We start from the raw sequence: 144179 nt of genomic DNA on the forward strand, positions 1-144179 counted from the left end.
ATCGTTCAAATACAAACAAGGCTGATTGTTTTAATATACAGGGATCCATTTTGTGTGATCTTTTGGCTTTCATACACCTTTCCTGTGTTGAATCCATCACTTATTTAACAATTGTATTTGTATGCTATTTATAGACCGCTTATAGATAGGGTTTAGTGATTTCTGACTCAAGAAAACAACTTGCAAAGCCAGTGCTGCTAAAGAGGTGACTGACAGATACACAGCCAAACCCGTATTTCCAACAAATCATAAACTTTGTCTCCCTGTCTCTATGAAACTCTTCCCATTTCCAGAAGGACTGATGGATGTTTACATTGCCTCGCTTCCACTTCCCCCACCCTGACTGAAGAAGAAGACGAAGCCAGGTAGATTGCAGTGCCAAACAGTTATCGCTTTATTTCCTCCTGGGTGCAAAAAGTGTGTGTGTGTGTGGGGGGGGACCTTCTTCTGGCAGAGATGAACTCAGTTCAAAGTGTTAACCTGTTTGCTGCTTTCGATCTGTCTGCCAGGGCGCTCCAAGCCAAAGTGCTGGTTTGCTGCCTGCTGGCTCATGTTTGCCTTCAACTTTCGGATGCTTGCCACTGCCCGGCACCTGAAATGCTAGAATTTTAATTATCTTTGAAAAGGGGATGGTTCTGCAACCACTTCAGACAGTTTTCTATTAACATTTGACAAGATCTCAAAGCAATTGAAACATATTTAATGAGATTACAACATTAGATTGGGGTCTGAGAATTTCTGATCAAATTCCAGTTTGCCTAATTAATGCATTCCAGCACCTACTTAACTAGATTCGTAACAACAAATCATTTTGAGCTATCTCCAGTGAGATGCACCCCGCCTAGGCAGTGGGTAATGGATAAATGCATATATGTTTATGTTATTTCAGTGGAAATCCATGTGCCTGTTGGTAATGAATTGAAGGTTAAGTGACAATTTCTCTTCACAGGCACTCATGTCTTACACCCTGTGAACAGAAAACTGGATTAACCTTTAATTACCCCCAGTGACCTCTCAACCCTAAAACAACATTACCACTCCTATCCAGAGTATTTGCATATACTATTTTAATGAGAGAAACATCTGTTTGCATATTTGGTTTTTCTTATATTATGCAGATGAGCTGGCATTGGGCATAGCATAGACAATTGTGGGAAGATCTGTTTCTCCCTCCCTCCCTCTCTGAATTGGGGTGGGGATTTTTTTTTCAAGTGGTGGTAGAAAATTGGTGCCCCTCCCCATCTTGCTGATGAAGTCTGACTTGTATTAATTAGAACAAGAACAGTGCCAACAGCATTACATACAATGCATAATGCACAGCTGCTATGTGATCCAAACGGCAAGCAAAACACTCTTCTGAATTCCAACCCTGGCTACACATCCACAGAGTAATGTCTTGATGTGGTTGTAGTTCACTGTTTTTTCAGTCATAAGCGGACGTCTCTTCTTTAGTTTAATGACACTGAATCATTTTCACACCGGTTGTTTTTACATCCTTCATCAAAAAGTCTGAAGCAGTTAGGGGAACGTTTCTAAACTCCGCATATATGTTACAAGGCTTATAGCTTAGCTTGAGACATAGTTCCATAAAAGTGAGGTTGCGGTGTGTTGGTCTTCCTGGGTTAACCAGACAGGAAACATTGCTAGATGAGATGAATCTACTTTAGGCCAGGGGTCTCCAACCTTGGCAACTTTAAGCCTGGCAGATTTCAACTCCCAGCCAGCAAAGCTGGCTGGGGAATTCTGGGAGTTGAAGTCCGCCAGGCTTAAAGTTGCCAAGGTCGGAGACCCCTGCTTTAGGCTGCATTATTAACAGAATCTAGCAGTGTGAAGGTATAAACTTCCCATCTCCACTTTTAACTTCTTGCTCTATTAAGATGGTATTTCCTTAGGTTTTTTTTTTCTCTGACCATTAAGCAACTGGGACCATTAAGCTCCTGCCTCCCATTTCTGATTTCTGCTTCCTAGGCAGTTCTCTTCTCCTCTTTCCTCAAGGTCATCCATGCATTCCATTCCACTGTGTTCAGTGTAAATGCATGCATTCCATTACATTGGGTTCTACTTCCAGGAACCCACTACCTATTTCTAATGCGTGTCATAGAAAATAAATTCTGATAAGTGCTTCCTTTTTCTTACCCTTATTTGCTTTGGGATACCAACCCAGGATTTGGGATGCTGTCATTTTCCATTTGGTGAAGTGACTGCCACCCATTTGTTATTTGTCTTTTATATTTCAGATGATTTGCTGTTAAAATTATATTACAGAGGCTTTTACTCAATGTTATTTTAATTCTTCATTAGAAAAATATTCTCTGCTCTGGAGGTGGGTTTCAGCAGGTTCTAACCAGTTCTGGACAGCTGGTAGTGGAAATTTTGAGTAGTTCAGACAACCAGTAAATACTACCTCTGACTGGCCCCGCCTCATCTCTTTTCTGCCTCCCGAGTCCCAGCTGATTGGGTGGAAGTGGGAATTTTGCAGTAACCTTTCCCTGGATTGGGGAGGGAATGGAAATGGGGATTTTACGGTATCCTTCCAGTGCCACGTCCACCAAGCCATGCCCACCAAGCCATGCCATGCCACACCTATCAAGCCACACCCACAGAACCAGTAGTAAAAAAAATTGAAACCCACCACTACTCTGCTCCTTCTAAAACTCTCCAATTATTACCAGAGCACAAGATGTGACAGAATGTTTAGGGACTGCATGCTGAAGATAAGTAGATCTTCATTTTTTGAAATAGTGATGGGAACAATCTAGTGTTGTGTCAAGATCCAATCAGGTGGCTCTTGATCAGCCAACTGGTAGATCTAAACATCTACTGGATGTACATGTAGTCCTTGAACTATGACCACAATTGAGCCCAAAATTTTTGTTGCTGAGTGAGGCATTTGCTGTTATAAATTTGCTGAGTGATTTTTACCCCATTTTAGAAATTTTTTTGCACTGTTAAGTGAATCAGTGCAGTTGTTAAATTAGTAACACAGTTGTTAAGTGAATCTGACTTCCCCATTGACTTTGTCAGAAGGTTGCAAAAGCTGACCCTGGGACACTGCAACCATCATAAATATGAACCAGTTGCCAAGCATCTGAATTCTGATCATGTGACCGTGGGGATGCTACAACTGTTATAAGTGTAAAAAACAGTCACAAGTCACTTTTTTCAGTGCTGTTCTAACTTCAAAATGGTCACTAAATGAACTGTTATAAATTGAGGCCTACCTGTAATAGTGTTGCTACAGCTAGACCAAACTCAATTTCATTGAGGGTTGTATTTGATCTGGGGGGGGGGCAGGTGGGCATGGCTAGCTGACATTACTCGTGTTGGAGGCACCAGTGTTGGCTCAAGCACTTCGCCAGCGAAAACGGCTCTATTTTCACTGGCAGAGAGTTGCAGGACACCATCGCATCTGAAAATGGAGCTCGGGGGGCCGTGCATGGCCTTCCCAAGCTCCATTTTTGCTGCCAGAGGCACTGCGAGCCGGTCCTTCGCTGTTTCCAGGGACGCCCTGTGGGTCAGATCTAAGCACTCCGTGTGCCAGATCCTGCCCCTGGGCCTTGAGTTTGACACTCTGAGCTAGATGATGCTAGATGATGATGATATTAATACCTTAAATATGACTATTGGCTACAATATTAATATTAAAAAAAAGAGTAAGATGACCATTTTCACTGGACAGCATTAGCAAAGTAAATAAATATCGTGTCCCTAATTTCCTAAATAGTTAGACTATAGATCCACAGTTTCTGATAATTATTAGGATGGGGGTTGCAGTCCAACCAGAGACAAAGAAGTTTATGCATTTTATTTAAAAAAGGCTTAAACATCATGCATCTTTTAAACTCAACTCCAACATTTCCTGTGTTGAAATATGAATTATGAGAAAACGAAGGCATCATACTCTGTTGATGATTACAAACCCCTTACACATTAATTTCTTTATGTCTGTTTCAATCAAACGAAGATTTCTTAATTATAGAGTGTTTTAATGTGAATTTTCTAAAACAATAAAGAAAACAGCCAGAACACTATGCAATTAATTAAGCTGCTTTTGAATTTATTTATTCAATTTATATTATGATATTAGATTTAGAACCTTATTTGGAGCAGAATGACCTCAAGGCCATAGCCTTGCAACTATCATTACTTGAGTTTGCAACTTCTTGAAAGGGGAGAATGTGAGGAGGCAGAAAGTAAAGAATGAACTTAATTGAACGTAATTTAGTCTTGACTGAAGTCCCTTTGACATAAGATGTTTATTCTGCTCTAGAAGCTTTTCACCAGTGTTATCATTTTGGCTCAGATAATTTATTCCTGGCTCAGCTGTGATATATGCTGGAAATAGAATAACAAAAGAGGTACTCATTTCATTTTCAACAGAGAAACTCTGCAAAGCTTGTGGATAATGCAGAAAATCTTGTTCTCCCCAATCTCTCTTTTTCTTGATCTTCCTCAGCAAGTTCCATATTCCTGTTTGTAGGCAGTTTAAGTAATGCTTCTTTCTAACACCCCCACCCAACTGCTTATTATCAGGTGGAGATAGAGTAAATGATTGCAAAATTGTAACCTGTTCTTTTTACTTTATAGCTTTCAAGAAGATAGTAATTGTACCAGTTAGCTTTGCAGTAACTGCAAGAAAAGCTTTTCTTCATAAGAACTAATCAGCATTTCAAATTTTTCCACCCCTCAAATAATCAAATATATACAATGTGGATTAAGTATGTGGATGGGGAGGTTTTGCTATAGTATGTCAGGGGATAGGATACAGATTGAATAACAATTTTGCACACTCCTGTTGGCCAACTGGAAATGAAGTCATGAACTCCAATGAAGTTCCCTATATATGTTCAAAGGATTTTGAAGTGTACACAGCTTCCAATTATTTTTATCAAAAATTGAGATGCAGAAATGGTACAATATAAAGGTATCCCTAATTAAGTCCGATTGATTTTAATGAGACTTTTCTATTCATGATAACATCTCGATCCAATGCATTGCTAGATGTAGTCATACGTGGAACATATTAAAATCAGTGGGACTTAATTAGGGGTACTTTTACATCCTACCATTTGTGCACCTCAATTTTTGATAACACAGTTTGAAGCTGTGTACACTTCAAAATCCTTCACTTCATTCTGAACATTTCAAATTACATTTAAGAATACTGCCATATAGAAAGACAGCTCGGATGAAGAATTATTAGTGGAATGAGAATACAGAGCAGCTCCACCATACAGTAATTTTGGATCCAATGGAGAATTGTAACACAATCTCTTGCTTCATGCATACCATAAGCTATTCAAGTGGCTACTAAGGAAAATTAAAATCTATTTTAATTTTGACATGCTTCAAACATTCTCCCTCCCTTCCTTCCTTCCTTCCTTCCTTCCTTCCTTCCTTCCTTCCTTCACTTCCTCCCTCCCCTCCCCTCCCCTCCTCTTTCTTTCTTTCTTTTTCTTTCTTTCTCTTTCTCTCTCTCTCTCTCATTCTCTCTCTCTCTCTCTCTTTCGTTCTTTCTTTCTTTCTCTTTCTTTGTCTTTCTTCTTTTTTTCTATATAATCCAGAGAAGAAAATCCTGGTGATAATAAATGCATGGTTCTGCCAATATTGCCATCATTTTACTAATGGATCAAAGTACTGCAAACATTTTATAAATAGGCCAATTATCTTTAAAGCTTTTTTTCTGACTATTTTCACTGCAAAGTCATTCTTTTTCTAGTGTTAATTTCTCTTGCAGTTCCACATTTCCTATGTAAATTAACAAGGTAGTTTAACCATCATAGTCTCACAGTAAAATATTCATACTGCAGATGTTTTGCAATAATTTTAAAGTTAAAAACTGATATGAGGTAAAAATAAAAGAGTAAAAAAAAATCAGAAAACACAGAAAAGAAAAAAGAATAGAAAGAAAAAAATAAGAATATAGTAAAGAAAAAGAAAAGAAATATATAAAGTTGTACTTGTCAGAACAAGTACAAATATTTTAGTAACTTATCAGCTCCTCCTAAAATATTATAAGATGATCTCTTGTTCTGATATCCCATGTCTTATCTGTAAAAAAAAACCTTTAATATCTTGTCACTCAGTCCTAGTCAGTAAAAATCCATTAAGAGCTAACATGGATAGCAACATATTTATTTTAATGTTGATCAAATGAACCAATTTTATATTCCTCCCCATTACTTTTAACAATCTTGGTCTCTTTTGTAAACTCAATCTGGGAAAGTTATCCAAATCACTCTTTTGGTTTATTATTTGTATGCTCATGAGACAGCAACTGATTTCAATTATATATCCATATATCATCTTTTTCCAAATCATTATTGTAGTCTGACATTTTAAATCCATCTTCAAATCAATTTTAGTTTTGCCTGGTAGAACTTGCTCCTCTTCAATAATATCATTTGCATATGATCTATTTATAATAGCAGACATTCTTAAAATTAACTTCTGTGTCCATTTTTTCATAAACATCTAATATTAAAGTATTTTGATTTATAAGAGTTAGATGAGTTTAAACATACTTCTTGAATTGTAAGCTTTAGTTTCTTCTGGTTCCTTTTAGTGTTCAATCTTTAAATTCCAATCCTATCATTTTTAAATTGTTTTCCATGGGAAAGAGTCTTATAATTAAAATAAGTCTTATTTCAAATCCTTCTAGACTCTGAGTCTGTTTATAACTTTCTAAAAACAACATCTTACTATCCTTTGTTGCCACAAAGACAACCCCCTCCGAGCAGTATAAAAATTAATTGTAAATTTATTTATTTATTCATTCATTCATTCAATTTATATGCTGCCCATCTCATTTTGAAAAGTGACTCATATTTACATTCCTGCTCTTCTCCCTGTAAAAATTGATGATGAAACTTGAACTTCTCTAATTTATTGTCTAGGTCAGGGGTGTCAAAGCAGTCGCCCATGGGCCGGATGCATCATATGCAGGCCATGCCCACCATAGCTCCATGAAGGGAAAATCATCATGAAATGTCATGTGATGGCAACGTGATGCCATGAGTTTGACACCCATCCTCTAGATAATTGAAGAAATAGATACCTATTTAGAAATGGATGCAGCTACAATATAAATGTAAAATCATCATTCCCATCACCCATCTCCTTTCACTTATGACTGTAACTTTGTTGCTTGTATCCTTACGATTTATACTGATATTGTTTCCTGATTGTTTATTTGTAGCCTATGACTATCATTAAGTTTTGTATCATTAACTGTTAAATTTGTACCCTATGACTATCATTAAGTGTTGTAAGTGTTGTACCTTGATGAAGGTATCTTTTCTTTTATGTACACTGAGAGCATATGCACCAAGACAAATTCCTTGTGTGTCCAATTACAGTTGGCCAATAAAAAATTATATTTTGTTCTGTTCTATTCTATTCTATTCTATTCTATTCTATTCTATTCTATAATAAATATTTTTAAAATATCTATAAATTCTACCAGGATACTTGTTCCTGCTGATCCTGGAAATAATATCCTTGAATATTTTAGTGTTGTATCTTTCGCAACAGTTTTTTTCCTCTCCCTGCTGATGTGCAATTAGTTGCAATATCACCTATTTGCACAAACATGTTCTGGCTTCAGAGATTTTACCTTTGAATAATTTAACAAATCTCATTAGATTTAGACCATATTATAGTAGGGTATAAATTGAAATAGAAAGATTTTTATTATTTTATAATCCATCTATATTATTATTATTATAAACAACTTAAGGTGGTGAACATATCTAATATTTCTTCTTCCTCCTGTTTTATGTTTGGAGCCTGGTAAAACAAGGGTAAGATTTACCATAAAGAGCCTCTTCTGTTTTGAGTTATATGTCAGTTATTTTAAAATATAGTTGACCAGTTAAGTTGATTTTAGAAAAACTTTTTAAAAGAAAAGTTCACAAATATTTGTGACTTTTGAAACTATGAAACGATTTTTTAAAACAAATCTTGAATGGGACATAAATTTTAAAAGCACTATTTAAAATATACAGGTTATATTTTTTTATATTTTATTTAAACCCTTTTTCATGTGATACATTATAGCATCAGTAAATAAAGCTCTGTCTTCAGATAAGCTCATCTTTGAACATTACAAACATCTAAGATTTAAAGTGTGAAAAAAAACCCCACTTCAGTGAAAGCCCTTCTTTTGTACCTTGACAAAACCCCAGCGTTTTAAAAGTATTTTTAGCCTGCTGGGATTGATCATTCTGCTAATATGGGAAACACCATGGACTCCAATAATTAGTGTAAATTGCCTTTGAATAATATAGAGCTGGGAACAACTTTTCTTGCTTAATGCTCCTTGCAAGTACATGATGAAGAGTCATTAATGGGCCTTGGAAAAACAACTAATACCTATAAATCAAAGACGCAAATCTGTTTAAAAGAAAAAAGAAAAAGAAAATGCATTTGTGGAGAGTGTGAGTTTTAAACTAAATTGTTAACACTCCTCCCTGCTGTGGGTCATGGATTAGCTAGGGTGGGAGTTTCTTAAAGGATCTTTCACACTGTCTAAGGGAGGCAGTGGGTTTCAAATACAAGTGTTTGCTTAACCCTAATCCTTACCTTCCTGACCAGCATTGCTCCAAATTTCTCTCTAATTAGGTAAAGAATTAGGAGGTGGATTAATGTGTTAGGGAGTAAGGCTAAAGTGATTAGGTTATCCAGCCTAAACAGTGGAATTCTAGGTACTATGGAATTAATTTCATATCTAATAACTTTTCTGTCCTCCTCCAGAAGCGCTAGAGCAGGGCATGCTCCTAAGCAATAAGAATTTATCTTCTACTAATCTTACAGCTTTATATTCTCCTGGCAGAGTTTTAGCCTGTTCCCATAGCTTTATCTTTAATGGTTACGAAGAGCCTTTCCCAAGCTGTTCTCTTATGATACTGTATCTAAGCAGTCTCTATAAACCACATCAAGATATATTGATCTGCAAGTGTTACTACAAATTTAAGAAGCTTTGCAGGTTATGCCTCTGTGTGTGTGTGTGTTTCTCAGGACAGTTGAGAGATAAATGTGGATTTAAAAAAGATTCACTAGATGCCTTTATTTATGGGTCTTTGGAATGATCAAGTGAAACATTTTCCCATATTGAAACAGTTGATTTAGGAATATCTGGGGATTTTTTTCATTTGTATTTTAAAATCTTTAGGCTATATTTGAACAAGGATTACGTGAATTTATTAGGATCATGTCTTACTATCTTCTTCTCTGTCCGCCAAATTTTCCAAAGGCATCATTTAGTTGTGGATTTTGCATTTCTGTAGGATTAGACCTACATAATTATTTTTCCCTGTGAACTCTGCTTTTTCAACCTTATTTTCAGCATGGTTTAGAAATTATTTTGACATTCTAATAACAATAAATAAATTTTTTCGTTATTGTTGCAAACTGTGTGAGCATACTGTTGCTGTTCCTCTTAGGCATTCCTACTCCTCAGTCTTCTTTGTTGGTCTTAGTTCTGAAAAAAACAAAACAATTCTCTCCCTCCTACATGAAGACTTCGCATAGAATGGACTCAAAATATGGTTGTCAATGTCCAGAAAGATGATAGTGCAATGAACAAATTGGTAGCCACACACACATTCCTCAGACACCTCATTACAGACACAAGTGGAAGAAGCTAATCCCCACCTTAAAGAATTTGTATTTTTTAATTTTAACTTGAGTATTTTTCTCAAACAACAGTAACAAAACCACTCTACTCCCAAACTCAAAAAGAATGGCGGAAAAAAAATAATGAAAACAAGTTTTCACTACATGGATATAATACAGTGGTTGAACATTTTCACACTGAATTGATTGAACTGATAATATATGATACCTGGAGCTAAAAGCATGATATCTATCTGCTTCTTGGTTGTTGTAACTGCACATAATTTTATCAATTTCTCAATTCTGGATGGTCCCTCTGTGGACCAAAGAGATTTGCCATTACACATTATCACTGAAGTTGGCTGAAATATAAATATTCTGTAGCAGTGTACATAATAATTACTGAACCAACCAGCATCTCCATGACTTTAAATTACAGAGGATACTATATCAACAAAGCAAGAGTCTTATAGTAGCCAGGTGGATGCAGCTTCCTGTTGAAGATACAAGCCAGAACCATTCTTGGAAGATGATGAAATTTCTCCTTAAGGAATTAGTTTTGCACTCAGGGTGATGCCATAGTTCTGTGTTCTCATTAAAATAAAAAGATACCTTGAACAGATTTTGGATTTGGACATTAGGAGTAAGATAACATTTAGGGACCCTGGTTCAAGAAAGTTTCTACTTGGACCAAATCAAGTCTAAGTAGATTCATTTGGTCTTGTGACTTGTATTCACAGATAGCAGTATAAATGAACAAACAAAAAAGAGGATAAATATATATATAAAATATCTCATTAGCTGAAGCTGAAGGATGTATTATGTGTTCTGGTGAAAAAGTTAGGCTTGAAAGATTGTGGCCAGAACTACTGTCTTTTTTACATTTATGAACATTTAATGCAATTTAGACAATGTTGCATTTAAATATTGACAGTTATAGTTGCTATTTTATTTGTAAAAATGTGGTGAAACTGTAAAAATAATTAAAGATTGCAAATTGAAATATCAGTCATTTGCACTTTCTGCCCCAGATTCTTTGTTAAACTATTAGACCGATGCTATTAACTGTTTTTCTAATAAAAGACTAGGCAACAAAATTTCATTACTGTATTTATGGTCAAACCTGATGTGATAAAATAATAGGTCTTCCAATGGAAGTGTCTTTGTGTCAAGGAGTAAACTTGACAATTCTAAGAAAATAGTTAATGGAGTCAAATGGAATAGCAAACCAGAAGATTAACATTTCAGTTATATAATTACAAGTTCAAGTAGTTCAGCAGTCTTATCGTACTATAGTAAGCAAGGAAAGTAGAAGTGATCCTCTTTAATTTGTAATTATTTAACTGAAATCTAATGTCATCCAGTTTCATTCTTATACTCCTATACTGAAGATATTGGTATGCAGAATTCATGCACTGAGAAATAGTAGTATGCTATCAGAGTAGGACATGTTTGATTATTCTTTAAAACCAACTAAAAGAAGTTAATCTCATTGAACTTTTATTCAACAAAAGGGTTGGATGTTTCTAAATCTAATAGGACCATAATATTCATTAAATGAATTTCTTTATACTTTTAAATGGATTAACTGTGCATCCTCCCCATCTAATTATGCAAGTCATTCAAAATAGAAGCATAGATATAATTTAGTCAGCTGGAGCAACACACTTTCTAGATCACAAGATGAAGATATGGAAAGAGCAAAATCTTATTATTATTATTTTGGTTATTCATAAACAGTGATAATAATTGCAGCCACTTCCATGTGATTGAAACCTTGCCTTGTTTCATGTGCATTGAAGCCAGTCAAAAAAGGATGGTGCTTTGATTACATGGTTGTGGCTATCATTTTCACTCTTTTGACCTTCAGTAGGGATTCCTGAGCAAGGAGATAAAAGAAATAGTTCCCTGGTTGTATGCCAACTAAATGGAAATCCTTTCTTTCTCTTCACCAGCTGTAGTCAGGATCAGGGAAGATGTAAAGTAGGAAATCATTCTTGATTTCCCATCTAGAGGGTCATATGGACTGCTCTCCATAGATGTATCCATACACAGTCTGTTACTTACAGTGTAATTAATAATAGGATGTGCCAAAAAGTGTGCAGGGTCTTCTATATTCCCTGTAACTCACCCCAACCAGGAGCTATTCAAATATTGTCCAATGATGAGATTTGGGACAGGTGATGGAGTTGAAATCTAGAGGACATCAAGTTGTATAAAACTTGATATCATAATTAACAACGTGAAACTATAATTTAATAGAAATGACAGAATGACGAGGGAGGGAGGGAGGGAGGGAGGGAGGAAGGAAGGAACGAAGGAAGGACATTTGAGGGCTTTTGATTACTTCTGCAAAGAGCTCTTTTTAAAAGAAAAGTTCAGATATACTTATTTGATATTCTTAATCTTAATAATCATCTGGAACTTATCTTTTTTAAGAGGCTTATTTTACAAAAACATTTAAAAGGAAATCAAAAATGTAAAGCATCCCTTGCTCCTGAGAAATGATAAAGATTTTCTAAAGGACAGAGGGTCACGTAAACATCTTTCTTGCATTTTGTATACTGGTTGTCATGTTTGTCTATTTGCATGTGTTTGTTTGTGTGTGTGAGAGAGAGATTGTTAGAGATTAGTGAGATAGAATTTATGTTGCAAAAAGTTCCAGCCACTGAAGAAGTCCAGCACGACTGGCAATTATAAGTGTTTAACAAATGCTTTAAATTATTTATTTTATAAGTGAACTCAGAAACAAACTTGGTGTCCAGGATTTCATTTATTTCCCATCCCCATTTTTTATTTTCCCATCAAGCATGCTCACTTCTGATTGGGCTTTTCCTCAAATTGTTTTTTTTGAAAAAGCTTGGTTTGCTTTTGAAAAGTTGAACATATTCCCAGAGCATTTTTTAAAATATTATTTATTTATTTATTTATTTATTTCCCATTAGCTGCTATGAACTTTCAAGTGAAATACATTAATTTTCTTCTATAAAGACCTTTATGTCTTGGCACCAAGGTATTTGGAGGTCATATTATTTAAAGAAATCCAATTTGTATATTCTGAGAGAAAACTATTATTGGTTTTCTATATTTATGAGGTGATTGATACTCTTTTTTAGAAGTTTCATTATGAAATAAACTAATAGTGATCCAATAAAAAGAAGACACCTAAAGGAAAATAGGAACTGAAATAATTCTGTAGTGCTAATATCCCCAAAGCTGATCATTTAATGTGGTAAAATACTATGATCATAGAATGACTATTGCATACTGTACAAAAATGATTTAATGCACCAGAATATTATTTTACCATATCATTATTTTAATATACTAAAATTTAAAAATGGAATCACTAAAATAGTTAAAGTTAAAAACATAGACACTTGATAAAACACTTTATTAAATTCTTTATTAAAATTGCCTGTCAAAGTAACTGAATGACTTCTGAAAGTTCAGTAATTCAAAAATAGTAAAAGTCCTAACATATTTATCTAATTAAATATTCACATATGATTTGGTTCTGAACTGATGAAGCTTCTTGAATGAGAAACATCCTGCAAGGAGAAGAGACATAAAGAATGAAAGGCCCTCTTTAGCCCTATTGAGGTTTGTAGCAGGGGTGAAATGCTCCCGGATCAGATTGGATCATGTGATCCGGTAGCGATTGTGGCCGGTAATTCGGCAATCCAGTAGCAATGGTGGAGCAAAGCTCCGTCCACCTGCCCGGGTGTCATTATTTCCTGGTTTTAACCAGGAAGTAATGTGTTTTTTACCTTCTGCACATGTGCAGAATGTTTTGCGCATGTGCATTGAAGCCAGTCAAAAAAGGATGGTGCTTTGATTACATGGTTGTGGCTATCATTTTCACTCTTTTGACCTTCAGTAGGGATTCCTGAGCAAGGAGATAAAAGAAATAGTTCCCTGGTTGTATGCCAACTAAATGGAAATCCTTTCTTTCTCTTCACCAGCTGCAGTCAGGATCAGGGAAGATGTAAAGTAGGAAATCATTCTTGATTTCCCATCTAGAGGGTCATATGGATTGCTCTCCATAGATGTATCCATACACAGTCTGTTACTTACAGTGTAATTAATAATAGGATGTGCCCAAAAGTGTGCAGGGTCTTCTATATTCCCTGTAACTCACCCCAACCAGGAGCTATTCAAATATTGTCCAATGATGAGATTTGGGACAGGTGATGGAGTTGAAATCTAGAGGACATCAAGTTGTATAAAACTTGGTATCATAATTAACAACGTGAAACTATAATTTAATAGAAATGACAGAATGACAAGGGAGGGAGGGAGGGAGGAAGGAAGGAAGGAAGGACATTTGAGGGCTTTTGATTACTTCTGCAAAGAGCTCTTTTTAAAAGAAAAGTTCAGATATACTTATTTGATATTCTTAATCTTAATAATCATCTGGAATTTATCTTTTCTAAGAGGCTTATTTTACAAAAACATTTAAAAGGAAATCAAAAATGTAAAGCATCCCTTGCTCCTGAGAAATGATAAAGATTTTCTAAAGGACAGAGGGTCACAGAAACATCTTTCTTGCATTTTGTATACTGGTTGTCATGTTTTTCTATTTGCATGTGTTTGTGTGTGTGAGAGAGAGATTGTTAGAGATTAGTGAGATAGAATTTATGTTGCAAAAAGTTCCAGCCACTGAAGAAGTCCAGCACGACTGGCAATTATAAGTGTTTAACAAATGCTTTAAATTATTTATTTTATAAGTGAACTCAGAAACAAACTTGGTGTCCAGGATTTCACTTATTTCCCATCCCCATTTTTTATTTTCCCATCAAGCATGCTCACTTCTGATTGGGCTTTTCCTCAAATTGGTTTTTTTGAAAAAGCTTGGTTTGCTTTTGAAAAGTTGAACATATTCCCAGAGCATTTTTTTAAAATATTATTTATTTATTTATTTCCCATTAGCTGCTATGAACTTTCAAGTGAAATACATTAATTTTCTTCTATAAAGACCTTTATGTCTTGGCACCGTGGTATTTGGAGGTCATATTATTTAAAGAAATCCAATTTGTGTATTCTGAGAGAAAACTATTATATTTAAACTAAAATATAGGAGAAAACTCCTATATTTATGAGGTGATTGATACTCCTTTTTAGAAGTTTCATTATGAAATACACTAATAGTGATCCAATAAGAAGAAGACACCTAAAGGAAAATAGGAACTGAAATAATTCTGTAGTGCTAATATCCCCAAAGCTGATCATTTAATGTGGTAAAATACTATGATCATAGAATGACTATTGCATACTGTACAAAAATGATTTAATACACCAGAATACTATTTTACTATATCATTATTTTAATATACTAAAATTTAAAAATGGAATCACTAAAATAGTTAAAGTGAAAAACATAGACACTTGATAAAACACTTTATTAAATTCTTTATTAAAATTCAACTCCTAGAAGTCCACCAGGCTTAAAGTTGCCAAGGTTGGAGACCACTGATCTGGATGAATGAGAATCTCCACAGGTGCCTGGTCTAGTTTGTGCCAACTGACAACCCAGTTCAGTTTTGAGGGCCTTTTTAAGAACATCATAACCATTTTGTGTGATGCAAGGAGAAGAGACATAAAGAATGAAAGGCCCTCTTTAGCCCTATTGAGGTTTGTAGCAGGGGTGAAATGCTCCCGGATCAGATTGGATCATGTGATCCAGTCCGATCCGGGAGCATTTCACACCTGAATAGCACCGTTATTTCACTGACAGCAAGGTTTAACGGCTGATGGGTTTTATCAGAAAATTGGTGGTGGAATTGGTATATAAATGAATAATAAAGGGCAATAATGCAGCCTCATTTGACTCTTCTAGTAGGAAGAGGCTCAGATTTTTGCACAGATCCAGTGTTCAGAGTCACTCAAGCCTAGGCTTGTTGTCTGCTACCTGACAAGCCTGGAAGAAAATTAATGCTAAATATAAGATAATTTAATTAACTCCGCCTTTCCCTGAAGGCATACTCAAGTGATTTGGATGCCCAGAGGCTATTCTACAAACACAATTAATATTTCTCCTTGAAATACTGTTCAGTATTTCAGAAGAATAGAGAGATTTTATTTCTTTTCCTTTCAAGTAAAACTTTCTGATGGTTTGCTATAATGACCTTAGTTTTATTCACTCACATTTAAATTTTTATCTCTGCAGCTCATTAATAAAAGGAACCATGATATAGGAATATTCACACAAAACCATCCTAATTCCATCTGCCCCAAGAGGGAAGGAGGTCATTCAAGATATTAGGCCTGTCCTAATAATTTTGGGCTACTTTGGGGAGTAATTATTTTTTAAGAAAGATCCTGACATAGTAGCATTTTTTGACTTCGAATGATTTTTTATGAATACTTCTAACAGTTAACTATTAATATGAAGGTATTGGTATAAAAGATGAAAACGGGTTTTTCTAGCCATTTTCTGGGAAGACAAAAGGCATAGATTAAATTTCACATTTCTTTTTTCTTTTTCTTAAATTTATAAAACATCCTTCCAAATGTTTTGGTTAGTTTACATGATTAGCATGTAATCCATGAGCAGAAAACTGTGATGGTGGTAGAGGCACAAGAACATGTTCATTACTGCACAAAAGATGTGTAGTAATGTAGCACAGGGCGGGTTCAAAGAGGGAGAGAGAAAAGGTTGCATTACAACCAGTTTCTAGTCAGAATGAGCTACATCAGACCCTCAAGGTGTGTTCTAATCTATTTATTTATTTTATTTATTTATTTATTTATTTATTTATTTATTTATTTATTTTATAAGTGAACTCAGAAACAAACTTGGTGTCCAGGATTTCACTTATTTCCCATCCCCATTTTTTATTTTCCCATCAAGCATGCTCACTTCTGATTGGGCTTTTCCTCAAATTGGTTTTTTTGAAAAAGCTTGGTTTGCTTTTGAAAAGTTGAACATATTCCCAGAGCATTTTTTTAAAATATTATTTATTTATTTATTTATTTATTTATTTATTTATTTATTTATTTATTTATTTATTTATTTATTTATTTATTTATTTATTTATTTATTTATTTTATAAGTGAACTCAGAAACAAACTTGGTGTCCAGGATTTCATTTATTTTCCCATTAGCTGCTATGAACTTTCAAGTGAAATACATTAATTTTCTTCTATAAAGACCTTTATGTCTTGGCACCGTGGTATTTGGAGGTCATATTATTTAAAGAAATCCAATTTGTGTATTCTGAGAGAAAACTATTATATTTAAACTAAAATATAGGAGAAAACTCCTATATTTTTAAAATATTATTTATTTATTTATTTATTTTCCCATTAGCTGCTATGAACTTTCAAGTGAAATACATTAATTTTCTTCTATAAAGACCTTTATGTCTTGGCACCGTGGTATTTGGAGGTCATATTATTTAAAGAAATCCAATTTGTGTATTCTGAGAGAAAACTATTATATTTAAACTAAAATATAGAAGAAAACTCTATATTTTTAAAATATTATTTATTTATTTATTTATTTATTTTATAAGTGAACTCAGAAACAAACTTGGTGTCCAGGATTTCATTTATTTTCCCATTAGCTGCTATGAACTTTCAAGTGAAATACATTAATTTTCTTCTATAAAGACCTTTATGTCTTGGCACCAAGGTATTTGGAGGTCATATTATTTAAAGAAATCCAATTTGTATATTCTGAGAGAAAACTATTATATTTAAACTAAAATATAGAGAAAACTCTATATTTTTAAAATATTATTTATTTATTTTTTTATTTATTTATTTTGTCACAACATCATACAAAAGATTATATAGTATATACACATATAAACATATATAGGAAGAAGAAAAGAAAACAATAGGACAGGAACGGTAGGCACGTTTGTGCGCTTATGCACGCCTTATGGTCCTCTTAGGAATGGGGTGAGGTCAATAGTAGAAAGTTTTTGGTTAAAGCTATTAGGATTATGGGAAGAGACCACAGAGTCAGGTAAAGTATTCCAAGCACTGATGATTCTGTTGCAGAAGTCATATTTTCTGCAATCTAGATTAAAGCGGTTTACATTAAGTTTAAATCTATTGGTTGCCCTTGTATTATTGCAATTAAAGCTGAAGTAGTCTTTGACAGGAAGGACATTACAATAGATGATTCTGTGAGTTAAACTTAGGTCTTGTCGAAGGCGACGGAGTTCCAAGTTTTCTAAGCCTAGGATTTCAAGTCTGGTGGGATAAGGTATTTTGTTGTTTTCAGAGGAATGGAGAACTCTTCTTGTAAAATATTTCTGGACACGTTCAATTGTATTGATGTCAGAGATGTGGTGAGGGTTCCAAACAGGTGAGCTGTATTCTAGAATTGGTCTAGCAAATGTTTTATATGCTCTGGTTAGTAGTGTGGTGTTTTGGAAAAGAAGCTACAAAATTAGGTTTACAACTCTTAGAGCTTTTTGCTATGTAGTTGCAGTGGGCTTTGGCACTTAGATCATTTGACATGAAAACTCCAAGGTCTTTAACGGGATGGGGTCGTCTGTAAGGTAATGTCCATCTAGTATGTACTTAGTTTTAGAGTTCTTTTTCCTATATGTAAGACTGAGCATTTGCTGGTTGAAATTTGGAGCTGCCAATTTTAGACCAAGCGGTTAGATGGTCAAGGTCGTTTTGAATGATAGAAGTGTTGTCTGTGGTGTTAAATAGTTTGACATCGTCAGCAAAGAGAACACAATTACTTGAGATATGGTCACAAAGATCATTAATGTATAGAATGAAGAGTGTTGGTCCAAGGACGCTGCCTTGAGGAACGCCACTCTTGACAGGAACAGGATTTGATAAAGCATTGCCAATTTTGACCACTTGTTGTCTGTTAGACAGAAAAGCAGATATCCATTTGTGGAGGGGTCCTGAGATGCCATAGGATGTTAGTTTAAGGAGAAGTTTATCGTGTACTACTGAGTCAAAAGCTTTGCAGAAGTCTATGTAGATTGCATCTATTGATTTGCCTTGATCTAGATTTGAAGTCCATATGTTTTTGCAGTGGAGAAGTTGTAAGTTACATGATAACTTTTTCCTGAAACCAAATTGTTTGTTGGAGAGTAGGTTGTTAGTTTCTAAGTGTGAGGTAATGGATTGATTGATGATAGATTCCATGACTTTGCAGGTGACGCAGCAAAGGGAGATCGGTCTGTAGTTTTCGACTAAGCTGGGGTCTCCTTTTTTGAAGATGGGGATGACTGTGGCTAGTGACCAAAGTTTGGGAAGAGAACTGGTAGTGAAAGCTTTATCAAAGATAATACTTAGGGGTTCAGCTATATTAATGGAAAGTTTTTTTAAGAAATATGCACATAGACCATCAGGTCCAATAGAAAGCATTATATTTAATATTAATTAAATAATTAATTAATTAAAAATAATTAAATAAATAATATTAATAAATATTATATTTAAGCATGGTATTCAAATATATATAGTGGATTGCACTTTTTCACTCTTGAATAAGAGGATTTTTTCTTCTCTAGAAAAAAATGTAGCTTCTTCTGTATCCTGCTTTGATGTATTTTTGCTTCCTCCTTTAAGTAGTTAATCTTTTGATGACAAGTACTAGCAGGGATGGTGTGGCTGCTCAGTCATTAAGATGCTGGGCTTGCTAGCATCAATGTCTGCAGCCCAGATTCGAGACCTGAATGCCATGTGACAGGGTGAGCTCCCTTTCACATCCCAGTTCCTGTCAACCTAGCAGTTCAAAAGCAAGCAAATGCAAGTAGATAAATAGGTACCACTTCAGTGGAAAGGTAACAGCACTTCGTGACACATGACAGCGGAAATATCTTTGGACAGCGCTGGCTCTGTGGCCTTGAAATGAAGATGAGCACTGCCCCCTATAGTTGGCAGTGACTAGTGGAATAAAACCCACAGAGACTCCTTTACTTTTTATCTTTACCATCATCTATCAAAGTCTGAATATCTCCCAATTCCTTGCAACACGCATACTATTAAAGGATATTATCGTGCCTGTTGCTAACAATTAGTACTTGATCTAGCATTTCTTAATTATATTATTTCTAATAGATAATGCGTAACGAATTTTGAGATGACCCCAATGTTTCTTGTAAAGGTGAAATCATGCAAGGTAAGAGCCAGTGAGGTTGATCTTCAATAATCTTGTCCCCTCCAGATATTTTGGAGTTTAGATCAATCTAATGTCAGTTAGTGTGACATTATTGGCATTTCTACTAAATTTCTTTTAGCCACTTCAATGTATGGACAAAGTATGATTAGTCTTTTCCCCCCTTAGATAAGAATTCCCCTGCTATTTCTCAAAAATGCACTCAAAATGTTGAAGGCAAACTCATTTCAGATGTGCCCTTTCCAGTGTGTAATATTTTAGAACAAAGAGCAGTGACAAAGAATGTCACATTGATATATTTTTTAAAAACACAGAATACATTTTAAAAAGGAAGCTCATCATTAGCCTAACTACCCAGTTAATTTTTATACAATCATTTGAAACTGCAATGTATGGAGGAAGGAATAAGTACTAAAATATAGGAGAAATGTATATATTTATATCTACAGCATATCTCTATAGTATATCTGTATCCATATAAATTTTTATTGAAAGTTATAACAGCAATAGAATTGACAGAACAGAGAAAACAAAAAAAGAGAAATAACAGGAAAAATTAAAAATGCAATGAGAGAAAAATAGAAGTAGAAAAAGAAAAATATAAAAAAGTATAAAAAAGTGAATTCCAATAATCTTTATATCAGTTTTAAATATAATTATATTTTAACCAATCCCCTTCTTCCTTGGTGGCTAAATGCTGAATCTTTCCAATTTTCTGCCTATAATAATTTCACTGCAGTAAATTAATAGTAAAATAATCTTCCATTGCATTTCCCATCTTCTAACCGTTTAACCAATACTAAAGGAAAAGTTCTGGCTTCAACTTAATCTTAAACTTAATTAATGAGCCATGGTGACGCCATGATTAGAGTGCAGTACTGCAGGCTACTTCTGCTAAGTGCCAGCTGCCTGCAATTTGGCAGTTTGAATCTCACCAGGCTCAAGGTTGATTCAGCCTTCCAACCTTCTGAGGTAGGTAAAATGAGGATCCAGATTGTTAGGGGCAATATGCCGACTCTGTAAACTGCTTAGAGAGGGCTGTAACACACTATAAAGTGGTATATAAGTCTAAGTGCTATTGCTATTTAATATCAATGTATCTGAATCCATTTGAGGAGTAGTTTACATGTCTACCAAGCATGATAAGATATCCCTTCATGTTATTCACATTTCCAAAATACATTTGAACTGCCATGATAAGCACTAGACAATTTCATTAGTGTCACATACCAACATGCATATGATGAACATTCTCTTTAAGTTCATAATGTGAGGTAAATTTCAGTCTTTTTTACCACATATTTTCCTACTGATCCATTTGTATGTTGTAGCCACAATGCATAGCCCACTTTATTGTACCTTTCAACTTGTTCTTTTTGTTTCAAATTTCAAAAAAAATATTTATACATTCTGTTTATTATTTATTATTATTTATACATTTCAGCAATTACTTTATGTGTTCATGATTAGTATACAATTGTACTGCAAATTCTGACCTACTTTGCTTCATACCATAAGTTTTTTTATCCATTCTGGATTTTTTTGGTAAGTGGCAAAACCACTGGCAATTAGATTCTTGGTCTCCTGATTTAATTTTATATTCTCCTTGATGATTCCCCAATAATTCCTGGCATATTAACCATTTGTCTTTGCACATTGTTTTTTTAATGAAAAAAGTAGGTATTTTCAGACACAATCTTGTTGTATATCTAGTCCTTATTCTCAATATGGCATATCTTATAAAGTGATTTTTAAAATATACATCAATTTTAACATTATCATACTATAAATATCCATGCCATCCAAACTTCAGGTCATGGCCTATTAACCTGAAAATCAAATATGGGAGATTTTTTAAAAATTGCATTTACATTTGAGTTAAAAAACAAACAAACACCACTCTGTCTTGTTAATTGCTTCCTTGCTTTTATTGAAAAAGTTCACAGTGGCTATAGAAGATTTTTTTCATTAGTTCAAAGCTAGAAGATTTTCACAAGTGAGAATTGTGCACCTCAGAGCCTTTTTCATGCTATTTGCAGAAAGTGTGAATATTGCTGAAGTGGAACAGAATAGAAATAGAATAGAGAATAAAAAAATGTATAAACAATGTTGGCTTTGCCTTGCAAACTTATTGGAGCCAAAAGTGATAGAAAGGTGTTTCCAGTCAGTGTAGATTGCATGTTGACTAATGAAAAAAAATCTAGTCTGGATATGAGTCACATGTTGGCAATAATTCAGTGAGGTAAATAAGAATGGGGCATCTCCACTCATTACTACAGATACAGAAACATTTACAGACTTGTATGCAAGTAAATGATCTGTTGAGACAGAAATGGATAACCCATATTCATGGGCCTTGGATTTTAGAAGATTTTGGCACTTTTCCATCACCATGTAAGGACAGGTTTGCAGTAGGGATTTATGCTATTATTGTCTCATGCTGAGCTGACAAATGTATTAAAATGGCCTTTCATAACGCAATGCCTTCTAGGTTGTTGAAGTAAAATTTCAACATGCAGTGTGGCTTACCGGCTAGGAAAAAGTTACAGCCGTAAACATAGCAAGATGACATTGGGTATGTGAAGGTTTTGAAGTCATGGGACGGTAACGTGTAGCATTGAAGACATATGCAACCCTCGGCCTATTTTAAACAACCTTTGTAAACAAGCCAGCAATGCTTGCTCTGCTTGCACATGTATGCATTTGATGCTTTAATCTATATCTGTGTTATATATACATAACAGTGGTGGGTTTCACTTACCTTTGCTACCGGTTCGGTCATGCATGCGCCACTTCTGCGCATGTGCAAAGCGTATTTGATGATGTCTGGCCAGGTGGGCGGAGCTTCCTGCCACCACTACTAGCATTTCGCCCAAAACAGGGAGAACCGGTAGCAACCCACCACTGGTACATAAAGGTAAAAGTAAAAGTTTCCTCTCTCCAGTCATGTCTGACTCTCATCTCAGTTTCTTAGCCAAGGGAGCCAGCATTGTCTGAAGATATTTCCGTGGTCATGTGGCCAGCTGAGGTGCAAGGAATGCTGTTACCTTCCCACTGAAGTAGTACCTATTTATCTACTCTAATTTTCATACTTTCAAATTGTTAGGTAGGCAGGAGCCAAGGCAAGTAACGGGAGCTCACCCCATTACACAGCACTCAGGTCTTGAAGCCAGGCTGTCAGCTTTCTGGTCTTTAACCGCTGAGCCACCATGCTCCTCTATATTTATTTATTTATTTATTTATTCATATTTTTATACCGCCCTTCTCCGAAGACTCAGGGAGGTGTACAGCCAATAAAACAACAGAAATCCTAAACAAATTAAAATACTATAACAAGTTGAAAAATCTGATTCAACCGCTGTATACTTAAAATATTAGCTAAATTTTTTCAGAAGCTAAAACCCTATTAAAAACCCGCTAAAAACCCCCATATTAAAATCAATCAGGCCAGCCCTGCTTGGTGAAAAAAGAAAGTCTTGAGAAAGTCTTGAGCTCTATAACATATAGAGGAGCATACAAATGCACATACATTATGGTCACTATACGTCTTCATTATGGTCACTATACGTCTTCTGTGTAGATATGAGAACGCATGGTAACCTGCAGTCCAGAATGAATAGCTTGAAAGTTGCCAAAGTTTCTTAATCAAGAAAATATGTTCTCAAGGTGGCTTAAAGACAAGCTGGCAAGAATGCATGGCAGGAGCCATTTACTTAGTCAGTGCAGCTGTGCCACTGGCCTGTAAGATAGCCTGCAATAATGTTAATAATATTCAGGTATACAAAGCCTTGCACTAGTTGGGAAATGCTGGTTATTTGTAGGAACATCCTTAGTTGATAGTACGGAATAGGGGGAATAGAATTGCTTGGCGGGTATATATGGATTTCAGTTGATCCATCTTAATGAGCTGTTTCATTTCACAGAAACATGCACTGATTTATTGATGGGGAAAGATGCATAAGGGAAGCACTTTGCATCACCTCTAATAAACAGTTGCTGTCTCAATAGGTAGATCCACCTTGCAGATCTATCAGTTGGTAAATCCACCTTGCAGACCACCTTGAATTACCACTAATATGTTGGATATACAACGGAGATAAATATTATCATGCAGATCTGTATAATCTGTACAAGTATACTACTACCAAATGAGGAGAGTAGGATAAATTGTGAAGCATTGAAAATGTGGACACATATACAATATAGTCATCTTCCATTTTAAGAATGATCAAATGTAGTCATCTAATATAAATACCTGATTGAACACTTACAATAGAGCATGTCATTCTTCAATTTACATAATTAACACAACAAAAGATGAACTGTTTGTCCCCGATTTTGAAAGGACACCAAGCAAATTGTTGGAAAGTTACTTGTGTTAAAAGTTACATATCACATAAATATGCTGAATAGTCAAGTCAATGTTTATTACAGCCAAAGACCGGAGCAAATATGCTGAGTAAGAGGCAGTGTGTCTGAACTCTGGCTGTTGAAGGATGTTAATAATTTTCTCTTTGTTATATTCTTTTCAATAGCCAAGGAATGGGAAGATGCTGTTATCCAGAAATTACTGAATTACAGCTTGCTAGGTGACAATTATGATGGAAATTTTGATCCAATGTCTCTTGAGTCTCAGCCTTCAAAACAGTATGCCACAACAATTAAAAAACCAGATAATGAACTTTATTGTTATTTATTGCCCATTTTAACGTCTATCTCCCAATGACCGGTGCGCTCTCACAGAGAGGGGCTCCTCAGGGTGCCGTCAGCCAAGCAATGTCGGCTGGCGGCCCCCAGGGGGAGGGCCTTCTCTGTGGGGGCTCCTACCCTATGGAACGAGCTTCCCCTTGGACTCAGACAAATACCTGACCTTAGGACCTTCTGCCGCGAACTCAAAACCTACTTATTTCGTCTTGCTGGACTCACTTAAATTTTATATTAGTAAATTGATTTATGGGTTTTTAATTTTTTTTAGTAAATTTTAGTGGGAATATTTTTATCTATAAGTAGCCAAATTAAATAGGTTTTTTAAGGGTTGTTTTTAGTTTTGCACTGTTGTTTTCTTTTTGTATTTTACTTGTGGCTGTACACCGCCCTGAGTCCTTTGGGAGAAGGGCGGTCTATAAATAAAAATATTATTATTATTATTATTATCTTGAAGGATACAAAGGGTTATTTGAGGACCTTATGCCCTTTACCTTACCAGTCAAATAAATAGTTTAATTGGGAGAGCTTATTTATGTTTCAGGAAATAAAAATAGTAAAATGAACTGTCCACCACTTAAGTTACAACCTTTCTGGTAGATGATAAAACTAAATATGATAATGTTGCTGTGAGCACTGTCAGTGCCAGTGGATCTCAGGAGATCTATATTAGTTCAAGTATCAGTGCAGGATGTGTTTATTGCTGTCTTGAGCACTTGATGCTATCCATACATCATTTTAGTGTCCCTGGGCTGCAGTATTCTGGATATTTGCTTGACAGGCAGCCATAAATACTTCTTGCAGGATTCTTTCTTATTTTCTTATCAATGGTAAATTGGAAATGATGCACATATTTCTAACTCTAACCTTCCTATAATTGCACAGAGGCAATAACCTGGCGTGAGAGAGAGGTTAGCGGTGATACTAAACTGATAGTGCTGGAGAAGGAATTAGTACAGGAAGTAGACAGTATCCTCTGAGTGACAGTGGAGAATGTTTTCATGAACCAGGCAAAATCTTTCAGTATCTTATCTTCTGTTCAGAGGAGCATCCAGCTGGCAGAGCAGCAGGACTAATAGCCCTGGGTCAGCATGGCAAAAGGATATTATGCACTGCATTCACTTGCAACCAGGAAATTAATGCTTTATTGCTGCTGGATCACAGCATGATTTATGGTGCCCATCTTCTGAAAAGAAAAGAAATCATGCTATTGAAAGAAGCACTAAATCATGCCTTGGAAGGAAAGGGAGAGATTCCTGTGTGTGTGTGTGTGTGTGTGTGTGTGTGTGTGTGTGTGTGTGTGTGCGCGCGCGCACGCCATGCAAGCATGCATACATGCATATGTGCATGCACATACGCAGGAGATAAAATGTACAAAAATAGCATATTTTGGGGATAAAAAGTATATGATGGGATATGGAGATGGAGTCCATACAAACATGAAACCTACTGGAAACTACTTCTTTTAAGAGTTGTTCTGTTTGGGTGATTATATACTTTTTAATAATGTGGATTAGTAAAGCTCTAAAATGATTTTTAGCAAAAGAAACCCTATCTTTTTTGTCTATGCTTGAGGGTCATTATGGTAACTTCAGATTCTGCCAGCAAAGTTATGGGTCAGTGCAAACAAATTAGCATTCCTTCTTCCCACTGGAAGATTAAGACACAGGAAGTTTTCTGTTGATTTCAGTACAAGCTAGTCACAATTTACATTCTTTTTTTAAATAACTATGAAAAGAAAATGTGTCTTTTTAAATATACTTTCACAGATAAAGAATTTAGATTAGGAAAGAGAATTCATTTAATTCATGACAGAATGTACAATATGTCAGATAATTTCTATTTACAGTACTTTTAATTTGAAACGTAGGTGTGCAATGAAGCATTCTGGGATAAAAATTCAGAGATATAAAATAATGTATGTGGTAAAGTTAAAGTAAGAGAAGGAGAATGAGTGTAAACGAAAGCAATTTGATGATATGGGGAAAGGTCGTGTAGTCATATAATTATTTGAAGCTGTTGCATATATCATATTTTCTAAAAGCTGAATGATTGAGGTCAGATACAACCTCTAAGGAATTGTGTCCACAGTTTTGAAAAAACAATGTCAGTAAGGGACACAGCTGGTTAACTAAGTATAATTGTGCAAATACACCCCTCACCATAGCCACAAACTACAAAATAGGGCTAGTGGAAATTCAAGGTGCATTGAGACTATGAACTTGCTCTTTCAAGAGAAGTAACAGTAACTCTGCTCACAACAGAATACCTTATGCCACCAGGCTTGAAATTTTGGGCTTAGACAACTTAGAACTACGCCACCTTTGGTCTGACCTAAGCGTAGTACATAAAAGTATCTGCTATAATGTCCTACCTGTCAATAACTACTTCAGCTTCAGCCACAACAATACATGAGCACACAATAGATACAAACTAAAGGTAAACCGCTACAAATCTGATTGCAGAAAATACGACTTCAGCAACAGAGTGGTCAATGTCTGAAATGCACTACCTGACTCTGTGGTTTCATCCCCAAACCCCCACAACTTTAACCTTAGACTGTTTACTGTTGACCTCACCCCATTCCTAAGAGGTCTGTAAGGGGCATGCATAAGCGCACCAACCTGCCTACTGTCCCTGTCCTAATGTCCCCATTTATTCAAATCCATTTCATGTATTCATAATCATGTTTATATTTATATCTGTTATCTTATATATGCTTGACAAATTAAAAAAAAGTACAGTTCTGTCCAAAACAGGGAGTATCTGAGATCCTGATTCCAGGGTTTATTTACAAATAACACTTTCCTCTTGTGTTAATATAATTTCATGAAAATGTTATTTTTCATCCACTTCATTGTTGGATTTAAGAATACTAATTCCTTCCTTGATGTGGATGGTTGGTAGAAATGGAAATATGCATTAATGTACTGATCTGTAGAAATAATTGGTGTACTGATGGCACCCCACTGTAAAACTTTTCTCCAGTCATTTTATGTAGATGTTATACATGCGGCCAAAAAGATGGAACTCTGTAGAATCCTTTAGGTATCATAGACATGAAGCAGAAGGCACTAAGACATTTTTCTACCATGGCCTTACAGGGAAGACTAAAAACATTGTTAAATACTGTCCCCAAGATTCAGTGCTGCTGAGTTTCCTAGAAAGTTATCATGAGTGATGATATCAAAAGCTACCAATATATACAAGCATAATATACAGGGTGCTTTCTCCTTACATTTAATTACTAACGTAGGTCACTCACTGATGCAATCAAAGCTGTTTCTTTTTTGATTTTTTAATTTTAATTATTTATTGTTACCTTTATTATTTTTATAAATAACTAAAGGCAACAGACATGCCTAATACACCTTCCTCCTCCTATTTTCTTCACAACAATCATGTGAGGTGAGTTGGTCTGAGAGAGTGACTTGTCCAAAGTTACCCAGACAGTTTTTCATGCCTAAGATTGGAGTAGAACTTATAGTTTCCTGGTTTCTAGCCTGGTGCCTTAAGCTGTGAAGCCATCATTTTTTTCAATCACCTTTCACAGAAAAGGAATATTTGAAACTGCCTACCATATATATGTATAGATCTCCAGGTCAAAGTGAGATTCCTTCAGTGAGGCATTATTAGTATTGCCTCATTTAGGAAGATGGTATACACTCCTCCATAAGGATGCATTGTTTATATTGCTTATCATGGATAACAGGAGTAAGAGGGAGTAAGCACAGACTCTCCACACACACAGCGGGAGACTAACGAATAAATGTATGTTGTCATTTTCATTGTGTTACAGAAGAACCTCATTCCAGTCACAACTGTCCTTAGAAATTCACTTTTTATTTATTTTTATTTTATTTATTTATTTATTTTGTCACAACAGTATATATAAGCATAAGCATAAAAATAACTATATAATATATAAGCATATATATATAAGCATAAGTGTGTAATTACTATATTAAATGGATTAATTAATTAACTTGTGCTGAAGTCCCATCTAGTTTATAATTTCAGTGATAAACTGAGATTTGGCTCTTAAGAAGGAATATTATATCTCTACATCTTTATGTTGTCCTGGTTACCCAAGTGAGACATCATGAATTGGCAGAGTGACAGATGGAATGTTTGGTTGGCAAGATGGAATTCCCCTTTCTTTCCTTATTTTCTATGCCTAGCCTTGAACTCTTAGAGTAGCTGGTATCTGAACTGAGGGAAATGAACTCCCTTCTCTTTAATCAGTTCTATGATAAATGCCAAATCCAATGCTTTCATGTGGCATTAAATCTCAGTTAATTTATGTTTTACTAGCAACTGACCTAGCATTGAAGACCAGCTAGTCAAAAGGCCATTCCTATAAGGACGTGTCTTTCCATAGTAACAATCAAGCATCAACAATCAAGGGACAAAAAGGTACCTTGGTTCTCACAGCATACCTGGGCCAAATGGTCATGTATATATTTACAAAAATAGTATCTAACCTTGTTCTGAATTGAATATTAAATTCAAGTATTTCAGAGATAAGAAACATGCCAGGAAACAGTGGTATATGAAATAAGGAAGACATTCCAGAACTAGGATTATTATTATAAGAAATAATTTTAAAAATCAATATTCAACAGAATAGGAAAAGAATCTAAAATCTTCTATACACCGAAGAATAATCTAAATATACATTATCTAGTAATCATAGAGTATTTTCTCATATTGAACCCTGAAGGGTTATGAGGATCTATTTGCACACTGCAGGAGGCCTGATGGGCTAACAATTTATAGATTTGTAACAAATGACAATTCTTTAAAATAATAATAATGCAAATAATTTTTGTGAGCTCTGAACGCAGCACCCTTGTTTTGACTATTTAAATGAGAGATCTCCTTCAGGCTTCATCTGGTTTGATTGAATACTTGATGTGAAGTAGAAATGGTACTGTATATTGTTAGGCCTGTGAGACCTCAACACCCAACAAAGAAGAACTGACTTAAGCAGAGCTACAAATTCCTTTGATTTCATCGGCATCTGCAAGAATGAAGCAAAGATGAATAAGCAATGAATCATGCATCGTGATGCAAACTATGCCCCTTATGTACTGTACTTGCATAAGACGTGATGCAAATACAAAATGGTGGTGCTTAACATTTTCTCATTGCACGGTTAGGAACAGATGCCTGTGTTTGGTTTGGCACTGATAAGCAGCTACTGATAGATCTGTCAACCTTGAGGAAGAAGGCTAGGTTTACCACGACAACAGTGCAAGAAATGTTGTGGGGTACCACCACAACAGTGCTTCAAATCACTTTATGATCATATAATTCATCTCACAAGATCCTCTGTTTAGAATAGAATAGAATAGAATAGAATTTTATTGGCCAAGTGTGATTGGACACACAAGGAATTTGTCTTGGTGCATATGCTCTCAGTGTACATAAAAGAAAAGATACGTTCATCAAGGTACAACATTTACAACACAATTGATGATCAATATATCAATATAAATCATAAGGATTGCCAGCAACAAGTTACAGTCATACAGGCAATGTGCTGATACAGTTCTGACTATATTATGATTTATTAAAAACTGTAGCAAAGCTAACACTATTTTGCTTTGTATCACAATGATCTTGCAAACCTTATGGGTGTACCATTTTACAGTTGTCAAAAAAAATTGCCTTACCATTCCTGCTAGATATTACTTTTCTCTTGCCTTGCTCCTTCATATTTCACTTCCTGTTCTTAGGACTTGTTTTATTTTTCCTTCTATCCAACCCTATAGTTTGTGCAACCAGTACAAATTGCTAACACATACTACTCTGACCTTCACTACTCACTGGAGCTTTTAAATACAACAGAGGAATGGCCACAAGGTGGCTGGGATGTCTTTGAAGGATTTTAGTGTACTTTTTTATCTTCTTTTACAAGCAACCCTTCATTCACATAACTATCCATCATGACAAGCTCTCTATTTTTATTTATTTTGCAAGCACCAAATAAATTTACACCCATGTACACACCTACAAAAATGAATTGGGAGTGGGGGTGCTAGTAATTCTTATTTTTCCATTTTTTGAGAAAGGACGTGTTCTCTTACTCCCTGCTTGGTGGAAGCTCCCAGGGAAGAGGACATGGATTTAATGACTTTGTTTACATACTCTTGTTGAAATAGTAGAAGAAAAGAGGGCAAGTGCTAATTTGCATATAATGTTCCCTACCTTTCAAGGTCTGCAGAAGAGAAGCTGATGGAGACTGTTCCAAATTGGTTTGTGATAAATTGGGTAGGGAGAGTGAAAATATTAGTAGTTTAGACATGTTCCCATGCGAATGGCTGTAACATTTGGATATCTTGGTTATCTTTCAAAGAAAAAACACATCTGTAAACAATCACCACCAGCTGTCCCTCTCTTCTAGCAGATTTACCAGTGCTTGACTGGCTAAACATCACAATTCTTCTTTGAACCTGCTAATTAATGTGTAATCTGACATTCATTAGAACAACAAGCTTCTAGGTGGGGGTACAGACTGCTTAGTGTTCCTGCCCCCACATAGAAGGAAACCTCAAGGCCTGTAGTTATAGCGAATGTGAGAGGAATACCCTTGGAATAGCTGGCGAGTAGCGGTCTCTTTGCAAGAGAGCCCTGCTCTTCCAACTGCCCTGTTTTAAACTGACTTTCCAAAACAACCTTTATCACTCCAGCTAGAACAGCTCCTGTCATTAATTAGATTCCATACTGATGCCTCTAACAGAGCCACCTGGGAAATAAAAAGAAAACATGACAATACTTGCCTCAACCAAGAGAGAATTCGCAGAATGGCTGGTGGAAATCTTCCCCGTAAGTGCCTGTAATAAGTTTAACTATATACTGTACAGTAAATACAAAACTGGTCTGCAGAGTGGCAAAAAATAATGAAGCAATTAGGTGGACTATTTATAAGCACCTGTGACACTGATTAGCACCAGCATATCTCAGGCAGGAGTTCCTGCCGGATCCAACAATAAAAATGTGTTTTTCAAGCTTGCAGTGTTTGAGGCAGGAAGAATCGTCCTTTCTCTCGCCCTCCCCCACTTTCCTTCCCACAAAGCTGTTTTAACAAATTGTGGATGCCAGAGTGAGAAAGTGAGAGAGGGAAGTCCAGTGGAGTTTGTTATTCCGGTCTGCCTTGTATAAACAGAGGTTTTCTAAATTAGATCTGCGTTCCAATCCATTAGGGTTAATGCAGTTTTAATTAGCAGCTGATTTGCAGCTGAGGAAAGATACCATTTCACATTCTTTTTTAGAGGTTTCACACACACACACACACACACACACACACTGGTCTACATGGAATTAAAGGCATTTTTTAAAAAAAAATTGCTGCAGCCACCTCCTATCGTATATGAATGTTTCAAGAAATTCAAAGACATTTTTGTTGTTATGGTTCCCTCCCCCCCCCCACTTCAAGCATATTTGAATGATCAAGGATTTATTTCCTGCCATTTCCCATGATAATTTTTCCTCACCACCATTTTAAAATGGGATGGGGACGAGAGAAAGAGAGGGAGGGAGGGAGAGAGAGAAAATTAGGAATGAAAGAGAAGGTGGGATTTCTATTTGAGAGATGTATCTTCCATAAAACGTCTTTAAACACTTGATGTTTCCCTGGGGAATCCTTTCACAAGCAGGTGGCAGCTACTGAAGGGGCAGATCTGGTTTGTATGCGCCCCGCCCTTGAAAAATGATGGCAGGAAGCCCAATTATCCGATTTGGAGGCCCCCAAATCTGCTTCAATGCTTCTGTCCCTTATCTCTTTTTTACAAGCTTCGCAGTAAGGGACAACTGTGCAAGCGAGGCTAAAAGAAGGTCTTAGGGGTCTAGCACAGCAGCTGTGTAGAATACAAAACTCTTAGAAGACATTCTGCCCACTTCAGTGATTTCAGACTGGTTTCAATGCCCTCGTGTCTTCCAGAGGTTTGCAGCTACAAATGTGTATCTGTCCTTACCTCTTCTAAGTGCAGGCATCTTAAAATGTCTAATAACATGCTACTTCCATTTTAAAGCATCCTTGCCAGTCTTTTCCAGAAACAGTACTTCTGTGCTGGTATGATGGAGTTGTTTGTTTAAGAAACTGGAGAGCTTCAAGTTGTCTAATGGCTGAAGTATGAGATTGCAGTATTACAGAGAAACCTTTCAGAGCAAATGACAAAGTTTACTTAGTGGAAGCGGAAATAAGGGACAATCCGAAGAAAAATATATTGGAGAGTCACCTTGATGTGAAGAATAATTCGTGAGAGAAGCCTGAATCCCCAAGTAAGTTTTGGCAGGCGGCAAAGGGTTTAGAAACTGTATAGAGATAGTGCTTGGCCAGTGCTTGGATAGGATTAGGACAGCATGGTGGAATATCAGATCTATAAGCTACACTAGGGACTAAAAAAGAAAGAGAACTCTCAAAATATACAATGGTTGTCCCTTCCTTACTTTTACCAAGAAAGTTAAATAATTGTGTTGATGGAGTCATTGGACCTAACCTTGGGGAGTTTTTACTTTTTTCACCCAAAACAAACCCTTTTCCATCTATGATAAAGTATTGAAAACTGGCAAATGGAGCATATCAACAAGTCATAAGTGTCTATTCTAGGAGAACAACAGTATCATTAGCTGGCAATTCACTATGGGAAAACATAGCTTCTTATGGCAACTATATCATTCTTGATTTTAAAAAAGGTTGACGATTAAGAATGATTTTGGATTAGTCATAGCAAGGCACAGTCTTTTGGCAAAATGTAGTGGGATGATTTCAGGCGTACAAGTAGGTCCCTCTGAGCTCTGAGAAAGGTGACATGATAAAACTTATTAAAAGTGTTGAAGAACATCAAATGATAAGGTCTAAACAAACACTGTGCCCCAAACAAACAGAAATATCAGAGCTACCACTTCCTTTCATGACCCTGAACCATAAAGCATTTACTATTATAATCAGAGGTAGCCTAAACCTGATTTAAAGTCTGGCATCAGTTTTTCCCCTTGACCTTTTTGAATGTAAATATCTGGAATACATAACTATTGTTTTTGCTACAGTTAATAGAAATACTATTCTGCTTTCTTTTAGTATTTAACCAGAAAAAATATATAATGATGATCAAGAGGCAATTTATAGTAACGGAATGTAACTAGTCAATGTTACATAATAATAACAATATAGTCTCCAAAGCTTCTATTCATAGAAATTCTTTGTGAATTCAGCCTAGAGGATTTTTTTACTAAGAAATATCAGAGATGGCAATTAGCAAGTTTTTGCAGATCTAAAGAGTAGAAGGCATTTTATTTATGGATTGGTAGTTAAACCAAACAACTTGATCATAAGCTGAAAGGTTACTTCATAAGCTCTAGAATTTCAAGTAATGAATTAACTAATTGACAGTGATGTATTAACTGATGGATTCTGTACCGAAATATATAAAAAAACTGAGTTCAAGTTGGTTTATCTGCGAGAGAGATTTGCTTCAGATAGCTACTTGCAATTTGTATCATAATAAATACAACAGTGTTTATTGGTCTTGGAATAATAAAGATTGTTTTTCCCCACAGTTATATCTGCAAAATCTTTAATAAGTTATTGGGGCATGAGTCTTCAGAACATGATCCTAACTGCATTCTAACCACTTGGTGGAGGCGCTGTCATTAGAATATAGTTAGAATGCAGTATTGCAGGCAAACTCTGCCCTAGTCAAGAGTTCTATCCTGACCGGCTCAAGGTTGACTCAGCTTTCCATCCTTCCAAAGTCGGTAAAATAAGGACCCAGATTATTGGGGGCAATATAAACTCCAAATCTCAACCAGCAAATGCTCTGTCTTACACATTGGAAAAAAGAATTGAAACACTAAATACAAACTCGATGGACATTACCTTACAGATGACCCCCACCCTGTTAAAGACCTTGGAGTTTTCATATCCAATGATCTAAGTCCCAAAGCCCACTGCAACTACATCGCAAAAAAGGCTTTAAGAGTTGTAAACTTAATCTTATGTAGCTTCTTCTCCAGAAACACTACACTACTAACCATAGCTTATAAAACATTTGCTAGACCAATTCTTGAATACAACTCACCTGTCTGGAACCCATACCACATTTCAGACATCAGTACAATTGAATGTGTCCAGAAATATTTTACAAGAAGAGTTCTTCACTCCTCTGAATACAACAAAATACCTTATGCCACCAGACTTGAAATCTTGGGTTTAGAAAACTTAGAACTCTGCCGCCTTAACTCAGAGAATCATCTATTGCAATGTCCTTCCTGTTAAAGCTACTTCAGCTTCAATCACAACAATACAAGAGCAAACAATAGATTTAAAACTTAATATTAACCGCTTCAATCTTGATTACAGAAAATATGACTTCTGTAATAGAGTTATTAATACTTGGAACACACTACCTGACTCTGTGGTCTCTTCTCAAAATCCCCAAAGCTTTAACCAAAAACTGTCTACTATTGACCTCACCCCATTCCTAAGTGGTCTGTAAGGGGCGTGCAGAAGAGCATAAACATGCCTACCATTCCTGTCCTATTGTTTCCTTTCATTATATCCAATTAATATAGTTATTACATACTTATGCTTATATATGTGCTTATATATTATATAGTTATTTTCATGCTTATGCTTATATATACTGTTGTGACAAAATAAATAAATAAATAAATAAATAAATAAATAAATAAATAAATAAATAAATAAATAAATAAATATGCTGACTCTGTAAACCACTTAGAGAGGGCTGTAAAGCACTGTGAAGCAGTATATATGCTGCTATTGGCTATTGTTATTTATCAGGTGCTTGTTTCTTATTACAGAGTTAGTTCATCAACAAAGCTGTGTCTCATCTGCAGTGGATCTGCTGCAGACAGTGTTATCACTGATAAAGTGAACTAGGACCCATGAAAGCTTATCCAATAATTCATCTGTTGGTCTTTAAATTTCCAGCTTTCCATTGATTTTAGTGGTACACTGTCTCTAGGCCTCTTCTTAAAACCCATTAAAATTACTGAAGCACAAGAAACACATAGTTTTTCTTTAAGGCTGGCATTTGTTTTCTATACAGGTAGTTTTCGGCTTACGATCATAATTGAACCTAAAATTTATGTTGCTAAGCGAGACAGTTGTTACATGAATTTTGCCCCGTTAATATGACCTTTCTTGCCACAGTTGTTAAGTGAATCACTGCAGTTGTTAAATTACTAACACATTGTTAAGTGATTCTGGCTTCTCCATTAACTTTTCTTTTCAGAAGTTCATAAAATGTAATATCGGGACCCTGAGACACTGTAACTGTCATAAATATGAACCAGTTGCCAAGGGTCTGAATTTTAATCACATGAACATGGGGATACTGAAATGGTTGTAACTGTGAAAAATGGTCATAAGTCACTTTTTTCAGTACCATTGTAACTCATTAAACAAACTGTTTGTAAGTGGACGACTGCCTGTATGTAGAACTTTTATTTGTAGGGCAATTAGCCAATTTTCTAAGTATAATGGCACAAAATATGATTAATGATTAAGTATGAAAAATTGAACTTGGCTTCTTCAAGGATACATTTTATTAAGTTCTTTAATTCTTTGCAGGTACCAGTAAAGCAGGTGGATTTTATTAAAGATTCCTGACCACAGTCAGCAGACATAAATGATAAGTATTCACTTGCTTAGGTTAAAGAACAGGAAATAGAGAATAAATACAAGTGTACATTTTCCTATTGGAAATCCATGAAAAATAGAATCCTCTACAAATTTGTATTGGACTATTATTTTAAAATGTACTTGTGGATGATCTTGAGTTATGATGAGTAGGGAATTGGCTAAATTAGTTTGTGATACTAAACTATTCAGAGTAGTAAAATCAAAAAGGAAAAATTTAAAATTCTAAGGTGATTTTAAAGGACTAAATGGTGTTTTATGTACAGAAAATAAAGTGCAAAGTAATGCATATTGGGACAAGGAATCTAAATTTCACATAAGCATTTATTGGAGATTAATTAATCAGAAATGTGATCTTGACATCACAGATATCAGCTTACAGATGAAATTGTGAAAACACAAATGGAAAATAAAATAGCCATCACAGTAATTGCCTTTCATTAATCTATTCTACCATGAGGTTGCACAAATACAGTCTTCACAATCTAAAAGAAAGATTGTGGGACAGGAAAAGGGAGAAAAAAGGAGAATCAAACTTCCTATGATGAAACATTCTATATTGAACTATTTTAGCTTGTAACAAAAGTGGCTAAATAGCAATACAATAGTGGTGTTTAAAATCAAGCACAAATGGAAAGTGTGAATAGAGATATGTTCTATTCCCATTTTCACCATGTTAAAATTTGGGCAACGCCCAATAAGACTAAATTGGAAAGATTAAGAACTGATAAATGGGAATATTTCTTTAAACAATGTATTCCTTTGAGGAGTTTTCTGCCATCAGATGTGGTAACAGCTGCCAAATGAGATAACTTTTCAAAGGACTAGAGGAATTCGTGGGTTATCATTACATTTTGGTGATTTATATTTCTTACCTCTGAAATCACAGGCAGCATACCTCAAATACCAGTTGTAAGGTCACAAGAAGGCTATTGTGGTCTGGTCCTTGTTTACAAACTTCTAGAAAGCCTTTGGTTTCCCTCTGCAGGCTGCATAATGCTGGATTAAGTGATCCATTGGCCTTATCCAGAAGGACCTGTTTCTGTATTTTTGTACTATATTCAGTGTCATATGAAACCCTTACCTAGTCTACAATAATAACACTACTTAAGAATCCCAGCATTGGTGACAAACTAAATACCAGCTATATAATACATCAAATTTAACCAATTAAAATGTTAAATCTATCATTCTTTCCAAGAACATCTTAATTTAGTTACAAAAAGTATCAAAATATCAGTATAAAACTTATTCAACTTAATGCAGCTGTACTGACTCAACTATTCTTTCTTGGGCTTGATTCTGTATTCAGGATTTATAAAGACAATGCCAATAGGAAGAAAGAATTCCAAATTCAAGGCTAGGCTAAGACAGTTGGAGTATTGATTTCTCTTAATTTGACCAGAAGAAAATTAAATAAAACTGTATTTGGATCCATCATCAAAACTTTTTAACATTCCTATAGTCATACAATCTATGATTGGATCAAGGGGATGTGGTTAGTTATTTTTTCCATGTTAATTTTCTCATTGGAACTATTTTTTCCTATCTCATGAAGCAAAAATATCTTTATAAAATTTACGACAAAGGATTATTTATTTCATACACATATGTCACAGTCCTGATAAATCTGAGTCTTTCTTTAAATAGTAGGAGATTCAAAATTCTAATTTGGACTGGTCAGAGATAAAGAGCCCCACTCTCTGTCCTTTATACTACTCATTGTACTGATGCTCACTCACCATGAATGATAGGATTGATGCTTTCTCAATGGAGTTGTATTCATAGCAGTTACCTGGGCTGGTAGTGATCTGTATCCCACATTAGTGGGATTGTTTCCCTAAATCAAGGGTGTCAAACCCAATTCATTGAGGGCTGCATCAGGGTTGTGTTTGACCTCAGGGGGCCGGGGTGGGTGTGGCTGGGGTGGCCGTGGGCAGATTAATGTCACTTGTGTTGGGGATGCCTGTGGTGGCTGACAGTGCAAACAGGCTCCCAAGCTCCGTTTTCAGCTGTAACGGTCTCCTGCAACCCTCTTCCAGCGAAAATGGAGCTTGGAAGGGCTGCATTTGTGCTGGCAAAGACATTACGGGCCTGTCCTTCACTGTTTCAGGGTGCCCCCACGGGCCAGATCTAAGCACCCCGCAGGCCGGATCTGGCCCGCGGACCTTGAGTCTGACACCCTTGCTCTAGATAAAAGGACAATATGCAGCGCCTATAAAATTAAGCAGATCTTCCTGAGTGTAAGGCTATTCCCATTTAAGTGCTGCAAAAGGAATATGAGGGCCACATATATGCATAGATATTACCTCACCCTAAAACCCTAAAACAAGTGGTCTATGAGGTCCTGAAGCCAAGCTCCTCTGAAGTCAGCTGGATTGTTCATCAGTTCAAGGGATTGGATCCTCTGAGTGTTGCTTTGTTTTAGGCTGAGGCCTTTTATATCACTATAATGAATGGGGCCTTTCTGTATTTGCTATACAGTTTTAATTAGTTTCCTGCAAGAGCTGTTTCTGTTTGGAAAACAAACTATTTTCCCCTCCCCTTTCTGCTTCCCACCACTGTTGCAGACACTCAGGCTCCTTGTTGTAGTTTAGCCCCATTAGCCAATGAATTAATCATAATGGCTGCCAACCTATTAAATGCCACTTAATCTGGAAGAGAATGTGGCATTAGACAAATTGGGCATGGATTGGGATGCTTGGGTTAAGCGGTCAGATTATTGCAAAATTACCCTAACACGAGCTGTGAGAATTCCAAGAATTTAAAGTTTCAGATTACAAAAATTGAAAATACAGTTGGTTGTATTATATGGACACAGCCTAAATCATAGCCACTCTATTGTGCAGTTAATATGAAAGTCTTCAGTTGCTCTGGCTTTCTCTGTGGGAACAAAGTTTAAGTTTCTTCCTGTATGGATGGAAATCAAAACAACAGAATAACCACGTAACATCTCAATACGTATTAGATAAATACTTTAGGGGTGGACCACCCTTATTTTTAGATGGCTAATTTGCCAGTCCAGAGACATGATTTTCTCTGTGCGCTGACGTCTCCTTGCACGCAACTAATCTACAAAATCTCTAATATTGTCATTTTAGAAGCATTAATAAAAAATAAATGATGCCTTTGCTACCAATTCTATGCAGTTCTCTATACAGCCACTAGATGGTGATTAACAACCATTTCTGTTCAGCCCATTTCAAAAGCTTTTTTATCCTTTGAGGAAGGGTTTTCCTCACTTTTCCTTTCGGTGAAACCTAATTAAGCTTACATTCTATAATAAGACAAAACATGTGTTTGATCAATACACAAAGGAGGGAATCAATTCTCTTGCTACCTCTTGATACACACTTTTTGTATTGATAGAATACAACGGGCAAAAATAATATTCCCTCTTGTTTTAGGCCAGGTCTGCTGCTTCCTAAATTGGTCTCTGCGTGTTTCTGACTTGTATCTTTGACTCATTTTTCTGCTTTTGATTTGTCCTACAGCATTCTTAGAAGTCTTAACTTACAGATTTAGAGAAAACATCAGCTTGACAGAGCCATAAGGAAGCAGGTACACACATATACATACACACACCAAACCAGCAGCTGAAAGTTAAAAAGTTCTTACTGCTCAATGTGTTATTGCCTAGAATTGTTATATGTTATGTCTCCTGCAGTCCCGTATTTTCATTTTCTCTTTCCCACCTTTCTGTCTGCTACTAGCTCTGTGCACTTTTTTATATTAGGGAGAAATACAAACTCACAGAGGAGATTAAATCGCTACTATTGCTGCCAGCTTGCTACCCGCAGAAAGTCTGTGAATAAACTCCTAACTGATATTCTGACTTTAAGCTTGAAAAATACTTAAATTGTTCGTTTGTCATACATTATTACATTAATGATAATCAGTTTTGTTCATTTTCATTGTCTGCATGTTCCCACATGAAGCTGCCAATGTCTTGAGATGTTTGTCAGACATTTTGTTTTGACTACTCAAGAACCTCACTAGTTAGGCAAACAGGTAGAAAAGCACTCCAAGTTGTTTATTTATTTATTTATTTATTTATTTTTCAAATTTATATACCGCCCTATCTCCCTAAGGACTCAGGGCGGTTCACAGGCAGTTAAAATACATATAAATACAGATTAAAAACGACAATTAAAAAACTTATTCTATTGCCAAATTTAAAAATAGTATAAATAATAAAAAACCCTTAAAACCCATAACTTTAAAATCTAATCCAGTCCCGCGCAGATGAATAAGTGTGTTTTAAGCTCGCGACGAAAGGTTCGGAGGTCCGGAAGTTGACGAAGTCCTGGAGGGAGTTCGTTCCAGAGGGTGGGAGCCCCACAGAGAAGGCCCTTCCCCTGGGTGTCGCCAGACGGCACTGCCTAGCTGACGGCACCCTGAGGAGCATTCTCTTCAACAACAGTGGGAGAGAAGCAACTTAGAATTAAGGAGAAATTTTCTGACAGTTAGAACAATTAATCAGTGGAACAACTTGTCTCCAGAAGTCGTAAATGCTCCAACACTGGAAATTTTAAAGAAGAGATTGGATAAGGATTTGACTGAAATGCTATAGGACAGTGATGGTTAATCTTTTTGGTGCCGAGGGCACAAAGCGTGCGCGCAAATGTACGTGTGCGTGCCTGAATCCCCAAAATGCAATGCGAGCATCTCCCTCGCATGTGCCCCGCCCCTGCACATGCACATATGTCCCCTGTGCATGCATGTGTGTCCCTTGTCTATGCACATGTGTACCCTGTGCATGCACCCCACCTCCTGTGAATGTGCTTTTGCCCCCCACCCGCATCTCTTTTTGGCTTCCAGTTTGGTACAGGAGGCTTTCCAGGCCCAAAACAGGGCGCGGAGAGAGTGCAGGAGCATGGTGGAGCTGGACTGGAGTGACGGCTGGCGTGCCCACAGAGACGGCTCTTGTCTCACCTGTGGCATGCATGCCATAGTTTCACCATCATAGCAATAGGGTTTCCTGCCTAAGCAGGGAGTTGGACTAGAAGACCTCCAAGGTCCCTTCCAACCAGGGATGAAATGCTACCAGTTTGCTCCAGTTCAGGCATAGTGATAAAAACTACCAGTTTGGGCAAACCAGTAGTAAAAAAAAAAGCTACCAGTTTGGGTGAACTGCTAGTTAGCTACCGGTTCAGTTGAACCAGTAGTTAAAAAAAGCTATGATCTACCGATCAGCTGTGCCACGCAGCTTAGCTTTGCTAAAAAGCAGGATTTCCTGCTTTCTAGCAAAACTAAACTGCATGGCACAGCTGATCTCCTCCATTGTACTACTTACCTTCCCAAGCCTCCTTTTGGTGCATACTGTGCATGCGCGCACACGCAGCATGCACCAAAAAGAGACTTGGAAAGGTAAATAGAACAGCAGGGGGGATGTGCTGCATGGTTTAGTTTGGCTAGAAAGCAGGAAATCCTGTTTCTAGCAAAGCTAAACTGTGCGGCACAGCTGATTGTTGGATCGTAGCTTTTTTTTTTTTTTTTTTTTTAGAGATAGGTAGAGAAAAGTTTAACTGAAGCTTCATGACCTCTAATTTTCAGGAAAAAGATAAAAAGGAAGTATATACTGTAGGTAAAATGTAATTTGAGAGAAAAGAATGCCGAATGTTATGTAATGAAGATTACCTGAATGAATATATAATGAAACCACTTTTGATAAATAGTTTTTCAGTCCTGACTATTTAACTGTTACTCAGTGATAGTCACCATCTTTCCTCATCATTTGTCATGGTGATTGGAATTGATGGAACAACAGACCTCAAAGGTCTAGATGCTTTGGTCTTGATCCACATTGGAAGATTTTCTGAATGCAATTGATGTCTCTCTATATGTGTTTTCACTTTTTTCACTGTAGTACTGTTATTTTTGTCTTTAACCTGATTTATATACATTACTGGATTTCATCAATGATTGGAGTGATGCACCTAGTTTTTGATAGTTTTTCAGACACTGAGATAAACAAAACATAAACATATTTCTTTTAACTTTGTTAAAATGCTGCTGTTTTTGGGTTATTAAACCTCAACTTACTTCTCTGATCTGGAGGCAAAAACTTTTTCATGAATTGTGTTACTTCTTGTCAAAGAGCATTGATTAAAAATTTGCCTCAAGGGCAAAGTAGGGAAAAAACCCACAGAAAATAAAATAAAAATAAGTTATTAATCAGTCTAACAGGCAATTTAAATGGAGAACTGTCTTCTGTGACACATTAAAAATGATAATGAGGAATATTTCACAAGGCAATATTTGAACAGGAAAAAAAAAAAGAAACCTGTCATGTAAACTTCTCAGTTTATAACTATCTACCGGTATGTAGTAGCTGAATAATGGAAGCATACACTGTATGAGTGTTTTTGTTATCAAGGCTGTCTTGCCTGGAGATATACCTGCATTTTGACATGATGCTATCCCAAAAGCCTTGAGACTTTCATGGCCCTGGGACAGCAATTTATGGTGCCTATAGAAGGCAAGAAGATTTCAGCTTAGTGAAATAAGTATCATTATGGGAAAGGGAAGAACTGGCATGTTATAACTTTGACATAAGGCTATGTTGCAAGATGAATTCTGAAAAGTCATATTTTTATGAATTACAAAATATCTTACAGGAAATCTGACTTATTTCATATGTTGAAACCAAAGTATGGAAACAAACAATAAAGTGTTTTTATTTGGATATATTACCATTATCTTTTATAAAAATTCTTCCTGGTACCTTAACCATCCTTCCCATAATGTGGCAGATCCCGATTAATCAGAATACAGTCTTTGAATCAGTCTTAAATTATTCAAATGAATTTTTTCCTATTGAAATCAATGGGCTTATTTTGACCAGGTCAAGATTTAAGAAAATCAACTATGGTATGTGTGTGTGTGTGTGTGTGTGTGTGTGTGTGTGTGTGTGTGTATCTCCTCTTTTTTTTCCTCCCCTTTTCTTGATCAGTTTTGAGATGATTACTCTCCATGCAATGACAGTAAAGGAAAGGAAAAGGGACTGTAGGTCTCTCAGAATGGAAATGGAATGTTCTACCAGAAGAAAACAACCAGATCATGGATATTCAGGACAATATGGATTCCTTTCTTTTAAATGAACCTTTCAGCACATTCCATCATTCCATATCCCATATTTATTGTGAAAATAGCCTCCCCACTTTTAATGTTTTCTATGGATGAACCCCCTTCCCTCACCCTCAAATATATGTGCTGTTGCCCAAGAACACAAAATACGTGTAGTATGTAGTCCTATCTCAGGATTTAGAATATAGACTAAGAGAGGAACATAGTAAAGGGTTAACATTCTGGAAGAAAAAATAAGTGATAATATCAGGATCAGTTCTTCATTTTTTTTAAAAAAGAAAGTTCCTCCCCATCAACACCACCATTGCGTTGGTGGATATCTCTGGAGGGCCAGGGATAGGGGTTGCTCCTCTGCCTTGGTCCTATTAGACCTCTCAGCGGCTTTTGATACCATCGACCATGGTATCCTGCTGCGCCGGTTGGAGGGATTGGGAGTGGGGGGCACCGTTTATCGGTGGTTCTCCTCCTATCTCTCTGACCGGTCACAGACAGTGTTGACGGGGGGGCAGAGGTCGTCCTCGAGGCGCCTCACTTGTGGGGTGCCTCAGGGGTCGATTCTCTCGCCTACCCTGTTCAACATCTATATGAAGCCGCTGGGTGAGGTCATCAGTGGTTTCGGGGTGAGTTATCACCTGTACGCTGATGATACTCAGCTGTACCTTTCCACCCCGGACCACCCCAATGAAGCGGTCGAAGTGCTGTCCCGGTGCCTGGAAGCTGTACGGGTCTGGATGGGGAGAAACAGACTCAAGCTCAATCCCTCGAAGACGGAGTGGCTGTGGATGCCGGCACCCCGGTACAGTCAGCTGCATCCGCGGCTGACTGTTGGGGGTGAGTTAGTGGCCCCAAAGGAGGTGGTTCGCAACTTGGGCGTCCTCCTGGATGGACGGCTGTCCTTTGATGAACATCTGGCGGCCGTCTCCAGGAGGGCCTTTTACCAAGTTCGCTTGGTCCGCCAGTTGCGTCCCTTCCTTGACCGGGATGCCTTATGCACGGTCACTCACGCTCTGGTTACATCTAGGTTGGATTACTGCAATGCTCTCTACATGGGGTTGCCCTTGAGGTGCACCCGGAGGCTACAGTTAGTTCAGAATGCAGCTGTGCGAGTGGTAACGGGAGCCGCTCGTGGCTCCCACGTAACACCACTACTCCGTAGCCTGCACTGGCTTCCTGTGGTTTTTCGGGTGCGCTTCAAGATTTTGGTTACCACCTTTAAAGCGCTCCATGGCTTAGGACCCGGGTACTTACGAGACCGCCTGCTGTTACCTTATGCCTCCCACCGACCTGTACGCTCTCACAGAGAGGGTCTCCTCAGGGTGCTGTCCGCCAAACAGTGTCAGCTAGCGGCCCCCAGGAGTAGGGCCTTCTCTGTGGGGGCACCGACGCTCTGGAACAAACTTCCCCCTGGCTTACGTCAAGTGCCTGATCTTCGGACCTTCCGTCGTGAGCTAAAAACACACCTATTTATTCAAGCGGGACTGGCATAATAGTGTTAAATTTTAATTTGGGGTTTTATTAATATTTCTAAAATTTTAAAATTAAATTTTAATTATCAGCCTTTTTGTAATTTGCTAGATTTTAAATGTTTTAATTTTTATATATTTCATGTTTTATCTTGGCTGTACACCGCCCTGAGTCCTTCGGGAGAAGGGCGGTATAAAAATTTAATAAAATAAATAAAATAAATAAATAAATAAACAAACATTAATAGCTAATAGCTTTTTCTCCCACTTACGAAAGATTCTCAGTAAGAAAGAAATGTTATACGTTGCGATTGAAATTAATAAGGAATGAAATAATAATAAAATATCTTGAATTGCAAAAGGCATCTTTACTCGGAACAGCTTACATCCTGAGACAATATTTCTAACATTAATATCTTCCTAGCCCAGATCCTTGGGAAGAATGATAGCTGGATAAAGAGGTCAAATCCAGTCTGAACATCTGTTTGACTGCACAATGACCCAAGAAATTTAATAGTAAGGATCTGACCAGGAACCTATTGGTGAATTAAGAAAAAAACCACAGTTCCTAATTCGGTGGAAAGATCCCAATTTACTTACAACTTCTTCTGACAGGAGGCCACCATTCTGCTTCCCTCTGGTGTTTATGTGTGAGTGCATGGAACTGTATGTACATGTTCATTAAGATACATCATTGATGTTGCCATATAACATAAGCAAATTACATAATTTGCATCATTTGAGCAATTAAGGCATCATGCCATTTACCGACTTATGCTGTTTCCCTTCCACACACATTCTTACCAGCCTTTTATTTCCAGCTTATCCTAAAGATTTGTCAAGCAAACAGTTAAAATCATGCAACACTAGTGTGTTTTGGCTAATATTTTCCATTTTAAAAGGAGTCAGAGCTTCTGTTAACAGCAGCCTGAAGTGGTGTCACTCTCTTTTATTCCCACAGCTGTGTGACATAAATGAATAATAAAAAAAGCTGCATACAATAATGATGATTAATTGCATCTTTTCTCATATCTTCATATCAATTAGCTGGGAATGGTCCTTTGTTTAAATAATTGTCTTCTGTAAATAAATGTGTAAACACTACTTAAAGCATATTTTTGGTCTAATGGCACTCATCTGAAAGTTAACAGATTCAAGATGTGATGTGTGCTTTAATTGATTGAATGTACAATAAAATATGACATTGGGTGTTAATTTTTATAGCAACGGCATTAAAGCTTCAAATTATACAGCAATGTGAGTCTGCATTAGACTAATTCATTATTTTCATTCAGGCTAGCATTATAGAAATTATGTGACTACTGCAGGAATAAGAGCTGAGTGAATAAGGACTATGCCAAAGTATTTTGTACCTCACCTGACAGCTCTTAGAAATGGAAAATACATTTTTCACTCTTTTCTAGCTGATATAAAACATCAGGAAGGTTCATTTCCCAAGTATTGACCAAATACGTCATTATACCAATCTCAGGTATTATCCATCACAGAGTCTGCCTTTCCTAAAACATTCTTGGCAGAGATTCCACTGTCTAAAAATACTATCAAGTCCCTAAATGTCTATGGAGTTTCTCAGTCATCCAGGTAGTCCCAAAAGTTGCTTTTTCAAGATGCAACTGGACTTTCTGGTTTTTCTTTGAAGACATTTTGCTTCTCATCCAAGAGCTGAAGAAGCTTCTTCCATGAGAATTAAAATGTCTTCAAAGAAAAACTGAAAAGTTCATTTGCCTCTTGAAAAAGCACCTTTGGGACTATCAAGTCCCTGATTAGGTGTGCTACCAAACCATTGCTTATATTCCTATTCTCTTAAGAAAAAAATAATAATTTATGATTGTTCAATGCCCAGAGTGATTTTTGATGGATGACTATACAAATTGAATAAATAAAAATAACAAGGTGGTAAAAGCTTCCAAATTGTTTGAACCTCAGTGTTAGACCCAAAATCCTAGGAGGATTCTATGCAACTCATGGCTTCAAGAGGTTCATTGCCTGATGTTCTTAGAGTTCCTGGAATGTTGAAAGAACATGAATTGGTGTAATTTTCACTGTTGACTCTCTTAATAGCAATTCATTAAATTTCTTTTTGGCATTTCCCTCTGATTTCATCCTATTGACTTCTAATGCTAAAGACTCCTTACTGGCTACCTGGGTGCCAAGCCAACAGCTCATCAGAACTTTGGAAAAATTGTTTAAAACCTCATGTAAGTTTGAATACAACATATCTCTGTTATTACCTAACTAAAAAGCTTATCTTTTTCAGGACTTCTTCTGAATCTAAAAAGAAAATAATTAAACTTAGTGTTTGGGCAGACACCTGATAAAAGGCAGGCTGTTTCAATGAACATCAGATGGACAATGTCTGATTAGATCATCAGGGTCTGATTAGGTTGAAAGCATTTCTTCTAAATCTGGTATATTATTGTATAGTCCTATTATTCATTACCTTTGCAAAAAAGAAAATAATTTAATGTTTCTTCCCCTGCTTGAGAAAACTGGCTGGTATGGACACTCATATATCATTAAAGCCAGAACATAAATATAATTATTATATTTATTATTATCAATGTATTATCAATAAAAGGTTCCAAAACATTGTATGATAATCCAAGTGTAAAAAAGAATATAATATCGTGATCACTTAATCTGTGCATATGTTTAGTGAAGGTTCTAAATAGAATAGAATAGAATAGAATAGAATAGAATAGAATAGAATAGAATAGAATAGAATAGAATAGAATAGAATAGAATAGAATAGAATTTGTTTTGGTGCATATGATCTCAGTATACATAAGAGAAAAGATACGTTCATCAAGAATTCTAAGGTACAATACTTTATGATACTAATAGGGTACAAATAAGCAATCGGGAAACAATATCAATATAAATCGTAAGGATACAAGCAATAAAGTTACAGTCATAAGTGGAAGGAGATGGGTGAAGGGTACAATGAGAAGATTCATAGTAGTGCAGACTTAGTAAATAGTTTGACAGTGTTGAGGGAATTATTTGTTTAGCAGAGTGATGGCGTTTGGGATAAAACTGTTCTTGTGTCTAGTTGTTCTGTGTGCAGTGCTCTATAGTGTCGTTTTGAGGGTAAAAGTTGAAACAGTTTATGTCCAGGATGTGAACGGTCTGTAAATATTTTCACAGCCCTTTTTTTTGACTCGTGCAGTATACAGGTCCTCAATGGAAGGCAGGTTGGTAGCAATTGTTTTTTCTTCATACTTTTGTAATACCCTTTTATGCTTGGTTATGATTCTTTACCTAAAGGAAGATATTTTTGATAAAAAAAACCAAAACATTAAAAAAAAGAGAAAGAGAGAGAGGAGGGAAAAAGAGCTGTATCGTAGGAATCATGGTTCATTCCTCTTTGGGCATGTGGGATAGAGCCATCCAGCAGAATTCCAGAACATTTTTCTTCTAGACTAATGGTTATGTGCAAAAATTAGGTACTATAGGAAACAAGAAAACATAACCAAGTTTTCTCAACCCAGTTGTACTATTTTGACACTAAATCAAACCATTCCTTTTGTTTCCTCAGCATTTACAATTTTGGCACAGCAAATCAACTTTATTGGATACCAAATGCTCCAATAGTGGAGTATTATGACAATTCCTTGGACATTCCAGGAAAAGAGAGAGAGAAAGGAGATTGATTTAATTTTTCTTCAAGAAATATTCTCTTTGCACTAATCAATCCCTTCTGCTCTAGCTCAGACAGAGAAACCCTTTAAGAACCTTCATGATCAGTGTTTCCCAACCTGGGCAAGTTTGAGATGGGAGACTTCAATTCTCAGAATAACTCAGCCAGTTTCCCTTGTCTGGGGAATTCTGGGAGTTGAAGTCTATCTTAAATCTGCCAAGACTGAGAAATGCTGTTCTAGATCATATCTGATCATGGCTTCCTTATTTCAGAAAGCAATAGAATTTGGGAAGAAAATAGGAGGGATGATTTGCTCCTGCTATGCTAGAATGTTGTTTCTTATGTCAAGGGAATTTAGGAATTTAGGGTCCATAAACACTATGCTAGGGATGCGGTGGCTCACTGGCTAAGACACTGAGCTTCTCGATTGAAAGGTTGGCAATTCAGCGGTTCGAATCCCTAGTGCTGCCGTGTAATGGGGTGAGCTCCCGTTACTTGTCCCAGCTTCTGCCAACCTAGCAGTTTGAAAGCACATAAAAATGCAAGTAGAAAAATAGGGACCACTTTGGTGGGAAGGTAACAGCATTCTGTGTGCCTTTGTTTTTGAATCATGCCGGCCAAATGACCATGGAGATGTCTTCGGACAGCACTGGCTCTTCGGCTTTGAAATGGAGATGAGCACCGCCCCCTAGAGTCGGGAACAACTAGCACATATGTGCAAGGGGAATAGGAGCTCACCCCGTTACACGGCAGCACTAGGGATTCGAAATGCTGAGCTGCCGACCTTTCAATCAACAAGCTCAACGTCCTAGCCTCTGAGCCACCGCGTCTCTATTAACTGTATAGTTAGTTGTTAGCTAATAGTTAATAGTTAACTAATAGGTAACAACTGTTCCAACTAACAAGCACAGTTTCTTTAACAACTGACCTATCACGCCACCTCTTGATCATATGAAGTTAGTACTTTTATGATATCATGTACTTTACATTATAATTAGAAGGGTGCAAATTTAAATATATCATAATTAGACTAATAGACCAAATCTTGAATAAAATCAATTTTCCCAAATTATTATATGCTGGATAACTTGAAAAATTAAATAAGATTGAGATTATGGATGTAAAATGGGATGATATATTATTTCTGTTGTAATTTCTAAATTATGTATCCTTCTTTGAATAAATCTGCCACTGAATCTTGACAAGCTCAGGATAGGGTCTAACGGTTCATCTATGTTTACATTTACAATAGGATTTCCTTTGATATTTGAAAGGTTCTCATGTCATCTGACCTTAAAGTGACTTCAGAACTTTCTTTCATGAACCAATTTGTGAGACCTTGAGAATCCCGGGAATTGCTGCCAATTCAGAAAGCTTCCGTTTGGGATAACCATTGAGGATTAACACCTGTTAAATGGAAATAACAACCCATTAGAGTTCCTTGATTTTTTAAAAAATAAAATTATAGAATATCTAACTTTTCTTTCTGATTCTCTAAGGTAAAACTTTTGTGGTTAAAGCAGCTACTGTATGTTGAAGAACATACAAATACAAATTTGATTTTCAAATCAAAAGACTTAAACAAAAATATTTTTTATTGCATGGATCTAATAAGTACCTGAGTTTTATATTCAATTCATATCTAAGCATTAAACATTTACTTATCTCTTCTACATACTAGGTAATTATGTCTTAAAATATAACAACGGGAAGAATCACTCTTTCAACAGACTTTTTGAGATGTCTCCAATATGTCTCATGATTGGTATTTTTCAGTTGTTAGATAACATTTGCCTTTTGGCATTTTTTCCACAGTTAGAATTATACACGAGAGAGATAACTAAACTTCAAAGGACTAAATAGCCAGGGGAGGGTGGGAGATGGCCACACATAAAGCTGCCCTGCTCCTCCAAACCCCTTTAGTAGCCAGACAAGGTCACTGATCAGGGTAATTTGCAGGAAAAGTCAATTTCTCAAGTACCCAAAGCAGGTGTTATGCCATTCTAGGACAATTTACTAAGACCAAATTGAGGAAGTTGAAAAAAGCAAAGGTCATGATACACAGGAAGAAATGAGGAAAGTAAATCCCTTTGACTGTATTTTTAACTCTTTTTCAACTGCAATATATTTACAAACTCAAGGCTGTTTCCACTTTAAAGAGAATTGGAGGGTTTGTGTTTTTTGGGGAGATGTATTTACAGGAAAAGAGGTGGTGGGCTGAAGAAACATTCCTTGCACCGGTGAACTAGTTTATTTTAGGAAAAGTAAGGCAATTTTTAAAATGTTGGAGGGATTGTACAGGGACTGTAACAAAGTAAAGTTAATGAAATGATGCACATAAAGACATCTCTTAGAGAAAAATATACTTTTACATGTTAAAAGTCAGATAACCTTTATTGAATTCCATATAAACTATATATCTAAAAAACATTGCTTCTTAACTTTTGCAGTTTTGGAGTTTTTTGGGACTACTTTTGTTCCTAAAATTTGCAGGGCATCCACCCGTCCTTTATTTTAGCTAAATTGTGGTATTTCAGAGAATTCTAAAATTAATAGTCCAACACCAGGCTCCAACAGCCATTTGTAATTCAGCTTTAGAGGAGAGCTTATGGTTTTAATTGCTGATGTCTCTTTACCTATTCAGTTTAGTTTACAACTATTTCTTCCGTTGTCAAAGTGTACCCCAGTATAGGATGCCTGGAATGAACCGATAGGATGAGCTACATCACTAAGGTCAAATATCAGTTGGGTAGATATGTAAAGATGAAAGTTTTGACAGTTTAAATTTTAACACAGAAAATTATATGTTAAAAATTATGAAGAGGGCCTATTCAGCCAGGTAAATTTGTAAGAAAATGTACATTTATATAAGCTAAATTATTGTTCCTTTACGCGTTAAGATCAGAATTAAACATAATTCTGATCTTATAAAATAGCCCCTTGTCATTCCTGCAGATTTAAAAGGTGAGAACATCTGCTCTGTTGCATCTATAATGTACTCTGAACAATTGACTTCTATGTCTAAGCAAGGATTTTAATGCAACTGGTCTTCTCATTGGAGAATTATTTAGAATTTTAGACTGCATATTCTAGTTTATATTTTGGACTCCTTCTCCCCTCCCCCCCATTCTTTAGTAAAATTACCCAAATACTAACAATGTGTTTATATCACATGGATAAATTGGTAAGGGTAATTTATTTAATACCTAAGAAGTATATTCTTCTGTAAGATAACTGTGTGTGTGTTTTCGTGTGTATTCATATATTCTTTCCTTTTCTCCTCCTTGGAGGTGAGGTTAAAACCACTTTCCCATTGCTTGAAAAAAATAAAATAATTCAGGTTTTTTTTTAAAAGATAAATATTAGTTACATCTGAAGGCTGGAAACAATCAAGATGCTGAATGCTTTTTGTTCCTAGACTGTGAAATCAGAAGATGAGTATGAAGGACCTGGCTTGATTATTCAGACAGATAAATAAATATAGTAAAGCACACAAACAAAGCTTCCCCACCTGCAAGAATGCCCAATCTGTTAAAAGGAATTGCATCCCAAGGGGAATCAAGAGAAGGACACCAGTGGCTCCTCTACGCATGCACCTGGGGTGGGGGATTGCTTAGCCTCCAGCAAGGTCAGGGGCATTGAGTAAAGTGCACAAAGAGAGACCCCCACTCCTGTGTTTGGAGAAAAATATAACTAAATGGCAGCTGAACTGCAGCTGCATCTTGACAAGCTATTGGTCCTTTGTTCAACATATTAGATAGTGGCCTTTCTCAGCCTGGTGTTCCCTCCAAATGTGTTAGACTACAGCTGCCCCCATTCCTAGCTGACATGGTCATGCTGAAACAAGATGATAGAAGCTGCAGTAAAAACATTGAGTAGTGGTGGTAGATGGAGGCAGGCTACTGTGATCTCATACGTGAAGGGTCATTGTTGCTCTCTGAGCTTGGTTGTTTTCTTGCAGGCATTTCATTACCCAAACTAAGTAACAGTCTGCAAGAAAACTATCAGAAAGCAACAAGGACCCCTCATTTCAACCCTGAGCTACAAATATTCTCCTTCGTTGATCTCGTAAGTGCTTTTGAAATGTGTAACCATTTCATTTGCTCAAACTGTTAGTTGGTGCAGTTTATGTCCCTGATTGTTTTGGTCCTTTTGAAATAAAAATGTCTGTCCTAGCAGAAATGTATGGCTTAAATTAGTTTAAGATCTGAGTGAACTTCAGACGTGTTAGTAGCAAAGCTTAGTTTCAGATGGAACAAAAAACCAACAAAACAAAACAATTCTGTTCAATAGATAGCTGGAGAGTTAACTTAATCTTAATCAATTGATGGTGAACAATTTCAGATCAGATCTACCTTTTTTCCCATGATCACATGGACTTATGACCTACCAGTATTTTTCCATGATCATATCAATTATTTTTGGGAGTATATCTCTGGAATTCCCATTCAAATACCAAGCAAAGCCCTCAACCAAGAACAAGTTGATGCAATTAATAGGCATTTACTGTACATTCACTAACAATCAGCAATGTTTGAGTTTCAGTATATGTTCCTCTACTAAGGAGGGTCTTATTGACTGAACCATAAATGAAGTGACATGTTTTTAAAAAATAGTAGAAGTCATGAAGATTATCATCAGGATATAGGATTGTGCAAATAAAACTCTTCCTCCCCAAAATAAAAAAGGTGTAACAGAAATTTAACACATAAAGTTTCTTCTGTAATTTACACTTCCACAATGCTAACAACATTTTCTTCTGAAATATTTCTGAGTCTCACATTTCTGAAATTCCTGGATTTTGGAATAATAAATATAACATTCCCAAAATGATCTTTAATGCTTCTTGATTTTTAAAATAAATAAACTACTTCAAAACAGTATACCTGTCTTGTAAATGGATGCCTGATTAAATTGAGATAAACAGATTTTTAAAATGTAGCAAGACTGTGATTTAAATGCCATTAATAGCTGGTAGACTATGGGGTAGATGGGGATACAGAAGGCTACATGAACCACTATGAAGAAAAATTTAATGTTGGTGATGGATTTGGATTTGTTTGTGTTATTGTTGTTCCTCTAAAAATGAGAACATACATTTTATTTATTGATGTAAACACCTAAAGGTAAAGGTAAAGGCTCCCCTCGCACATATGTGCTAGTCGTTGCCGACTCTAGGGGGTGGTGCTCATCTCCGTTTCAAAGCCGAAGAGCCAGCACTGTCCGAAGACGTCTCCGTGGTGGCCGGCATGACTCAACGCCAAAGGCACACGGAACGCTGTTATCTTCCCACCAAAGGTGGTCCCTGTTTTTTCTACTTGCATTTTACGTGCTTTCGAAATTGCTAGGTTGGCAGGAGCTGGGACAAGTAACGGGAGCTCACCCCGTTACACGGCAGCACTAGGGTTTCAAACTGCCCGAGCTGCCGACCTTTCGATCGACAAACTTAATGTCCTATCCCCTGAATCACCGAGTCCCTTTTAGTAGATGTAAACACCTACTACCTCCAAATTGCAAATGCATAGGGTTGTGAAGTATACAAATGCTATTATAAATAACTGGAAAATAAATGTTTATATTTATTTAATAAAAATAATATGTTTAAGAAAAAAGACTCAGGTTTAACAATGACAGCATGACTTTTAAAAGACCTATAGCTGTTGCTGTTCGTTTTTCCTCTTTAGTGATATAATTTAATTATCATATAGACACAAACATTTGTTCCAGGGCTGGGTGCTTCACATCTGTTAGCAAAGATTTGATTAGGGCTACACAAATGCACCAGATTAGAGCATCTCGTTGGTGGAATTCAAACCACCTGGATATTTTAACAACATCAATAAGAAAAATTCTCTTCTTCCAAATCAGTAAATCCAAGTTATATTAAAAAGAATTAATTAATGAGTTCCAGAGAGGCAAAACAAACATTTGACAATGAATCATATTATCAAAGTGTTTGTGTGAGATCCTTCTCAGCTTATGTTTAGATGTCAAATTGTATTACCAAAACTAAACAATCCACTTGACTGATTTCTTAATGCAATAAATGTCAGTGTTATATATACTTATTTTGGAAATTACGTGATAAACAGTGGCAGAAAATTTTAACTATAGCAATCCTTAAAACAGTGGGTGATAACACTGCATGTGAATCCAAGTATTGCTTTTTATTTTTTGCCTTGTTTTAACTTTCATACAGCTACTTAAAACACAGGAATTTCTTACCTAAACATTCATACTTTTGAGACGAGTTTTCTTTCCAACATTACAGTTAAATGTATAGAATTACAAATAGCGGCATTGCAAAAGTAGAGAAATAGTGGCAATTCCTCTCTGCTGTTCAGCCTCCATAAATAGATGTCATTAGTCAGGCAGCCAAACACCCAATCACTTATTCTGAATTCTTTTGAAGCTGCTTGTTCTGCTATTCAGTGTCTAATATTTATGAAATCCTCCAATTCACTTCACTGAAATATAGCCGATGCAGGAAAAGCTAAAATGTTTTAAGAATGGATTTAAACCTTGTTTGCAATACTATTCTCAGTAATTCTGTATATGTAACTATAGTGTTGAAAGTCTCATCCATTGTATCATCAAGGAAACCTGCTACGAAGTTTTCAGTTCACCTGAAAAGTTTCACCTTATGTGTCCAAGTTATAGTCAGAATCAGTAGAAGGTGATATGGTTGATCATTAGCATTATGAAAAGGATGACTTGGCCTTCACTTTTAAGCAGGATGGCTTGTGACCCTTAAAATCACATATATTTACTTGTATCTTGCTTTTTACTGTGGAAACTGACTCATAGAACGTATGTTTTTTATGGGTAGAAATATATGAATTAAGTATGTATCTTGGCGTATTAAAAGATGACAGTATTATAACTACATTAATTTCTGATTTAAGGAACTATGCGAAACTGCAAAGTTGTACAAATTAAGACTTTGAACTGCAGTTGATTTATGTTGTGAAGACTCTACTCATGCTCCTGCTTCTCAGCAGACCCAGGGGGTGAGGAGTGAGGACATCAAAAGGGCAAGATGACACAATCCACAATTTCCTTTTTGTGTTTTTTTTACCTTCTTCCAAAAAATGTGGCATTATAGTTTTTTTATTTTATCCATGAAAAGATTTTCAAGTTGAAGTTGAAGTTATGAAGTAGAGATGACAATGTGTGAATGTGTGTGTGGTACATGCATACCTAATACTGTATATGGGTCCATGGGTCCATCCATTTTGACAGATTATCACTTGGAAGTTCAATGTGTATAAATAATTTTCAGGTCTATACTGAATAGCATAGGTAAAATATCTACTTCTATGGATTGAAAATAAGGTAGAACCGAATAGATTAACAAGAATTTGTGTAGATTTAATCTGATGCAAAGTTTAGCGTCTTTATTATTAGAAGAAACCAGCAAATCCTAAAATAGTATCATTGGATATTAATAAACATGAAAAAAGTTTTCTGACTGAAATTATTAAAATAATTAACACTGTGAAAATAGCATAAATTAGACAAGTATGATCATTTGATTGTAAAGGAATTATAAACTGGGGCATGATTAAGTACAAAATAAAAAGGATCATTTCTCATTTGTTATCCTGAAGCACTATAAAAACTGTAGCATTTATGATATGATAGATGTTCAGAATATGTTAACAGAATAAGCATGCTTCAGTGGATCTCTGTATATTGTGATGTTTAATTCTTATAACATTTGACGTATTAAAACAGCTTTTGATGATTTTAAAGTGATCTTTCATAAAGCTTATTATTAACCAATTTACTTGGCTAACCTAAGTGAGAGTAATATATTAGATAGTTCCATCTGTCAACTGATGAAATACCAAGCTGTCAAGCACCACAAGAATAAGCATGCTTAAAAGCTTTCTCAGGCAATATAATTAATCTATTTAACTTTTAATATAATAATTAGAACAAATGAAATTATGCATGGTTATATTTGCTTAAAGAATTGTCCAAAGCAGCTTTGTTGTTAGAATTGTGGGAAATGATATTCCTAAAGATGTGTAAGATGCACACCTTAGCTGTCAATACTATGTTTTGACAACAGGTAACTAGAACCAAATTTATTCTCTTTGCAGTTTGCAGAGACTTAGAAATGTCATGGCCCCCAGCAGATTGCAATCTCTGATTAATCCTGCTCTAACTGTTGTGATCCATTAAGTTTTATCCAGTAAACTCTATTGACAGAATGGATTTCCCTTTTCAGCTTTTCATATGTCTCCCCTACCCCATCTCTCTCAGGAAAGGAGAAGAAAGTTTAGCCTTTAGGACCATAACTGCTCAGCTGCAATACCATTAGTGTTAAAATAATAAATTTTATAGACTTAATCACATCAGAATTTTTAAAATAAAAACAAGAAACCATGCAGATCCCTATGCACCTGTAGAAAGCATCTGATCAAGAACTATTCCATATGTTCAGATAATTTGTAAAAGCAGTTCATGGTCCATGGACACTGTTGTTGTTAGTTGCGAAGTTGTGTCGCGACCCCATGGACAATGTTCCTCCAGGCCTTCCTATCCTCTACCATCCTCTGGAGTCTATTTAAGCTCACGCCTACTGCTTCAGTGACTCCATCCAGCTACCTCATTTACAGCATTGGACTTTTCTTTCACCACCAGACACCTCCATAGCTGAGTGTCATTTCGGCTTTGGCCCAGTTGCTTCATTCTTTCTGGTGCTACTAGTACTAGCCCTCCGCTCTTCCCCAGTATCATATTGGATACCTTCTGACCTGAGGGGCTCATCTTCCGGTGTCATATCTTTTTTCCTTTTTGTACTGTCCATAGGGTTTTCATGATACTGGAGTGGGTTGCCATTTCCTTCTCCAGTGGATCATGTTTTGTCAGAACTCTCTGCTATGACATGTCCGTCTTGGGTGTCACTGCACGGCACAGCTCATACCTTCATTGAGCTATGCAAGTCCCTTTGCCACAACAAGGAAGTAATCCATGAAGGGGCCATGGACACTAGACAACACCTAAAATTGTATCCTGTTTTTATCTTAGGGACAAAGTCAGAGAATCCAATGGACAAGAAAAGAGCATTTGTCACACTTACCGGCATTCTATCCAATGCTGCAGTAAAAAAGTGACGTTTGTGCAGTGGATAACAAATGATCAGTGATCTCATCATAGACAATGATGTTATTAAGAGTACATCACATAGGGCACTGGATTTCCCACAGTTGCTCTAGGGAGCGTGCCTGTAATACCAATGGAAGACAAACCAACATATTTGTTGCTCTAAAGTTGGGAAAGAAAGAAGTTCTTTCATGTCAGGTACCTTTGCCTATTGTGGTAGACCGGAAACTATGTGCTTGAATTACTATTTGGAGGTTTAAGGATTCAGTCTTCAGTCCAAACCTGGCCCCTTGAAGAATGGTGGACTTCAACTCCCAGAATTCTCCAGTCAGCATGAGCTATAAATATGAGCAAGTTGCTGGCTGAGAAATTCTGGGAGTTGAAGTCCACTACTCTTCAAGGGGCCAAGTTTGGACATCCCTGCTTTAGGCATTAGTTTGTACTGTATTCTGGAAGTGATCAATCATGCATGGAAGAATCAGCCATATTGCTGAAGTCTCGCTCTCCCTTTGCCTTATCTGGTGGCTGTTTTATATTGTAAGAAAATTCCCAAGGAGAAATACAGTAAGAGCAGCACAAAGGCTGTGATTTCTTTGGCTGCCTAATTAAAAGGCTAATTAAAAGGCTGCCTAATTGCTACCAACCTGCCTTCCATTGAAAACCTGTATACTGCACGAATCAAGAAGCGGGCCGTGAAAATATTTACAGACCCCTCGCATCCTGGACATAAACTGTTTCAACTCCTACCCTCAAAACGACGCTCTAGAGCACTGCACACCAGAACAACTAGACACAAGAACAGTTTTTTCCCGAAGGCCATCACTCTGCTAAACAAATAATTCCCTCAATACTGTCAAACTATTTACTGAATCTACACTACTATTAATCGTCTCATAGTTCCCATCACCAATCTCTTTCCACTTATGACTGTATGACTATAACTTGTTGCTGGCAATCCTTATGATTTATATTGATATATTGACCATCAATTGTGTTGTAAATGTTGTACCTTGATGAACATATCTTTTCTTTTATGTACACTGAGAGCATATGCACCAAGACAAATTCCTTGTGTGTCCAATCACACTTGGCCAATAAAATTCTATTCTATTCTATTAACCACCATGTCATGTCTATCTCTAAAAACCACATATGTATTTACACTTATCAATATAACTCATTTCAAAGGACTCTGCATCCCACTAGGTAAAATCATGCTAAATGATTCTTTTTTTAAATCCTTGGACATCCTTTTGGTGAAAATCTACAATGTAGTTTTCCAGCTGTGGCACTACTTTCAAACTACCTTCTAACTTTTCTATGGAAAAGATATTGGCAGCATGGTTGGTGCCACTCTGTGTTTACATGCCTTTTTAAAGTGTCATATTAAAATATTATAATTTATGGTCTTTAAGAAATCCACATTATATTATATACCTAAGAAACACTAGGCATTGTAAATTAATATAACTGGGCAAATGATTACCTACTATTTTAAAATCCACATTAAACGGGAGACATACTGAGAAGGAAGTAAGAACTTTGCCTTCTTGTAGAAGAGAAATTTATGCAATAATAATATAACCAGAAATGAATCAACACAATGGGGTAAAAAAGGGACATATTGAAAGAAAAAGCTAGCCAAATATTGAGATAGAGGAAAGGACTTGCGTCTCTCTCTCTCTCTCTCTCTCTCTCTCTCTCTCTCTCTCTCTGTGTGTGTGTGTGTGTATGTGTTTTACACACAAGAGAGAAGGCACACAGAGAAGAATTAGCACAAGGGAGCAGAGGTTTAGTAAGATTAATACTTGAGCAGAAAGATCAAAGAGGAAAATGGAAAATATAATGAAGGCAGATAAAAAAAGACAAAACCATGAGGAGACTTAAAGGTTAAAGACGTTTAAACTTACAAACAATGGAGGAAATCAGTGGAGAGAAATATAGCATGATTGAAGTACAAAGTGTATAATTTTTAACAAGTAAAAGAATTGAAGCAGATGATATGAAAATAAGAGACACAAAGACCGAAAGACAAAATTACATATATTTCTGAATGTTACAAATGTGGATTCCAACAAAACACTGCAGCAGCGTGAAATGGTTTTATTTACTGATCTATTTGTCCATCCATCCATCTGTCCAGCCATCTACCCCTTATTTTGTGTCCCCATTTCATTTCTCAATCCATCTGGCTAGCCATATTCGCCATCCAATACTTTTTTCACAGCCACTAGGTACATGCTAGCTTCTTTCGGCTATTTTGGGGTACCCTAAAGTTTATTTTTGCAAGCCTCAAGATGTTTCCAAACTTTCTTGCAAGTGTATATGACACTCCAACCACATCAACATTCACACTCACCTCTCAACTAGAAAATCAGAAGAAACATAGATAGACCTTTGCTGAAATCTTAATTGCTTATGCACATTTTCAGTCAAGACAGATTGGCCCAGAGACGACTTCCGGTGTCCAGCGGCAACGGTCGTCTGGAAGGCTTCTCCTGCCTCCAGCGCCCGAATCCGGCCGCCGCCGAGGCCCTCAGGGGCCAGGTGTTCCGAAAAGGACACCTGCCGCACGGACGGCTCGCCAGGGGTCTCCCAGCCGACATACAGGACTGTGGGGACCGATGCTGGCGCGTCCTAGGCTCGGCGGGGTTTGGAGGCCACAGGCCACGGCCATTACTTTGGTCGTCGCCTGGGCCGCTGTGCCCGGTGACACCGGGGCATTGGATTTATAACTGCAGCAGCCTGGTGGTGAACAGGAACGGAGAAGAATTGAGGAATGGAGAAGGAAGGGATATCGGTGGCAGTGGAGTGCTCCGAGTGCGGGGGTTTTCTCCCCTGCGGTTGGAAGGAGCACGAGTCATTCTGGAGAGAGGAGAACTTAAAATAAGAAGATTACCGGTTTTGTGGAGCTCTGGAGAGAAGAGGTGATGGAGAAATTTAGGAGGGAGGTTTGAGGCCCCTCCTCTGGGGAACAGTGGTGGAGTCCAGCTTCCGCCTTCACTATGAGAATCTTGATGACATCACTTCCCTTCGGCTTCCTGGTTGACTAACTGTACTCTGGACTCGTTGCTCCTGTGAGTGCCCCCTGGTGGATCCGGAGGAAATTACAAGGATACTGTGCCTGCCTGAGGATTTTGTATTTTTTTTTCAATGGCAAAAGGTCAGAGACCAACTGCTGGAGAGATGGAGAGAATTTTGGAAAAGTTATCTAATATGGACAAGAAATTGGATGATTTGCAAAGAGGCCAAACGGAAATAAGAGTAGAAATTGTGACTATCCAAAAGGATTTAAAGGATACTCAACAAGTCTCAGCAGAAAACAAGCAGAAAGTGGAAGGTCTGGAGGGTGAGATGCGGGCAGTGCAGAAAAGAGAGGAGACGACAGGCAATGCTGTGCTTGGACTACAGATGGATAAAATGTCTTATTTCCTTAGGTTTCAAAATTTGGAAGAAGTGGACCAAGAAGATTTGAGAGATGTTGTGACTAAATTGTTGGGAGAATTTCTTGGGAGAGGTGTTGATTTCATGAATTGGGATGTGGATCGAGTTTATAGAGTTAATTCACAATATGCACGCACGCATGCAGTTCCCAGAGAGGTTCATGTCAAATTTGTGAGAAGAGAGACGAGAGATGAAATTCTTAGAAAACATAGGAGTGGGGCACTGATTTACAGGGGCAGGGAGATAGCCATTCTGAGGCAGATTCCCAGACAGGTACGTGAAATGAGAAAGAAATATTACTTTTTGTCAAGCAAATTGTACCAGAAGGGAGTGGGCTTCAGATGGCTGATGCCAGAGGGATTGATGATTTTCCGGGAGGGCATTACGAAAAAAATTAGTACAATTGCGGAGGCTACGGCCTACGTGGAGGAACACAAAGCCCTCCTGGAATCAGATGACCCAGGAATTGAAGAAGGGGAGGTTATAGACCATGTGGCGGAGGCGGCTGCCGCTGTTGCGGCCCTGGAGTTGGGTCAGGCTGAACCCAGAGTTCTGAGATCCAAAACTAGGAAGTGATAAAGATATTTGGGATTGTGTTGGTTTTCCTTATTCTCTTTTGTACGATATTCTGTTTATTCTTGACCCTTCTTTATTACGTATTTAAGATTTGTAAACTTAGCTACTTCGTGTCACCTGCTTGCCATATGGCTGTTGTATGTGTTAAAAAATTTGAGTAAAATTCTTATTTTGGATAAGAAAAATGAAAATTTACCATACCTGATATGTATTTGTATAAACCTTTTTTGACCAATAAAAACTTTTTGAATAAAAAAAAAAAAAAAAAGACAGATTGGCCCAGAATGTGGTGGTTTCTGTGGCACCAGCTTTCACATACTGAAAATCTGGAAAAAACAACAACCCATGAACATTTGTGCGCATTTGGGGACCCACCTTTTGCAGACTTCCCAGTGATGCAGAGACCATAGATTGGTCAACGTATGGTATACATGTATAAGGTTTGTTCAAATGTTTCAGATGAACAAGTCATTATGCCACTTTATCTCCCATTCATACACTTATGTGTTCTTTGAATGTCTATACCTGGATGTGTACATGGATGAAGTTAAAAACAGGTTCAGATAGCCATTCTAAAATCTCAATCTTCTGGAAAGAGAAAAAAATGATGGTATAGATAAAAATGCAAATAACAGCCTCAGATTTGCATTGTGAAAGATGAAAGTCAAAGAGTTATATGTTCAAGACATTGGTAAATATTAATAATTAGAGCTGAACAGTGTGATGTATTCTGATAAAATAAACCTTGTTCTGTTAGTCATGATGATATAGCACAAATTGTTTAGAATTGTCTTGTAATCCTAGCCAAATTGATTCAGTGGTAAATCCCCTTTCTGACATCATGCTCTGCACATTTTCTTTAAAATAGGTTTTATCCTCTTTAATAGAGTGAATCTGGAGTATTGGTTAGAAAGTCAGACTAGATTTAGAGAGAGCCAGAGTCAAATAGCAATAGCAACATCAATAGCACTTAGACTTATATACCACTCCACAGTTCTTTATATCAGTCTCTACATCAGGGGTGTCAAACTGGCGGCCCACAGGCTGGATGTGTCACGTGTAGGCCTGTTCATCCTGTCCCATTTCAACATAACTTCACTCGTACACTTATTTTAAAGATAAAAATAAGATGGGTGGAAGAGATATTAGTTTGTTGTGCACCGATTTATTATTATCCTTAAAAGAAAAAAGATGATACGGTATAAAAACAATAAATAGATAAGTAAAAGACTCCCTACAACGTATATTAAAGAGTACTCAAGTGGAAAGAGCTGGGGGGAGGGGCTGAAAGAAGACAAGTTTAATTTATATCATCTCTTTTATGGATAAAGTTGAACCACCACCAGGGAAATGGGGAAAACATTCATCTAATGGCATCTTTAATTTTCAGTTTTACGTCTGTACCAAGGCTCCGTTATCTTTAAATTTCATTGCTATATCGTGTTTCCCAAAAATAGGACATGTCCTGAAAATAAGGCCTTCCCCCCAAAATAAGCCCTAGTGATGGGGTGGGCGTGGCCAGCACAGGAGGCAGCCCTTCCCTTCCCCGGTCACCTCAGGGCTTCTCGGTCCCTTAATCAGATCAACTGAGCTGCTCAGGCTGCCATTCACAGCTGATTTGCTGGTGCCGCTCAGGCTGCTGCGTCCAGCAAGCACAGCTGCTTTTGTAGCCAATTGCGGCTGCAAAAGAAGCCAGAGGCGAAGCGACACACCCCACATACCTCGTACCTTGTAGCGCTTCTGGGAGAGAAGGCAAAGGGGAAGCGATTGCTTACAAACTCCCACCCCACTCCCGCCTCTCTGCCGGGTGACTCCTGGCAGCCCCAGATGCCCAAAGCTCCCTTTTCCACAATGCTCAGCTCTTTATCGAGGATGATGGGGGAGAAGCGAGATGCATGCAGCGAGACAGGGCTTACTCCTCTTGCCATCTCTTCTCCCCCTCTTGCCAGGCATGGCAGGGCTTCCTGCTGCCAAAATTGGATGCAATTTAGGGGTGGCAGGTGGGGTGGGGCTGGGGAGACATGAGATGTGTCTTACCTGCCTTGTAGCTCCATCACATGTCTCAGCGTTGTCTGCAGGCAAACATGTTGTAGGGTAAAAAAAAACCTTGCAAGTTCAATCAAACTTCTTGAACTTGCGAGAAGTTTGGTTTTACCCTATGTGCTTTTCTGCAGACAATGGCGAGACACGTGACAGAGCTGCAAAGCAGGTAAGTTGAGCATACATACATACATACATACATACATACATACATACATACATATGTAGATCTTTGGTTATTTGGGTTTTCTCCCGCGTAAAATTGGAAGTGTCTTGGCGACGTTTCGACGAAGTCTCATTCGTCATCTTCAGGCTTCAGCTTCGTGCTTCTGGGAGCAATGTGTGACTGCAGCTGTTTCTTCCTTTTTCCTATTCCTATATATAGATATGTCTTTGGTTGTTCGGGTTTTCTCCCGTGTAAAATTGGAAGTGTCTTGACGACGTTTCGACGAAGTCTCATTCGTCATCTTCAGGCTTCAACCGTGCTTCTGGGAGAGAAGGCAAAGGGGAAGCGATTGCTTACAAACTCCCACCCCACTCCCGCCTCTGCCGGGTGACCCTGGCAGCCCCAGATGCCCAAAGCTCCCTTTTCCACAATGCTCAGCTCTTTATCGAGGATGATGGGGAGAAGCGAGATGCATGCAGCGAGACAGGGCTTACTCCTCTTGCCAGGCATGGCAGGGCTTCCTGCTGCCAAAATTGTATATGCCCACTGTATGAGCATGTGCATATGAATACAAGCCTAAAGTATGAAATTATCAGTCCCTCCATTCTTTCATTTATTTTATGAATTATTATACAATTTGGTACTCTGCTTTTGGAATTAATGCTTGACATGAAGGGCTTTCTGGAATAGAATGGAAAGTAGAAAACAATGGAAACAGAAAAAGATAATATTAAAACATTTGTAATATTAAAACATTTGTAATATTAAAACATTTGTAATATTAAAACATTTGTAATATTAAAACATTTGTAATATTAAAACATTTGTAATATTAAAACATTTGTAATATTAAAACATTTGTAATATTAAAACATTTGTAATATTAAAACATTTGTAATATTAAAACATTTGTAATATTAAAAATCTTACGTGTCTTTGTGCAGGATTGAAATTTACCATTCAAGCGGATTAGCTTCTAAAGTCAGATAATCCTCACTGTTGGATAAATATATATATACATATATACATACACACACACATATTTGCACTTGAGAACAGTTGAGCTCACTTGATAATAATCTGGTCAGACAGAAGTCTGGTTGGTCTGCCAGTTTGTGGTTCATTATAATAAGCGTCTATCTACAATTTACTTCTAGCCACAGTGGAAAAGGGAATTTATCCTCCAATGTGTGTTGCATTACATAGGATTACATGCCATCTGAGTGCCATGATACCCTGTAGTTTTGCAAAGGCTGATAAATGCAATTTATTTTCTCAATGTAGTTCCCGCAGAATGCGGTGACATGTTGTGATGAAATACGCTGTGTGTGTGTCTGTGTGTTTTAATAGTTCTGAATCAGCAAAATTCAGGGCAGCCATTCCTAATTTGTTAGTTCCATGTTTCAAAGGCAAAATCATGGGAGCCTTATCATCTGCATTTATAGAAATGCTCAAAAAAAAATTCTTTGGCTTTCTGAGAATCTAAGCTATCAGACTGGCTGGATTATGCAACAGATGGATGATACATAACATTGTTTTGTAGTTTCACCTAGTTTCATAGAAAGACATGTAATACACAAAAGCTATAAGAATTATATTCCAGGAGTCCTGGATTTATGACCAACAATTGTGCCCAAAATTGTATATGCCCACTGTATGAGCATGTGCATATGAATACAAGCCTAAAGTATGAAATTATCAGTCCCTCCATTCTTTCATTTATTTTATGAATTATTATACAATTTGGTACTCTGCTTTTGGAATTAATGCTTGACATGAAGGGCTTTCTGGAATAGAATGGAAAGTAGAAAACAATGGAAACAGAAAAAAAGATAATATTTAATTGTCTCCAAGTTTCTAAAGTTTAAGTACCATATTAGAAAACATTACCTATCCTTGTACATGCATTTTAAAGTGTGTAACTGTGTGGATTAATAAAGATAATATTAAAACATTTGTAATATTAAAAATCTTACGTGTCTTTGTGCAGGATTGAAATTTACCATTCAAGCGGATTAGCTTCTAAAAGTCAGATAATCCTCACTGTTGGATAAATATATATCTTATACAAATTCTTGCAATATATACTATGTAGGCCCTTCTGAAAATTAAATTAGTCACCTACATGGGATTCATTTGGATAATTTTAAAAAAAAAGGTGTTAGTGATCTTATTTACAAAATCCTTTCGACAGTTATAGCCTTTATTTCTGGAACATGTTAGGAACACAATTAGACACAGAAACTTGATGAAGTTTAAACACCTGGCATTCATCATAGGATAGTAATACGATTTGGAATAAGCATTATAGTTGCTAAAACTAAAAGATTAATTTACCCCATCATAAGAATGCATCATAGTTGTTGGAAAACTAAACAAATGGTGGTATGAAGAGTAACTTTGAAATGTTCTCTATTAGAAGTCTGCATACATTTTCATTAAATCCTTGCTAATAGCATTATATGCAATCTACATTTGAAGTCAAGGATTAAGCTCCCACTACTTTTAGTGGAACTGTTTGGATTGTTTGTCAGAAACAGATCATTTGTGATTTGAGTGGCAATATTTTTGGACATTAGCCCTTGATTATCCTTATATAAATATTAGACATTCAGCAATTTATCTATTCAGTAGTGGACTCTTAGTATTTCAGTGCTACTTTGCTCCTGTATGTACCATGAATTTCCTTGAATATGGGAAGAGAGAAGGCAAGGAGACTGTCTTTCTATTGCGTCAGTGATATTACTGGCTTTTTCTTTGCTTGTTTTACACAAGCTTCTAAAAACAGAACTTTTTCAGAGATTCTTCCCTGATTTGAGTTGTTACCATCCTTCCCCACCCCCTATTGTTTTAATGTTGTGTTTTGTATTTTTGTAAAGGATTCATTTTATATTGTGTGTGTTTTTTTACACATGGGCTGCTGACAGTGGATTGCAATGGCATACAAGTATGATAAATGGATAAATAATAAATTAATGTTTTTCCTTCATTTGCTTAGAATTACCATTAAACTCAGAGGGAATGGGAAATTCTGAATGGTGGAGCAGATGAAATGATTGTCCCTTATCTTAGATTCTGATGCCAGGTTCCTTGACTGCACTGATGACTCAGTCTAATCCATATAAGGATTAGAGTGATCCTTCAGCTATTACATTAACTATCTATTCAAGGCAATGATCTGGTAGAGCTCAAGGAACAACAGGAGTAACTGGAATAGAACAAGGCTTTGGAAATGCCTGGGTTCTTGGAACTAGGACAAATGGGTTGATCTTGTTCTGTAGAGCAATCAGTTCTGTGATGTTCTTCCATCTTTTCCATACTGTCATTCTAGAAGGATTTGAACTACTTGGCCTCCTGCCTTCTATGCCCTGGGGCATTAACACATTGCTGGATTCAGTTGTAACATTCTTGGTTTCTTGGCAGAATCATCCTTGTTTCTACCAAGCCAAAAAAATAGCTATTTAAATCATTTTAAGCTTTTATAAATGCCTCTACTGCACTAATTGTAGCTAGACAATTTATTCATGGGTGATCTTTAAGTAGGATCACAATGCAACCAGAACATTTTCTGGTCAAGAAGCAGCAGGAAAAAAATGATCTAGAAAGAATGAAAGATCCATTTCTGGCTTTAATTTAGACCTTCTGCCACCATTTGGAGAATGTACTTTTCTTAAGTATATAAAGATAACTAGGTCACTGCTATGAAAGCTGTCAGCTTTAATCATGTGGAAATTGACTTCAAGCTATACTTGGAAGAATATAAAACCATGTGTTGGATTTTTATTTTAAAGAATAGCAGCAAGGGTTCCCATTATCACCATGCCAAGCAAATAATCAACCCAAGGCAGAGAATTACCTCCCTTTCCCCTTTCCCATCAGCTTTCTAGTTTCTAGTTTTCTGTGTACGAGATGGGATAAAACAGCTACTTTTTTCCCCCTGATTTTTAATACCATCCTTTATCTGTCCACAAAATATGATTTTTCATCCTTTCAAGAATGGACCTATTACTGCATCACAGTAATGTGGTGCCTTTTAACTTATAGGCACCACATTTAATTTATATGCAGAGCACATCATGAGAAAGGCGGGGCTAGATGAATCAAAAATTGGAATTAAGATTGCCGGGACAAATATCAACAACCTCAGATATGCAGATGATACCACTCTAATGGCAGAAAGCGAAGAGCAACTAAAGAGCCTCTTGATGCGGGTGAAGAAGAAGAGTGCAAATGTTGGCTTGAAACTCAACATTAAGAAAACTAAAATCATGGCATCCAGCCCTCTCAATTCCTGGCAGATAGATGGGGAAGAAATGGAGGTAGTGACATAAATTATTTTCCTGGGCTCCAAGATCACGCAGATGGGGACTGCAGCCAAGAAATTAAAAGACGCTTGCTCCTGGGGAGGAAAGCTTTGGCAAATCTAGACAGTGTACTAAAAAGCAGAGACATCACCCTGCCAACAAAAGTGCGTATAGTCAAAGCTATGGTTTTCCCAGTTGCAATGTATGGCTGTGAAAGTTGGACAATAAGAAAGGCTGAGCACCAAAGAATTGAGGCCTTTGAACTCTGGTGCTGGAGAAGACTCCTATGAGTCCCTTGGACTGCAAGGTGAACAAACAAGTCAGTCCTAGAGGAGATCAACCCTGACTGCTCTTTAGAAGGCCAGATCCTGAAGATGAAACTGAAATACTTTGGCCACCTAATGAGAAGGAAGGACTCACTGGAAAAGAGCCTAATGCTGGGAAAGATTGAGGGCAAAAGAAGAAGGGGACGACAGAGAATGAGGTGGCTGGATGGAGTCACTGAAGCAGTAGGCATGAGTTTAAATGGACTCCAGAGATAGTAGAGAACAGGAAGGCCTGGAGGAATGTTGTCCATGGGGTCGCGATGGGTCGGTTAGTTATTTCGTAACTAACAACAACAAATGTGGTGCCTGCTTTTGTCATTTCGATGAAAGCCCTGGATCCTGCAGATATCTTCGGTGAGTACTAATGGTTAGCTCTTTATTACCTCTGAAATCGCAGCAGCATATCATACTCATTCCAGTATGAGTTCCAGTAGAAGGTGGCTATTGACATTATGCTCATGCTTATAAACTTCCTGAACGCATTACGTTGTGTGAATATCCACATTGAATATATAAGAACGTTGAGTTTTTTTCTATATATTTTTTTTACTGAATTAAGTATTTATAAGTTATTATAATTATAATTATTATAATTATTATAATTATTAAAGCAGGCAAGAAGAGACAGAAGTGAGATGTATAAAATCATGCACAATATGGAAAAAGTGGAAAGAACTTTTTTATGCTCGTCCTGTCACATTATTTGAATAGTGGTCTTTAGCGGAAACCAAGGGTGGGGAGATTTAGTACTACCAAATGGATTTTTAGACTGTTCAGTGTATAGCGAAAACAGGGAATTTCTCACTGTTAAATATGGTGATAACAATGTACATATTTTTTTTAAATCTCCTGAAAGAATTCATGTTATCTGTGGCTACCAGAGGTGTCCAGAGTATGAACAAATATCAGTCCTTCAACGCAGGCCAGACTGAGTTATGTTGCTAGAAAGAGGTTGATAGACTAGATGGGTAATTTACCTGACCAAGGACGTTTCTTCTTATGCTCTTTGATCTGGATGATCAAGTTGTATTGGGTAAAAGTCCAAAATAGTTGAAAAATATCAGGTTATTGCATTATACTGTGGCTATTCTTGAAGTGAGTGGAGAAATAGGAGGCAGGGGTCCTTACTGACATAAAATAGTTTCCACAAAGTGTTTGAAATAACAAGAGAAACAAAAGAGCTTGGCTATACCCAAAGAAACTTAAATTTATTCATCCAGTTGATGTATCCTCCTCGGTATGATCAAATTGTCTGTCAGGTTCCGTGGTGGGAAACAGTGATTATTAATATTAAAGACAGCACTAGCATAGAAACACATAAAAATAATGTTTCCAGCACAACACACATTAAGTAATGAAAACAAAGAAAAGGTACACATAGCAAATCTTCTCTTATGTAGCTGCACTATTCTTCAAACGCTAATCACATGCTGCAACTTGCCTGCATGAATCTAATAAATTTCTCACACAATCCTGTATGGATGATGATCCATTTTACTCATAAAGAAAACATATCAAAGTAGTGAATTCCATTTGTATTCCTTAATGGTGTTATTTCCTCAAGATTGAAGTAGCAGACCTGTAATTTCTTAGCGCTTGATGTAGGAGATATATTTGATTTCATGATAGGGATTTGTAGAGTCTCTGAAACTCTGAGTGTTTGCCGTGTTTTCTGAGAGAATGAAAGTGATAAGGTATAGTCTGGCTCTAAACAATATTGAACAGGTTATGTTGCATAAAGGAAGACAGTTCTCTTTCCATTTATACTAATTATTAATTATTAATATAATAAACTATGTTGCTTTATGATCCATAAAGGAGGAAGGGAGAGAGAAGGAGATGATAGAGATGGAGATATATAGATATATTCATCCATCTATGCATCCCTCAAGAATCCCTCAGAATTCCTCAAGAATATATCTCAAGAATTACTCAGCTTATTTTTCTGAAATCTGCTAAAGCTTCATCATCTCAGAAAGGAATATTACTTCTATAAATTTCATCTAGTTCTGACTAATGGGAAAAAACCTAATCATACTATCAATTGATGGAAAAACCATCTATGTGTAGCTTAATTATTTGTATTTGAATTCTGTGTCCTGTTGATCATCCTTAAATCTACCTGTGAGAAGTAATACTTTTTTTCAAGTCAAAGAACTGAAGCATCCCTATTTTTACAAGCTTTGGGGCCTAGTGAATAGGATAGGTTTTATCTGGTTTTGAAATTCGCAATGAATCTTTTTGGGTAGCCTTATCCTAGTCAAGATGTCATTACCAAGAAGATCTTTCCTTGAAAATCACCATCTTCCTATTACTTCTTCACATGGAGCAGAGTATCTGAGGAAGATTTTAAGGTTTCAATTCTATAACATGGACATCACAAATATTTTGTTTGTATATGTAAATGCATATGTATATAAATCAAATCATCTGGAATAAATTAAGAATTAGAATATATTTAACAATTGAATATAAGAAATTATATTACTGTTATTTGTATTTAAATTTATTTGCATAAAATTTGATTTTTAGCAGTCTGTTTTTCTCTTCCACCCAATCAAATGTAGTAGCAAATGCATTTTGCAGTGCTTTGCTCTAAATGGAATCCTACTGTCTTCAAAGGATTAAATATGCATTTTGGGAATGATCCTAGATCTCAATTTCTGATTTCTCAGTTTGAAGCAACACTCAGGAATTCTAGTAATTAGCTATAGTTGTTCTGTCATTGTATCCTATCCTGGGATAAAATGGCTTTATAACTTGATGCCAGCACCCGCAATCTCTAGTCTTGATTGCTATAATACATTCTACATAAGACTTTTTTAAAAAAGAACTTCATAATCAGCACAGAACCCTATAGTCAAGTTGATCTATAGAAGAACTCAAATCGAATTATACCCATTCTAAGGCCGTTCCAAGAGCCATTTTGGTGTAGTGGTTAAGACATCAAGCTGTAAACCGAAGATCACGAACTCTAATTCTGCCTTAGACTGGGTAACCTTGGATCAATCACTTACTCTCAGTCCCAGGAGGAGGGCAATGGCAAATCACTCTGAAAAGCCTTATTTAGAAAAGGGTCTTGTCCAGCTCATTTCCAAGAACAAACAAGATTAAATGGGAGGGGAAAAAAGCCATTGTACTGGCTGCCGTTTGTGTTCGGGTGAAATAAGAAAGAATGTTTATTAACTCTGAAGTCTTCCATGACTTGGATCCACACTACTTGAGAGAATGGCTGTTTTTTATATTATTTCCCATCATAGAACTCCTCAGAGATTTACACTCAGCTGTTGTAAATAAATGTGGAAATCCATCCTTTCTTTTGAGCAAACTATTTTGCAAGCTTCTCAGAAACTTCCAGAGTCAGTTCAGTGTTGGGTTGTGCCTTAAATCAATCAATCCAATAAATAAATGCCCCTAAAGTAGTCCTTTTTAAGCAGGATTCTTGATCTTAATTTTATTACTTTGTTTTAGCAGTTTTGAATATTATTGGTTTTAATGTTATTTTACAATAAACTGCTAAGGATCTTACTAAGCGCAGTTAATAAGTTTAATAAATATTTTAAAGGAGCTTAATTTAAAGACACTCACACACATAATAGTTCTAGCTGTTTCCTAAATGCTGCCTTTTTCTTTAGAACTTTAGAAGAGATTGAAGTTGCACTTGTGTATGAGATTTATTAACACAATTTCAAAATTTTTCTCAGAAATATATGAAAGAAATCTGCAGTCATGTAATCTTGTGTGATCCATTTATCAAAACCATGTCTCAAAATCCATTTTAAAGCAAAGCATACTGTAATTAGTTACAGTTGAGTTTTCATTCCAAAAGATAAATCAATACAATTTGTATTTGTGGCTGGTTCTCTTCATATTGTCCCCTTCCTCAAGAGAGATTTTACTAAATCAATCAATCAATGAAATTGTAAAAAAATAAAGGTTGTAGGGTTTTCAAAATTTGTAGATTTTCCTCTATTTTGAAAACAAACATAAGCCATCCACTTTATTTGCTAATATACAGAAAAATCTTAAGGTCAAGGAATCAATCTGATCTTGGATTAAATATACACTCTCCTTTGTGGTTTTATATTATAAAGCCTTTAACAAACATGCTGTTACAGAGAGTTAGGGAGGATAAAAGAGATTGCGTCTCTCAGCAGTCCATCTCTCCTGGATTCCACCTTTTCCATAAAGCATTGTTTACTGGAATTCTCCTCATTGCTGCTGCAGCAAGAAGTTGTAATTTGCTACGTAGCACACCATCTTGCATTATGGCTCTAAATGTACAACGTCCTCTCAGATTTTCCGTTTTATCCATTCTAAATCTGAGGAACTCTGGGAGTTGTAGTCGACACATCTTAAAATTGCTAAGGCTGAAAAACATTGATGTAAAAATAGGCCTGTCAAACTCGCAGCCCGCGAGCCAGATACATCACATGCAGGCCATGCCCACCCCGGCTCCGCAAAGGCAAAAAAACATTGTGATACATCACAATCTGGCCCGTGATGTGATCAAGTTTGATACCCGTGATGTAAAGGATGGCACAGTCAACTTCGGAATTGTTTCATATTGGCAAGTTTGAACTCAAACAATTAAGTAAATGAATTTGTGAAGGAAGAATCGGTGAGGTTTCTGCAAATGTATGTCCTGATCTCCTCAATTATGTCTTTGAGAGTGAAAACTAGCATGCAGCTGAAAATGATTGCCTAGACATAAAAAAGAATTTTTTTCCTAAAGAGTCCCTAATTTAACTGTCAGTTATGGGATATGAGAAATGTTCTAAATAGTTAGATAAAAATTGAGATGTATTTTTCATAATATGTCTGTCTGTCTGTCTGTCTGTCTGTCTATCTATCTATCTATTCTCTCCTTCTCCCCCTCTAAAAAAAACTAAATGATTAATGAAACTTATGTTTCAGAAGATTCACATTGGAGCTAAAGCCTTTGTCAAATTTTATTAATGGTATTCAAACTAGTCATGCTAAATTATCATGCAAGTAATCTTGGGATCACAAAACACAGCTCAATCTAAATGATGGCTTAATATAGCAATAACACTTAGACTTATACACCACTTCATATGTTTTACAGCCGTCGCTAAGCAGTTTACAGAGTCAGCATATTGGCCCAACAATCTGAGTCCTCATTTTACCAACCTTGGAAGGCCGAGTCAACCTTTAGCCAGTGAGAATCAAACATCTGGCAGTCAGCAGAATTAACCTGAAATACTGCATTCTAACCACTGTGCCACCAAAGCTCTGAAATATATGAAGGAAGTGAGAATGAACAACAGCAAAAATTAGACATCATTAGGAAATTTACCTGCTGAAGCTTCTAATTCTGCCCAATCTAACTGTCTGAGATATGCAGAATTGACATTAGTGACCTGATAGGACTTTTCTGTGAAGCACCGACAAAATGGAATGTCCTGCAAAATGAAACTTGCTCCACAACTTCTGATTTGGGCTATCCTTTTTCCAACAGCTTTCTCTTTTGTGTTGCTTTTGCCTTTGTTTGCCTTGAGTTCACGGTGCTCTCTGAACTTAATAATAATAATAATAATAATAATTTAATTTTTATACTGCCCTTCTCCCGAAGGACTCAGGGCGGTGAACAGGCAGATAAAATAATACAATACATTTCAATAAAAACACTATTTAAAAAACTTATTCAATAAAGCCTAAATTTAAAATACAATACAAAATATAAAATAAACCCCAATAAAATCCATGTTTAAAAACCCTATTAAGCTTGGTTGTTTACTTGAAGATTAGGGGTAGGTTCTAATTTTTTTTACTACTGGTTCTGTGGGCGTGGCTTATTTTGTGGGCGTGACTTGATGGTCATGTGACAGTGGGTGTGGCTTGATGGTCAGATGACTGGGTAGGCATGGCCAACTCAATGTCTCTCATGTCAAAGAGTACCTCGCCTGGCCCCTCCCCTCCCAGCCATTCCTTGTCACACCCAGCCTCAACGTATCTATAGTTCTGCAAAAATGTTGTTCACCTTTTTTCAACTTTATTATCTACATACTATAGATCAGGGGTCTCCAAACTTGGCCACTTTAAGACTTATGGACTTCAATTCCCAGAATTCTTCAGCCAGCTTTGCTGTCTTAAAGTCTTAAAGTGGCCAAGGTTAGAGACCTCTGCTATAGATGCTCTTTCATGGATCACTGAAAGGAGGAAATAGCTCACATGCTTTGCTCAAGAGTGTGATAGGCAACAGTCTTTTAAGGGGCTGCTAGAAAGAAGTGGGGAGGGAAGTATTTTCCAAAGCACCAGAAGGCAAAACAAAAAGCAATGGATGGAAACTCAACAAAGAGAGAAGCAACCTAAAACTAAGGACAAACTTCCTGACAGTGTGAACCTATATAGATTTCAGTCATAATTTCACATATAAAATAGCCATTCATGTAATACAACCTGCATATTGTTCAAAACAATCATTAGTATTATGGCTGATGTTTGACAGCAAGCCTAAAATCCCTATTCCCTCCCCACTCCAGGGGAAGGTTACTTCAAAATCCCCATTTCCTCCCCACCCCACTAATCTGTTCTGGGAAGGAATCAAACTCCCCACTCTTCATTTCCCAAATAAAATATCCCAGATAATTAAGGAATAATCAAGCTGCTAGCAAGGAACCTGCCTGGAATTCCACATTCCTGCCAGCTGCATAAAGGAAACTTTGTAAGCAGAAAACAGCTACCCGTGCTTACAGATAATATAAAGTGGAAGCCGGAAGTTCGGCCCCATTTACAAGCAGAAAGAAAACTCATTCAAGACAGGATACTTCACAATGGAAATCGCCCAAACCATTTTATAAACACAAAGTCCATGTTGCACAAACCCCAAAACTTCAAAAACATTGAACCATATAAGAATTCCTCCTCTTATCCAATTTGTTGTTCAGCTGACCAAGAAAGGAGCTTCTAGCCACTCTGTCAATTTAAAACAACAACGGTTTCCCCCCCCACTTCTTCTTTGCCAAGTGATCTCCTGGCTGAGAAGTGAGCCGATCAGTTGAGACTTCTTGGCTTCTCAATTTAAAGGGACGGTGTCTTGTTTTTTTTTCTCTTCTTCAACAAGTGAGTCTTGATTTTGTCCCTTCTAGCCGATCAGCTGGGAGTCGGGAGGCAGCAATAGATTGGGGGCGGGGCCAGACAGAATTTTTACTACCGGTTCTCTGAACTACTCAAAATGTTTACTACTGGTTCTTGCGAACTGGGGAGAACCGGTAGCAACCCACTACTGTTGCAGATGTTTTCTTAACCAACTAGGTGACATCATCAATGCTGATGAATGCGGGGTGTGCTCTCTGTTTATTTACAGAAACATCCTCTGCCAATGTTTCCTTGGTAGTTCCTTGGTTAGGGTGTTGTTTTCTGCTTGATATTTGTCTGGTGGCAATCCCTGCTGATTTGGCTGTAGGCTGCTGGAGAGAATCCTGGATTTCTTTTATTTTTTGTTTCAAGTTTTTTTATTTTATTTTTTATTTTATGTTACATATACATATCAATGTGTGAACAGTGTGGCACCTGGGTGTTATACATTTTAGTATGGATAAAACTAGTAATATTAATCATAGTTGTTACATTCATTCAGCTTATGTATTTCTAATGATAGTACACATTTATATCAAGTTATAGTCTTTCATTATTAAATTATTCCATGTTTCAATATATTGTTCTAATGCCAATCACCATATTATTTAAACATACATAATAATACCACCATTCAATTTCTAAACTTCCCTCTTGTTATTGCTTTCATTTTATTATGTAAAAATGTGTATACTAATATTTCCCCTTTCTCTTATTTCTGTCTTTATTCTAACTTTTGATCATATCACCCTTATATTAAAAGACATTTTCTTTCTATCCAACATTTCTTGCCCACTTTGGTGCTTTGAATCCTGTTCATTTTTAGCTTACCTCCCATATTTCACTCTGCAACTATTTGTATTAAGGTACAGTCATTCATTATTTCATTGTTCAGTGTTTCAATACATGGTTCTAATATCAATCACAATATTTAAACATACAAGGTTATTCTAATCATATTCTTTACAATCATCAAATTGCTTGCTTGATTTTTTTTAAAAATATAATTAAATGGAAATGTCTTGTGCTTAAGGATGTACAATGTTTTTCAGACTAAGGTCGTTGAGCGATGTCTCGGTTACATTTCAAGAAGTAATACATCTTTCACAAGAACTCAAACTACAATAACTTTTGTAGTTTAGAATATAGGAATTATATAAATTGTTTAAACCAGAGGCATCTTTGCGTGAGTGGAAGAAAGGAAAAATAATGAAACCAGCATCATATTGTAGATGTGCTTACCCTTTTATATGTGCATCATGACATTGTGGGCATATGTAAAAAGGATCACATTTTGACATAACTGCCTGATTCTGCAGATTTTTTTTTTAATTTGCATTTATATCCCGCCCTTCTCCGAAGACTCAGGGCGGCTTACACTATGTCAAGCAATAGTCTTCATCCATTTGTATATTATATACAAAGTCAACTTATTGCCCCCCAACAATCTGGGTCCTCATTTTACCTACCTTATAAAGGATGGAAGGCTGAGTCAACCTTGGGCCTGGTGGGGCTTGAACCTGCAGTAATTGCAAGCAACTGCTGTTAATAACAGACTGTCTTACCAGTCTGAGCCACAGAGGCCCTGTGCCCAGATGCTTCTACTTACAGTTCTTAACCTTCATTTCTTAACCTTCATAAAGTCTCCATCTAAATTGCTATTATTTGGGGATTTGTCTTGCCACACAAGGCATTGGTTCCTCCTCTGTGTCTATAGGGAGAGGCAAGGGGGGCGAAGAACAAAATGTGTGTGATGATGCCATCAACAAATGCTTTGATTTATGCACTGTCATTGAATGCTTTGATGTTAAGTACTTAAAGGTAGTATTAGCAGGGTGATGCCACCATGCCTCCATCAACATTTTAGCACCCTCATTGCAGTTGCTGCTATGTCTATTTCTACTGTATATTGATTAGGATAATTTTTTAATACTAAAAATGGAAAAAAAATAAAGATATGGGTGGAATATGATGTTTATAGTCATTAACAGGCCTTTTGTTCCACTTTCCCAGGCCACCTTTTTCTACTCTTCTATTCTCTATGTTTTCTTGGGCTTCTGTTTTATTGGTTTGTCTTCTCTGGTTGCAGAATACCTGGATCAAAATAATGATTTTTTAAAAAAAAGATATACTTGGCATCTCTCAAAACTAGTCACCTTAAACGGATTTTGTAGAAAGTTATAGCTTAATATATTAGCTTTAGTTTAGTCTCGTTTATTCATGCTTCAGATTGGAATTTTGTCTATTAAATGTAGTTTTATTCTATAAAAAATTCTCCTGGGTGTGGTTCATTTAAAGAAAAACAAAACATATGGAGGAATAATGAGTCTGTCACAACTGCCAAAATGGTTTTTATAAAGCAAACTCACTCTTAGAGGAGAATCATGTTCCTGATAATTTTGAGGTTTAAAACCTAGGGGGGAAAAGCCAAGAATCAAGCTTAGATAACTAGTTTCTCCAGCTAAATTCTTTCCATATGACTGATCAAAAGAAGTAGTATCTTTACACTAGGATTTATTTCTTTGGTACATCTAAAATTCCATCAGCTATCTCTCTCTGTACAAATGATTGATTCTTTTAATCAACACTTATAAGAATTAAATATTTCACATTAATTGATCAAGCCAAATATTCTTGCTAACTCAAGCTTTTCCCAACCGGTCACTCTCCAGATATATCTCCTAGAAACATGCATTTTTCTGCCTAGCTCAGCCCTTGGGAGATCAAGGAAGTGACTGCCACAATTGGGATATGTTTCTAACAGAATTTTTTCTCCCTGTTGAATTCTCAAATACTATAAAAATAGCTCCGTGAGCTATTTGTAAAAGGAGGTGGCTTTTATGAAGATGGCGGAAGTCCAAACATCTGGACTTCAGGGACAGAGGTGCTAAAACAGCTCACCTGATATTTCAAATTAGCACTGTCCAGATGGACCCTCCTAGGGGAATTTGTTTTATTAGACCTCAATTCAATATTTGGCCTTTCCTTTGTATAATTTCCTTTGAGGGAAAATAGTATGCAACATGCTTATGTTAAATGGATGCAGAGACATATTTACACACACACACACACACACACACACACACACACACACATAGAGAAAGAGAGAGAGAGAGAGAGAGAGAGAGAGAGAGAGGGAGGGAGGGAGGGAGAGGGAACATAAATACTTGCCTTAGGAGCTATATATATATGAACCTGTACCATATGGAAACTACTTGAAATTACTCTTTGTAACAGCTGCTACCATGCTGTGGAATGTAAAATTTCATTCTAAAAATCTAGTTATTTCCTCCTTGCTAGTTTCTTGTAGCATTCCTGTTAATGGGGGCCAAAGCAAAGTGGTAGATCTGCATAATGCATGCAACTAACTGTCTAGTTGAAACTGTCTAGTTATGATGAAGGCAAACTGTTTACACACTGTCATTCTGGCTAGGAAGTTTGTAGTTTAATAACGATGTATTTATTGGACAACCCATTTCTCACTAGTCACTCATTCTGCAATAATGCTTTGGCATCATTTATTTAAATAGCTGAGCCATCAGAGAGTGGGACACTGATAAAAAATCTACTACAGCCTTCATCCAACTTGGCATCTTTCACATGTGCATGGATAATCGTTTCCATCGTTCCAGTTGGCACAATGGGAGTTGTAGTACAGCTTATCAAGAGGGTGCCAGCCTGAGAGAAAGTTGATCTAGTCCTTCCTATCAGAAACTAAACACATATATAATTGTGGATCATTTCAATTTTAATGCTGTTTATTTACATTTTTGCTGCTACTAAACAAAGCAATTGCCAAAGACACCTTTCAGTAAAAGAAAATTTGGAGATTCAAAAGCATTACATAGAAAAAAAATGTACTGTTCTTTATTCAGCTGCACAAGCAGAATTTCACAAATAATCTTAAAGTACTAAAACCGTTTTAGCTTTCAATAATTAGATAAGAGTGGCCACCAATGATAGCACCACCACTCGTATTGTAGTTTATGAAGCATATTTCCCAGTGGTGGGATTCAAGTAATTTAGTATTTAGTATTAGTATTTAGTATTTATTAGATTTTTATACCGCCCTTCTCCCGTGGCGGTTCACAGCCACAATAAAAACAATGAATAATGTACAGATAAAACAATAGTTAAAAAACTTATTATATGTTTGGCCAAATTTAAAACATTTATACCATTAAATCCCATAAAATTTGTATCAAATATAAATATTAAAATTAAAACTATTTAAAAATTTAAAATTCCTAGGCCAGTCCTGTGCGAATAAACAAATACGTCTTCAGCTCGTGGTGAAAGGTCCAAAGGTCAGGCAGTTGACGCAGTCCAGGGGGAAGTTTGTTCCAGAGGGTAGGTGCCCCCACAGAGAACGACCTTCCCCTGGGGGCCGCCAGCCAACATTGCTTGGCGGACGGCACCCTGAGAAGTCCCTCTCTGTGTGAGCGTACGGGTCGGTGGGAGGCGTTCGGTAGCAGCAGGCGGTCCCGTAAGTACTCTGGCCCTAAGCCATGGAGCGCTTTAAAGGTAGTAACCAAAACCTTAAAGTGCACCCGAGAGACCACAGGCAGCCAGTGCAGCCTGCACAGGATAGGTGTTACATGGGAGCCACGTGCGGCTCCCTCTATCACCCGCGCAGCTGCATTCTGAACTAACTGGAGCCTCCGGGTGCTCTTCAAGGGGAGCCCCATGTAGAGAGCATTGCAATAATCCAAGCGAGAGGTAACAAGAGCATGAGTGACCGTGCATAGGGCATCCCGGTCAAGAAAGGGGCGCAACTGGCGGATCAGGCGAACCTGATAAAAAGCTCTCCTGGATACGGTCGTCAAGTGATCTTCAAATGACAACCATCCATCCAGGAGAACGCCCAAGTTACGCACCCTTTCCATCGGGGCCAATGATTCGCCCCCAACAGTCAGGTGCATCTGCAGCTGACTGTACTGGGGTGCCAGCATCCACAGCCACTCCGTCTTGGAGGGATTGAGTTTGAGCCTGTTTCTCCCCATCCAGACCCGTACGGCTTCCAGGCACCGGGACAGTACTTCAATAGCTTCGTTGGGGTGGCCTGGAGTGGAAAAGTACAGCTGCATATTGTCAGCATACAGTTGATACCTCACCCCAAAGCTACTGATGATCTCACCCAGCGGCTTCATATAGATGTTGAACAGGAGAGGCGAGAGAATCGACCCCTGCGGCACCCCACAAGTGAGGCGCCTCGCGGTCGATCTCTGCCCCCCTGTCAACACCGTCTGCAACCGGTCAGAGAGATAGGAGGAGAACCACCGATAAACGGTGCCTCCCACTCCAAAACTCCCCAACCGGTGAAGCAGGATACCATGGTCAATGGTATCAAAAGCCGCTGAGAGGTCTAATAGGACCAGGGCAGAGGAACAACCCCTGTCCCTGTCCCTCCAGAGACCATCCACCAACGCGACCAAAGCCGTCTCCGTACTATATCCGGGCCGGAAGCCGGACTGGAACGGGTCTAGATAGACAGCTTCATCCAGGTATTGGGGTAGTTGACATGCCACCACACTCTCTACAACCTTCGCCACAAAGCGAAGGTTGGAGACCGGACGATAATTTCCCAAAATAGTTGGGTCTAGGGAAGGCTTCTTGAGGAGGGGTCTCACCACCGCCTCTTTCAAGACGGCAGGGAAAACCCCTTCCAACAAGGAAGCATTAATAATCCCCCAGAGCCAGCCTCGTGTCACCTCCTGTGTGGCCAGCACCAGCCAGGAGGGGCACGGGTCCAGTAAACATGTGGTGGCATGCAACCTCCCCAACAATCTGTCCACGTCCTCGAAAGTCACAGGGTCAAATTCATCCCAAACAATCTCAACAAGACGGGTCTCCACCCTCTCACCTGGATCATCCCAATTTTGATCCAGTCCATCCTGGAGCTGAACGATTTTATCGTATAGATAACCACTAAACTCCTTGGCATGGCCCTGTAAGGGGTCATCCCGCACCTCCTGAAGAAGGAGAGACCGGGTCACCCAAAACAGGGCGGCCGGGCAGTTATCTGCTGACGCAATGAGGGAGGAAATGTAGGAACGCTTCACTTCCCTCAATGCCACTAGGTAGGTCTTAGTATAAGACCTAACTAGTGTCCGGTCAGCTTCGGAATGGCTGGATCTCCAGGTACTCTCTAGGTGTTTTCTCAGGCATTTCATCTCCCTCAGCTCCTCAGAGAACCAAGGGGCTGGTTGAGATCTACGCCGGGTCAGAGGCCGCAAAGGCACGACACGGTCTAAAGCCCCAGCCGCGGCCTGTTCCCAGGCCGCAACTAGTTCTTCAGCCGTGCCGTGGGCTAGATCCTCAGGGAATGGCCCAAGCTCCGTCAGGAACTTCTCTGGGTCCATCAGGCGCCTTGGACGGATCCACTGTGTTGGTCCCGTCTCCCTGTGGTGGTGGGTAGCAGTCCGAAAGTCCAGGCAAAGGAGAAAATGATCTGACCATGACAAAGGCTCTGTTGCTAAATCTCCTAAATCCAGATCATTTAACCACTGTCCAGAGATATAAATCAGATCCAGTGTGCCTCCCCCAATGTGAGTAGGGCCATCAACTACTTGTATCAGGTCCAAGGCCGTCATGGAGGCCTTGAACTTCCGAGCCGCCGTCGATGACAAGCCAGTCGATGGCAAATTGAAATTCCCCATGACCATAAGTCTGGGGGTCTCAACCGCCACCCCGGCAAGCACCTCCAACAGCTCGGGTAGGGCTATAGTCACGCAGCAAGGAGCCAGGTACGTGATCAACAAGCCCATCTGACCCCTATGACCCCACCTCACAAAAAGGGATTCACAATTGGCTATCTGAGGCACAGTGGACTCCCTCGGCTCTAGACCTTCCCTAATAACAACCGGTTCTCTGCCCTAATGATTTCTTCCAACAACCAGTTTGCCAAACTGCTCAGAAAGTTAACAACCGGTTCTCCCAAAGTGGTGTGAACTGGCTGAATCCCACCACTGATATTGCCACTTCAGTATAACTGAAGGCAGATCATTTTGTTGCTACTAACTGGAACAGGTGTCTCTCCCTAAAATTACATAGGGAAATATTGTAAGGGCTTCAAAAACAAACCCCCAAACCAATAGAAAAAAACTCTTAGCTTTACTTTTGCATCCTTGAAAATGAGGGGGTTTTCTATGAATGTGACTTTTTTAAAATAGACTTACCTAATATTGTGCTATAATTAGGTATATAATATAATTTGTCTAAAAACAAATACCAAGCATCCCAGCAAGCTGTAATTTTTATGTTGATTTGGTTAAATTTGCGGTCCTTTTAAGGAATTCGCCAAGACTGTGTCTTGCTGAAATTGAATATTAGAACACAATTTAAGAAAAATATCAGATAAATATTTAGTATATCAATCAATTAGCAGCCTTACTGATTTTATAAACAGCCAGAATATTTAAGTAATGCTATTTGACTTCTTTGATAATTTGGCAAGTGCTTGCTTCTAATTTTAGTGAAGATATTCTTCTGTGTAAACACAAGGAAAACACACTTGGAAGACTTTAGGATTAAGGTTTGATTTTGATTCTCATAAGAAGCTGAACCTCTTTATTGTGATTTGAAAACAGCAGGTAAAGTTTTTTTAAAAAAAATAAAATAAAATATATTCCCTAAGCATAAAAAGGAATATTAAGCAGAAAAAGGAACACTAAAATAATGATCTGATGATTTACAATGTTCACTAACTCTTTGAGCAATTGATTCTATTGATGAAGTGCAAGGAGGGGTTTTTTTCAATGCCATTTGGAATCTGCCTTACTGTAACTTAAATTCCTTATTCATGTTGAACAATTTGGGAGATAAGAAAAATAATAATAATGAAGTCCCCATGTAATCTGTGGTGTTGACTTGCTTGGGCATATACACTAAAAGTAGGCTTGGGGGGGGGGAAAGAGTGCCTTGGTTGTGAATGTAGTAAGGCATAAATTAATTTCTCTTCCCTGATACTTTACATAATTTTTCACAAAATCCCATCTCCAAGAAAAATTATTTAGTCTGAATGCTAAATTTTTGCACCCCATTGTTAGTCTTGAACCAGGCTTGGGCATTTTTCGGGGCCAGATCTGCCTGCATTGGTAGTGGGATTGGTGAGGCATCAGTATCAGCATCGGCGTGAGACATCAATGCAGAGGAAGGGGTGGGGGATGGGGAAGCAGTGGCAATGGCAATGGCAGAGGGGACAGTCGGTGGAGCAGCAGCAGGTGTGGGATGGCAGCGATTCTCCACAATAGTTCCAGTTTCTCATGCGGGAAAGTTAATTGAAACCACTTTGTCTTAAACTGTAGGGTGGTGGTGGTTGAGGAGCTTTCTACTTTATAGGAGTTTGATGCAGGTCACTGAGATTTCTTTCCTGCCTAAGAACTATGGCTCCAGTGATTCCACTCTGTCAGAACAAAGAACTTTGTTCTTTGTAGCAGGGCTTTCTTATGTAGGATCCAATCTGAGTTAGTCACCCGGACCAATGGTTCATTCTTCCAAGCTCTTGGACTCATGCTGGAGCCCAGCCTCATGGAACTTCTCTCTTTCCAAAATGTGTAAACTTTCTTATTCCCAAAACTTATTACTTTCCATCAGTCTTCTTACAGGAATTTCAGATTTTCCCAGTTAGAAATGGTGCCTTCTATTCTTTGCTGCCTTTTTTTTCTCCTTTCAAGTCTCTGCTGACCCAGTTTGGCTAGTCTCTCATTCAACTCTCCTTTGCTATTAATTGTCCCTCCAACACCATTCTCAGCTGATTAATGGCACAATTTTGGGACTCCGCTACCACATCTTCCAATTAATTGAAATACTGTAATTTTTGAAGTGTAGGAATGTCTATATATGTTAGATGGAATACTTTCAATCAGTAGACTATGAAAACATTTAAATGTCCTGTAAAATATATGCACTTTTTAAATAAAATAAAAGCCAAACAATGATGAAATTGCTACAGCCTTTGACATCTACAACAATTTATTTAAGAAACACCCAAGTGCTGACTCAGCTCTTTTATATGTGTCCTATCTTTTAGGAGAGGGAAAGAAGAAGGGAAAGATTTGTGATGAGTGCAGGTGCTCTACCAGCATAGACATAAATCATGTCTCCAGTAGAACGCACCTGTAATATGTATACTAACCCACAAGTTTTAAGCAACATCAGGAAGGGCCGGATTCATAACCTATATGCACATGGTTATATACAATATCTGTATCTAGACTGAGATTGATTGAAGTGGTTTCATATCTGTTCTTGATATTCAAGTGCCTCTAGTGAGAATTTGTTAACTCAGTTTTTCTAGATAAGTGTTAACTTGGCAAATGAATCTTTCTAAAATCCAGCTGCATGACTACAAATATCAAGTGTCATGAACAAGCAAAGAATGTTCCACCTATTTTGTAGTCAGATGGTTTCACTTAAAACCCAAAAGGTCAGAGGTCAAAGCATGACCTCACCAAATTAGGCTCAACTGAGAGAAATGTTTAGCACAACAAAAGGAAGTAATTTGAAGTACATTAAATGCAAATGAAAGTGCCATGTGCAAACTTCAGGAAAAAACTGAAAAAAGCAAACACTCGAGGTGGTTGTTGGAAAGATGAAGTTTGAGATTTTAGCCATGTTTCTATTCTTGTAATCCATTTATATGCAGCAGGATAAATATTAATCTCACTGGTATACAAATGCTTATACTATACTTACGTTATAAGTTTTCCATTATTCCCTGAAGGGATTAAGCTGGATCAGAGCTGAACTTTGTGGCTATTCCCTCTTCTTTATTGGTTTAGATACCAAACAGGTCTGGTCACCACAGTAATTTGCTTTGGTATATAAAATAATCATTTACTTTTAATCTAAGGTCACAGTGTTAATACAGCTGTAAGTCTACAGTTTGGTGGTTGTTCCTAATATTTGTCGGAGTGATTTTTTTAGAAAAAATCTGACTTTCATTTTTAATATAGAGATGGGCTACAATATATACCAAGAAGTTCTTCTAGGGTGAAACTTCTAAGACAAATATTGAAATGAGCACCAACATGCCCTTATGCAGATTTCACACAAATCAAATCAAATTGCTTCATAACTGGCAACCAAGAGGCATTGATATGTACTGGAGTATTATCAGAATTCACCTATCAGAAGGATGACATGTTGTAGCATGAATCTGTGATGAAAAGAGACCTTCAACACTCCCGTGCTTGAAGATGATTTGCCAGCCATTCAGGGTAGATAATACTGAAGAAAGGTCCCAGCTATTTGTGGAAACAGAGTGGTAACTCTCTGATACTTAATTCAATACTCAAACAATTAGGTACATTTTTACCACATAAACTTACAGTACATTTATATTATTTACTAAGTTCATCTTTAAAGGCCACAAGGCCCTTTGTTTGTGGTGAACTGAGAAATAATACAATTCTAATTTATTTGTTATGCATATTATATTAAGGAGGAGTTGCTCAAATCAAACTACAGATAGTCTTCAACTTACGACCACAATTGAGTTCAAAATTTCTGGGGTGAAGTGAGTTTTGCCCCATTTTACAACCTTTCTTGCCACAATTGTTAAGGGAATCACTGCAGCTGATAAGTTAGTAACCCGGTTGCTAAGTGAACCTGGCTTTCCCATTGACTTTGCTTGTGAAAAGGTTGCAAAAAGTGATCACATGACCTTGGGACACAGCAATGGTCATAAATATACACAAATAAACCACTAAAAGCTAACACGATACTATAAAATTAAAGCACTAGGACCTTTCAATGAAAATGTCTTAATATTAATTTCAAAATTGTGGATTGAAGGTTGAAAAAGAGCATGCCCACACCAACCCAACAGCTCTCTATAACTTTCTGACTTTTCAGGTCCTCCTTGCTCCCACCACATCTTTACACAGATTCAAACACTGTGGTTTATTGCACTTCACATTTTCTTTTTAAGGATCGCATCATCTTCATCCACATACAGCTTTCTTAGTGTACCCTTCCTTTCCAAACCCTTTCACCTCCCTTTCAGTTTCAGAAACAGTATTTCAATAAACTATTGGAAGCCTTGAACTAACTGGAACTGGCCACCTTCACTAGACTGTTTCCAATTATATTGGTTTTGCTTTGGAGAAGGTCAGAAGTAGGTTGCTTAACCTATCACTCTGTTCTTTTCTTCCTTAATACTGAAAGGAACTTTTCCACATGGATTATGGGACTTCTTCCCTATGGGCCTGGGTGTGAATTTGCCACCTCAATTACTATTTAAGCTGATTCCTGCTAGCTACTTGGGAAACCTGTCTGGTTTTGAAAGAAGCATTGCCTCTTCCTGAAGGAAGGAGAAAAATTATTTTCTTGATATGGTTTCTTTAATGGTTTAATCATATGGGTTCTCTAACCCAGGGGTCTCCAACCTTGGCAACTTTAAGCCTGGTGGACTTCAACTCCCAGAATCCCTCAGCCAGCAAAGCTGGCTGGGGAATTCTGGGAGTTGAAGTCCACCAGGCTTAAAGTTCCCAAGGTTGGAGACCCCGCTCTAACCAATATCTGATCATCCTGAGTCTCAGGAAGATTAAAGCAAAGGCCAGGCTCTGTGCTAAATATAGTCTTCTAAAAAAGGCAGGAGTACTTCTTTCCCTTCTCAGATGGGAATCGACAAGAGAGATTTACATTAGCTAATTATTTATATAATAGGACCTTCTGGATCCCATAAAAAGCTTTTCTCTTGGCACAGTGTAATGACTTTAATGCTTTTGGGGAATGGAGAATATATTTTTGATTAATCTGTCTTCCTCAAGCTGCAGAAATGGAGTTGATGATTCATGTGTTATTTCACTGCCCATTCTATATGAAAGATCACTTCTATCTTACATCCTTGAAATAAGTCCCGGAAGGTTAAAGGAAGATGAAACTATTTATTTATTTTTTATCGGTCAAGGTCACAGTGAGACCACCCAGAAAGCAACCAGATTCAGCTTAATTATCATCTAATTATATAATCAGTTGCTAAGAATAAGTTAAAGATCTTGTTAATAAATGAGATGCTTTCTACTGTTTAAAGTAAAAACAAAATAATTGGAAGAATCTTACATTTCTGCTGAAGTTGTGTGATGCATGATTTTTCTTGTAAAATGGTCTTTTTAACTAATAAAATTTGTTGCAGCATCTGCCCCTCTGGAACAGCATCCTCCTGAGATCTGTGTAGCTCCAACCATGATTATGTGTAAGGAATCTTAAAAACCTGGCCAATTCTTGAGACTTTGGATAAGGATGTATGTCTACCTCTTATAGGATTTTGTCAGATCATTCAGTCAATTGGGGTTAATGGTCCAAGAAAAAATCTTAGGATGGACCTTTCCTAATTGATTAGATCGGGGTGTCAAACTCAAGGCTTGGGGGCCAGATCCAGCCCATCGGGTGCTTAGATCTGGCCTGCGGGACTGCCCTGGAAACAGCAAAAGACCAGCCCATGGTGCCTTTGCCAGCAAAAATGGGCTCCAGAGCTCCATTTTTGGCTGTGATGGCCTCCTGCAACCCTCTGCCAGTGAAATCAGAGTTCGGGAGCCCTCTCGAGTTCATTTTCAAGGGCGTGCCGAGGAGTTTAACGGTTATCTATACGACAAAATCGTTCAGCTTCGGGACGGATTGGATCAAAATTGGGTAGATCCAGGCGAGGGTTCTGAGGCCCGTCTTGTTGAGGTGGTTTGGGATGACTTTGATCCTGTGACTCCCGAGGACATGGACAGGTTGCTGGGTAGGCTGAACGCCACCACATGTTTACTGGATCCGTGTCCCTCCTGGTTAGTACTGGCTACTCAGGAGGTGACGCGAGGCTGGCTCCAGGGGATTACAAATGCTTCTTTGCGGGAGGGGGTCTTTCCCGCGGCCTTGAAAGAGGCAGTGGTGAGACCCCTCCTCAAGAAGCCTTCCCTGGACCCAGCTGTTTTAGGGAACTACCGCCAGTCTCCAATCTTCGCTTCACGGCGAAGGTTGTTGAGAGTGTGGTGGCATGTCAGCTACCCCAGTACCTGGATGAAGCTGTCTATCTAGACCTGCTCCAGTCCGCCCGCCCGGATACAGTACGGAGACAGCTTTGGTCGCACTGGTGGATGATCTCTGGAGGGCCAGGGATAGGGGTTATTCCTCTGCCCTGGTCCTATTAGATCTCTCAGCGGCTTTTGATACCATCGACCATGGTATCCTGCTGCGCCGTTGAGGGGTTGGGAGTGGAGGCACCGCTTATCGGTGGTTCTCCTCCTACCTCTCTGATCGGACGCAGACGGTGTTGACAGGGGGCAGAGATCGACCCAAGGTGCCTCATGTGGGTGCCGCAGGGTCGATTCTCTCACCCTCCTGTTCAACATCTATATGAAGCCGCTGGGTGAGATCATCAGTGGCTTTGGGGTGAGATATCAACTGTACGCTGATGATACCCAGCTGTACTTTTCCACCCCGGCCACCCCAGTGAAGCTGTCAAGTGCTGTCCCGGTGTCTGGAGGCCGACGGGTCTGGATGGGGAGGAACAGGCTCAAACTTAATCCTCCAAGACGGAGTGGCTGTGGATGCCGGCACTGCACAGTCAGCTGCAGATGCGGCTGTCTGTCGGGGTGAATCATTGGCCCCGATGGAGAAGGTACGCAACTTGGGCGTGCTCCTGGATGGTCGGTTGTCCTTGAAGACCATTTGGCAACCGCCTCCAGGAGAGCATTTTACCAGGTTCGCCTGATCCGCCAGTTGCGCCCCTTCCTGGACCGGGATGCCTTATGCACAGTCACTCATGCTCGTTACCTCTCGCCTGGACTACTGCAATGCTCTACATGGGGCTCCCTTGAAGAGCACCCGGAGACTTCAGCTAGTTCAGAACGCTGCTGCGCTGGTTATTGAGGGAGCGCCTCGAGCTCCCATATAACACCTATCCTGCGCAGACTGCACTGGCTACCTGTTGTTTTCCGGTGCGCTTCAAGGTATTGGTTACCACCTTTAAAGCGCCCATGGCTTAGGACCGGCTATCTACGGGACCGCGTACTGCCGGCTTCTATCTCCCATCGTCCGGTACGCTCCCACAGAGAGGGACTCCTCAGGGTGCCGTCAGCCAAACAGTGTCGACTGGCGGCCCCCAGGGGGAGGGCCTTCTCTGTGGGGGCTCCGGCCCTGTGGAACGAACTTCCCCTCGGACTTCGACAATTACCTGACCTTAGGACCTTTCGCCGCGAACTTAAAACTTATTTATTCCGTATGGCTGGACTAGCCTGATTCTTATTTTTATTGGATGGGTTTTTAAAATTCTGTGATTTTATGGGGAAGTACGTTTTTAATATTTTGGGCATTTAAATTAGTTTTTTAAGGGATGTTTTTAATTATTGTATGTATGTATATTTTATCTGCCTGTTCACCGCCCTGAGTCCTTCGGGAGAAGGGCGGTATACAAATTAAAATATTATTATTATTATTATTATTATTATTTTCGCAGGCAGAGGGTTGCAGGAGGCAACTGAAAATGGAGCTCGGTAGCCAGTTTTCACTGGCAAAACACTCAGCCATCACAGATACCCCCAACATGAGTGATGTCGAGCTGGCTATGCCCTCCCCCCTGGCCACGGCCCCCAGGTCAAACACAGCCCTGATGCCCTCAATGAAATCGAGTTTGACATCCCTGGGTTAGATGGTTAAAAGTGGGAAGTTTGAACTTTCAGACTTGCAAAATTCTGTTAATGTAGCCTTACATTAAAGTAGAATTAGCTCCTCTAGCCGTGTTTCTTATCTGATTTACTTGGGAGGGCTGAAATCAATTTTATGAGTCTCAGGGTCCTAACTTCCTGCTGCCACTTTTCACTATCAGATGGATTAGAGCAGCACCATCCTAAGTTTATTCCTCTAATGTTAATTCTTTACTTGTCTGGTTGGTTTCTAGGCAGTATCACTTTCCTTCATTCCCCAAAGCATCTACACATCTCATTACAGTGCCTTTAAAAAGGTACTTCTTTTCCTTAGGTACATACAGTACTATATTAAACTCCATATGACTTTATAGTTTCATGTAATGTTTTAGTACTATAGTGAAGAATTAAGTAAATATTTATTTCAGTCACTAATCATATTTGAAGTTTACTTTATTTTGCCTTATTCTTGATAAGACACCTGTGTAGAGTAGGAACTTTTTCTCATCTTCAACCCAATTAACCCTGACAAACAGATACTCCTTAATTTGAGATGGTCTCATTGGCATCTGGTATAAACAAGAACTCCTTAACCTTGATGGTCTCATTCTTGGCAGGACTTCTCAACCTTGAAGGTCTGATTCCTGGCAGCAAGGGCAAGCATTCTAAGATAAGATAGATTTATTCTCCTTGCCCTTGGTAAATTCCAGTAAGATGAGACCACTGGAAATCAGATATGCTTAATTAGGGTTCAGCACCCATATGAGCTATTCAGAAACTTCCATCAGATGGAACTTCAATGCAGACATAACCAGGAGGGGCATGCTGTGTGTTTCATGGCTTTGAAGAGGCCCAATTATTATAATCCTTTGGGGTTTAATTGACTGTAGAAGGGTATTTCTTTGTCTTCATGTATTCTTGAATAATTTAAATTGATATTTCGTATAATATTCTTTGACTTCTGTCTTGGGTTATGTTATATTCTTCAGTATTCCTATATATTGTTCTATTGCAGATTCATGGTGCACGATCATTGTTTTTTTCTTATACTGTTTCAGAATAAAGCCTTAAATACTTATTTTGGTCCAGTCTTTGCTTCTAGAATTTGTAGAATTTAAAGAACCTATAAAGCCAGTAATCCAAGTCTGCTTAGTTGGGGAAAGAGCAATGTAATCCCCATCCAGAATCAAATATGGAATATCCTTTGAACTAATTCTCTACTAAACCAAAAGCCACTGTCATGAGAAGATTAAGTTTGAGACTATTCCTCTCATCCAGACCCCAATAATTTCCAGGCACCAAGACAACATTTCAGCTTTGCCTATCCAAGTTTGAAATGCACTGCGTTGATGCTAATATCAATATACTGGTAATGACTTCCTCCAGTATACTGTATGTATGCATTTATTAAATAAACATTGACAGGGTATCAAGCCCCGTGAAACCCTAAACTATAGCTAGTTTCCACTGACTGGAATGTCCTTTCAAGATGGAAAAGAACCACTATAAAGTCATGGCACTTGGTTCAAACCAGTGGTGGGTTATTCCCGGTTCACCCCAGATCAAGCAAACTGGTAGAGTTGGCGACGGGACGCTCCGCCCACACGCCCGGATGCTTCTGCATATGCGCAGAAGCATTGCGCAAGCATGCAAGCACATGCGCACCCACAAGCGAACTGGTAGTGACGGGTTTTGAAACCCGCCCTGGTTCAAATCTTTGCTGACAGACCAGAGCTACTACAATTAATAGTACTGAAGGCTGTTGAGAGACCAAGCAAGTTTACACTAATAGGATTACACTAATTTTATCCTGCTCTCACCAAGAGTTACCCATAAGTGCAACGAATGTGACCTTAGTGCCATACCCATTCCCAATTCCAAAGCCAGAATGAAAAGGATCGAGATAATCCAGTTCCTCCAGAGCATACTGTAGATTTTTCATCATCTTCTCAATACCTTTCTTTTTGGTCAATTGGTGACTGGCTAATTGCCAGGTTGCACTTCTTCTTAAGAGGAAAATGCACCTCTGCCTTTTTCAACACAGGCTTGTTTCTTGACTGTCTACCTCAAAGACTGATAACTGGAGAACTTGCCCATTTCAAACATATCCCAGATAACCTTAGAAGATGTGGTATAGCCACTTCAATAGAACCTGTCAAAAATATTGGCTTTAATATGAACTTTTGCTGGTTTTTGTTTGCTCTTTGTTTTCTGTCTTCTATCAGTATAACTCCAAATACTTCCTCTGATGACAAGCAAGAAAACATAACCCAGGCCCAATCAATCCTAACTGTTCTAGTAAGCCACTAAAGCTTTGGTAGAACCATGTTCCAGAGACTCACAAAACTCCCCAAATTCCCTAAGGGTGTGAAATGGATCCATTAGATCAAATAAGATTATTCTTTCAGTATAGATTGCGAACACTGTTCAATACCAGCTGTTCTGAATCAGTCTATGGCTTCACCATTGCAGACTGAGAAACCTTGATCAGTAGCTGCCAGTTAGTATTAACAATGCTGAGTCGGATAAATGGAAGATTTGACTTGATACAGTATAAGAAATATCTTCAGAATGATGAAGCTGGCATTTTATTTATATGAAGTTAAAATATGTTTATTTTACTTTTCTAATTAAAAATGCTCATAGCAACAGACAGCTGGGGATTGGAGAATGGGATTTTGACATGTTTATTACTTGTAGCCTACGTTTGGGTAGAAGCAGTTCATGCCAACCATTAAATAGATTTGGCTCTATTGATTCAGTTAGCATTACACAATGTTAGGTGGGTGAGTGATTGGCAAAAACAAAAAACTTTGTAGAATGTGCATTTAATGGTCCCAGTTGTTGCTGTAATTCTCCTAAGAAGTGAAGGTTGCTGCAAGATATTTTGCTTTGCCCTGCATATGGCAATTCTCTCCCTCTCTCTCTCTCTCTCTCTCTCCCTCTCTCCCTCCCTCCCTTCCCCCTCCCCCTCCCTCCCACCCTCTCTCTGTGTGCATTCCATCAATAATGATAGAACAGTTGATGTCTTACAACAGAATGAAGCGATGATGCAAGTCTGTCTGAGCTCATATATGTTGGTCTGTTTTCCAGATGCTTAAATAACACAAATGGAATGTAGGGATGGCAGCAGCTCTAAACAAAAGCTCAAGGGAGGTAGGGAAAGATTTAAAAATGTTGCTGCATAAAATCATTGCCATCTACATTGAAGTATGGCTTTATGTAAGTCTTACAATATAGAGAAGTTAGCATACCAATATTTTCCTGATCCATAGTTTTCCCTTAATGCATCTTAGTAGTCCTCTCTGGGTTTGTGACTTTAGAGGGAATGAAAAATGGCTTCAGAGATTCCCACTTTATTTATTTTGCATGTCTAAAAAGTTTCCCTAAATTTGCTGAAATCCAATGTGAATAATGTAAAATTCTACTTGAATCCTTGATTTAGTTCAAGAAACATAAATTATTTGAATTAATTTTCCAAATAATTTCGGTTCAGAGGCTCAGCTCAGGAAGTTAGGCTGATTCAATGTGGATTTTTAAGCAGATTATTTTTGTCCATGTATTAAACTGTCTGAATCAATTTGTAGGCAATTTGTTTCAACTATTGATACTACAATTTGATGGAAAAGTTGGAACTGAATCTCCACATTCCACATTTGACTATGCATAGAATTCTTTATTGGTCAAGTGTGATTGACACAGAATGAATATGTCCACATTGCATAAGCTCTCAGTGTACATAAAAATACATTCATCATGAATCATAAGATACAACACTTAGTGATAGTCGTAGGATACTAAATAAGCAATCAAAATCATATTAGGAAACTAAATAAAATAATATTAATCGTAAAGATACAAGCAATGAGGTTATAGTCATAAGTAGAAGGTAATAGAAAGGATGAGAAGAATAGTAATATAGTCTTAGTAAAAAGTTCGACAGTGTTGTGGGAATTAGTTATTTAGCGGAGTGATGCCATATGGGAAAAAACTGTCCTAGTTGTTTCTAGTTGTTCTAGTGTGCAATGCTCTCTAACGTCATGTTGTGTATGTATATAAAGTATATCAGCCATAGTTGAACATTCACACTCTAGATCAGTTTTCCTCAACTGCAGCACCGTTAAGAAGTGTGGACATTACTCCCAGAATTTCCCAGCCAGCATGAATACTGGGAGCTGAAGTTCATACATCTTAAAGTTACCAAGGGTGAGAAACACTGATCTAAATAAATAGAACAAATTGTGTTTTAACATTATAAAAACATGGTAACCAGACAATATAATACTTCCTTGCTTCAACAGATAGTAATATCTAGCTCTTTATCTAGTTCTAAGCAGAACCATACCAATGTAGTCTTTGGTAAATCCCATAGCTGCATATATATGTCAAAGCAGAAAAAAAATCCAAGGGGGCCTAGCAAGCTGTGTAGATATCCAGGCAGCCACAAGGATCTGAGTTTGATTTCAGAGAAACTAGCCTTACAAGGCGGACTTGCATGGCATGTAATATGTGGTTAGGAGTCAGAATCAGCAAATGTGTCCTTTTCTAGATTTTGGAATGCCACTCGAGAAGCCCAGAAAAAAGTGCTTCTTTAAAGAATGTTAAATGATGCTACATGAGCAATCCTGCACAATTCAAAGTTCTCAACTTCTCCCTTTGCATCCGGACTGCTGCACAATCAGACACTAGTCTGTAGTGTTTACAGTTTTGTATTAACTTAAAATATAAAATACAAGAGCAAATAGTAGGAAACAAAAGGAAGGGACAGGGAGAAATATAGAAGAGAAGGGGGAGGGAAAGGCATTCACTTCTGATTCCCTCTGGTGCAGTAGAATAAGACAGTAACATCAAGCCTCAACTTTTCACTTTTTCATAACAGTATAAACTAGCCATTTCTATAACAACTAATCTATCTAATCAGTAAAACCTAGAATCAAATCAGACACTAGTCTGAATCTCCTAGATCACAGGCAATTTCTCTCAAATATCTAGGTGCATTAAAGAATGTCTTTCTCTCTGTTTCTCCAGTACACTGTATCTAAGTATTTATTAAATAAAAGTGGACAGAGTATCAAGCCTTTTGGAACCCTAAAGTATAACTAGTTTCCACTGCCTGGAATATGTTCTTATATGTTTGATCACTAAGTGCTGGACTAGATGGAACATTTGAATGATCCAGCAGAGTTCTTATGTAAACTTGGCACTTATTCTATCCCAACTAATGAAAACCATTAATGAGGGGAGCTTGAAGATCTCTCTTTGCCAGAGATCTCTCTTATTGAAACAGAAAATTCTAAATGTTAAATAGAATCCAGGAGCATCCATGCCTTAACAAAGTGGCTTCTAGTTAAGCTCTTTTTATTAACTGTCATTGCCACTGCTCCTTTGCAGCATATGTATTGGGGTAATGACGCATGGAACTTGTGAAATGTTGTTCTTCAAACCCTTCATGATGACATTGAAATGTCAAGTGTATGAACTAACCAGATACAGCTATTTTAAATATCCCGTCTCCTAGTTTAATACATCATTAGTAAGATGGTCTGGATGGCAAATTTTGAAAATGGATTGTTACAGCAGACACTGATAGTGGTTGAACTCCCAAACTTCTGAAGGTTACAAATTTAGCTCCCCTTATTCTAATGCACTGCACTCTGAAATGATGTATACCATTGCATAACACAAACAGACAACACATAAACAAAAAAATGAAGACAAAGAAAAAAAATAGTAACATTCAATGTATACACAATACCATCTGGCTACAAAATGCTGTAAGCAGTTCTTTGAGCAAAAAGTGCTTGGTCAAAAGAGGTCACAGCGGGTTCATTTGCACTGTCAAGGGTGGACAGGAATGAATGTCAATAAAATGCTGCCATGGTTTCTTGGTTACATAAGGAAAGAAAAAAATTGGATTGTTGGAGGGGAAATAAGTGATTAGGTTTCATTCTTCAGTCGTGGGAGAGTTAATGCAGATTCAAATCTGCAGCGATTTTCTAAACAGAATTGAATGGATGTTTAAACCATATGATTTATATTGGAAAGAAGCATCCTTCTAAGTACATCAATGTACATTTATTGGACTCTACTAGAAATGACTAGGCAAATTCAGTAGTAGGTGCTATATATAGGAAATCTATCATACTTTACTCTGTTTATTTTTCCAACGCAATTCAGTCTATTAGAGTTCACATTAGTTGGCAAATGTTTTTGAAAGGTCTTCACAAATGCCCATGCACATTTTTCTGTCTGGTGTTAATATACATTTTAGAATAGAATAGAATAGAATAGAATAGAATAGAATAGAATAGAATAGAATAGAATAGAATTTATTGGCCAAGTGTGATTGGACACACAAGGAATTTGTCTTGGTGAATATGCTCTCAGTGTACATAAAAGAAAAAATACCTTCATCAAGGTACATCATTTACAACACAATTGATGGTCATAGGGTACAATTTAACCCTTAATGATAGTAACAAAAAGTTACAGTCATACAGTTAAACTACTGAAGTTCGCAGATGATACAACAATGATTGGTCTCATTCGAGACAATTACGAATCCGCATATAGATGTGAGGTCGAACAACCAGCCGTGTGGTGCGACCGTAACAATCTGGAACTGAACACACTCAAAACTGTAGAAATGGTGGTAGGAGAAACCCTTCCATACTTCCACGTCTCACAATACTTGACAACACAGTATCAACAGTAGAAACCTTCAAATTTCTAGGTTCTATCATATCGCAAAATCTAAAATGGACAGTTAATATCAAAAACATCATCAAAAAAAGACAACAAAGACTGTTCTTTCTGCGCCAACTCAGAAAGCTCAAACTGCCCAAGGAGCTACTGATCCAGTTCTACAGAGGAATTATTGAGTCTGTCATTTGCACCTCTCTAACTGTCTGGTTTGGTTCCGCAACCCAACAAGAAAGACACATACTTCAGAGGATAATTAGAACTGCAGAAAAAATAATTGCTACCAACCTGCCTTCCATTGAGGACCCGTAAACTGCACGAATCAAGAAGAGGGCTGTGAAAATATTTACAGATCCCTCACATCCTGGACATAAACTGTTTCAACTCCTACCATCAAAGCGATGCTATAGAGCATTGCACACCAGAACAATTAGACACAAGAACAGTTTTTTCCCGAAGGCCATCACTCTGCTAAACAAATAATTCCCTCAACACTGTCAAACAATTTACTAAATCTACACGACTATTAATCTTCTCATTGTTTTCATCACCAATCTCTTTCCACTTATGACTATATGACTGTAACTTTTTGTTTCTATCATTAAGGGTTAAATTGCAACTTATGACCATCATTTGTGTTGTAAATGTTGTACCTTTGATGAAGGTTTTTTTTCTTTTATGTACACTGAGAGCATATGCACCAAAACAAATTCCTTGAGTGTCCAATCACACTTGACCAATAAATAAATTCTATAAGTGGAAAGAGATTGGTGATGGAAATGATGAGAAGATTAATAGTAGTGTAGATTTAGTAAATAGTTTGACAGTGTTGAGGGAATTATTTGTTTAGCAGAGTGATGGCCTTTGGGAAAAATCTGTTCTTGTGTCTAGTTGTTCTGTGTGCAGTGCTCTAATATACATTTTACATGTGTATGCATTGTAATAGACTATGGTGGTGTACATGTTGATATACGATACATGATTGACAGACATAGATATATAGACAGACAGATAGCAAAACTTGGAAAAGATGCAACCAGTTTTGAAAAATATGAATAATATTTAACTTTAAACCATATTAATTTCTCCTACATCTCTATGTACAATACTGCTATATTGTAGCTATAATGCCTCAAGCTAAAGTGATGGTCAATATGTGGCTAACATTGACAATGGTTTGGACACTGTCGAACATTTATGGGTGGCTAGACATCATAAAGCAGCAATATAAAATAATTAGAATGTTAAAACATTAAAAGCATTGAATGTTAAAAATTAATTAAAAAAGCTGGATAAGAAAGGAACCAATATACAACTGGGGTAGAGGTGGGAGCTTCTTCTTAATCTATGGTATTAACCATTTCTATTAACCATCAGGGCCCCATGATGGTAGAGCCAGGTTTTCAGCCACTTTCAGAAAGCAAAGAAGATAGGGTCAGATTTCACCTTGATATCATAAAGATATGGTGGTTTGTTACAGTATGTAGCTTTTGAGAAGTACTAGAAATATAAACTCTTCTTACCTCAATTTGATTTAGTTCCATTTCCTTCATAGAACTTCAATGGAAGTTATTTCTTTACACAGTAGATGCAAAGAATTCATTCAATTTGTCTGTTATGCCTATATGATCATTGAGTGTTTCTTTTACTCCTTTGTCATCTAGTGCAGGGGTCCCCACCCTACCGGGTCTGGTCCGTAGCATGCCAGAAACTGGATGGTGCAAGCAAGCAATGGAATGCAGACAGCACATGAAACCACACACCCTTCCAGTCTACCAATGAAACCTGTCTTCACAGAACCGGTCCTTGGTACCCAATGGTACCCAAGTTGGCTAATTGAACTTCAAAAAATGTTTGTTATTGTTCTCTTTTTTTCCTTCTTTTTCTCTTTGCACTAAATTCCATAACTTCTTCTATGTAGTTTCTATGATTACTTTCTGCTTTTTCTGTCAGAGTTTTTGCTCCTCTTTGTTCTTCTGGTTTTTAACCTTCTAAAGGTCCATCAACACTATTAGAAATCATGCTGTCTGCTTCCTGGATTTTGTTGACCCATTCTTACATTGTCAAATGCATTTTAGATAACCTTCAATTATTTTGGCTTTAAAAGGGCCTCTGGTGGCTCAGACTGGTAAGACAGTCTGTTATTAACAGCAGCTGCTTGCAATTACTGCAGGTTCAAGTCCCACCAGGCCCAAGGTTGACTCAGCCTTCTATCCTTTATAAGGTAGGTAAAATGAGGACCCAGATTGTTGGGGGCAATAAGTTGACTTTGTATATAATACACAAATGGATGAAGACTATTGCTTGACATAGTGTAAGCCTCCCTGAGTCTTCGGAGAAGGGCGGGATATAAATGCAAATAAAAAAAATATCTCCAAGCACTATAGAGATTTGGGGTCCTTTACTTTTCAGTCTTTTTTTCACCGGTTCTCTCATTTTTTAGAAGGTTTTACCTTATATATTACAACTCATGTTCATGTAATTCAATGACTTTAAACTAGGATAGAGAACTTAGCTGAATAGTACAGCTTTGCAGCTTTATATGCAGAAAATGTCACATATCTAAGTAATCTGATGAGAAAGATCTCTGCTTGAGACTCTAAAGAACTGATGGCCATCATATAAAGTAGACAAAGCCATGTTGGTCCACAAGGAAAAAAGAAACCACAGTAGAATAACATCATTATTAGGAGCAGTCAAAAAGCCACAGATCATTTGCTTATATATGTGTGAAACAACCCTGAAATCATCTTGACTAAAGACCAGAAATTCAGAATTTAACAAGCCTTTTGTCAAACTTGCAAGAGTAGGTTTTAAGTAGTTTTATGAAGCTTTAGGCTCAAGGAAGAATTTTATGAAAAATTCCTTTATAAAACCAATGCAGATATAAAAGGAGTTATTGAGAAGAAGAGAACCTTAGGGAAAACAAGAAAAACAATAAACAGTGGAATTCTAAATACAATAAATACCCATACAGCTAGTATAACTAGAATAGAATAGAATAGAATAGAATAGAATAGAATAGAATAGAATAGAATAGAATAGAATAGAATAGAATAGAATAGAATAGAATTTTTTATTGGCCAAGTGTGATTGGACACACAAGGAATTTTTCTTGGTGCATACACTCTCAGTGTATATAAAAGAAAAGATACGTTCGTCAAGAATCATAAGGTATCATAATCACTTAATGATAGTCATAGGTACAAATAAGCAATCAGCAAACAATCAATATCAATATAAATCATAAGGATACAAGCAACAAGGTTACAATCATACAGTCATAAGTGGAAAGAGATTGGTGATGGGAAAGATGAGAAGATTAATAGTAGTGCAGATTTTGTAAATAGTTTGACAGTGTTGAGGAAATTATTTGTTTAGCAGAGTGATGGTGTTTGGGAAAAAACTGTTCTTGTGTCTAGTTGTTCTAGTGTGGAGTGCTAAAAATGCTAATCATTTTTAGGGTAGGGGTTGAAACAGTTTATGTCCAGGATATGAGGGATTTGTAAAGATTTTCACAGCCCTCTTTTTGACTTGTGCTCAATGGAAGGCAGATTGGTAGCAATTGTTTTTTCTGCAGTTCTAATTATCCTCTGAAGTCTAAGTCTGTCTTGTTGGGTTGCGGAACCGAACCAGACAGTTATAGAGGTGCAGATGACAGACTAAATAATTACTTTGTAGAACTGAATCAGCAGCTCCTTGGGCAGTTTGAGCTTTCTGAGTTGGTGCAGAAAGAACATTCTTTGTTGTGCCTTTTTGATGATGTTTTTGATGTTAGCTGTCCATTTTAGATCTTGCGATATGGTAGAACCTAGAAATTTGAAGGTCTCTTCAACACAGATACTGTTTTGTCTAGTAATGTAAGAGGTGGAAGTATGGAAGGGTTTCTCTTAAAGTCTACTACCATTTCTACAGTAATAATAATAATAATAATAATAATAATAATAATAATAATAATAATAATAATAATAATAATAATAATAATATCAGAGTTGGAAGGGACCTTGGAGGTCTTCTAGTCCAACCCCCTGCCCAGGCAGGAAACCCTACACCATTTCAGACAAATGGCTATCCAACATTTTCTTAAAAATTTCCAGTGTTGGAGCATTTACAACTTCTGCAGGCAAGTTGTTCCACTGATTAATTGTTCTAACTGTCAGGAAACTTCTCCTTCGTTCTAGGTTACTCCTCTCCTTGATTAGTTTTCACTCATTGCTTCTTGTTCTACCCTCAGGTGCTTTGGAGAATAGTTTGACTCCCTCTTCTTTGTGGCAACCCCTGAGATATTGGAACACTGCTATCATGTCTCCCCTAGTCCTTCTTTTCATTAAACTAGGCACACCAAGTTCCTGCAAGTTCTTCATATGTTTTAGCCTCTAGCCCCCATTTTGAGTGTGTTCAGTTCCAGATTGTTCTGGTCGCACCACAAGGCTAGTTGTTCAACCTCCCATCTGTATGCGGATTCATCATTGTCTCGAATGAGACCGATCACTGTTGTGTCATCTGTGAACTTCAGTAGTTTAACAGATGGATCATTAGAGAGATCCAGTCATTGGTATACAGAGCGAAGCTGGGAGAGCACATAGCCTTGGGGGGGCCCTGTGCTAATTGTACAGGTATCTGATGTGATTCTGCTTAGCTTCACCTGCTGCTTCCTCTTTGTTAGGAAGCTTATGATCCACTTACAAGTGTGTTCAGCTACCTGAAGCTGGTTTAGCTTAGTTAGAAGAGTGATGGTATTGAATACTGAACTAAAGTCTACAAAGACGACCTTGCGTAGGTCTTTGGAGATCCAAGATGTTGTAGGATGTAGTGCACAGCCATATTAACAGCATCATCTGTTGATCTATAGGTATGTATTATAAATGATAGCTTGAATAAACTCTTGGGTTTCAGCACATATTCATTTCCGAATGATTGTCGGGAGAAGATTTACCAGGACCACCTGTTTCAATGTTTCTAGGATGGCCTGTTTTGTTTGGTCTCTGTTAGGATGTTCTTTTTTATTCCTGTGCTTTTCTCCCTCTTCTCAGCACTTACATGAGAAAGCCAGCTTGTTTGGCAAGACCAAAGAAAGGCCATACATCAAGGGCCATACAGGAGGGTTGATGTATGGTCAGTCCAAGCAGCAAATCTGAAGTAGTCAAAATGAGACACTTAAAATACGGAAATAACATTAGTATATCAGGTGCACGATTACATAATTGTATGAGTGGCCTATGTCAATATAAATGATGTAATTTTTCTAAGTAGACTGTTAATTTGAAATTTCACAGTACATGCGAGACATTTTTTTTAGGAAACAAAAAGCTTCCATCTATTTCAGACTTAATGAATTTATGATATTTTATGCATCCCAAAGTAGGGGTGTGTCACAGCACACAATCGTCCAATGGCAAAATAGGAGGAGGAAGGAGTATTACAAATAACTGCCCTGAGTTATTTATAAAATTAATATAGGCGGGATAAAAAAAATCTAATTTTTTTTTACAATTATATTAGGATTTCTTTATCTTTTACTTGGATTAGGAAGCTGAATGAGGCAGTTCGCGGAACAACTTGGAGGCTGCTTGGCTATCCATCTGTGTTTTTAAAAAAGGTGCAGAAAGAATATTTTAAAATGTATTGTGAATGTAAAGAAATGGTGAACAGAATGAAGAGCTATTGAGTAGACTGGCTCTTTGTAATTCCTTCAAGGGCAAGACTTGAAATTTCTTACAAGTCTAAACAGTTGTTCCTCAAGTGCAGGTTTGGAGATCTGAAAGGCATATTGCTTAGACACAGTCAGTGCCTTGAAGGACACTGGGTTTGCATTCTTTCTCTTCTAATCATTTTGGAAATTGCTTGTTAAATGTTTTTAGCTATTAGGAACTTTTAGATCAAGAAGTCTCAAAAATCGGGGCGTGTTTCCTTCGATCCTTAGAGAAAGAAGTTTTAAATACAAGTTTAAAGAAATATTTTTTCCTGTTTTGAAATAAAGCACAAAAGCATAATTAGAAGGTTGATTTTGGAACGTTACAAAGGGACTAAGAGTATCAATGGATTTGACATAGATTTTGGAATTAATTGTAACAATTTTTCTATTGGAAAAAAAATGGATTGTTTTAAATTGTTAAAAAAGTGATAGGATGAGATTTTGAAAATTGGACACTAGAGGGAACCAGAAGGAACTAAAGATTGCAATTACAGAGAAGAACATTGAAATTTGATTTACTAATACAGAATGAGGCAAAATATTGTATTAACATTTGGGCATATTGAAAGATATTTTTGGACAATGGATCCAGAAGTTAATTTTAAGAATGTCACAAATAAAATATGTGAAGGAAAAGTGAAAAAGTCAGGAAGAAGCGGAAGATTGAGAAAGTTATGACTGAATGTAGTTGCTAAGATCCTCAAAGAGAACTGGGAACTTTAAAGACGAAAAGGCCATGTATCAAGTGGTAGAAACAAAGACAGTTTACAAGAATAGATTGATTGATAAAGAAATGTAGGTTTAACTATATTCTTTTCTCTTGTAGTTTCACTTACTATTTATTTTGCTTTAATATTTCTCATTCCTTGAATTGCATATCCAGGAGAGTATTTTGGTGCCAGTTCAGTCAATTTTCTTTCGAAAGAAATCCATGATTGATTTATCTTTCACTCAGAATTATATATGAAAATCACCACAACAGATTGGAGGGAACAATGATTGAAGCACTGACATTTGGAAAAGACTGTAAAAAAGATAGCCACTCTACATAATAGAGCTGTGCAGTTATCCTGATTTAAAAGGGAACAGGTGGCCCAGAGTGCATATTGAATGCATAGCTGCAGAGTCCCAGAAAAAGACATATTCAATAAGAAGGTGCTGACAGATGCAATGTGTTTACTCACGTGTGTGCTGAATCTCCTTTTCCCCTTCGAAATCTGGTTCACTCCTACAAACAAGATCCTTAATTTGATTCCAAATTACGAACTTCACAGAAAGGAATTCATTCCTTTTAAGTATTACTGCTATTTCTACGAGGAAAAAACAGGGTTGGTGAAATTGTTCAACCATATAATGATTCAGTTATGTTGTAATTCTTAAAATTACAACAGCAGCCATGCTTTTGCATGGTTTAATTGATTCAAAAGAATTCATACCACTCTATGTTTAATTTATATTGTCTAAGTATGTTTTAGTTCAGACTAACACAAACTGCCAATACAACCATATCATTACAATTCTTCAAGCACTTGAAAACTGGATGCTTTATGTGTGAATGAGCCGCATCTCCTTTAGACAATTGGAGTGAAGCTCAGTTAAGTCTCAAATATTTGGAATATGCAGCTGGGGAGGATGAAAGAGAAAATTACAGATAAATATTACTCTTCCTAATCTTGCAAGATTTCATATATTTATAGAGATGGGAATACTAGAAAAATGCCTTTACTGGAGTCTGTCCTCAGTAAAATTATAATAAAATTCGACAAGTTTTAGAGAAAGATATGCCATGTATATATTTTTTTACGTTGAATATAAACATTACCGTGACTATCCATATTGTTTGGTATCTGTTTTATATGAAACCCCCAGGTGCTTTACATGGATTTTATACTGTAGAATTATTAAACTGAATATTTTATCTATTGGAAAAGCTCTTCTTATCACCTTAATGCCTTGCGATAGCAATAGCAATAGCACTTAGACTTATATACCACTTTCAGTACTTTACAGCCCTTTCTAAACTGTTTACAGAGTCACCATATTGCCCCCAACAATTTGGGTTCTCATTTTACCAACCTCGGAAGGATGGAAGGCTGAGTCAACCTTGAGCCTGGTGACATTTGAACTGCCAAATTGCAGGCAGCCAGCAGTTAGCAGAAGTAGCCTGCAGTACTGCACTCTAACCACTGTGATGGTTTATTACCCAACACCATGGCGATATTGGGTAATAAAGTCTGGAGCTGGATGGGTGGGTGGAATATTCAAAGTATCGGCTTTGCCTTTCTTTATACCTTCCTTTCACTAAGAAAGTAAACTGGGACTGTGTTCTGAGCAACTAAGCTTAATTTAAAGCAGGGCTGGGGAATTCTGGGAATTGAAGTCCACAAAGCCCAAAGTTGACAAAGTTGGACAGCCCTGATTTAAAGTCTTATAGAGACTGTAGTTTGCAGCAGCTGCCAATGCAGATATTCACAATCGTTATTTTTTCAAGGGAGAAATGATCTCTTGTCATGTATGGACAAAATGCTCTCACTCCCTTCTTTAGCTGGGGATAGGAAAGGGCCAAAGCCTGTGGCCCAAGACTGAAATTGAGTGAGGTTTGCCATCTCATGCTTTTCATGAAAATTTGGAATTCCAAGAAGCTGGGAAATTCAGGAGAATAGAAGCAGAAGAGCAGATGCTTCAGGAATAGAAATTGGAAAACACTGGCTAGGAATTTGTGTTCTGTTTTCCCCTTGTCCTTTATGTGGCATTAAATCAGGTATCAAACTCCAAATGTTTGTTATTTCTGCCTACAAACCACTGAATTGTGGTCAGCCTTAATCAGTCCTTTTAGTTGGGCTTCCTAATTTTTGCTTTAAAACCTTTTGATGGTAAATTTTGCGTAGAATAATCTGCTGATCTGTAATACAGGTAGTCCTCGACTTACAACCATTTGTTTAGCGGCCATTTGAAGTTACAACGGCACTGAAAAAAGTAACTTTTTCACACTTACCTTCTAGCATCCCCCTGGTCATGTGGACAAAATTCAGATCCTTGGCAACTGGTTCATATTTATGATGGTTGCAGTGCAATATCATGTGATCACCTTTTACACTCTTCTGAGAAGCAAAGTCAGTGAGAAAGCCAGAGTCACTTAACAACTATGTTACTAACTTAATGTTAACAACTTAACAACCACAGCAAGAAAGGTTGTAAAAGGGAGCAAAACTCACTTAGCAACTGTCTTGCTTAAGAAAAATTTGGGCCCAACTGTGGTTGTACATCAAGGACTACCTGTATTTTAAGAAGAACTCTTTGTAGCAGACCAGTGCTATCTAATGGTCTGCCTAGAGCATTGCATTATCTTGTAAATAATTGTTAAAGAAAACCATGGCTTAGTCTGGTTTCTGAATCAGATATTCTTTAATGTCGGCCAGGCCACTAATAAGGAACTATTGGAACAAATGAAACCCAATATTTCTGATGAAATTATGACATTGCACTTCAGATTAAATTTAAACCAGTTGCTATACTAGCACTGTTTCAGTAGAATGAGTTGTTATTGTATAAAGTAAATTACAGTCTTTGTAATCATTCATTATGCCAGCCATATAATCAGGCAAGCTACAAAAAAAGGGAAAGCCTGTGACATTTAAAACATGTTATCTTCCAGAGTGTCCAACAGAAGAAGAAGAGGAAGAAGAAGAAGAAGAAGAAGAAGAAGAAGAAGAAGAAGAAGAAGAAGAAGAAGAAGAAGAAGAAGAAGAAGAAGAAGACGACTGCAATGTATTTCAAACCCTGCTTCTCTTTATTGTCTTTTCCCAGGGATGGTTTCAGAAATTCTGGATGGGAAGAGGAGGCTGATGCATCACTTGGGCTTTTCAAATACAAACACAAAAGACAATTTAAAAAAAAAAGCACAACTTTTCATAGGAAGCCATTGAAAAAGTCACCAAGTGTGAATCATCACATCTGCATCAAGTTATGAAAAAAGTGGTGCTTGTTAGCCTGCTGCTTGAAAACCAGAACATTTTTATCAGTTCGTATAATTGCTAACCCCTTATTCACTGTTCCACACTGAAGGGTTCTTTGCCTCCTTAAGATCCCACTAATTGCTGACAGATTTGATTTCTCTGTGACAGCAGGAGTCCTGTTGCTGGCCTTTACATCAAGTAATTGCTTTATTTTTCTCCCTCTGCTCTCAAAAACGGAATTCCCTTCTCCTCCTGCTTGAACCGGGCGTAATGACTTCTTTCTATGTTATTAAATCCTTGCCATTTAAATCACATTTAGAGATGTTTTGAATAACTGATTCCAATTACTAAGGCTTCTTACTAAGAAGCAGCTGAAAACGCAAGTCATTACTTGCCCGTAGTCAAGCAGCTACACCTTGCAGGGAAATCTCTGGTGGACCGTATTGTATTTCTGCCTTGTAAGGTGTAATTTCTATTCGCAGGGGGCTGATATTCAACAAATATACAGCTGCTGGGCTTCTTTTAACCTGTCATTTGTGCAAGACAGAGATATTAGAGGATATATTTATTTTATAAATACTGCTGTCCCTTAAAGAAATTAACTAGATTTTCCCCATGACATCTCAGTAAGGGTGCTCAGAGCAACAGCAGAGATGAGCTGTTTGACCGCTGAGTGACCCAAGTATGCCATTTATTTGATTAGGCGGCGTGAACGTATTTTGCAGATACCTTAACATGGACAATCATTAGAAGCCAGAAGGAAAAGCCCTGGAAAATAGCAGAGACAGGAAAAACCCCTATCCTCAAAATTAACAGAGCAAACTAATCAACCTAGATCAGGGGTGTCAAACTCGATTTCCTTGAGGACCACATCAGGGTCGTGTTTGATCTTGAAAGCTGGTAAGTATGGCCAGCTCAACGTCATTCTTGTCAGGGGTGTCTGTGGTGGCCCAAAACAGAGCTTGAGAGGCTGCGACAGTCTCCTGCAACCCTCTGCCAGCAAAAACGGAGCTCGGGGGGGGTGCATACAGCCCTCCTGAGCTCTGTTTTTGCTGGCAGAGGGTTGCAGGAGGCCATCGCAGTCTCCCACTGCACTGTCTTTCACTTTTTCCAGGGTGACCCCATGGGCCATATCTAAGCACCCTGTGGGCTGGAAAGGGCCTTGTGTTTGACACTCCTAATCTAGATATACGATGTTCAAGAAATGTATAACAAAGACATGTTTCAGACAGTCTTATGGGGGCAACCAAGGAGAATGCATAAACATGTGAAATAGAAGGGGACATCCAGAGAAAAGATCAGAAGTTGCCTTATGCTTATTTAAAATAGGCCTTGTTTGTCAGCACAGACTGGAACTGATTTGCCAGGGTTTGGGTCAAGTTTTACTTCCTGCTTACTTGGAAACTGAATCTGAGACCTCTGTGTGCAAAACATCTGGGTTACCGTTTTGCCATGGGACATCTGAGCAAAGAGAAGGGAAGGCTTAATCCTCTGACTCCCTTCCCTTGGCTTTCACAAGCAGAAAAAGCCATTGGGAAAGTGGAGCCAGAACAACATTGGAAAGTTAGATGGCAGGTTGCTATTCATATATTCGTCAGAGATTATGATTCTAGCTTTGCTGACTTTCCGGTAATTGGCAGCTTGCTTCTACCCAAGCTCAAAGAATGGAACACAGTGCACAGAAAGCGAAAGACATTTGTGATTTTCCTCAAATTATACAACTCAGTGCATAATAATCAGAAAAAAAGTAAGAAAAATAGATGCAAATATTTCAATAAACCTTAATCATCTTTGGCATGTTTAGTATGTTTTTAATAGGCACAAACATTTTAATAAGGGCACCCAACAATGGGATTTTCCTTCCAATTGTTTATTCATATGTAGCCAGCTTCTGCTAAGCTTCAGTGTATTGTTAGCCAGAATGGACTTGGAATTCTGCAATTTACAATCCCAACATACCTGGAGGGGGCCAGTGCCAGGTTGGACAGCATTAACCAATGTAAACCCACTGTTAGTCCCATGTGCTATCAGCATGAGGATTACTGTTGTCTCCATATGGCTGACAACTGTTAGGCCTGCTGCTTCAGTATGCCTGTCGCTTCTATACTCTCTGCCTGGAAAGACTCTAATCACCCCCTCATTTAAAACCTCTTGCATTCCTTATATCTGTTGCTCGCCTCTAATTGCTTCTTCCTTCCAGGATTGCTATATGTCAGCTGGAAATCTCTTGCTCTTCCTTTCAGTAGATTCTGCCTATGCCACTTAAAATGTTGCTAGCGACCAGAAGGGCTCATAACCCCCCAAAAAATTATACATCAATATAATCGATAGCTTTGGGGTTTCTAACACGTATATTGTCTGTATTCTTTCTCAATAATTCAAAAAGGTATATGTTGGATTGGGGCCGCTTATATCATAACACTACATTTCTGTATGCTGAAATGGCCATTTAGATTGTCTCTTTCTTTGCCCAAATCCAGTCCTGCTAACCCCATTGTGATATTTGGTTATATTTTCTTTCCTCTACCAGAGACAGTTGAAATGAACTTAAGAAAGGGAAATATGGAGGTTTGAGATTCCCAGACACTGAATGATTGAAAATTCCCAGTAATCTCAATGCATCGTGCCTGCTTGTCCTATGCTGCCATTTTTCAACAAACTTAACCAGCTTCTGGTTTATAAAATATTTAGTGCAGTTTAAAAACTTTCATCAAAGTAGCACAAAGCATATGGCAAACTCGAATCGTCCTGTGTAGGAAAGGGGCAGGAGAGCAGGGGTGAAATGCTCCTGGATTGGACCGGATCGCGCAATCCGGTAGCGATTGTGATCGGTAGTTCGACAATCTGGTAGTGATGGTGGAGTGAAGCTCCGCCCACCTGCCCGGGTGTCATTACTTCCTGGTTTTAACCAGGAAGTAATGTGTTTTTTACCTTCGGTGCATGTGCAGAAGGTTTTGTGTATGTGTAGAAGATCTGCGCATAGATGTGATGTGCGCTCATGCGTGAGCAAAGCAAGCGTGCGCACATGGCGCATGCACTTCCAAACCGGTAAGGAGGGTAAGTAGATTTCACCCCTGCAGGACAGTTTACCCCAACACAAGAGTTCAGTGACACAAACCTCAAGTTTAGGAATATTCAAGACTAGCTTTTTTGCAATCCAAGGATCTAGGTAATCTAGTTAACAGACTATGGACAGAGCCACATGCAAGAGATTCAAGTGTCATCTTCTACCAAGAGCCATCACAAAAGTCATCCCTTTTTTTAGCCCTGATACTCAGTATGATTAATTGGCTGAATCATGCTTCTTTCCCTCAAGCAGACGGTTTGACTTGTTTGCCCTTATTTTCTTAATTTGCAATATGACCATGGCCTTGCTTTGCTCAGTCTTTAGATCAGCTGACTCAGCTCATATCGGTGTCTTCTCAGACACCGATATTTCAACAAAGTCCTAAGGTGACGCTGATACTTGGACTAGTTAAACTCTTGGCATTTGAATCTGAAGATTCAGACTGATCCCTAACACTGCTTTTATAGCCACTCTTCTTGTCTTGCAACATCCCCAATACTTAATATTTGTATGATTAGGGAACCAGCTAAATTCAGACTTTTTTTTCCTAAGAGGGAAGTGTCTTGGAGAGCTGGTAGTCAAATGTGCAGCATGGTATAATGGTAAAAAGGTTGGATTAGGAACAGAGATATACAACTTTAGTATCATCAGCATGCTAAGAAACTTCAATCCATGCCACTGATCTTATCTAGTAGCTTCATGAAGTTGTAGAAAAGGAGTGATGGCAGCATGAACAATCTGAATCGACAGTAGGATCTGTCTCTAGGATCTGAACAATCTCTATGTCTCTCAACAAGGAGTTGCCTTGTTGCAATTATAACCACATCAAAGGTACCTAAGAAAGGGAAATATGGAGGTTTGAGATTCCCAGACACTGAATGATTGAAAATTCCCAGTAATCTCAATGCATCGTGCCTGCTTGTCCTATGCTGCCATTTTTCAACAAACTTAACCAGCTTCTGGTTTATAAAATATTTAGTGCAGTTTAAAAACTTTCATCAAAGTAGCACAAAGCATATGGCAAACTCGAATCGTCCTGTGTAGGAAAGGGGCAGGAGAGCAGGGGTGAAATGCTCCTGGATTGGACCGGATCGCGCAATCCGGTAGCGATTGTGATCGGTAGTTCGACAATCTGGTAGTGATGGTGGAGTGAAGCTCCGCCCACCTGCCCGGGTGTCATTACTTCCTGGTTTTAACCAGGAAGTAATGTGTTTTTTACCTTCGGTGCATGTGCAGAAGGTTTTGTGTATGTGTAGAAGATCTGCGCATAGATGTGATGTGCGCTCATGCGTGAGCAAAGCAAGCGTGCGCACATGGCGCATGCACTTCCAAACCGGTAAGGAGGGTAAGTAGATTTCACCCCTGCAGGACAGTTTACCCCAACACAAGAGTTCAGTGACACAAACCTCAAGTTTAGGAATATTCAAGACTAGCTTTTTTGCAATCCAAGGATCTAGGTAATCTAGTTAACAGACTATGGACAGAGCCACATGCAAGAGATTCAAGTGTCATCTTCTACCAAGAGCCATCACAAAAGTCATCCCTTTTTTTAGCCCTGATACTCAGTATGATTAATTGGCTGAATCATGCTTCTTTCCCTCAAGCAGACGGTTTGACTTGTTTGCCCTTATTTTCTTAATTTGCAATATGACCATGGCCTTGCTTTGCTCAGTCTTTAGATCAGCTGACTCAGCTCATATCGGTGTCTTCTCAGACACCGATATTTCAGCAAAGTCCTAAGGTGACGCTGATACTTGGACTAGTTAAACTCTTCGGCATTTGAATCTGAAGATTCAGACTGATCCCTAACACTGCTTTTATAGCCACTCTTCTTGTCTTGCAACATCCCCAATACTTAATATTTGTATGATTAGGGAACCAGCTAAATTCAGACTTTTTTTTCCTAAGAGGGAAGTGTCTTGGAGAGCTGGTAGTCAAATGTGCAGCATGGTATAATGGTAAAAAGGTTGGATTAGGAACAGAGATATACAACTTTAGTATCATCAGCATGCTAAGAGACTTCAATCCATGCCACTGATCTTATCTAGTAGCTTCATGAAGTTGTAGAAAAGGAGTGATGGCAGCATGAACAATCTGAATCGACAGTAGGATCTGTCTCTAGGATCTGAACAATCTCCATGTCTCTCAACAAGGAGTTGCCTTGTTGCAATTATAACCACATCAAAGGTACCTGATAGCTGGTCCTTCCTCTGTAAATACAGGTGATTTCTCCAGATTGTCAAAGCATCCCAATTCTGGAAGGAGATTTACCTGACTCCAATATTATTTATTTTAAGGTTAAGGATAGGAATTTGGTGGTCATCCTAATGAAATCAAAGCAGCCTCAGGCAGCAAAGCCAATGGTGAAGGAAGCTGAGAACTAAAGTTAAACAATCTGACAGACCATTAATACTTTATTTTTCTTTTAGACATTAGGAATATTTACCCAAACTTTTTCTTGCTTTTGGGGATCCTGAAATATTCTTTTAGCTCCAGATTAATTTGGTTATCTATTATTTGATTTGCTATTTTTTTAAAACTATAGAATCAGTTGGGCTGAAAGGCAGTATAAGTATTTACAATAAAAACAAGTCCGTGCAATGAAAATAATATGTTATTATTTATTTAGTCAATTTGTATACCTGCCATCTCAAGAAGGATTCAGGGTGGCTATGTATCTAGCTTTATATTAAAACTATAAAATCAGTGCAGAATTTAGTACTATAATAAATGTGTCATCATGTTATAAGCTAAATATCTACCTGTCACATAGGAGATGAACCATTGATGTTCAAAGTCCCTTGCTACTTTGGTCTTCAAAATGCAGAACCTGTTGCAGCAAATACAATTTCCATGGATGAAAAATCTATATTATTACAAACCCTAATGCTACCTTTTCCACTAAAAATAAGATATCAGGCCAGCTTGGCCTTCACTGGATATTATAGCATTGCACCCAAGAAGAATTCATTCCAGATCTGCTTATGTTAAACTCCAGCAGCAATCAAAAACTGATTTAGAGCCTCGCACTCAGCAATGGCAATTAAAAAGGAAAGGATGACAATCATTAGTTTATTGAGTCATCCATTTTTATTATGTCTCTTTATTTCTAAATAGAGAGCCTCAATCAAGCCCACTTTGCTTTGCCCAATGGAGTAGAAATTCTTTTTGATGGACATAATCATGTTGCAGTAATTCATTACCCTTGGGCCTTGTTAATGTCAACTGACATGATAACATTTCTTTGGCTTCTGGTTTAAAATAAAATAAAATAAGGCAGCATTCATTACTTTTCATGACCTAAGCAGAATTTTCGATTCAGTGCTTGTGTAACACTTATTTTTCTCTTGTAGTAATACTTTAGAAGAGATTACATCAATGGGGGGGAAAACCCACATTCAAATAGAAAATCTACATAAAGCACTGATAGCATTAACAAATTAACAAAAAATGCTCTTTTGTTCATTCAATTTATATCGATGTTTACTTGGGCACATGCTAATTATCTATATTAAAAATGTATTATAAAAAATATTAAACATGAGTAAGAATTATAGCAGTCTCTACCTTTGGTGTTATGATAAGACAGGCAAAAATGGTTTTATTTTTTATATGCTCATAGTGTACATTTAATTTAATAAAGATTATTTCTTATTACCTTTAAAGCCCTGCATGTTCAGGTTACTTGATGAATCTTCTTACCCCACTGGCACTCATCCATTCCACCTGCACCAGCAGAGGAGGCATGCTGCAGGCCCCATCAGTCAATGAATATCTGGCTGGCGGGGTCCAGGAGAAGGGCCTTTTCTGCTGTGGCTCCTGCTCTTTGGAACATCTAACCCTCTGATGTGAGATTGACTTCCACCCTTCTAACCTTCCACAAGAACCTGAAGACCCGGCTCAATGGGAAGCATCACACCGGAGGTGGTTGATGAATTAAGAGGCAACTGCATCTCCCACTGTGCATCCTGTTCCCTCCTGCCCCATCTTTTAACTATAATTTTATTTTGATTGTGATTTCCATTTTTATTGTTTTGTTAGGATTTTAATGTTTTAATGCTATAAACTGCCCAAAGTCATTTCAATATGAGATGTGTGGCAAATAAGTAAAATTCTCTGTAACATGCTAATTCAACATAAGGTATAATCTATATCTATGAGTAGCCTCTATATCGATGTATATACACCCCAGCAGGGTAAAATCAATGATGTTGATTATCTTGTCTGCAGCAAGTATGTGTGATTTCACATTATCAAACAACTACTTAAAAATAATATTGGAAAACAGTTAAAAACTTTAGGATATACCTTGGAGTAGGCTGAATGTAGTACAAAACCAGGCTAATTATATAATATTGAAAAGTAGTTATATATAACCAGATAGATAGATAGATAGATGGAAGAAAGAAAGAAAGAAAGAAAAAAAGAAAGAAAGAAAAAAGAAAGAAGAATATGGCAAATGGTAGATTATAATGACTGGATGTCTCTGAATTCCAAAGAAAAAGGAAGGAAGGAAGGAAGGAAGGAAGGAAGGAAGGAAGGAAGGAAGGAAGGAAGGAAGGAAGGAAGGAAACAGAAAGCAGCTATCATTAATGAATTAGCAGACAAAATACTCATACTAAAAATTATGTGTGTCACCAAAGTCATGTGAGCTACCTTTTAATACTATGTATTAGACTACTACCTTAAACATTCATCACAGAATGTTCATGATAGATGTAGAATCTAATAAGGGTTTCAATGTTTTTATTATACTCCAGCTGTTCTATTGGATTAGTAGAAAAGTAAGCATCATGATTATGGTAATAGGAACCAGAATACTCATCTGTGTTCATATACAGTGTAGAACTAAAATATTAATATTTGGCTGTCTCAAATCTAGCTGAGTGCTTTAGTCACAGCCATGTTCTCTCAATAACTTTGTGGATCAGATGTAATATTTTAAGGATTTGTTTTCTAAAAAATTATAAACTATTCTAAAAAGTTTTGATAAGACATTTTCTAACAAGGAATCCATAAATGTGGAGAAAACCCATCTGTGGCATTAGTGACAAAAAAGGCAGCAAGACCAGTATTTGGAGAGAGAGGCATGGGTAATCTAAAACTGTTGTATGGGTATGTCATATTATGCTGATTTTCTTTAAGCTTTGATCCTTCAGATCAAAACAGGGTGAGATTTTGAATTCTTCACCAGCAGCTGAATGACAGAATATGGAAACATATTCCTCATTGAGCTCTGGTTTTCATAAAAATCTATTATGCATCTATCATGACTAAAATATTATTTCTTTGCTGAATGTAAAGAAAACCAGCATGCTTAAATTACAATGCTGCCAAATTTATAAACTTTGACAGTCCCACATACCAAGATGAATAGGCACATTTATTTCATCTGAAATAATATACATTTTCTCATTGCATTTGCTGAAATATGGAAATACATATATCTGTCCCAGATTTCTCAGAAGAAAAATTGAATGATTATCAGTTAAAATATCATCATAGTATCTCTACCATTGAATTCATACTTCTGTTATGTTTATAGTTGGAATTTACTAAGACCCAAAATGGACACAAATAATATATGTGAAAACTAACATTTTGGATGCTGATATATTTATTTTTACATGTCATTGATTCACTCAAATGCAAAATGAATGGCTCTCAAAAAATTTGTATCAATTTTTGTGCTGAAATATATTCTATGCTATTCTATGCATTTCTTAGAAAATGATTTTTTTTTAAGTCAGCAGGACTTACATTTAGTTATGTACTTCAGAATATTCTCATGAGCTTCATATTGCAGACTTTTTTCAATAAATTGATATCAATGCAGATTATTGTTTAGACACTTTCTATAAACTGAATCTAATTTATACATTATTGTAGCTATGATTTAACAAATATTGGTTCAAATACGTTCAGGCTACAGGAAGTTGTGATTTTGGGATGGGAAAATATCCCTCCTTAATAAAGTTTTTTTCTGCTGTTTAAAATATGGTGCCCTGCTAACCTCATGTTCATACCATAAATACTAGGTGCATGAATAAAAAACTTACAAAATTTATGATCATCTAGGTTCTAAAATCTCTTTATGAGAGCACTTGATTGGGTTTTGTAACATGTAGTAAATGTTTACCTTTCCTTTCTTATCATTCACTGTAATTTGACATATTTTAAAAAAGCAAACAAGCCAGAAAAATGACATTGATTCTGGATGATGCTATAATCATAGAAGTGTAGAAATGTAAAAGAATGCAAGGCATAGGAAAGGCTTATGCATAGTTTTATAGGAAAACATTTTTAATGTTTATTTAAATTAAAATTTTAATTTAATTATTTAATTAAAATTAAATGACCCAGCAACCAAAAAGTGACTAACCAGATTAAAAACTTCCACCAAAGACAGAGAACTCACAATTTTAACAATAAACTGAGCCACTATTGTACTGACTTTAATCCAGAAATCCAGACTATTTTAATCAGTCTATATCAGTGTGTCTAATTCTACTTATGTAGTGAACTGAATCTAATATATTTCTATTGATTGTGTAGTTATTACCAGTTTTTAGCTCTACATACTATATCTGCTTCTTGTTTGCTTCTTTTACAAAACAAAGTCTGTAAAAGATCAGGCTAATCTATGTATAATCTTTAAGACCAATTATGAAAATATGACAGCAATTAAATTTGTTGGGAATATCCAGCACAGCTTTAGTATCTTGGCATTTCTTCTTTGCCAACATTTGAGACTTTCCTGGCTAGCTTGAGTTATCCATTAAAAGTCCTGAAAACTGTAAGTTTAGTCTTGCTGGAACGCAATCCCTTTCATGTTGCTCTTAAAGATCTTGATCCTGTTTCAAATGAAATATTTTATTATGGTTTCTAATAATAGAAAATTACAATCAGTCCTAAATGGGAAACAGGGCTACTATTGCTGCTGAAGTTACTGCACATGAACACCTAATGATTATGAGAACTGTTAAAGGACAAGCTTTTCTTACATTTAAGCTAAAAGGGAAATGAAATGAATCTTCCCATAGTTTTTGAAAAGGAGAATTTAAGACAAGGAAATAAACTCCCCAAAGAAAATTGTGGGGGATGGTACCCTTGACACCAGTTACTTTTTATCCATAGAAAGTGGAAACTTTCTTTCCCTCCTAAAACCTAGAAATTATTCATTATTTCACTGATCCTACTATTCTTATCTGAATATGTGAATTTGTGTATGTATGACTTTCTCTAACCTGTCTACACTTGCTCTAAACTGCCCCTATAGACCATTCTTGGCCATTTTAAGAAGTCTGGGAGTTGAAGTTCATGCTGAAATGGCTAAAGTTGAAAAGAATTGCACTACATGACTTATAATAATGGTATCTTACTTCTAAAATATGCCATTTGTTAAAAAAGCACCCATATTATAATGATAATGATTATAATAATGAAAACAACAGCAATCATATGTGAGCATGGAATGTTTCATGTACAACAGACAGTTGAAGTAGAATAAAGAGCATAGAAAGAATATCTGAATGACAGTGAAGAAGATGCACTAAAGCTAGTAAACCATGAAGGCTTATTGAATATTGGGCAGAAATACAAGAAAGAGCAAATGAAGAACAGAAAAAAGACATGGCAAGGCAAAGTATTATATGGCCAGTACATGTCCGTGCACAGATACACATGCACACACACAGAGAGAGACAGACAAAATCACACTATTGGCAGGCAAAGCAGATAACAACAGCAAGACCTTGCAATGCCTAAAAGCAGGAAAGTTGAAGAAAGGGACAAAGGGTCTAATTCTGGCTGCACAAGTCCAAACCTTAAGAATAGATGCATACAAAGCCAGAATTGAATAGACAGCAACAGACAACAGGTGCCACCTCTGCAAAGAAGAAACAGTGGACCACTGGTTAGCTGCTACCAGAAGATCACACAGACTCACTGCAAGCAATGGCATGACAAAGTAGCAACAATGCTGCATTGGAAATCTCAAAAAAAATTACCACTTGGCTGCACACAAGAACTAGTGGGACATAAAATAGAGAAAGTAATAGAAAACAAAGAAACTAAAGTACTGTGGGCCTTTAAAATTCAACAGATAAGCACCTGCCACTTAACAATTGTTAGGAAAGATAAAAAAACAGTCAGGGTACTGGATGTTGCAGTATTTCGCAATAGCAGTATAGAAAAGTACTGAGGACTTAATAAGTGGATAAAAATATCAAACTCAATCTAGACACCTTACTGACTATGTGACTAACCATAATATTAAAATGACACTCCAAAGACCAAACAACGTTTGATTTTAATGCCAGAACTGCCCGAAGGAAGACATAAGGAAGAAAAAAAAAGTGCCCTAGAAACCTTATTGCTTTCCAAGAAATTAGCAACTTAAAAGAGCTTTAGGGGACAGCATATTTCAAAGGCTCACCTCTGGATTATATTACAAATAATGAATGTGTGATTGTATTCATCTCATACTGAAGAAAGGAAAGGCTAGATTTCTTTGATGAGATGGTAGGTACACAATGGTAGGCACCAGGCTAATCATTCTTAAAAAGGACCACAACTGGCAGCTCAGCCAAAAACTAGGCAAAGCCTGGACTCTTGGTCCAGCAGGAATCCCTCTCCTTTGCTTGAATTAAAAGCATTATTACCTGAAGCTAATACAGTCAGCATGTAGGGAGGGCTGTTTCCGTCCAAGCAATTTTAAGCATGCATTATTCACTGTCTAGTTTCTAAGAGTGGAGATAAGAAACAATGCCTATCTGTGCTAAGCAGAGATTACTGCCTCCCTTTGCAGAGCAGTAATAGACTACTATTTAAAAAAAAAAGGAACAGCAGACTCTGAGATGTTATCCCACGATTCCTCCAATATGAGTCTTTTTCAGAAACATTTGATTTAGGAATAATTAGTGCAGCATCTTCCTTAAAGCACTCCACCATTCAAACAACAGTTTCACCAATCCCCTGCTGCAGAATGGGGGAAGGAAAGATTTTAAAATGATGAATTAGGAGTGCCTTCAGGGCTTCTGATCTGTCTTCTTCAGAATCTGACGATTCTTCTCTGATGCCCAAGATATCAGAATGAGCAATAAGCAGATTTTAGGTTCTGTTAGAGAGATGACATTGAAATATTTTTATTTTCATTTATCTATTTCTGATATGCATTCTCTAAACTGATCAAAGCAAACACCACTTTCAATATTTATCTCAGGCCGCGACTGAGCATCTATTTTGCTTTCCTAACGTTAAGCAAAGCTAAGACTGTTCAGTGTATATGAATGACATAACAGCTAGAACCAAGATGCATGCCCTTTTGAGCTACAGGAAAGTGTCCTAAATATAAAATATAAATATACTCACTTGTGGACTGGACATAGGCCTCCATCACAACTTCCAATATGTTATCATACTGTATGCAATTCTTAACAGATATACATCCTGTCTTCATTATACAGTTACTTTGTTAGGAGTGAGCAGGAATGATAAAATGAACTGTACTGAACCCAGGTTCTGACAGGTTCTGGAGAACCGTTAGCAGAAATTTTGAGCAGTTCGGGGAACCAGTAGCGGAAATTTTGAGTAGTTCAGAGAACCAGCAAATACCACCTCTGGCTGGCCCCAGAATGTGGTGGCAATGAAGATTTTGCAGTATCCTTCCCCTGGAGTGGGGTGGAAATGGAGATTTTGCAGTATCCTTCCCCTGGAGTGGGGTGGAAATGGAGATTTTGCAGTATCCTTCCCCTGGAGGGGGTGGAAATGGAGATTTTGCAGCATCCTTCCCCTGCCACGCCCACTAAGCCACGCCCATCAAGGCACACCATGTCCACCAAGCCATCCCCACAGAATTGGTAGTAAAAAAATTTGGATTTCACCACTGACTGAACCTGTTTAGTAGCCAAGCAGCTAAGAAGAAAGAGCCACATTAATGATAATTGTGTGTGGTTTGGTGTATAAGGCCACTCAGTACATGTGGGCAGATATTTTGTTGTTCCCTCAAAACACCACTGTATTTAAATTGAAATAAAAGATGCATATTTTCTGAGATTTCTGCAACAAATGCCATTTTTTAATTTTATTTTACCTGCCAAGAGTGAATGAAATATTTCATCTGCAGATAATTTAGAAAACTTTTGAACTGCACCACTAAACGAAAGAAATCAAATAATACATAAAGCTTCAAAATTGTCGAGATTCAGACAAGATAGGTGGCATATAAATTTAAAAAATAAATTAATATTGATAAGTTTGGCGAGATCTTTTTGTCTCTAAGGACCAATATTGGGTGGCTGGGGAATTCTGAGAATTGAAGTCTACACATTTTACAGTTGTCAAGGTTGAGAAACACTGGTATATTTTGTTCCTAACAGATGGCCTTAATAAAATGATGGGAATCTGGGGTATTCCAGATATTAGTGAAATTGGGAACTCCTCAGGTTCAGCCACATCTCTTGTCACAGAAGCTGTTTTCCAGTAATATATAGAAATCCATGTATCCCAGTATTTTCTATCATATGCCAACACAGTCTGAATGTGTAGATCTATTGAAGAGGTGAAGGTGAAGACTATTGAACAATCTTGTGAGAATGACCATTATTGTCATTAATACTGCTTCCTGAAATGTAAAGTAAAAAGACTTTGCCCTTAAGGGAGTTGATGTAGACCGATTCAGCTAGACACATTCCTGTGATAAGGTCATTTTGGTGCTTATTGTTAGCTACTAACTCATTTAATTTGGTGTAGTTTAGCACATTACAAGATTGTTCAAGAGTGTCATAAATGATGTCAAACACCATCAAAAACCACTTCAGAAAATCATTGCCTGTAGACAGAGCAAAAGGTGAACACCTGGAAACTAGCAAAGCTGGGGAAATACAATAAATCATTTTTTTTCTTTTCCTCTTGAAGGTTTGTTAGAGGGTGTTTTTTTTTAGGTAAAGAATTTGGAAGATTTATTTACATTTTCCAAATGACCCCTAATTTATTTAGGAGAAACACAGGCAGGCAAATCCATCTTCAGTGCAACTCTACCAGAGGCAAAAAGAGCCTTGTGTGTTGTTTCCTTTCCAATTAGCTTTCATAAATATTGTGACAGTTTTTCTTGTTATCTCTTTAAGAAATAAAAAAGATTGTACAGTATTGCTTAAATTGATTATCTACTGTCAGCCTGTTTGCTGTGTGTCTCTTCTTGAGAAAGATTGTGTTCATAAATGCTGGAACATTTTATATGCAGTTTAGTTAACCCTAGCATCATAAATAACACAGACATCTGTTAGTTCCATTTCATGTTGGCAATATAATTAAGCCATCCATTCATATTTCTACTTTGGGGGATGTTATCATGTTTGAAGTAAAAGCCAGCACAGTTAAATATTTTATTGTTTCTTACTATCCTAGATATTAGCTTATTACAATTAACTAATTGTAAAACCACAACTTCAGACTCTGAGGAAGAAAAATAAAGGATAAAGAATATTTAACAAAGAAAGACATTGAATAAAAGTTATGCAAATATGAATACAAAAGTATGTACTTGGACTTAACATGCACAGTTGACCTTGGTGAGAGACTGCAGCTAAAATGAATTGAATGGAAAAGCTAAAAGGAATCCCACTGGTATCCTATCTTCATTCTTGCTAACGCAGGAGCCATTATTATCTAACAGCTTGATACAGTTGCTAAAAAAGGCAAATGATATTTTTGGATGTATTAATATAGTGGCAAAGAGTCAGATCTCTTTCCTCTGGCCTTGAACATGCCCTACTTGGAATATTGTTCATCGTTGCCTAAAAAGACATTGCTAAACAGGAGTGAATTTGAAGACAGATATCAAGATGGTGAGACCAGGAAAGGTCAAAAAAAAATTTCAACTGAAATAAAGTTAAAGGATTGCCATGTTTGTTTATTTATTAAATTTATATGTTGCCCTGCTCACCGTTGAAGTGAACCTGGGTGGCATACAAAATAATAAAAGGATAATATATAAAATAGAGATTGGATTAATATTTTTTGTTGCTCTGAAGAGTAGGAAGAAAATCAGTAAGATGAAACTGCAGCGAAGTAGTGACTGAGGTTCGAGTGGTATCAGACTAGAAAACAGGAGGCCATGAGTTCCAGTCCTGCCTAAGCAGGAAGCCAGTTAAGTGACCTTGGGGCAGTCACTTTCTCTCAGTCCTAGAAAGCAGGCAATGACAAATTACTTCTGGAAAACTTTTTCAAGGGACTTGTCCAGGAGCCTCTAAAAACTGGATACAATTGAACAGAAGAAAAAGAAATAGTCCAATTAGATATTAGGAATAAATTTCTGATGCTAAAAGCTCTATTGGTGAAATAGGTTGGGTTATTAAATGGCTGCCTCATTACAGATCTTCAAACAGATTAGGGAGCCATATTTGTAAAAGGTTTAGTGCAGGGGTCTACAAACTTGGCTCTTTTAAGACTTGTGGACTTCAACTCCCAGAGTTGCAAAGCTGGCTGAGGAACTCTGGCAGTTGAAGTCCACAAGTCTTAAAAGAGCCAAGTTTGCAGACCCCTGGTTTAGTGCATCATGCATTGAATGGTTTGTTGGACTGTATGACGTCTGAGTGTTATGGCAAATCTGTAATTTTGTTTGTTGATTCAGAGGTCAATGCAATCATCTTATTTAATGGGATAGACAACCTATATTCTTGAGCAAATTACTTTTTGTTTTTCAGATTTCTGGAATGAGCAATCTGTTGCTGCTATGAGGAGAATAAAGTGTGAGAGAACTAATGAAAATGCATACCCATCACATGCGCCACTCATTTTTGGCAAGAAACCAAAATATAACCAGTTTTCAGACTAGAAAAGCAATGCATTTTCTACCCTGTGAATACCTATATATATTTACTTCTTATTATTTACTTATTATATACCTGTAGAACATTTTATCTCTTTGACTTTAAAAAACCCCCACAAAACAATTTAAAAAGAACCAGGATGTGTAAACATTTAAAAAGAGCATTCAAGCATAGTGAAACAGGTTAAACCATAAACTGAATAAAAACAAAGTTAAACAAGAGTGCATTAAATGCCTGCCTGGATGGTATTAGGGAGGATAAAATGATAGAGATTGAACATATTGTTTTAAATTTCAGTGGTAAGCAGGAAAATTAGTTTCAGTAACCTGGATGTCCACAAGACACGGTAAAACAAAGTCAAGATTGTGGCCATAATGGTGCAGTTGAAGGTCCACTTTTGTGTCACATGATGTATGTGGAAAATGGGAATAGCTTGTGTCAAACTGTGATGGCTACCATCTCAACCTTTTTTCCTATGCCCTATGGGCATGCATGTTTAGCTAAGTTTTTCCAGGCATGTATGTTGGATAAATCAGAAAAAAGAGGCATGGTGCTAAAAAGGAGGAACATTGATATCATAATTTGCATGGTATGTTGGCTTCATAGATTGAGATACTGTATAATGCAGTTTAGAGTACATCCATACTGGAAATATGGATTTCCAGCATGGAGTTGAATTTTGTGTTTCCATTAAGTATGTTTCTGAATGAAGGAAAAATGGAAGATGGCTCAGATGAAGTTTTGTGTAATAGAAACTATGGGCAGAGGTCTATTGGAAGTCAACAAAACATTTTTTGTATAGACTTTCTCTTAATGACATAGTTAGATCCTTCTGACTTTTAAATTAATTCCTCCTGTTAATTCGGAAACATGCAGGGCAAAAACACATTTCTGGTGCACTTTTTAAAATAACTTTATTCCCTCGTGGCAAAAGACAGCAAGGTTATGCTTCTAACAGTAGGGAATGAAGATATGAAATAACTGAATCTTGGCCCTTTTTTTGTTTGGAAGAATTAGGCAATATATTTAATGTTAATAAGCACCAACTGGAGCACAACTCACCTATTTTCTTTTACTTCTTTCAAAGATCAGTGGGAAATCACAGTAAACTTATTTGAGCAAACAATCTTAAAAATCTTCGACTTTCTGCCAGTGTGGACTTTATGCAGTCATCTATTTCAGGAATGCTTGAGGGCTGCATGCAGGCTGTAAACCATGAGTTATTAAAAGGTTATGTCTCTTGTGTGGTTACCCTTTCAAAATCTTGCTGAAATAATGCAGGTTTTCCATAAGATTCAGATAATCAGTTTGATGAGGAAGAGGATGTGTAAACAAGCCCAAGCAGACCAAGAGTTAGTTAGGACACTACCACAATACCTTGTCATTAGCCAATTATTAATTACAATCACTGTTAATTAGATCCAGGAATTGAAGTTATCTATTGATAACCTTTGCCTCATCGTTAAAGTAGAAAATCAAACATTTTTTTTTCTGTGAAAGCAAATTTCTGTCAAAAGGATTTCTTGAGACAGTTGGCCGCATTAGCATCTAATTGGCAAAATTTCTAGCTTATCGGTATAGTTTATTGGTAAGAATAGCACCATTCTTACTAAGATTGATTTCCTAAGAGAATATGGTAACTCTGTGGTTACCCAGATCCACATCTACCCAGATCCTATAACAGTATAACTATATTCCTTCTGTTTTTGATCACATCAGTACTCTAAATTATTCTCATATTTAAGGCTCTAATCAGTTCTCAGAGATTATTTCAGAGACTATAAATGAATAAAAAGTTGCAATGGAGATTGCAAAATGGACTTCAGAGGAATATTTTGATACAGATTAGAAAGTGTGTCCCTTTGCATTAGGAACCGTCACTAGAGGGAGCAGTCACAATATGAACAAGCTTGCCCTAATGTTGGGATTATATATATGTATGTATGTATGTATGTATGTATGTATGTATGTATGTATGTATGTATGTATTTCACCTTGACACCTTGAAAATTAGAGGTTTGTCTTTTTTAAAGTTTTTATCATTTGCTTCAATAAAATAAAAAGATCTTGATGGAAGAACTAAGGATAAATTTCCTGACAGTTAGAATAATCAATAAGTGGAACAACTTGCCTCCAGAAGTTGTGAATGCTCCAATACTGGAAATTTTTAAGAAAATGTTGGATAGCCATTTGTCTGAAATGGTGTAGGGTTTTCTGCCTGGGCAAGGGATTGGACTAGAAGACCCCCAAGGTCCCTTCCAACTCTGTTATTATATTATATATTATAAGTAACTATAGGTGTATTAAAATATAAAAATGGGGTGAAGAGTGGCTGAATCAGCACATACGTAAATCAAGCTTGTTCAGAAGAACATATAAATAAATTAAATCATAACTAGCTGATCGTATATACTGAAATATTTAGGCAAATAAAATATTATCATATCACAAGTGTTCAAATAGCATCAAGGAAGCCTTTTTTTGTAAAACACTTTAATAATTAAAAATATATTTATGGATTACATATGGGGCATGAGAACCCTCATTCTTTGTAATAGGAAAGAGTAAAGAATATACTCGTAGCTCTGTGTTGAACTGTGGAGTCCTCGTATTCTCTGACCTTATCTGTTCAGAAATCTCTTCCTGCCTAATTTAAATAACACTTTTAACCGTTTCATTTTCCTGTCTTCAAATATGCCCATGCACATTTATTATTTAAAAGGCTGAGTTCAGGACAAGTCTCATCCCTTCATCATCTGTACTTTTATTTCATTATTTAGAGAACAAAAGTTTTAGCGGTCTTCCTCTTTAGCAGCAAAACTGAAATCCCTGATTGTATTTGACAGGTTGCCATACTGATAGGGCAGGAATTATGATTTGCACTTTTATTTCATCTTTAGTAGCCTGGTGCTTTCAGGACGTTTTGTTCATTTTCCCTTGCTATTAGTCAGATTTGAAGTTCAACTGCCTAACAAGGATTTAATTTGACAATTTGTAGATGGTATTCCAGTATTACCTTTTCAAACCTTAACAATAGAATTTTCCCCCTTTAGTGGAGTGCTAAAACATTAAAGGCTATAAATTCCACAGTCACCTGCATCCATTTATCGTTAATTTATTATAGAGTATATAATAAACCTTTCTTTGACATAAAGGCCTCTTCATAACTATAAATCTTTTTGCAACTGTTTAGATAACTTATGTGTAAGTTCATGAAAAAGACCTCTAGCAGCAAACTTTTAGAACATCTTTTTATTATAGTAATGATACATATATAGGTTAGTCATGCTGACTGTAAAGTTTTAATCTGCATGGTGATTATTTATCATATCAAACTCTCATTAAGGCATACAGTAGAAGTCATTTATAGAGATAAAAAACACAATTTTAAAAACTGATATGCCAAATTTTGTTTCCTGAAATGCTTTTGGGGTTTTACTGAATTAATTCTTTATTTTAGAAATTATGAATATTTGTGATTTTGTAAGACTTCTCCTTCTTCCATGGTAAATACACTGAGGTTTTATAAGATGTATCATTTTTAAAAATGAAAAATAGAAACGTAACAACAACAACTGGTAGAAAATGAGAGGGTGAATATCTTATGGGACTTTCGAATACAGACAGATCACCATTTGGAACACAACACGCCAGATATCACAGTTGTTAAAAACTGAAATGTACAATTTATTGACATTGCGGTACCAGGAGATGCCAGAGTTGAAGAAAAAGAACTGAAAAAAATCATGAAGTATCGCAACTTGGCCATCAAAACTACATGGCTATGGATGAAACATGTAACAGTGATACTCATTGTCATTGGGGCACTTGGTACCGTGTCCAAGAATTTTACAAGATACATCAACAAATTGCAACTTCCTGCAATAACACCAGCAGAACTGCAAAAAATTGTGCTACTTGGAACATTAAGGAAGGTTTTGGTTGATACCTAGGATGCTGGCAGCAACCCGTATCAACCATTAATACCAGTCAATGGTATTTGTGATGCATTTTTGAATGTTCGGTTGACTGAATTTCATGTTTAAAGAATAAAGTAAATAATAACCAGTATAAATAATAACACAAGGTTCAAAATGAAACTGAAATTAGAATCAAAATATTTAATAATTTCAATACAAATATCAATAGCCTAATATAATTTGGTAATTTTTTTTTCCAAAAAAACTTTTGCCTGAACATATTTTCTAGCATCATTATGAGCTTGCAATTTTCTATCATTTTTTTCTACTTCTTATTCCATCTCTTATTTTAAAAGTGAACAGAATATACACATTTATTAAATTACCACCATCATCTCTAACAATGTTGCTTTTCTATTGCCTTTTTAATTTTTTTGCAAGTGGCTCACCTCCAAACAGAGCAATAAAATGAAGCAGGCTTGCATTTTATGTTCTATAGGGTCCAGATGTACTTTGGGAAGTTAAATAGAGATGATGCTACATACTTGCTTTGCAGCCAATAGCTTCAGTGTATACATGTTTAATTCAGAGAATTTAAAAATAAAGTCAATGGTGTATTTTGTAGTGTTTTTTGTTTTTGTTTTCTTTTTGCATCATGTTGTGTATCCCTGTTCTAAGAGGGTAAGAGTGGACTCTGTGTTTCAGTGTTTGCTTTATAATTGTCTTTCAATGAGCCACAGTTGCGCAGTGGTTGGAGTGCAGAACTACAGGCTATTTCTGCGACTGCAATTTGGCAGTTCAAATCTCACCAGGCTCAAGATTGACTCATCCTTCCGAGGTGGGTAAAATGAGGACCCAGATTGTTGGCAATATGTTGACTTTGTAAACCACTTACAGACGGTTGTAAAGCACTTTAAAGCGGTATATAAGTCTAAGTACTATTGCTTGCTGCTGTTACTTTAAATATTAAATTTAAATGTTTTTCTCAATTACTGTTTTTAATACTGTCTTTTTCTATTGTACTAAAAAGTGAATCGATTGTGACATGCAACAAATACAAAATTCTCATAATAATGAAATCATGCTTATTTGTTCAGGATCTTTTCAGGAGCACCATTAAAACATAGTTTTTCTAGTAGACTTGGGGATTAGAATGTTGCGATCTAATTTCCTTTGGTAATGAAATGTGTTTTTCCTTACTGATAGGCAGATATTGGTTTCATTAGACATGATCAATGGTTGATTAATTAATGTTCCTAAAGATATATTCATTATGATGTCATTGTTACATTATAACTGTATTGTTACTTTTTACTTTTAACATGATTTAAATATGTTATAATATAAGCAGTAGTGTGCTGGCAAAATAGTTCTTACCACATACTGTATAAAGTGCTCAGAGTTTATGACTGAGAGGTTTGTAAGTTCAGAGGGAGGGAAGGAAGGAAGGAAGGAAGGAAGGAAGGAAGGAAGGAAGGAAGATGTGCTTATATATCATAATTGTGGCATATTCTTTCCCCCAAAAAGGCTTATAAGGACCAACTCTGTCAAAAATTTGTTCATGTGAAAGATACTTTTATTTGAGTATTTTAGTTCACACAGTTAGCTATCATTAATTTAAATTTTAAACATTTTGCTGATGTTTAAAACATCACAAGGTGGGTTTGTTTTAGATACTTTTACAAATTTCAGTGAATGGTTGTTTGGGCTATACATAATGTATAATCAGATGATACCAGAATATGATTTTCCAGCTTTCATTCATTTTATTCTAATGTATAATCTGTTTCTATTTTACGTTATTACCTGGAGATCCAAATAGAAAGGGAAGGATGACTATTCCCCACATGCACTCCATCACCACCCAAAAAATGTTGATGGTTAATGGTAGAACAAATACACATTTTTAAAAAGTTGGATCCAAGGAAAAAAAAGAGCTGAAAAAACAAAAACTTGGAATGATTTGTTGCCCCTCCCTTGACCAGGTATGGGTGATAAGTCACTTGGGAGATACAAGCCAGACACTTGCAGGGGTTGGAAGAAGGGAAACAGCAAATATTGCTTTAAAGTTACATATATGTAATCCATTATCACTGTTCTTGCACATTAACACATCACTACAAAAGTGAGGTTTTTAAAAGCACTCTGCAAATACCAGTGTAGCAGTTAGCAGCTAAAAGGAACCACATGTGATTAGAGCTCTCTGCCTAATCAGAAGAGACATTTATTTTAAGATCCTATTTTTCTGCAGGCCTGGCTTTTAAGGCTAATAACTCACAGTGTTAATCTATTTGATCTACTGGACTGATCTGCTCCACAGGTCAAAGGCCGTGCCTTCTCCTGCTGGTATAGTTCCAAACATTGTTTCTGCTCTGCAAATTGTAAATGGGACCGATAATGATTCTCCATCAGCTCACGACTGATAGCAGATTAATCTTGTACATGTACATGACTTGTACAGACTTTTGCTTGTTCTCCATGGATTATTGGTATACAGTCAACAAAGCATCAGTTCTGTCGCTAAATAAAAATCTCTTTCGTGCCAAAGTAGAATTGTAAAGTGATCAGTTCTGGCTACTGTTTTACTGCATTTCCTTGTTTTAGGTAGCTTTTGCCAAAATATTCCTTTAGCAGTACACAAGTCATAAATCAACGTTTCTCATATTCAAATGTAACCACGAGGTTCATATTTCAGGGAAGAGAAGACGCTGACTTTTACCATGCTCCCTAAATAGGTGAGAGCTATTAAATGGATTTACATTCCATCCAGGTGATGTTTTCTATTATGAACACTTAGAAGTTGGTATATTCAAAACTATCCCAATCTTCTCTCCTTTACGGAGCATTTGAAATTCTAAATTTTTACAGTGACAATTTTTTTCATTGCCATGTATGTTTTTAAATAACCTGATTGGCTGAGATTGTACACAGTGGTGGGTTTCAATTTTTTTTACTACCGGTTCTGTAGGTGTGGCTTGGTGGGCGTGACTTGGTTGGTGTGGCAGGGCTAGGATACTGTAAAATCTCCATTCCCACCCCACTCCAGAGGAAAGTTACTGCAAAATCCCCATTTCTTCCTCATCAGCTGAGACTCGGGAGGCAGAAAATACATGGGGGCGGGGCCAATCAGAGCTGATATTTACCAGTTCTCCAAATTACTCAAAATTTCCGCTACCGATTTTCCAGAACTGGTCAGAACCTGCTGAAACCCACCTCTGATTGTACACATTTCAGCTCTGTGCCACTATTAGTTGTGTCCTTTGGTCTTAACCAGCAGATGAAATGGTTTGTAATTAAAAGATAAGAGATATACTGCAGGTGGGTAAACACTGTTCATGGGCTCTATAACTCCTAGGTTCCAGAACCACCATATCTTTCTGATAGAATAAATCATGGCAGCCATTGGTTTTGGTGCTTAAGTCAAATAAGATTGAATGTATACCTTTTCTACTCCAGAGCTCAACATATTTTGCTTTGAGTCTAGATTTTCCTTTTTTAAAAAAAATTAAGACTGTCAATCTATGCACATTTACCCTCTCACTGATTTACTGATTTACTTACTCAGTTTTACTGATTTATGTATTTCTTAGTAAATTTGCTGAAGCCATTTCAATAGGAGGGAACAAAAGAATCTGTGCCAAAGAAAAGTTATATTGAGATCCTATGTTTTAATCATACAGCCTATTATAATGTTCTAAGCCAACAACAATAGGAATATTAAACATTGATAAGAGATTGTTTTCTATTTGCATTTGGATAGTCACTTGCCATGCTTATCTTCTCATTTTATACACACACACACACACACACACACCAATATAGGCCTATTAATTATCACAATTTCATTGTATTTTAAGCCAGATATCTTTAACATTAAGCTACTGATGCAGAGGTATACTAGAATGGAGTAAAGTGGTCCAAAATGTAAAATCATTTGTAAAACAGCATCTTAGAATCAAGCAACACACGTATTTGCTAACCCTGAAACTGACATACATTTCTTGAATGGCTGTATTGGATACTGTTCAAATAAGTATCTTGGCAAGAAAGCTTAAGTCTCTGATTGTCTCTTTTCTTTGATCTGTGCAGAATAACCACGATGTATTAAAGATTTTTATCTTTATTATATGGACATGGAGAAACTCAAATATAAAAATGTCAAATATGAGCAGAACTATATGATATATTTGCTTCATGGGTGAAGAAACCTGCCATACAATAAGAAATTAAATGTCTCGTATGTGTTTCCTCCTTACACATGCCACAAATATTATCCCATTAACTGCCAGAACTGCCATATGTTTCATACCTTCATAGTTAATATCAACAACTCTAATTAAGTAAAAGAGTATTGCAGTAAGTAAACCATGTATGGTTTATGGTTTATGTATGGGTACATGCACAAACGATGAATCTATTTGAGTAGCATCAATCTTGATATCCTTGGCGCTGGTTTTCCTTGATCAGAACTTATAGTTCGTTTCCATTTTTTACATTATTGGTACTCCAACCTGCTCCAGTGTGGTGAAGTCACATGGAACAGATACATAATAAAATGAAGATATTCAAATAGTTCAAAATTGAATGCCCAGGCTGGAACGGGTGGGAAACTAATCTGTAATTCAACTGCACCTTTCCTGAATTAGGTTTTCTGTTTATCAAACCGTATGCTACTTACAGTTTAGGAAATGGCATAAGGATGAGAACAATTACCCTTATTGATTTTGGAAGAGGGGGATTAAAAGAAAGTATATTGAGGTTTCTACCATTACTGCAGACTATCCTTTGGAGATAGAATGGGAACAGAGAATCTTGAACAACAAGAACATAATGTTGTCTTGGGCTACTAGATAAAGTCATCTTACTGCCATGAAATATAACCTACCTTCAAATTCCTGTAATAAATGTAACGAATACTAAAGATACACTGTAAATGCCAAGTTTTCTGCCATTTTCTAAATTTGATCAGTTTATTATCTACATGCACACATATCCCCCCCAGACAAAAATCTGCATCTGCACAGATCTCCAGCATAGCCATAAGAAAATGGCATATTTCATTTCCTCTCTCAATGCCAAAGAGATTTATCGATTTACAAATTTATTTTACAGAAAAAGAAAGATGTCTCATTCACTAAGAGTACTGCTGTTTTCTTTTCTGGCTCTCAATGTATTCAGATCTGATTTTTAAATATGTTCAAATATTAGCAACTTTGCATCATATTTTTTTCTTCCCACCTGCAGGGACAAATGATTGTAGTAAAGAAAGAAAGGTCATGCTGTCTTGCTATCAACTGAACTTGATTAAACTCTTTATGTTTATGAACAATTTTAGAAGGTAAATCTGGGAAACTCATTAGCTTCTTATCAACATAATCCAAAGAAATTGCTTATTGAGAAAGCTAAAGAATGTTATCTTGTGTTGTTCTCCTGAGGAATTCTATCACTGTTGGGTTAGGTCACAGGATGGATTGAAATCTTGAAGTAACCGCAGAGGCTAATTCAATTTCTAATGGATAATCATTGTTTAAAGAAAAAAAAAGCTCACACTGGCATTTTTCTATAAAGACCACTAGGAGATGTTCATCTTGTTTGGTTATATAAGGTAAATTTAATATACGGAGTCTCTTTCTAGATAAATGGCCTTGGAATCAGTGCCTTGGTACATGTTTTTCTTGTTTTCTCCAAAAGTTGTTTTCCAAGATTCATACATTTTCTTCAGGTCTTGCATCTTGTACCTGCCACCTTATGTTGAGTCTGAATTGGCTTAGGATTTAAGACCTCCATGGTAACCATGAGCATGTTCCAAGTAAATGACCAGCAAATACCAGGGGTCATATATTAGATCTGTTTTTTGTCATAGGGCAGTTTCAGGGTGATCTGGCATTGAAGTATATTACAATTAATTGGTTTCCATGGACAAATCACTCTGAGGTTGCCCTCTGGCTCATTGGGACTATATACCTCCATGGAGAATCAGGGTCTGTTGGGTTAGCTAGCCCACCCCAGGTAATTAATGAACACTGCATAATCCTAGAAAGACATTGGGGCTTTCCTGATGATCTGTCAGGCAGATTGGCAGGGACTTTGATTGCAGACTGGAATGTATGGGTGACTAAAGCCTGGTCTAGATTGTTCCTGTGTGGGTCTTTTCTGGGCACTAATCCCAAGGAGTTCCACTAGATGAGCTTCCAAAAGCAACACCTGGAGAACAAGAAGAGTGAATCCAATCCAATGTAAGTTAGAGCCCATATTTGGCCCCACATCATGGTACCAAGGATGGCAAAATAGAATTATTTTTCCATATTATTGCATCTGCCCAGTAGCTGCCCAACAGTTACCCAGCAGCCCTATTTAGAGTAACCTGTTTCCTGTTGGTGGGGGAAGATAACCCACAGGCTGTGGTGAAATATATCGATGCTCTCTGATTGATAACCTTGATTGGATTCACGTGGGAGTTGGGTTCTCACCTTGATATTTTTTTTTTGCCCAGTGAAGAAAGTTCTGATGTATTATTAGTCCAAAGTGCGTAGATCAATTTACTTCATAATTCAGAGAGATGGATGGTTCAAACAGCATTTGGCTGTGAACCTTGTGCTATTATGTTTGGAATGTAACATCTGCCATTCTTTCATAAGCATCTTAGACTCAATCTACATTCCCTACATCTCACACCCAAACATGTGTGTTTGTGGGTGAGTGAATTAACCTACTGTTTCTTTAAAAATTTAACATTTATTTAAATAAGTCATAAAGCAGAATAATATGTTGACATGGTGAACATTTTAACCTCATTTTAGTTCTAGAAATAGAATTTATTATGATGTGAATTCAAGAGTATTTTCAAGATTTAAAATTGATAGGTTTCAACAACTAAGGAAAGTATTTCTTTTAATACAGGTAGTCCTCAACTTACAATGGTTCGTTTAGTGACCATTCAAGGTTACAACAGCACTGAAAAAAGTGACTTGTGATCATTTTTCACACTTATGATCGTTGCAGCATCCCCATGATTATGTGACCAAAATTTGGATGCTTGTCAATTGTCTCATATTTAAATCATGTCCTGGGGTCAGGTAATCATTTTGTGCAACCTTCTCAAAAGCAAAGTCAATTTTGCAAAGTCATTGACAACCATGTTACTCATTAACTACTACAAATGTGGTAAGAAAGGTCATAAAATGGGGCAAAATTCACTTAACAAATGTCTCACTTAGCAACAGAAATGTTGAGCCAGCAATTAAGTTTAATTCTAATACAAACCAAATCATCCCAAATAATTTACTGTTTGACTTATGTTATTTTGAATGGATTAAACTGATATAATAGCACCAGCTGGTTTTAATTTTTATCCGGGATCTTTACTAAACTGAAAACTCAGTCTATAGGTTACTGAAAAAAAGAGAGGTCATTTTGTGAACAGAAAAGTTTTAAATGGTAGGTGCACTTGGATAAACATGGAAATATATCAAAAATTACTTTTCTCTATCTTCTTTTTTTTGAACAAACATTGATTCCAAATATACCGTATTAAAAAATGCCTTTAAAATTCTATTGGTTGCGCCATTGAATTTCCTTGTGGGAAACAGGCAGGGAGAATCAGAAATCTTTCCTCCCATTGTCCCTTCTACCCTTGCTTCTCTCTCTCCCTCTCTCCTCCCGTCCTTCCCCCTTCTTTCTTTCCATCTTTCCTCTCCTCTCTTCCTTCCCTCCTTTTCTTTTTCTTTCCCTTTCCAGCAGCCAGGTAAGTTGGTCAAATTTGCTTCTTGACATATTTTAACATGAAAATTTTGTCCCAGTACTCATTGTTTGTTTGGTACTCAATGTGCAAGCTAGAATTTGTCAATCTGAGTTGCCTCATGATTTGCCACCCTTTCCAGCCAAAACAAAGGATCACAAATTAGTCACATAGTAGCTCTTGCCCTGTGTGCATTTCCTTGAGGTCTTAGCTTAGCTTCTGTAGTAATTTTCTGTATTTTTGTGCTTATTTTCTTCAACATGGGTCTTTGGTTTGGGAACGCATTAAAATTTATTCCTTATGGGAAAATTTTGTTTAATACTCATTATTTTTGGTATTTTCTCAAAAGAAAAATAATTTTTTATAAAAAGGAATAGTTGTGGCATTTTATTAATTTAGAATTTATATTCCTTATAAAATACTTAAAATATGTAAAAATCAGAATTAAATGAAATCAAATAAACAGCTGTCATTATTTTTTTATTAATATTTTAAATAAAGAAAATATTTCTCAAGTAAGCTTGATATTTTAAAGTCTTCATTTCATTTCATTTCACATTTTTAGTCATTAGTTTGTAACCGAAGTATGGCATTTAACTTTTATGGGTCTCCAGATCCGTACAGCTACAGCTTTTTTTCGCACAATTTATTCAATAAAGTTTACTAACCTTGATCACTGAGGTTATACATTAAGGCATAAACAAGCAAGCTATCATTTGATTTAACATTTACCCATGAATTTGTTAATGTCATTAGCTGAATAGTATCTTTTTAAAGCTTCTGCGGAAATACTCTTTGGATATATTTCATTATCAAAAATCTAATATTGCTCAGTTAAGGGAAAATGTGATTGCATCCAGTAGATATATATTTCTATATACTGGGTAATCATTGTTAAGCAACTAAAATATTTTCATAAAGTGTAGACTTGTTCAATTTTGCGATTATTTTCCTGAATGTACCATAAATCCCTTACAAAACATGTACTCACATACACATACTAAAATGTACTAATATATTCTTCCCACCATTGAAACAATATAAGCTTTTCATTGGTTTTCATTTTGCCTTACCTTTCAAATATTTCAGAACCCATTTACGTGACTTTATAGGCAGAAATGCATGCTTACCAAGGGCTAATGATATGAGCACATATTTCAAAGTTCTGCAGGCTAACGTTGTAGTTTTGTGGTCTGTTGAGTTAAATCCCATTACCTCATCTAATTGTTCACTGGATAATTATTAGATTCATTTGTAGTTATCACAGATACATTTTGCCTCTTTAATTCCAGAAGAGTGAACCAGCAATCCTCAGACCATAAACTCAAGCTTTGTTTTACAGCAAACAATGATTTTTTTTTCCAATAAAAAAGTTTAAAGATTGCAGAAACACTAGTCTTGTTAATGGAGGGAAAGATAATCAAACTAAAAAGGTCTAACACAGTTCAAAGTTAGGCAAGTATGCAAATTATCTCTCTACTCATTCAAACATGCAGTAAATATGTTATGATGCTAATCTTTCCCCTTGGTTGCATAGCATTGTTTTCATCTCTTTCTCAGAAGTGAAACAATCTGAAGTCTTTTCATGGCTGGCTGGTGTATGCTGGGAGTTGAAGTCCAGACATCTTAAAGTTACCAAGATTGAACATTCGTTCTTTATTCCATTCATTAGAAATGATTTCATTTTTATACGTTGATTTTGTTGAAGGCATGGATAGCCTTCTTACCAATTTCATTAAAACATGCTCTGCATTCACCTTCCCAGTTTCGTTAATATCTTTTTATATAGACTCTGCATATCAATACATTTTATGCATATTAATATCTTAATATCATTCTTTTATGTGCATTTTCTCATCCAGTCTTTTTTTACTTCATTACTTCATCAAATATTCTTTTTCATACAATACTTATTAGTGTTAATTCCACACACTTCTGTGGCACTCTGCATTACACCTCTCTGCACTCTATTATATGCAGCTTCCACATTCTTTCCTTGCATATAGATTTATTTATTTATTTATTTCTCTCTATATGGGGCTCCCCTTGAAGAGCACCCGGAGGCTTCAACTGGTCCAGAATGCAGCCGCGCGGGTGATAGAGGGAGCAAGTCAAGGCTCCCATATAACACCACTCTTGCGTAGGCTGCACTGGCTTCCAGTGATCTTCCGGGTGCAATTCAAGGTATTGGTTACCACCTTTAAAGCGCTTCATGGCATGGGACCTGGTTATTTATGGGACCGCCTACTGCGACCGACGGCCTCCCAGCGACCAGTGCGCTCCCACAGGGTGGGCCTCCTTGGGTACCGTCAGCTAGACAATGTCGGCTGGCGACCCCCAGGGGGAGGGCCTTCTCTATGGGGGCTCCAACCCTCTGGAACGAATTACCACCTGGTATTCGCCAACTCCCCGTTCTCCGGACTTTCCGACGCGAGCTGAAAACATGGTTGTTTCATCGCGCAGGACTGGCCTAATAGTTTTAATTGGGAATTTTAAACGGGTTTTAAGGAATAGCCTAAAATTAAATATTTCGTTTTAAATTATTTTAATGTTTGTATACTGGTTTTTTTTATACGGCTGTAAACCTCCCTGAGTCCTTCGGGAGAAGGGCGGTCTAGATTTAAATAATAAATAAATAATAAATAATAAATTTAATTAATTTCCATTCATTCTGTTGGGAAATTAATTTAGCTTCTACTACAATACTTTCCCTTCCTGTATTAGTTGTCATTTTACTCTACTTTCTTTCACTAGTATTTTTTAATATTCATTTTTTAAAAGATCTACTCTAGATACTATCAAGAATGTTCTGTCCCACATTCAGTATTTCTCATTGTTCACTAATGGTCTCAGTCTTGCATCATAAAAATTAAAATTAGTCAAGCTTTTTGATTTATTCCTTTTCACTTTATTCCCAAGTGAATTAATTTGTTTAAAACATATTTTTTGAAGCAAGTCTTCATCAAGCCATTATAATTCATTCGTTCATAGATGAGTCTCACACAGCTTAGGTCCTTTTCATTTCATTCACTGCATTCCACAAGATCAGAACACTTTTCTCCAGAGTCATTAAATCTTTCACTTTCTCCTGGTTTTATGCATGTTTTTCCCTCTCATTTCTGGACTTTTGGTCCTGCAACTTGAGCTCAAGGCTGTATGGGTAATTATATTGACCCTACATGACACTTTCATATTCCATGATCCTATTGATGAGATAACCTACGTGAATGCCTATGTTGGGTCATAGAGACAAAAACTGTGATCTTACTGGTACACCAGATATTTTGTTGCCCTGCTCCCTTCATCTTTCCTAGACAAATATCTAGACTGAAGTTTGTCTCCTTACCTTTTGGTGTTCAGTGATTTCAATCTCTATGTCTAATTGTTCAGGAAATGCCAGAGTTCATGGCCTCCAAAGTAATCATACAATTGTCATGGATTGATACATGCCAGTAAATGTATGCTGGATCTCATTTTCATAACAGAGAAATTATGTTGTAATTTAGATATGGATAGCATTATATGTACTATTCACCAAATAAGACTGCCACCTGCAGAGGTAGGGTCTCAAGGACAGTAAAAATAGTATCTCAGATGTACCACCTACACTTAAGAACAGTTTCCCCATTGATGGTCTTCTGAAAGTTGGTCAAAAAGACACTCATCTGTTGCGCCAAACGTTGACCAGTATTTTGTATTTTGCTTCAGGATACTCTTATTATTTTCTACAATGGACATTTTAATTTTACTGAATTATAGTTTAATTGAAATAAACTGCTGAGATTCTGGAAATATTTAATATGACACCAGACAATGATAGGGCCACAAATATTGACCTCTGCTGCCCATCAGAGCTTTGGTTAATTAAAGTTTTCACATAACAGATTCCATAAAAGATGTAGACTAGACTACTACCCATAATCAAATTCATGCCCCATATAGTATTCCCAGATAACTGTAACAACAGTACCAGTCAATCCTGACAGCAAGTATACAAGCAAAATAAAAGTCCTAATTTTACCCCAACCACAGTCACACCATAGTATTCTATTGAAGCCAGAATGCTTAATTTACAGATTACCTTGCAGGTCAACATACCGTCAACATCTAGAAATTATTTGCAGAATGCATACACTTTTATTGGTTTCATGTTTTGAAATATGTTTTCCCAGAGTAGTTAAACAAACATGGCTTTATTTTTAAATTTGTGGTTTTCTTGCAAGGCCTTCCTCATGGTCCCTATATTCAAGTGTGAATCCCAACTGATCTCACTATTATTATTTCAAACATGACTTTTTAAAAATATTGTTGCTTGGGGACTCTCCACTTTTTTGAATTGTCATCTTCTTCATCATCCTATGGGCCACAAATTGACATATTTGGATCTCTCTCCATTTAATTTCCATATCCATTCGGTTGGACAGACTGAGCTTAAACTGGCCGCAAGTTACCTGGTGATTTTCAAGGAGAGATGGCACCTGAATACCTTAACTATTAAACTCCACCAACTCAACAAAATCCATCATTTTGAAGGAGTTTCCCAGTTTCATTAGCATGTCCGCCATTCCATTACAGTCAGCATATATCATTAACTCGTTTTTTCCCCTTCTTTTTAATTTTCTATGCTATTCCCATCAATTTATTTTCTATTATTCCTGTAATTCGCTTGCCCTTCTTGTGCAAATTCACAACTTCGCCCATATTGTGTAGTGTCTTTGATACTTCAGCAAGACCGAGACAAAAAAAAAAAAAGTTTTTACGAACCAATCAGGAATATCTTTAAAACCGAGTCCATCTCAAGCCCTTGAACGTTTACTGCATTGCAACCCCGCAAAGGCAGGGCGAAAAGAAGAAGAAGAAAGAAGGCAGAAGTCAAATCTCCACCAAATACACTCCAGCTTGGAAGCGGTCCTTATGCGGGGTGGGGGTGAGGGTTTCCTGCCTTCCGCCTCGGGGCTCACTCCGCGGGCCTGAGGTGGCGGCTCGCGAGGCCGCCGGGCTGCGCGACCTGTGAGGGACCACGCCATCCTTCGGGATCTCTCCCCCACCCCCGGGGCCCACTGGAAGCCGGCGAGGCAGGGCAGGGGAAGCGCCTGGCCCGCCTGAACCCTACCCTTCGCCCTCTGACCGCCCGAGGAAAGAGGCGGCGCCGTTCCCTCGCTCCCACTCAGCGGCGCCCGTTTAGGCAACATGGGGAAGGCGGAAGTGGGGCCTCGGCTCGGCGGCTGGAGCGTTTCGGCCGAAGGAAGGGAGGCAGCTGGGCCACCGCGCTGCTGAGCCTCCGCGCGACTTGCCCGTTTTCCGAGACGTTCTTTCTCTCGACGCCCCCCCTCCCTTTTCCCCCCAATCCGGGGATACCGACGGATACCCCCCCAACCTCCCCTCAGAAAAGGCGTTACCGGGGAAGGGCGGCCTGGCAGAGCCCCCGGTGGAGCGGGTCCGGTTTACCTCGGCGGGAGCTGGCTCCGTGCCTTCGGCAGACCCAAACTCTTGCCCGACTCCCCTCACCCCCACCCCTACCCCGCTCGCGTTGTAAAGAGGTGTAGGTTGCTTTGCGACCATGCAGAGGAATCTTGACGGGCGTTAACCAGGGCAAGTGCCAAATTGTACTGGGGAAAGCGGGGAGGGGGTGGGGTGTAGTTTTCTTTTTATTTAAAGCCCGTTAGTCTCCGGTCGGCCTTGGGTGTGATTGAAAATAGGGTAGGTAGAGGACAAAATCAAATATGTCCTGTCCTGTGTAGAGAAGTATGGAAAAGCAGAACTATATCTAGGATTGCAGGGGTATGCTGGAAATTAACGTTTGGAGAAAAGAATCTGAAGGCACAGACGATCAGCTAGGTTAGGGAACCTGACCCACTTAGCTTAATGCTGCTGAATGAATAAGAATCTCAAAAATGAGAGTTGCTTAGTTCTTCGAAAGGTTCTATCAGGCTTCTGTGTTGTGAAATATACCTTCTGACCCAGTATTTTATTTCTGTGGCTATTGTTACCCAAAAGCCCCCCCCCCTCTTTTCTTGTTACTATGTTGGCTGAGCAAGCTCAAAAGTGGTTCCCAACTCATGTGCAGGTTACAGTCCTTCAGGCCAAAGGTCTCAAGCCAAAGGGCAAAAGTGGCACTAATGATACATACACTATCATACAATTGGGAAAAGAGAAATACTCCACTTCGGTGGCAGAGAAGACCCTGGACCCAATATGGAAAGAAGAAGCTTCCTTTGAGCTGCCTGGATTGCTGATGGAAGGGAACTCTGAAAAATACATTCTCTACCTGATAGTCATGCATAGGTCTCTTGTTGGGCTTGATAAGTTTTTGGGACAAGTGGCAATTAATTTAAATGATATTTTTGAGAACAAACTGAGAAGGAAAACAGAGTAAGTGTTATTTTTATATGTTTTGTGTTGGAAATGTAATCTTTTGCAGGTGCTGCAAATCTGTGGTTTTAGAAGATATAGTCAAACCCTGGCTTCTATTATCTTCCCATGCTCTTTTGACTGGGGCTAATGGGTACTATTGAGTACCAACTTTAGAGGTCACATGTTATCCAATCCTTTTTTTAAAAGGTTATCTTAAAATGTTCACAAATTGTTCACATAACTACCTCATAAGTACAATTAGTATGAAGTCAGAGCCAATGAGAATTTATAGGCTTGCTCATAAGAGCCATAGTTCATTGCTCATAGGTAGCTGAAAAATGTTTTTTTTTCCAATTTGATGGGAGCAACCATGAATTGTGGGTTATGCACTAGTAACTTTATAAGAGAGTGAAATCAATATGAATATATAGTGACAATAAGTAATGGTAGAATAATCTCAGAACAATAACTTTTATTTGGATGGAACTTTTATTTGGATTTGAGAGATGTGGTATTTTCTTGTCTGATTTATTGATTGCAAGATGTATGACCTATGAACTTCTGCTGATGTTCTCCACAGTGTAACATTCCTGATTCTGAGAATATGCTGTATCTTTGGAGATATGTTGCTTCTTTGTTTTCCTACTCATGTTACATATTATCCTATTATTCCATACATAGTGCAATGTGTGTATGTTTATACACAAAAATGTTCTTGGATGTGATATTTTGGGAAATACAGGTACAGTATTTTGGATGTGCTATTTATTTCATTATCATTTATATCTTTACTTACTGTATATTTCCACATTTTTCTAAAAATACAAGACAGCTTTATGCCCATAACAGAAATCCTATATGGAAGGTTTGGCTTAGAGTAACTGCTTAAAATTGCACAGTGAACTCCTTGGTTGAATGGGAATCTCATAAATAAAACCAACATTTCAACTCCTATGCCATGGGTGTCAAACTCACATCATCACAGCTTTGTCATGTGATGTATCAGGATTCCCCCTCCCCTTGCTAACCAGGCATGGCCAGCGCGTGATGCATCTAGCCCATGGCCTGGGAATTTGACAGCCCTGGCCTATGCTATCTAGCTTTTGATGCAGTGTTTTAATAAACACAAGTTTAGTACAGGGATATGATAATGGATCCATCTATACAGCTTTTATTGTATTGTATTGGGATATATTTTCTTATTTTTCAGAATCTGGAAAACAACACTTAGAAGCATTCCTTCTGAAATGTTTACATTTTATTATTAGATATATTTGTCCCAATCAAGTATAAATTATGCTCCTAAAATGCCAGGTAGTTGGGAAGTAGTGAGGTGTATCTATGTTTTCAGCTGCAGTAGTGAAGTAGAGTATTGGATACTGGGGAAAAAAGTGAATTGATTGAAACCTTGGGAATGAAGTTTCACAGATTTTATCATAAACCATTTTTATTTATGTTTAATGTATTATGGTAAATATTTAAATTCTGAAACAAAGGAAGTTTCCCCCCCCTTCCATTGACTCTTGTCCAGTTCTTTGAGACTGCCTGGAAAAATTCCTGCAGTTTTTCTTGACTAGGTTTTTCAGAAGTGGTTTGCCATTGCCTCCTTTTTCTGAGCCTGAGAGAAAGAGACTGGCCCAAGGTTCCCCAGCTGGCTTTGTGCCTAAGGTAGAACTAAAATGCATGGTCTCCCAGTTTCTACCTTTTTGCCTAATTATGTCCTACATAGCATACTACACTTAATTTTTGAGTTATGTTATAGAAAGTTTTTACTATTGTTATCTAGGGAGAATCTATTTACACAATCAGGAAGGACAGAATATTTTACAAATATTTTCTAAATATTTTCATTTGACAATTAAAACATTTTTGACAAGCCTTATTGTATTGCATTGTCTCCCTTATTCCCCACCATTTTGAAGTCAAGATTAAGGTCAAACTGGCATTAAAATATTAAATAGTAAACTGCACAATATTTGTATACCCCAATTTTGGAATTTATATACTCACTTCAGATCTTATATAGCATGCTTTCTTGTCATCTTTATTACAAGAAATTAATTTAAATAGAATTATGTCTTTAAAAGTAGTATTGAATTTCACCTTAATATTCAGGAGGGATGGTGATGTTATTTGTTCAATCACTATCAATTCTAATGATGTGAAATACCAATTATTTTGTTTGTAGATATAGTACATTTATTTCTTCTGCAGTTTGTTCATATCTTGGCCTTTTAAGTAGAGATTATAACCTAACTGTTATTTTACGACCTAAAATTTATTTTCTATGTGCACAGCATTTTTGCCAAGTTTATAATAATTTTGTGTTATTTAATCCTGTATATCAATAAAATGAAAAAAGTACGCTTAATGAGCAATACTTTTATTAGTCTCAACATGCCTGATTAGTATCTTTATTAAGGACTACCAAAATCACACAAAAAGTATTAAGTTTTCAAGCTGTTTCAAACTCTTGATCAGGTAGTATTTTACAATAACCAGGGAATGGGGAAGACCAAATATTTGAAATCATAAAGTTGGGATTTAACATATTTGGAAACTTGCTAAGTTTCTGAAGGCAATAATAAGGAATGTACTCCCACATAATTTATTGCATTTTGCAGCTTTTAGTTAATGGCTACGATAAGACATAGAAACAATACAGTATTTCTGATCTTCTGTCTGACTGCGCCATGTATGTCATAGTTGAATTTTAGTGGCAGATACACAGCGCATCATTAACAGGCAGCATGTTCACTCAAGATAACAAACCTAGTGGTTCAGTTGCGTTTCCCCCATAAATCTACTAGCATTGGGATTTGAAATATTTATGTAGTTTGAAATAATTCAGATGAGTTACCGTAAATATACCATTTGAATGATTTTATGCCAAGTTTACTCTTTGCTCATGTTGCTTTTCTTTGGTACTAGCAAAGAAAGGCACAGCCTTCTGATAAGTTGAAGTTAGTCAGAAGTAGGTAAATAGGTAGTCAGAAGTAGGCAGGTAGAAGTAGGTAGATTCATTTAAGTAAGATTTACATCTCAAATAGGACTGCAGTCTAAACACGTAGTTTGATTGTAATAACCATAGGATTTTTTGGTAAATGTTTATTATATAATGAATATATTTGCCCCTAATCCAAACATATTTTTAATTTAGGAAGCATATCAATGTGAAAGGATATATTTTTTCTAGAAAGAAAAAGTGCCAGTATACAGTATGTTTATGGCATTGAATGTAAGAAGCATTTCTTGTATATGCGCTATTGTGTTTGGCCAGGGACAAACTGTTCACTTCATTTTTACTTTAACACATGGTCAGTTTTTCATATTTTTAAATAGTTTCAAATTATATTATGCTATGCATCCATAATAACACTTTCTCCATTCATTTGGTGAAGCTAGAAAGGCCATTTATCACCTTCTCATGCAATTCCCTGTGGTTTGTGATAAAACTCTTAAAAATAAAACTCTATATTCTTTAAGGTTGTACTTCATAGCACAAAGTGAAACAGATGAAAAGATAGAGAAATAAAAATTTAAAAAATAGCATACAGTCTGTTCCTTTTTTTGAAAGAGTTCCTCTTCCATCTGTTGTATTGGGCTAAGATATTAAGTTAACCCAGTGTAGACATTTGGAACACGCAAACTGTAAGGGTTGGAGTTCTACATCAGATCCAAATTTCTTGAAGTGAGAAAACTTACTTGGTTTTGGAGTGTAGATTCTAGGTTTTTCTGGCCAATATGTACAATATTAGATTCTGCTTGCTGGCCTGCATGCAAGCCATCTTGCTCACTGACTTGGTTGTGGGAAGTTCTCAGAAAGTTGCCTTGTCCAACAATCATGTTTAATGACCTCATTGCTTACTGTCGGAAATTCCAATCCCAATTGCTGTTAGAAATCAAGG

General features: G+C 37.2%; 1 protein-coding gene and 2 long non-coding RNA genes across 6 annotated transcripts in view; 1 reads left to right on the forward strand and 2 right to left on the reverse strand.

Annotated features, from left to right (window-relative positions):
- Positions 1–47414: 47414 nt before the first annotated feature.
- On the reverse strand, positions 47415–105483 carry LOC131201250 (uncharacterized). Its single transcript, XR_009155814.1, has 5 exons — positions 105402–105483; positions 103591–103716; positions 73430–73531; positions 49598–49712; positions 47415–47926 (listed from the first exon to the last, which is right to left on the reverse strand). It is a non-coding gene; the product is annotated as an uncharacterized LOC131201250 (long non-coding RNA).
- Positions 105484–121370: 15887 nt separating this feature from the next.
- LOC131201248 (uncharacterized) lies at positions 121371–138817 on the reverse strand. The gene is made up of 3 exons (XR_009155813.1): positions 138682–138817; positions 123322–123465; positions 121371–121683 (listed from the first exon to the last, which is right to left on the reverse strand). It is a non-coding gene; the product is annotated as an uncharacterized LOC131201248 (long non-coding RNA).
- A 263-nt stretch (positions 138818–139080) lies between these two features.
- Positions 139081–144179, forward strand: part of RAB11FIP2 (RAB11 family interacting protein 2) — a 141862-nt gene continuing 136763 nt past the window's right edge. For 2 of the 4 annotated variants that reach the window (XR_009155812.1, XM_058189035.1), the window contains exon 1: positions 139081–140289. Coding sequence is in view for 3 of the 4 variants with exons in the window: in XM_058189035.1 (XP_058045018.1) it covers positions 139940–140289 (350 nt within the window). In the remaining variant the exon portion in view is untranslated. The remainder of the gene's footprint in view (positions 140290–144179) is intronic. The other 2 variants (XM_058189036.1, XM_058189034.1) reach the window with 2 other exon arrangements.

Source organism: Ahaetulla prasina, chromosome 6 (genome assembly GCF_028640845.1).
Source record: "Ahaetulla prasina isolate Xishuangbanna chromosome 6, ASM2864084v1, whole genome shotgun sequence".
Lineage (NCBI taxonomy): Eukaryota > Metazoa > Chordata > Lepidosauria > Squamata > Colubridae > Ahaetulla > Ahaetulla prasina.